The sequence below is a fragment of the Carcharodon carcharias genome, chromosome 4 (assembly GCF_017639515.1).
Source record: "Carcharodon carcharias isolate sCarCar2 chromosome 4, sCarCar2.pri, whole genome shotgun sequence".
Taxonomy (NCBI): Eukaryota; Metazoa; Chordata; class Chondrichthyes; order Lamniformes; family Lamnidae; genus Carcharodon; species Carcharodon carcharias.
This window is the reverse complement of record NC_054470.1, coordinates 26,119,967-26,235,765: the sequence shown is the minus strand read 5'-3', so window position 1 is coordinate 26,235,765 and position 115,799 is coordinate 26,119,967. Positions and strand designations below refer to the sequence as shown.

Sequence of the window (115,799 nt, the reverse complement as noted above, 5' to 3'; positions counted from 1 at the left end):
GAACTATGCCAGATCTTACAGAGGTTTTGTGGATGAAGAATGTGGTGGCCGTGGGGCCTATATTGATTGTGACTGAGGCCTGAGCCCACAAAGTCTTGGCAGATAAAAAAATATTGTTTTTGTTATCAGCCACTTTAGCAATGGGTTTGAGGGAATTGCAACACTCCCCCCTGATCAGCAGAAGATAGCAGATGACAGTTGGGTGCCTGGGAAGTGCCTGTAATGCTGTAGCTACCTGCCATACGCATGCAAACAATAAGACCATCCTATCAAGACAAATTTTGACCATCCTCCCCACCCCCCCAATCGAATCAGATCACCAAACATGGTACCATTACATAGTAAATAAGGCCTTGTTGGCTGCCAAGAGGAAAATTGGGCCAGCCAGCAGTTCTTAAAAAGCTTTTACTGATTCCACAGGGGGAATACACAGGACAGCTCTTGGCTGCAGCTGAAGCCACAGAACAGGAATTCCCATGAGCCTGAGGACGATTATGTGAAAATTCTTTGGGTGCTTATTTGTACATATCTAAGTGGACTCCAACAGTGCAGTGGTCAAATGTCGCCAAGTCCAAAGGACTGAACCTGTCCATTTTTCCAGATTTTGGTCATTAGCATGTAATGAGTATGCAGCAAGTGTACAAAGCACCAGATTTTGGGCAGCCACCAAAAAAGGGAGGAATTCAAAAGACTTACATCAGCTTGAAGAGGCATTGCTTGGGACTGGCTGACATGCCTGGCTGTAGTTTAGGGGGAAGCAGAGAGCAGTAGGAACTGCAGGTCAGGAGGAATCAAACATTTCCCTGAGACAGCTGTCAAGTTTTTAAGAACATGAGGTGAAGAGTTGCCACAAAGTGGGAAATGGTATTAAGTAGCACTTGGAGATAAGGGTGCAGTGTCACAAAAAAAAATCCATGACCTTACCACACACAGCAAAGTAGAATCCTGTAGCGTCAGTTCATTTATACCAGCTATTGCTAACATAAGCTTTTTTTCTTGCCCATCTATTCCTTAACTTCCTGTCGATGCCTTGCACCGGTTTCAGCAGCTACCTTGCTCAGCAAAACCTTCTTCAGCAAAATGCTGTCCAGAATATCCCACAGGCAGCAACTTTCTTTTCTGAAATACCCACAGGGAGAATCTTCACAAGGGAATAGGGAGATTTTGTGTCGCCGATGTCATGTATCCATGTATGTTTAGCTGTTTATGCTCCTTTATGAAAAGGTAACACATATCAGGAGGTAGATGTCCCCACATGGAAAGGGGGCATCTTGATTTATGTAGCTGATCCTTTACATGGATGAGACTTGGAAGAGAAGACAGGAGCTGAAGATTCAGGAGGCATGGTTCAGCTCAGGATTTATACAATGTCTACCCTTCCTTTGCATTCATCCAATTTACTCACACAGTTGCTGACACACACATTTCAATACATCAGCAGCTCCGTACCAGATGATAGCAAAGGTTGATAATATGTTGCGTTGAATTACATGAAATATATAGCACAGAGTTTCTACCCAGCAAGTGCATGCTGACATTATGTTCCACCTAAGCCTCCTCTCCTTCTCCATCTAACTCTATCATTATAATGAGAAAAGACACTGTCTGTTCACCCTTTTCTGATAGATATACCTTCACAATTCTGGTATCATCCTTGTAAATCTTTTTTTTGTACTCTCTCTAATGTTTGTATATATTTTTTACAAAATGATAAATTGAATTGTACCAGTACTCCAAGTGTAATCTAACCAAGGTTTGATACCAAGTTGTTATGAAGATGTGAATCTAACTTTATATTGCTGAAAAGCGAAACATGTTGCCAAAGCTTTTCATCTTGCGCTTGTTATGCTGACGTCACAGTCCTATGAATTTAAGGGGATAGTGAACATTTTTATCTTTTTTTAAAAAAGCATGGCATATGGACAATATTCCCTGTTCCTAGATGGTGTCCGGAGGGTCAGGTAACCTTTTGTGATTTCTGCACACATGAGCTAACTCGAGGGCAGAATTTTCTGCCTATCGTGCGGGAGCGGGCATGGACCCGATCACCGCCCGCGATCAGGTCCGCGCCACCATTTTATGCTGGCGGGCCAATTCTGCCCAGCGTGAATCGCAGCTCCCGGGGACAGCGGGAGTGGGTGGGCAGCGGCAGGACTGCTATGACCGCCGGGTCCAATGGCAACCCGGAGGCCTGTTTAAAAGGGCTCCTGCAGCCTTGCAAAGGCTGTGAACCATGGCCAGCAGAAAGGCTGCCCAGAGCGCTGCTGGTGAGCAGGTCAGGCAGGAGGGTAGGGAAGAGGAGCACAGTGCCCCTCATTTCTCAGACAACCTCGAGGCAGTGGCAGCACGGCGGGAGCTCCTCGTTCCCAAGGCGGGAGGAGGAGGCCCCACCACATGACCAAACATGCCTGGGAGGAGGTGGCGGAGATAGTGAGTTCACACCACGTGGTGTGACGCACCTGGATCCAGTGCCGCAAGCGTTTCAACGACCATTTGCACTCTGGAAGGATGAGTACCATGTTGGCATTGCCATTCCTTCCTGGCCGCACCACACCAACCACCACTCCCCACCCCCCCACCACCACCCCCCAAACTCTGAGTGCAGTTAATGCAGTGAATCATTGACGGCATGTGTCCTTTGCTGGGTGGGCCAACAGATATTGGCCATGCCAGGGTTACCCTGAGAGGGTGGTGAAGAGATGGGTTCTGCACCTGCAGCATGTGGTACAGGGACACCCACATTACTGTTTTGGGGGCAACCTGGAGGATCTGCACCTAGGTGCAGTGCTGGAACTGCAAAACATGTCCAAGTCAGGGTGCTGACGTGCTGGGAGGGGAGCTTCCAGGTGGCGTGGCACCAATCCATCTGCTGCCCTTTGCGTTCCACATGCTTGCACCTCCTTGTTTTGCAAGGTTGGACCATGTGGTGCCAAATGTGATGCGGGCTGCCTTTGGCCAAAGTGGGGGGCAAGCCTGGCATCTTTGTGTGAGTGTGCGGCAGCAGTGGGGTGAGGAGGCACTGGGGCCCCGCAATGTCCCACTCTGGTTGGGGCGGGATGGTGGCGAAGAGCTTCCAGGTACAAGTTGCACTGATCAATGCTCTTCTCTCCTCTTCAGGAGAAGAATGTTCATAATGCCGCTGAGCGGGTGAGGACTGGCGGAGGGCCGGCCCAGTTGGCGATCATTTCCAGGTTCGAGCAGGAGGCCCTCGATCTGGAGAGGCATCATGCGCCCAGGTTCAATGGTGTCGGTGAAGCTGGGGTGCCACGGGCAGGTTTGTTTGCCCAGCAGTGAGGTCACCACTAGTGTCCAAGCAGCCGTGGCAGTGCTGAATGTTCAGTGATTGAAGTTTGCAGCACGGCTTGACCATTGCTTATGGAAGGATGAGCGCATAATGATCCGAGGGACAGGGATGCACATTGACATTGTCTCCACGTCAACTGATCAAATGTCCTTGTTCTTCCTTTCAGTATCAGTGGAGCAGGGCCAGGAGGAGGAGCAGCAGAGACCCCCTCTCACACCTGAGGGTCCTGAAGTCCCTGACCCACCAGTGTCACACTATCTCTGCCAGGCAGGCACCAGTGCAGATATTAGCACCTTGGTGGGAATTAGATAATCGGCTAGTGCCCTGGGGCACAGTGGTGAGGGCACTTCACAGTCGCTGGAGGAGCTGGCGGAGACAGAGAGTGCCCATGGCACCAGCAGTCAGGGGACTGCAGGGGATCAGGCACATGCTCAGTCAGTCTGGAGTCGTCCATGAGGCAGCAAATGCTGGAAGTCCAGCAGGGTCTGCAGGAGGATCTGGCGGAAATACATGAGGCTATGATGGCCTGGTGTCTGTAGTGGAGGGGTCCACTCGGGCCATTGCTGACGCAATGAGCCTCATGGCTGAGCACCATGTGTCCTCCATGGAGGGAGTGGTGACTCTCGTGGAGAGGCTCCTCCAGGAGATCAATCAGGGCTTCCTGGGGATATGAGACCAGCAAGCCCTCACATCGGCATTGACCTCAGCTGGTCAGTGCCAGTGTGGGAGATGGTCTGGGCACCAAATTTCCCAGCTTGGTGCCCATCCTTCTACGATGAGCGGGGGGTTCCGAAGTGACCTCACGTCGACACAGCAGCTGCCTATCATCTCTGCAGGCTCCTCTCAGGGCGCTCCGGTTGAGGGCGGCAGCTCCTCCGCCCCCTCTGCCAGTGACCGGTGCATCCAATGAGGCTGCGACAACTGGGGAGATGCCAGCTGTGGAACTGGCAGCTCCCTCCCAGGTGAGGCCAGCACAGGCTCCACCGGCCAGAGGACAGCAGCCAAGGTCATTGAGGCCAAAAGGAAAGCAGAGTGAGCAGGCTGTCTCAGAGGTCACTCCTAGCGAGGGGACAGCACCAAGACGTAGCACCCGTAAGTGTAAATTTAAGGCATCTTAGGCGCACCACGGGTTTCTCACTGGTGCTTTTGTGTTGTCCCACAATGAGGCCATGATTAGTTGGTTTGCTGTTTAACACTTTTGTCATTTTGTTTCCTTAAGCTCATTTTGTTACATCATTAAATTTAGACATGTGACTATGGCTGAGGGTGACTCTTTTCCTCTGCAGGTGGATGGTTACCCATGATATTATGAGTGAGTTGTGTCACATTGAGCTTTATTGACAAGGCCCTTAGTTAATTTTCCTATCCAAGCAGATTTAACTCTCAGGTATCAAGTATGGAGCCTGCAGCACAGGCTTTTGTTGGAGGTCCATCTGTGCTGGTCTAGCTGAAGGCTTATTGGATTACAGCCTCCCGGGTGTCCCTGCCTCTCTGGAGTATGCCCGGGTCAGCGTCTATCCTCTCAGCATTTCCCTGTGCGTGCTCATCCTCGGACTCACTGCTGGGCTCATTGTGTGCAGCTACAGCCACTGTGTCAACGTCTTCATCATCCACTGCGTCCCCCCTTTCCAGTGCAAGATTGTGGAAAGCGCAGCATGCAACCACTATCAGCGACACACAATCTGGGGGGTACTGGAGTGCGCCCCCTGAGCGGTCCAGGCATCGGAAGCGCATCTTGAGAAGACCGATGGTTCTCTCCACCACAGTCCTTGTGGAGGTGTGGTTCCTATTGTACCGCTGCTCAGCTTCTGTTCTTGGATGGCGGAGAGGTGTCACGAACCACCTTCTGAGGGGATAGCCCTTGTCACCCAGCAGCTATCCATCAAGCCATCCATCCTGGCACCTGGGAGTGTCTGAGGATGTAGGCGTCGTGGGAGCTACCTGGGTACCTTGCAAAGACTTGTAGAATCAGCATCTTGTGATCACAAACTATCTGCACGTTCATGGAGTGGAAGCCCTTCCTGTTGGCGAAGGCACTGGGCTTACCTGCTGGTGCATTGATGGCCACATGTGTCCAGTCTATTGCACCCTGGACACGGGGGAAGCCAGCAATGGCCGCGAAACCTGTGGCTCTGACATATTGAGGTGGCTGTTTCACTGCCTGTATACCCTGGCAGCAGGTCAGTGGTGTCTTCTGCAGCCCCTTACCCCTTGGACTTCCTCTTGGCCCTGCGCCCCTTGTGCCTACGCCTCTCCTCCCCAAGGTGGCTCCCCTGGAGGCTGAATGTGCACTGTGCACTCCTGGCCTCCTCTCCCTTCTGGCCCTCCCTCCTCAGAGGAGGTGCCTCCAGTGGAGAGCACAGCCCCCGTCCCCAGTCTAAGAGAAGGCTTCTTGAAACCTGTAGGTTCCAAAAAGGATCTTCACTTTAGAGTCCTGACCTGAAGGTTGTGAGTCCTGTCCAAGCAGCTGGTATGAGTTTTGAAGTATTTCTGCCCACACAGGCAAGATTAGTAACTTTCCAAATTAAATATCTGACTGAGCACATTCGTGACCCCACTGAGCCCTCATATCCCACCCGTGGATGAGGTTTATACAAATGTGTCCTACCCGCCTGCCCGTTGTGCCCATGCAACGACCTGAAGATCGTATGGGCCCAAAATAATCACCGTCAATTGGTGCCTCAAGGGCCTTAAGTGGCCCATTAATTAATGGCGGGTGTGCATCAGAGATCATCACGCATCCGCCCACCAAAATATTGTGATGGCGCGTGGTGACATCAGGACACTCACTCTATGTCACCCTGCGTCATTTTACGCGTCGGCGTGTGGAGCCTGCTCCCGCAGGCCAACAGGAAAATTCTGCCCCATGTCTCTGGAAAGACATTAAAATGCAAATGACCATTAGTGGAGTGTCCTCCGTTGAAAAGGCATTCTGGATACGAAAACACTTGTGAATTTACAGCTCCTATTTTCTGCATATTCACAGAAACTCAAATTCAGTGGTCACCTAAAATCTCTGAGCTCGAAATTTAATGAAGAGAGATATGAAGAAACCAGTTTATCACAAGCAGGTGAAAGTGGCTCCATTCATCCTCGATTGTGTAGCAATGGCTTCTAACTCTGTATTGGTGTGGACAGTGGAAGCATTGATCATATGGTCACATAATTGAAACTTACTAGCGATAACATATTATTCCTAGGACTAGCCAGGGGCAAGTCAGTCTGGAGACCGGCAGGACACAAGAGGGACCATCCTCCAACAAGAAGAAAGGAACCCTCCCAAAAACAAACTGTCTCCCCAGATATTGAGGGAGGAGTGAATTTGTCTTCACCTGCAAGATTCGTCTCTGCAGAAGCTCAGCCATAACTTCATGGGGAAAGTCCAGAGACTCTCATCCTCCATTTATCTTCAACGTATCACAAGAGAGAACCCATTAGGCCTGCAACGTTTGCATCTTAAAGGACTAATTTAAATGTGTGATTCGCTTTTTGTTATTCCGGTAATAACCTCAGTGCATGCTTTGTTTCCAGAATTCATCTTATCGCGCTTCTGTGTTTGATGGAGAGTGCTTTCATTACGTTTACATTTCAGGATGTTACATAAATAAACGTTTATGTTGTCTTCTGATTTATACTTACCAGAAAGCCTGTTTCATGGATATTGTCATGGAGAATGCAATAAGGAATAACATGGAATTCACCGCCTGAAAGGATGGTAGAGGTAGAAATCCTAGTAAATTTAAAAAGTACATGGATATGGACTTGAGTTACAAAGCTACAGATCAAGAGCTGGAAAGTGGGATTAAGTTGGGTGACTACTTGTCGGCCAGTGTGGACATAATGGGCCAAAGGGCTCCTTCTATGCTGTAAATTCCTATGTTTCTTTTTATGGCTTCTAACTGGTTGATTTAAATATACAAGCTGAACATTGACGGAATAAAATACTTGCAATACAGGTATGGAGAATTCCTGGCTGCAGGGAATAATAGGAATCTCTGAACTTAAGGAAATTCTATGCTACAAAAACCTAGGGCTCCATCCTGTTGTTCTTTGTTGTCCATGAGGAAACTGATGTACTTGCTTGCTCTGGCAAACAAGGCGTCTGTCACCTGATTCATGCAATAATGCACTGCAGATTGAATAGTGCTATTCATATTCACACCAGCCATAGGAAAGAGCCCAAAGCAAAAAGGTTCAGGGTGATGGTAACTTTCACTGCCATTGGAATTGGGATGCAGGAGAGAAAAAGGACTGGTGATGTCAGCTCAAGCAAGGGAAGCTGTAGTGTGCAACAGGGAGGATGAATTCAGAGTTGTATTGTGACATCCAGCAAGTATCCTCCAGCTATTATGATCATTCATGTTGTCACTGCCTTGACAAATCCTTACAGCAAGGCCTGTATTTGTCACATTTAGATGATACAGTATAGTAGTATCATGTTGCCTGATGTGGGGAAGATGTTTCCATTAGTAGGAGAGACTAGGACCCGAGGGCACAGCCTCAGAGTAAAGGGAAGACCTTTTAGAACAGAGATGAGGAGAAACTTCTTTAGCCGGAGAGTGGTGAATCTATGGAATTCATTGCCACAGAAGGCTGTGGAGGCCAGGTCATTGAGTGTATTTAAGACCAAGATAGATAGGTTCTTGATTGGTAAGAGGATCAAAGGTTACAGGGAGAAGGCAGGAGAATGGGGTTGAGAAACTTATCAGCCATGATTGAATGGTGGAGCAGACTCGATGGGCTGAATGGCCTAATTTCTGCTCCTATGTCTTATGGTCTTATGGTCTTGTAAGTCATTGTTGGGGGACACATTGCAAATCTAACTCCTTTTTATTTCATTTAGGTCCTTTGCAAGATAAGAAGGCCATAATCATCCACAGGCACTTGTGAAACAATTATTTCATCAGTATTTAGCACTGGCACAGATACCAGGGTGGCTAGCCCCTGAACATGAGCGCTGGGATCCCAATATGCCTTCAGCATATTATTTAGCCTTCACCCATTCGATGTAATGCAGGCAGCTCACCAACTGTGCAACCCTGTTTACTTGAATGAATGCTGCATGTGGCCTGGGATAATTGCACTGGTTATTGGCTGAATGTATCAGCAAGGGGACCAAAATTATAATTTGCTGATCAATATAACCTGGACAGGGAAATGGAAGGAACAGGCCATGATTATTGGAGCTGTTCTGGAGGCCTTGGTGCTGGAGGTGAAAAGTTAAGAGAGCTGTCCTACAATGTTCTGCCACAGAAGCAGACAGATAGACCAGGCTACAGAAGAACACTGATAAGTATACAGAACAAAATGTTTGATGTATTGGAAAGCCTGCCAGAAAGCCTGCGATCAGCATCCGAAGTCAACAGTCAGAACAGCTAATAAAGCATATAGTATCTTAGGCTTTATTGATAGGGGCATTGAGTACAAAAGTAAGGAGGTCATGTTGAACTTGTATAACACACAAGTTAGGCCTCACCTGGAGTAATATGTCCTGTTCTGGGCACCATACTTCAGGAAGGATGTGAAGGCAGTGGAGAGAGTACAGAGGAAATTCACAAGAATGATTCCTGGGATGAAGAACTTTATCTATGAGGATAGATTGGAGAGATTTAGACTGTTTCCTTTGGAGTAAAGAAGGCGAGAGGATACTTGATAGAGGTATTCAAGATCCTGAGGGATATGGACAAGGTAAATAGTGAGAAACTGTTCCCACTCAAGAGAACATCAATAACTAGAGGGCACAGATTCAAAATAATGGGCAAATGGAGTAGAAGTGATGTGAGGGAAAATTTTTTCACCCAGAGAGTGGTTGGAGTCTGGAACAAAATTCCTGAAAGGGTGGTGGAGGCAGGTTTGATCGAAGTATTCACAAGGGAATTGGATTGCTACCTGAAAAGAGAGAATATACAAGGTTACAGAGATAAGCCAGGAGAGTGGGTCTAGGTGGAATGCTCTTTCAGAGAGCCAGTGCAGACTCGATGGACCAAATGACCTCCTTCTGCACTGTAAAGATACTGAGATACTGAGCTTAGCACAGGCTTTGCACAGTGTTTGGAACCCATCCTTTCCATTGTGGAAATGGTGAGCCAACCATGATGCAGTGTCTGATGGCTGAAGCCACACTTCCCAGTGCAGTACAAGCAACAGTCACCCACTGCTTGAGTGCTGCAGGGAAGCTCAGACTGCTGTCATACAAGATTATCCTTCTGCTATGTAAGCTTAGACTGCTGCCACTATGGCTGTGGATTACACTGTGCCAGGGAACTTGGAGGCTGTCACAGTATTCCAGCAATTTGTTTTCCAACAGATTACTAGGATTGCTGAGGTGCAGCTCAGGGGAGCGGCAGTGGCTCCAAAGTGCTAAGCATGCAGTCTTTGACACCTTATATGATGGAACAGACTGAATTCTAGCAAAGCTGTGTGTTCATTCAGCCCGTTTATCTCTTGTGAGGGAGAATGAAATGTACTTAACTCTCATTGAGTAGAGAGCCTCAAGAACTCTGTTATGAACACAGCTAATGTTAATTGTTGCACAAACAAAAGCCCAGAGGGAAACTTGGCTTACAGCCCGCACCCTTTTTTTGCATTCTGAAAACAAGAGGAAGATGTACTGATCTCAGCAGCAATTAGTCCAGTAACACTTCTGGGATTTTAGAGATTAAAAGAAAAAGTTTTATTAACAAGAATAAAAGAAAACATAAGCACATACAAGATTACAGTTGCCCAATTAAGGTTAGCCTTACAACACATTCCCTGAAAAAGCCTAACTACTTGGTCAGACCTACAATTAAACACCTTCTGGGCAATACTCCCTTATAGATGTTTACCTATAAAAATCCAGTAATTTTACCCAAGGCAAACTGCTATAGATTTAATAAAGACATACCACGTGACCTGTGACTCTCTTCCATTCTGCTGTAGAAATCCAAACTTCAGAATAAAACTGCTTTTTCTAGCCCAAGATTTTTCTGGCTTGACTGAATGTCTGATTCAAACCTGCATCTTCTCCCAGCCTAAAGCCACAGCTCCCAACTCAGCTCCAGCTCAACAGAAGCCATAGCTCCCAGCTACAGTGACTCTAAAATATCTTCTTCCCCCTTTCATCTCAGGTTCCATTATTTTTACACCTCTTTGAAATGCAAATTTTTCCTAATATATTATCTTTCATGTTTCCATCTTATCTTTGCTTTCAGGTCAATAAAATATACGATCCCCACTTCTAATTACCTAAGGAACTCCTGCAATGTGCAAATGTGTTTCTAGTCGCCTCTGACTTCCCTTTGATATTAAAACAAGCTCTCAACTTATTGAAAATTGCAAACGTTAGATGCAACCTATTTACTTGTACCTCAAACCTAACACCTCTATCCTTTGCATGTTTTTAACCCCCCAGGCAACCTGTCACCTAATAATCTCTTCCCAGCTTAGTTAAATCATACATACACACAAACAGCCTTCTTCATCGAATACACAATATTCCTCAAAAATATTTTTTAAAACAACATCAATTTCACACACCCTTCCTTACACAACAGTGGATGGCACTGTGAGATATTACAAAATCACAATTTCCAGCCTGGATGGAGATGATGCATAAAAGTTCACCACCACAGTAATCTTCATAGCCATTCTGTGATTCTGTGATTGCGATCCTTGCCCTGCTCTGAGGTTGTAATTGTGGCTGCATTACATGGCAGGTTTGAGTGAGGATATCTGATTGAAATACAGGCATTGCACACGTTGTTCCGTGCTGAGATTTAGGTAGGACAATTTCTCCCTGGACACACTGAATGGCTATGGCTTCCTGCTGAGCCTCTTCTACCCATCATTCTCCTCCCTCTTCCAACAGTTTGTCTTGCTCTGTGTGACCTCTGCTTACTCTCCCATTCAGCTATTGAAAGGAGAATTCCTACAAAAGCATCCAGCCTGACAGCAACTGATTTGTGAAGAAGCTTGAAGTCAGCAAAAAGTCCTTCAGCACCTGCCACTCCCTGTAGATTTTTTTCAACTTGAAACTACTACAGAAATGACCAAACACTTATAGAATTGTTACAATAGCCAGGGAAATCAATTAAAAACTAACCTGCAAGTAGTTGGTGATCCCTTTAAATGGCACACTTCTGACTGCTGAACAGGTGTTCAACTGTTTGAGGATAAGAGAGGACATTAGCTGAAGCACTGAGATCGAAAATGATAGCACTGGCATCAAATTAGTCCACCATCAGCTACCGGCAATAGCTGTTAGTGAAAGTGCAGCAGTGCATTTCTAACATCACTGCCTTTCTGTGATAGGAATTTAGTCAAATGCAGACCATCAGCGATCAAGTAGCATCTTCATGGCCTTCTGAGGGGAAGCTAGGTTAAATATATTATAAATGCTCATGTGTTATGTTGGACAGCAGGTCTTGTAGTGGTCCCTAAGAATTGTAGTTCACACATTTTGCACAATTCCCTGATTCTGGAATGTTACTTTTTACAGCTTGGAACAGTCGGGACCAAAACTTAAGGATTGATTATAAGGCTAAAGAGCCTGAAAGTACATGATGGAATGGATAAGCTTATGACTAAGTTTATGAAGTCCTTGTGAATAATTTTTTTTAATAATGTGCAACAAAGGAGGGTTCTGTCTCTGGGACTGAAGGCAAATTCCTGCCTGCAATGCGTGGGAGCTAGTGACAGAAAGAATGAAGGCTAGATCCCAGATCTAGAGATTGTGGGAGAAAATGTCTGAAAGGATTTCTAGCCTTAGAAAAATTGCTAAGGACTCATTGGCACACAGGCACACATTAAGCATAGCAGTTTAACACCTTAGGCCCCCAACCTCCTGGTGAATTACCCATACTTGCGGAAAATGCATTGTAAACCCTGGACAGAATTTTTCCCTTGATGGGCGGGCAGGCCCCTCCGGCTCGGCGGCGGGCGGGCAGCCAATCACCGCCGCCAAAGCGGGCCCCGCCACCATTTTGAGTGGGCGGGCCCGACACTATGCGCTTCCTGTGCGGGGGGAGGGGTTGGGGGGGCTGCGGGGGGCGGGGGAGGGATTCTCCAATTGTCAGAGCGCGCTCTTTCACGCCTGCACACGAAAGAGCCCACATCTCCCTGAGACTAAGTGCTGTCGCAGGGAGATCACTGACAGTGCTTCAAAGTTTAAAAACAGAAAAATAAAAAAATTATTAACATGTCCCCCAAGATGGGACATGTTAGTAAATATGACTAAAACTTCATTAAAGTTTTTTAAAGCAGACATGAAACCTCGTCCTGCCAGTTTATCAGAAGCCCGCTGGGGCTCCTGGCCTGCCCGCCAGCCTTAAGGTTGAATGGGCAGGGCCTTTAATTGTCTTAATTATCCTGTCAATGGCCTCAATTGGTGGGTCGGTGGGTGGACAGCTGATCGCGCTGTCTGCTCGCCTTCCTGAATATTTAAATGGGGCGGGATGATGTTAAGGGTTCCCAGTGTTATTTTCACGTTGGCGAGCGGGCCCCACCCCCAACTCGCCGACGGAAAAATTCTGGCCCCTATTTAGAACATAAGAATATAAGAAATAGGAGCAAGAGTAGCCCATTTGGCCCTTTGAGCCAGCTACTCCATTCTGTAAGATCATGGCTGATCTGATGGCCTTAACTCAGTGGCCTTAACTTCAGTTTTCTACCTGCCCCCCATAATCCTTGACTCCCTTGTAGATCAAAAACCTGTCTAACTCAGCCTTGAATATATTAATTGGCTCAGCCAATGACTCAGAGAATTACAAAGGCTAACAACCCTCTAAGAGAAGAAATTTTTCCTCATCACATTATTAAATAATGTATGAGCAGGAGTGGTGGTGGCGGGGGGGGGGGGGTCAGTTCAAACAGCATTAATTTCCTCATACCACCTGTCCTTAGACAGAAGGTGTTTTTTGAATTAGTTTGTTTTAAAGACTAAGTGGTGGCATATTTTTCCCAACCCCTCGATTTTTGTGCGATCCAATTTTAGTGATAATCCACAGTGAACTCGAGTTAGGATCAACTCAGAAGTTTGGTTCATTGCACGCCTTCAAAATCCGCAAAAGGAATGTCCACAATGTCCCACTCCACATGCACACAGTAAAGTGGGGGGGGGGGGGGGGGGGGGGGGGGGGGGGTGGTGATAGAAAAAAGGTTTACAGAACAAGGCCAAAGAAAAACTGAATATTGGTTCATGTGAGTTCCAGAGTCCCAAAGTCAGACTCCAGTGAGGAATTCTTTCATGTTGGTGTTTCATGTTTGGTTGCTGGAGCCCAGTGTTGTAAGATTCACTTTTCAGATGGTGTTGATGTTACAAAAGTGACAAGATGAGAATGTGAGAGGAGAGCCCAGGGACAAGCAGTCAGCAGCACCTAGAGGATCTAGTCTAACTAGAGGATCTAGCATCTAGTCTATAATCAAGTAGGAGTAAGGGTAAAATAAAAGCAAGGGTCCATATTCTATTTAGTTATGATATGTCTGGGGAGCTCAGTCCCATGACTTGCACATCCTGTGCTATATGGGAAATCCTGGATGCTCCTCACGGTCTGGATGACCATGTGTGCAGGAGGTGCCTCTGGCTGCAGCAACTCAAGTTCTGGGTTTTGGAGCTTGCGTGGCAGCTGGGGGCACTATAGTGCATTCACGAGACTGAGAGATTCGTGGAAAGCACGTTTTAGGATGTGGTCACCCTGCAGCTTAAGGCAGTGCAAGCAGAGAGGGAATGGGTGATTGCCAGACAGAAGAAGGGGACCAGGCAGGTAGTGAAGGAATCCCCTGAGTGCATCTCGCTCTCAAACCATTTTTCAGCCTTGGAAAGAGTGACGGTTCTTCTGTGGAGACCAACCAGAGCCAAGGCCATGGCACTGTTGATGGTCCAGCTGCTCAGGGTGGGAGGAAGAAGTGTGGAAGGGCAATAGTGGTAGGTAGGGAATTCATTGGTGAGGGGAGTAGACAGGCGCTTCTGTGACTGTAGACATGACTCCAGGATTGTATGTTGCCTCCCAGGTGCCAGGGACAAGGATGTTACGGAATGGCTGCAGGACATTCTGAAGGAGGGGTGACCAGCCACAGTTCGTGGTCCATGTTGGGACCAATTATATAGGAAGAAAGAGAAAGGGAGGCCCTGCAAGCAGACTTTGGGAGTTAGGTAGGAAATTGAAAAGCAGGACCTCAAAGATAATAATCTCCCAATTACTCCTGGTGTCACACAGTAGCGAGTACAGGAACAGAGGGATACAGCAAATGAATGCGTGACTGGAGAGATGGTGCAGGAGGGAGGGCTTTAGACCCCTGGGGCATGGGACTGTTTCTGGGGGAGGTGGGACCTGTACAAGTCATCTGAACAGGAACAGGACCGACATCCTTGTGAGGAGGTTTGCCAACAGTTTTGGGGTAGATTTAAACTAAATTGGCTGGGGATGGGATCCTGAAAAATAGTTTCAAAGGGAGAGAAGCTGAGATGAAATTAGAAGTTATAACGCTAGCAAGTGAGTCTGGAAGTTGAGGAAATATGGGCTAGATAAGAAAGAAGTGAGTTTAGCAAGGCTAAGTGGAATATATTTTAATGTTAGGAACCTGAGGAATAAGACAGACAAGCTGAGGGCACAGATAGGCATGTGGTAGTATGATATCATAGCTATGACCAAGACTTGGCTAAAAGGGCAAGATTGGCAGCTCAACATTCCTGGTTATAGGGTATTCAGATGAGATAGAGAGGGGGATAGAGGAGGATTGGGTGTTGCAATATTAATCAAGGAATCAATTATAGGAGTGAGGAGGGATGATATCTTGGAAGGATCATCAAGTGAAGCCATATGGGTGGAAGTAAAAAACACAAAAGGGGCAAATATGCTGTTGGGTGTGTACTGTAGGCCCCAAACAGTCAGGGAGAGATTGAAGATCAAATATGTAATCAAATTTCAGAGAAGTGTAAGAATAATAGGGCAGTAATTGTAGGAGATTTTAACTACCCAAATATTAACTTAGATAGTTTTAGTGTGTAAGGTAGAGAGGGAGCAACATTCTTAAGGTGCATCCAGGAGAACTTTTTTTTAGCCAATACGTAGAAAGCCCAACAAGGGAGGGGGCAGTTCTGTACCTAATATTCGGAAATAAGCCCAGGCAGGTGGAAGGCATATCAGTAGGGAAGCATTTTGGAATTGGTGGTCATAACTCAGTTAGATTTAGAATAGTTATGGAAACGGATAAGGTTGGGATGGGAATAAAAGTTCTAAACTGGGGAAGGGCTAATTTTACTGAAATGAGATGCAATTTAGCTGAAGTGGACTGGGAGTAGCTACTTGCATAAAAACTGTGTCAGATCAGTGGGAGTCATTCAAGGAGGAAATAACGAGAGTACAGGGCAAATATGTTCCCGTAAAGACAAAGGGGGAGAACCAAGTCTGGAGAAACCTGAATGTCAAGGGACATAAAGGTTAGGATAAAGAAAAAAGGAGAAAATTGTGGTAGATACTGAGAGCTCAAAATGGCAGAGTCTTCAGAGGAGTATACAAAATGCTGAGGAGAACTTAAAAAGGAAATTAGGAAAGCTAAGAGAGTGCATGAGAAAGCATTGGGGTGTAGAATAAAAGGGTTTAAAAACCAAAGGGTTTTTTAAAACTATGTAAAGAGCAAGAAAATAACTAGGGAAAGATTAGGGCCAATTAGGGACCATAGAGGTGTTGTCGTATCTTTGACAAACGAACCACAGGAGGCTCAGGTACAGGTCACAATTATTTATTCTAGCAATTGCAAGGAGAGAACCACCTCAAAGCAGCTTGAGCTAGCACTCTACCAGATTACAAGTATACAACTTATTTATACATCACTGATCATGTACAAGGACATTGTTCAGATTCCAATCTTGTCAGCATATAGGTGTACATTCTAGGTACATACATCCCCCTTCACCCAAGCAGAGCCTTCTCCCCCTACCTAAGTAGGGACCATCTGTCCTATCCTTATCTGTGGAAGAGCACACTTAATCTATCTTATTTTCATCCTCCGTCTCCAGTCTGGTTCCCAGGATCTTTCAGGTGATTGCAGGCCCTAAGGGTGTGCAAAGTTCATCTGGTGACCCTTAATTGTTAATGTACTTGATGGCACTGGCTGCCTGGAAATTCTAAGTAATTCTCTTTCAATAAATTCTTACTGTATTCCCCCTAACAGAGGTAATCTGTGCGTGGACGCGTAAGATCTGGGTACAGTCCTCAATGAATACTTTCCTTCGGTCTTTACAATGGGAAAGGACTACACAGATGTAGATATCAGGTTGGAGGACTGTGAAATATTAGAGGAAATTAACATCAAGAGGAGGTCCTAGTGGGTTTAGCAGCCTTAAAAATGTTTAAATTGTCAGGCCTAGAAGAAATGTATCACAGGCTGCTGAGGAAGGCAAGGGAAGAGATACCAGGGGCCCTGGAAGTAATTTTCAAATCCTCTCTGGCCACAGGTGAGGTGCCAGAGGACTGTTAACGTGTCCCATTATTAAAAAAGGGAGAAAGGGATAGACCAGGAAATTACAGGCCAGTCAGTCTAACCTTGGAGGTGGGGAAGTTACTGGAAAGAATTCTGAGGGACAGAATATACCTGCACTTGGAGAGACACGGAATAATCTGGAATAGTCAGCATGGATTTGTTAAAGGAAGGTCATTTTTGACAAATTTGATCACATTTTTTGAGCAGGTAACCAGGAGTGTTGATGAGGGTAACGCATTTGATGTGGTCAACATGGACTTTAGCGAGGCTTTTGATAAGGTCCCTCATGGCAGACTGGTCAAGAAAGTAAGAGCCCATGGGATCCAAGGCAAAGTGGCACATTGGAATGCAAAATTGGCTGAGAGGCAGAAAGCAGAGGGCGATGGTAGAGGGGTGTTTCTGTAACTGGAAATCTGTTTCCAGTGGAGTCCCGCAGGGCTCGGTGCTATGATCCATTGTATCTACTTCTGCAGGAAGTGTCTACAGCTCAAGAAACTTCGGCTCAAAGTTTGTGAGCTAGAATACAAGTACGCTTGCACACGAACAGGGGAGAGACCTCATCCTGATTGAGACACAGCCAGAGTGAGTGCGGGTAATGGCAATTTGGTGCACAGTGGGAATTGAACTGAGAGTGATCTTGCCCTGCTGCAGCAGTAGAGACCAAAAGGGAAAGGAATGACTGGTAAGCTGTGGTTAAGTTCGGGTAAGTATTTACTACTTTTATCGCTTAAAGTTTAAGGTCATTTTGTGGTTTATAGTTTGTATATTTTGCAGTAACAAGGATCAGGAAAGAAGGTCCCAAGAGTAATTGATTCAAAAGGTTTAAATTAAAGGGATAAGTCATGACAGGAGAGCTCAAAGCCGTGGTGTGCTCCTCGTGCTCCATGTGGGAAGCTGGGAACATTTCCAGTGCCTGGGACCAGCATGTGTGCAGGAAGTGTGTCCAGCTGCAGCTCCTGGAAGCTCAGGTTTCAGAGCTGGAACGGCGGCTGGAGACACCGTGGAGCATCCACGAGTCTGAGAGCATCGTGGATAGCATGTTTAGAGAGGTGGTCACACCGAAGATGAAGGGACTTGAGGAAGGAGGGGAATAGGTGACCACCAGGCAGTCCAAGGGAAACAGGCAGGTAGTTCAAGAGTCCCCTGGGGTCCCGCTCGCAAATCGGTATTCAATTTTGGAGGCTGATGAGGATGCTGGTTCCTCCAGGGAGTGCAGACAGAGCTACGCTTCTGGCACCACAAGCAGCCTGTCTGTACAGGAGGGGAGGAAGAGAGGAAGGGCAATAGTAATAGGGGATTCTACATTCAGGAGAACAGATAGGCACTACTGTGGCCGTCAATGTGACTCCAGGGTGTTGTGTTGCCTCCCTGGTGCCAGGGTCCAGGATGTCACTGAACGGCTGCAGGGTGATAAGGCAGAGGTCATGGTACATGTTGGTATCAATGGCATAGGTAGAAAGATGGATGAGGTCTTGCACCAAAAATTCAGGGACTTAGGCAGTAGACTAAAAAGCAAGACCTCTTGGGTTATAATCTCTGGATTTCTCCCAGTGCCACGTGCTAGCGAGCTCAGAAATAGGAGAATAGCGCAGATGAATACATGGCTTAAGAGTTGATGTAGGAAAGAGAGTTTTAGATTCCTGGGTTACTGGGACCGTTTCTGGGGAATGTGGGACCTGTACAAGCAGGACGGTCTACATCTGAACCAGAGCAAGACTAACATCCTTGCGGGCAGGTTTGCTAGTGCTGTTGGGAGGCGTTTAAACTAATTCGGCAGGGGGAGGGGACACAGAATGTTAGCAGAATAGAGACACAACATAATACAGTAAAACAACCAAGTCAGAGGGAGTACAGCTGCATTAAGTTTCAAGGGAGTAAGGCAAGGCTGGATGGCCTCTACTTTAATGCCAGGAGTATTATAGGTAAAACAGATGAGTTAAGGGTGAGGATTGGCATGTGGAATTGTGACATAGTAGCCATCACTGAGACGTGGTTGTCGGAGGGGCAGGTTTGGCAGCTCAACATTCCGGGATATAGAATCTTCAGGCGAGACATGGGAAGGGGGTAAAAAAGGAGGAGGCATTGCATTATTAGTTAAGGAATCAGTTACTGCAGTAAGGAGAGATGATACCTTGGAGGGGACATCAAATGAAGCTTTGTGGGTAGAGCTTAGGAGTAAAAAAGGGGCAGCCACATTGTTAGGTGTTTATTATAGACCCCCAGATAGTCAGCGGGAAATTGAGGAGCAAATATGTGCACAAGTTGCGGATGTGTTAAAAATAATAACAATAGGGTAATTATATTAAGTGATTTCAACTTTCCCAACATTAATTGGGATAGACATAGTGTTAAGGGCTTGGATGGAGTGGATTTCTTGAAATGTGTATAGAGAAACATTTTAGGTCAATATTTAGAGGGTCCAACAAGGGACGGCACAGTGCTGGACCTAATTCTGGGGAATGAAGCCGAACAGGTGGCAGAGGCAGTGGTGGGGAAGCATTTTAGTGATAGCAACCACAACATGGCACAATAGTTCTGTTGAAGAGTCATATGGACTCGAAACATTAATTGTGTTCCTCTCCGCAGATGCTGTCAGACCTGTTGAGTTTTTCCAGGTATTTTTATTTTTATTTTTGTTATGGTACAATTTGAGCTTGTGATGGACAAAGAGAGAGACAAGTTGCAAAAAATGTTTTGGATCGGGGGAGAGCAGATTTTAGTAAAATAAGGCAAGATCTGGCCAAGGTAAACTGGGAACAGCTACTTGTGGGGAAATCTACAGAGGAACAGTGGGGGGCATTCAAAAAGGAAATGGGGAGGGTACAGGCTCAACATGTTCCCTCTAGGGTGATAGGAAGGAGTAACAAGCCCAGAGAACCATGGATGACCAGAGATATTCAGGATACGATGAGAAGGAAAAGAGAGGCTTTTAGCAGGCACAGGGGAAGCAAATCAGTGGAGGCATTAGTGGAGTACAGAAAGTGCAGGGTGGAGCTTCAGAAAGCAATTAGGACAGCAAAGAGGGGATATGAGAAAGCTCTGGCTGGTAAAAGTAGGGAAAATCTCAAGATATTCTATAAATATATCAATGGGAAGAGGATAACCAGGGAAAGAGTAGGGACCAAGGGGACAATCTATGGGTGGAGCCAGAGGACATTGGTAGAGTGTTGAACGAAGACTTCACATCCGTCTTCACCCAAGAGAATGAGGATGAAAGTATGGAACTTGGGTAGAGAGACTGCGAGGTTCTTAAGTAAATTGATATAGGGAGTCACAAGGTATTGGAGGTGTTGGCAGGCTAAAAAATGGACAAATCTCCAGGTCCAGATGATTTGTGTCCCAGACTGCTGAGGGAGGCAAGGGAGGAGATCGCAGGGGCTCTCTGGCCACAGGGGAGGTGCCAGAGGACTGGAGAACAGCTAACGTGGTCCGGCTATTTAAGAAGGGATGTAGAGATAAGCCAGGGAGCCACAGGCTAGTGAGTCTCACGTCAGTTAGGGAAACTATTGGAGAAAATTCTGAAGGAGAGAATCTATCTCCACTTGGAGAGGCAAGGTTTGATCAGGCTTTGTCAGAGGGCGGTCACGCCTAACAAATTTGACTGAATTTTTTGAGGAGGTGACCAGATGAGTAAATGAGGGTAGTGCAGTTGATGTAGCTTATATGGATTTCAGCAAAGCCTTTGACATGGTCCCACAATGGAGACTTATAAAGAAGGCAAATGCACATGGGATACAGGGTAATTTGTTAAGGTGGATTCAAAATTGGCTTAGTCTTAGGAGGCAAAGGGTGATGACAGAAGGATGCTTTATTGACTGGAAGCCAGTGTCCAGTGGCGTACCACAGGGATCTGTGCTGGGTCCTCTATTATTCGTCATTTATATAAACAACATAGATGACTATGTGGGGGGTAGGATTAGTAAGTTTGCGGATGACATAAAGATTGGCCGGGTGGTTAACAGTGAGGTTGAGTGTCTTGGGCTAAAGGAAGATATAGACGGGATGGTCAACTGGGCAGATAAGTGGCAGATGGAATTTAACCATGAAAAGGAGTAATTTGACAAGGAATTATTCAATGAACGGCATGACACTAGGAAGTTCTGAGGAACAGGGGGACCTTGGCATATGTGTCCAAAGATCTCTGAAGGCAGAGGGGCATGTTAGTGGGGTGGTGAAAAAGGTATATGGGACACTTGCCTTTATCAATCGAGGCATAGATTACAAAAGTAGGGAAATCATGTTGGAGTTGTACAGAACCTCGGTGAGGCCATGGTTGGAGTACTGTGTGCAGTTCTGGTCGCCACATTATAGGAAGGATGTGATTGTACTGGAGGGGGTGCAGAGGAGATTCACCAGGATGTTACCTGGGATGAAACATTTAAGTTATGAAGAGAGGTTGGATAGACTTGGGCTGTTTTCATTGGAGCAGAGAACCTGAGGGCAACCTGATTGAGGTGTACAAGATTATGAGGGGCATAGACAGGGTGGATAGGGAGCAGCTGTTACCCTTAGTTGAAGAGTCAGTCATGAGGGGACACAAGTTGAAGGTGAGGGGCAGGAGGTTTAGGGGGGGATGTGAGGAAAACCTTTTTACCCAGAGGGTGGTGACAGTCTGGAATGCGCTGCCTGGGAGGGTGGTGGAGCCGGGTTGCCTCACATCCTTTAAAAAGTACCTGGATGAGCACTTGGCACATCATAACATTCAAGGCTATGGGCCAAGTACTGGTAAATGGGATTAGATAGGTAGGTCAAGTGTTTCTCACGTGTCGGTGCAGACTTGATGGGCCGAAGGGCCTCTTCTGCACTGTGTGATTCTGTGATTCTGTGAAATGATCATTGCCTGACACTTGTGTGGCACAAATGTTACTTGCCACTTGTCAGCCCAAGCCTGGATATTGTTCAGGTCTTGCTGCATTTGGGCATGGACTGCTTCAGTATCTGAGCAGTCGCGAATGGTGCTGAACATTGTGCAATCATCAGTGAACATCCCCACTTCTGACCTTATGACAGAAGGAAGGTCATTGATGAAGCAGCTGAAGATGGTTGGGCCGAGGACACTACCCTGAGGAACTCCTGTAGTAATGTCCTGGAGCTGAGATGACTGACCTTCAACAACCACAACCATCTTCCTTTGTGCTAGGTATGACTCCAACCAGCGGAGAGTTTTCCCCCTGATTCCCATGGACTCCAGTTTTGCTCGGGCTCCTCGATGCCACACTCGGTCAAATGCTGTCTTGATGTCAAGGGCAGTCACTCTGACCTCACCTCGGGAGTTCAGCTCTTTTGTCCATGTTTGAATCAAGGCTGTGATGAGGTCAGGAGCTGAGTGGCCCTGGCGCAATGTGAACTGGGCTTTAGTGAGCAGGTTATTGTTAAGCATGTGCCGTTTGATAGCAAAGTTGATTACCCTTTCCATTACTTTACTGATGATCAAAAGTAGACTGGTGGGGCAGTAATTGTCCTGCTTTTTGTGCACCTGGGCAATTTTCCACTTAGCCAGGTAGATGCCAGTGTTGTAGCTGTACTAGAACAGCTTGGCTAGGGGTATAGCAAGTTCTGAAGCACAAGTATTCAGTACTATCGCCGGAATATAATCAGGGCCCATAGCCTTTTAAGTATCCAGTGCCTTCAGCTGTTTCTTGGCATCACGTGGAGTGAATCGAATTAGCTGAAGCTTGGCATCAGTGAGCTGGGGACCTCAGAGGAGGCCGAGATGGATCATCTACTCAGCACTTTTGGCTGAAGATTGTTGTGAATGCTTCAGCCTTATCTTTTGCACTGATGTGCTGGGCTCCTCCATCATTGACAATGGGGATATTTGTGGAGCCTCCTCCTCCAGTGAGTTGTGTAATTGTCCACCACCATTCACGATTGGATGTAGCAGGACTGCAGAGCTTATATCTGATCCGTTGGTTGTGGGATTGCTTAGCTCTGTCTATCACTTGCTGCTTATGCTGTTTCACACGCAAGTAGTCTGGTGTTATAGCTTCACCAGGTTGTCACCTCATTTTTAGGTATGCCTGTTGCTGCTCTGGCATGCCCTCCTGCACTGTTCATTGAACCAGGATTGATCTCCTTAACGATAGAGTGGGCGATATGCCGAGACATGAGGTTACATATTGTGTTCGAGTACAATTCTGCTGCTGCTGATGGCCCACAGTGCCTCATGGATGCCCAGCCTTGAGTTGCCAAATCTGTTTGAACTCTATCCCATTTAGTATGGTGGTAGTGCCACAAAACACGATGGAGGGTATCCTCAATGTGAAGTATTTATTGCCCATCCAAAATTGCCCTTATGAAGGTGATGGGTAAGCTGCCTTCATCAACTGCTGCAGTCCATGTGGTGTCAGTAAACCCACAGTGCTATTTAACTTTTGATACAATTAATTGCCTTCCTATAGGCCATTTCCAAGGGCAGTTAATCACATTGCTGTGGGGCTGGAGCCACATGCAGGCCAGACTGGTAAGGGTGGCAGATTGCCTTCTCTAAAGGACATTAGTGAACTAAATGGGTTTTATGACTATTTGGCAGTTTCATGGTCACCGTTAACAAAACCAGCTTTTTATTCCAGATTTATTTAACTGAATTTAAATTCCTGCAGCTGCTGTGGTGAGATTTGAACTCATGTCTTCAGAGAATCAGTCCAAGCCTCTGGTCCAGTAACATTACCACTGTGTTACCATCCCCTGATTGTATCCAGTTAATTAGATTGCCATACTGCTGCAAAACCAACAAGCCAGTGTATGGATATTCAAAATTTGGCTCCTTCATGGATCCTCAATCTTACTGTCTGGGTTCTGAGACTAGGATCCAGCTTTTAAATAGGTAGGGAAAGCTAGATAAACACATGAGGAAGAAAGGAAGAAGAAGATTTGATGAAGAGGGTGGGGAGGCTCATGTGGAACATAAACAATGGTGCAAACTGTTTAAGGCTCAATAGCCAGCTTTGGTATATACAGTACAGTTGCGAATCATTTTAAATTCAACAAGGCATATTGAACTTCTTGTAAGATGGAACTGATCAGTACTGTGCTGCTTAAAACACTGGAGCAGTAATACACAAGAGTGATGGGCTTATGTTCACAATTGTCCACAAGTTGATGAAAATTCTATGAAAATCTACTAAGAGTTGAGGCAGTGACAACCCCAAATACCACTGCCCAGCAATGTACCTTCCAAAAAACTTGGCAGTTGACTGTGATGCTAAATCTAGCAGAAATTAGGAGATCTGGAAAGAGAAGGCTCAGTTCCCAGCTATGCCTGTCTCTTTATGGGGTATGTGGAACATTCCTTGTTCCAGTCCTAGTCCGGCCCCCTTCCACAACTCTTTCTCCAGTACATCGATGATTTCTTCGGTGCTGCTTCATGCTCTTGTCTGGACTTGGAAAAATGTATTAATTTTGCTTCCAATCTCCACCCCTCCATCATTTTCACATGGTCCATCTCTGACATTTCCCTTCCCTTCCTTGACCTCTCTGTCTCAATCTCTGGTGATAGACTGTCCACCAATATCCATTATAAGCCTACCTACTCCCACAGCTACCTCGACTACAGCTCCACACACCCCGCTTCCTGTAAGGACTCCATTCCATTCTCTCAGTTCCTTCGCCTCCGTCACATCTGTCCTGATGATGCTACCTTCAAAAACAGTTCCTCTGACATGTCCTCCTTCTTCCTTAACCAAGGTTTTCCACCCACGGTCATTGACAGGGCCCTCAACCGTGTCCGGCCCATCTCCCGCGCATCCGCCCTCACGCCTTCTCCTCCCTCCCAGAAACATGATAGGGTCCCCCTTGTCCTCACTTATCACCCACCAGCCTCCGCACTCAAAGGATCATCCTCCGCCATTTCCGCCAACTCCAGCATGATGCCACCACCAAACACATCTTCCCTTCACCCCCCCAAAGCATTCCATAGGGATCGTTCCCTCCGGGACACCCTGGTCCACTCCTCCATCACCCCCCACTCCTCAACCCCCACCTATGGCACCTCCCCATGCCCACGCAAAAGATGCAACACCTGCCCCTTCACTTCCTCTCTCCTCACCGTCCAAGGGCCCAAACACTCTTTTCAAGTGAAGCAGCATTTCACTTGCATTTCCCCCAACTTAGTCTACTGCATTCGTTGCTCCCAATGCGGTCTCCTCTACATTGGAAAGACCAAACGTAAACTGGGCGACCGCTTTGCAGAACAACTGCAGTCTGTCCGCAAGAATGACCCAAACCTCCCTGTCGCTTGCCATTTTAACACTCCACCCTGCTCTCTTGCCCACATGTCTATCCTTGGTTTGCTGCATTGTTCCAGTGAAGCCCAACGCAAACTGGAGGAACAACATCTCATCTTCCGACTAGGCACTTCACAGCCTTCCAGACTGAATATTGAATTCAACAACTTTAGATCTTGAACTCCCTCCTCCATCCCCACCCCCTTTCTGTTTCTTCCCCCTTCCTTTTGTTTTTTCCAATAATTTATATAGATTTTTCTTTTCCCACCTATTTCCATTATTTTTAAATCTTTTATGCCCTGCTAGCCTTTCCACCCCACCCCCACTAGAGCTGTACCTTGAGTGCCCTACCATCCGTTCTCAATTAGCACATTCGTTTAGATAATATCACCACCATCAACCCCTCTGTGTTCTTTTGTCTGACATCTTTTGATTATCTGCTCCTATCACTGCTTGCTTGTCCCTACAACCACACCACCACCCCCACCCCCCCCACCCCCCACTTCTCTCCCCCCACCCAACCCCCACCTTAAACCAGCTTATATTTCACCCCTTTCCTAAGATTCACTCAGTTCTGTTGAAGGGTCATGAGGACTCGAAACGTCAACTCTTTTCTTGTCCGCCGATGCTGCCAGAACTGCTGAGTTTTTCCAGGTAATTCTGTTTTTGTTTTGGATTTCCAGCATCAGCAGTTTTTTGTTTTTATCAGTTCCCACTTTGCCCATATCTAAAACTTCAAAACCTGGTTGATGGATATGGTGACTGAATATCTTCATTTATGCCAAAATTTGTAGAAGGATTTACCAGCCCAACATTTACAATGTTGTGACTGGGAAACATGTTCTTGGCAAAAACCTGGCTCTGCGGCATATATTTCACAGTACAATCTACAGTGAGAGATCGGCACAAAATTTAAGGTGAAACACAATGGGCCAGATATATTGGATTTACTCTAGCCAGGACTTACAAGCATTGCCCTAACTTCTTTAATTTCAATCCAATGAGAGGGATGAGAAATAAAACCTGAAAAACTGAGCACAAATATCCCCATCCTCAATGGTGAGGAGCCCAGCATATCAGTGCAAAAGATAAGGCTGAAGCATTTGCAATCATCTCCAGAAGTGCCAAGTGGATGATCAATCTTGAGATCCCTACATTACAGACACCAGTCAATTTGAGTCACCCAGCATAATATAAATAAATGGCTGAATTAGGCACTGAATACAGCAAAGGCATATTTGACAACATCCTAGCAGTGGTAACTGAAGATTTATGTTCCAGAATTAGTTGTGTCCCTAGTCAAGCTGTTCCAGTGCAGCTACAACATTGACATTTTTCCGCCAATGTGGAAAATTGCCCAGTTATGACCTGACTACTAAAAGCAAGACAAATCCAAGACAGCCAATTACCAACCCATCAGTCAACTCTGATCAACAGCAAAGTGATAGAAGGTGAGCGATAACCTCCTCACTGACGTTCAGTTTGGGTTCCACCCAGGCCACTTGGCACCTGATCTCATTACAGCCTTGGTCCAAACATGGACAAAAAAGCTGAACTCAAGAGGTGAGGTGAGACTCAATGCCCTTGCTATCAAGGCAGCATTTCACCATGTGACATCAAACAGCCCAAGTAAAATTGAAGTCAATGGGATTCAGGGGGAAAACACACCACTGGTTGGATTCATACCTATCACAAAGGAAGATATTGTTCTCGTTGGAGACCAATCATCACAGGACCAGTGCATTGCTGCAGGAGTTCCTCAGGATTGTCATCATCAGTTGCCCCTTGATTCAAGGATGACATCTACTCAGGGTCACAAGTTTCTGCCATGAGTCTTCGTATAAGTGAACAGATTGATTCTCAACCTGCAAATCTTTGGACACATGGGACAGGACTTCTCATGAGGTAATGGGATCCAGGATGCAGGATTTGCATCCCTTTTTTCCTTCTCTGTTGCCATTCTGCCTCAACATTAAGATGTTGTAACTTAAAGTGTGATGCAACTGGATGGGCAAGTTGTTGCCGTTCTGAACCATTGGTAGCAAGATCCTCCCAATCATCAAGGTCAATGCTGCCATACTTCAGGGAGTTACAGTGTGTCTTTGAAGCTTTTTTCTGTTCTCCCCTGGAACATTGGCGATTTGAGCATTGACAGAACAGGACCTGGCAGAGGAAAGGGTTTTCGGCCATCTGTACTAAGTATTCAGTCCATCAAAGTTGATTTTGTTAGAGTTTTGCATGAATGCTTGTGGAGTTGTCTTCAAGGACATTAGCATTTTTACCTTCCATTGAATCCAAAGGATGCCGCAGAGGCATTGCTGGTGGAATTTCTCTTGCACGCTTGTGTGTCAGATACATAATCCAGGTCTCACTTCAGTATAGGAATGTGGTGCAGACAACTGCTATGTGCACGAGGACTTTTGTTGACTTGCAGAGGTCTTTGTTGTCAAACGCTCACTGCTGTAGTTTGCAGAAGGCTGAGCTGGCACAGCTGATTCAGTGTTGGATCTCCATCAATGGTGGCCTGAGAGCGGTGGCTGCCAGGTGTATTGGGAAGTGCTCAACGTATTCCAGAATTTCTCCTTCAACATTTTTGGGAGGTGGAATATTTGTAGGTTGATATGTTATATGAGTTAATTTTGGCAACATTTAAGGATGCAGAATTGAAGAGTGTTTTGCTTATCTGATGCAGAGTGGGCAATGACACTGCAGTCATCCACAAATGGTAGGTCACGTGTGTCTATAGTGGTCAGTTTAGTTTTGGCATGAAGGTGACTGAAGTTAAAGAGCTTTCCATCTAGACGGTATTTAATACTGACCGCAGAGGGCCACTGATCTTTGATGAGGTGAATAGCCACTGTCAGTTAGATTGTAAATCATATGGGGGCTATCTTACAGCCTTGCCTGACCGTAGTTCAGATTTTGAAGGCATTTGTATCAGATCTTGCACTCAAGACAATTGCAGCCATATCACCATGAAGCAATTACAGGATTGTGATGAAGTTTCTTGAACATCCAAATCAGTGGAGCACAATTCACAGAGCCTCGCAATCTACTAAGTCAAATGCTTTGGTCAGGTCGATTACTACAACAAAGAGTTCCTAATGTTGTTCTCAACATTTTTCTTGAACATTTGTCTGGCAACAAAGACCATTCCTAGGACCAACCAACTTCAGTTAATTCATGAATGACCTTCCTTTCATCTTAAGGTCAGAAATGGGGATGGTCGCTGATGGTTGCACAGTAGGTAGTACCATTCATAACTCCTCAGATACTGAAACAGTCCCTGTACATATGCAGCAAGATCTGGACAACATTCAGGCCCGGGCTGATAAATGGTAAGTAACATTTGCACCAAACAAATGTCAGGCAATGACCATCTCCAACAAGAAAGAATCCAACCATCTCGCCTTGACATTGAATGGCATTACCATCACTGAATAGCCTACCATCAACATCCTGGGTGTTATCATTGACCAGAAACTTACCCAGCCAGCTATATAAATACTATGGCTACAAGAGCAGGGCAGAAGCTGGGAATTTTGCAATGAATAACTCACCACCTGACCCCAAAAGCCTGTCCACCACCTTCATGACACAAGACAGCAGTATGATGGAATACACTCCACTTGCCTGGATGAGTGCAGCTCCAACAATACTCAGGAAGTTCGACATCATCCAGGCCAAAGCAGCCCACTTGATCAGTAACCCCTCCACCACCAATGCGCCAATGTAGCAGTGTGTACCGTGTACAAGATGCACTTATGCAACTCATCAAGCCACCTTAGGCAGTACCTTCCAAACCCGTGAAATCTACTCTTCATTTTCCTTCTATCCTTCAAATACAAACTCACCAATCACTCAGGTAGGACTCTTAAACAATACTGTGAGCTCTTTATTCAAAGATTACAGTAATAATTACACTAATATGCACATTGCTGGAGAGCTCTTACTAACACATTCCAATTACTGTGTCACAAAACAGATGACATAATATCCTGTCTGATGATGTATACACATTATGATGTATCGACATACCCATTTAAAGACATATTACAACATGCCCCCTTTGTTTAAAGCTAAGACATAAACTGATAGTAATAATATATCATAATTTTACTATTTACTTTAAAGCAACACTTTTGTGAGCTCACAACTTTACAAATTTTTAAGTCTTTGAAAAGGTGGTTTGCCAATATGACCTGATCTGGACACAGTGAAACTTCTTTGAGATCTCTGACTGTTATCAAGGTGGTTTTGATTTGTAGGTCTGTTGCTTTCTTGCGCAACATCACGCTGGCTGTTTTCACCATGACCCTCCACAATGCTATGTTCAGATCTCACCTTTGAATATGTTTTATTCTTGAAGGATTGCTGGGTGTTGCATTATTGGACATCTCCCTGAGTTGACATCAATTTCTGTGCAATGCTGCTCCATTTGGTGTCAGCATTTCATATGATCTTGGCTCTTGACAGACGTTGGCTATTCCGCTGAAAAACCAGGTTCCCTCTGTCAGATGTAGGGCCTGACCTTTTTAAACCTATGGTCAAACTTGGCAATTCTCTACCTGCATGTCGGTCATGCATATCCATCATCCTCCCATTTTTCCAGTGGCTCATCTTGTACAACTGTAAACTTGGGCAGGTGTTGGCTTAGAAGAGTCGTTCAGACTTGCCTCCAAATATGAGCTCAGCTGGTGAGGTTAAGCTTGCACTCAATGGTGCTACCCTTAGATGTAGCATTGCGACTTGGAAATCCTGCTTCATTTCCTGGCATTTAATAATCAAGGACTTAGTAGTATGAGACAATCACTCCACTAGGCTGTTTGACGATAGTGTGGAGATGGTGTAATGTGATCAATGCTCCACTTCGCCCATGTATCAAAATGGTTTGCCTGTGCATTGAGGACCATTGCCTGAGACAATTTCTTGTGGCGTGCCAAACATACTGAAAACAGTACTGAATGTAACAGCAACAGCTGCTGTTGATGTATTGTGTAGTTGACAAATAATCAGAAACTTGGAAAAATATTCCATCAATAGTAGAAAATCATCACCACGGACAGTAAGTAGGTCTGTAGCAATTCTGATCCATGGATGTGATGGAATCTTGTGAGGTATCAATGATTCCGTGTTGGCTTGGCTGGTGTGCCTGACATGCCTTGCACATCCTCACAATCTTCTCTATATCAAAGCCAACCCTTGGTCAGTATATGGTTTCCCTCACAAGACATCTAGTGTGCTCAATGCCCATGTGAACCTGGCATAATTGCATCAGAATTTCTAATCAGAATGACTCAGGTATTTAAAGCTATCTACCCTTGAATATTATGCCTCTCAATACTTATAGAACATAAATAAATATAGAATTTATAATTTATAGAAATAGTTTGCCTCTTTTCTCTGATGAAATTTAAGTGGACAATTAAACAACTCACTGGAGGATGAGGCTCAACAAATATCCCGATCCTCAATGACGGGAGAGCACAGCACATCAGTGCAAAAGATAAGGCTGAAGCATTTGCTACAATCTTCAGCCAAAAGTGCTGAGTGAGTGATCCAATCGGCTTCCTCCGGAGGTCCCGAGCTCACAAATGCCAGTCTTCACCCAATTCAATTCATTCCACTTGATGTCAAGAAACGGCTGAAGGCACTGGATACTGCAAAGGCTATGGGCCTGGATTATATTCCGGCAATAGTAGTGAAGACTTGTGCTCCAGAACTTGCCACACCCCTAGCCAAGCTGTTCCAGCACAGCTACAACACCGGCATCTACCCGGCTATGTGGAAAATTGCCCAGCTATGTCCTGTACACAAAAAGCCAACGCGACCAATTACCGCCCCTTCAGCCTACTCTCCATCATCAGTAAAGTAATGGAAGGGGTCATCAACAATGCTATCAAACTGCACTTGTTTAGAATAACCTCCTCACTGATGCCCAGTTTGTGTTCTGCCAGGGCCATTCAGCTCCTGACCTCATTACAGCCTTGGTTCAAACATGGACAAAAGAGCTGAACTCCTGAACTGAGGCAAGAGTGACTGCCCTTGACATCAAGGCCGCATTAGACTGAATGTGGCATCAAGGAGCCCTAGCAAAACTGGAGTCAATGGGAATCAGGAGGCAATTTCTCCACTGGTTGGAGTCATACCTAGCACAAAGGAAGATGGTTGTGATTGTTGGAGGTCAGTCATCTCAGCTCCAGGACATCACTGCAGGAGTTCCTCAGAATAGTGTCCTTGGCCCAGCCATCTTCGGCTGCTTCATCAAGTACCTTTCTTCCATCATAAGGTCAGAAGTGGGGATGTTCGATGATGATTGCACAATATTCAGCACCATTCAGCACTCCTCAGATACTGAAGCAGTCAATGCCCAAATGCAGCAAGACCTGGACAATATCCAGGCTTGGGCTGACAAGTGTCAAGTAACATTCATGCCACACAAGTGCCAGACAATGACCATCTCCAACAAGGGAGAATCTAATCATTGCCCCATGATGTTCAATGGCATTACCATCACTGAATTCCCCACTAGCAACATCCTGGGGGTTACCATTGACCAGAAACTGAACTGGACTAGCCATATAGATACTGTGGCTGCAAGAGCAGGTTAGAGGCTAGGAATCCTGCAATGAGTAATTCACCTCCTGACTCCCCAATGCTGTCCACCATCTACAAGGCACAAGTCAGGAGTGTGATGGAATACTCCCCACTTGCCTGGATGAGTGCAGCTCCCACAACACTCAAGAAGCTTGTCACCGTCCAAGAAAAAGCAGCCTGCTTGACTGGCACCCTATCTAAACATTCACTCCCTCCATCACTGACATACAGTAACAGCAGTGTGTACCATCTACAAGATGCATTGCAGAAACTCATCAAGGCTCCTTAGGCAGCACCGACCAAACCACGATCACTACCATTTGGAAGGACAAGGTCAGCAGATAGATGGGAACACCACCACCTGGAAGTTTGTCTCCAAGTCACACACCATCCTGACTTGGAAATATATCGCCGTTCCTTCACTGTCACTGGGTCAAAATCCTGGAACTCCCTTCCTAACAACCCTGTGGGTGTACCTGCACCACATGGACTGCAGCGGTTCAAGAAGGCAGCTCACCACCACCTTCTCAAGAGCAACTAGGGATGGGCAAAAAATGCTGGCCCAGCCAGTGAAGCGCACACCCCGTGAATGAATAATAAAAAAGTTGCAAAGTCCACTATGGACTCACTCCTGTTTAAACCAAGGCAATTTGTCCAGGTGTTTGCCAGGGGCAGTCAAATTTTGTTGAAGTGTTTAAAGATATTTAAAAGTTTAAAAACATTTTAAGAAGCATCTAAAAGTATTTATAAAACACCCATCTACCTCTGAGCTGAAGACTGACCTCAACAGACATGCCTTCAGCTTGTGGTGTCATTAGCGACGTGGCTTCATTTGGAATGCACCTGACTGCAATGCCTCGCTGACCCTTTCATTGGTGGACCATGCTGCACAGAGTCGTTGAAATTCTCACTGCAGCCAAAGAACTCAGTAAGTTCACATTTTCCAATGCAAAATCTGGACCATTATATTTGTTTCTTTTTTATTATACAGTAAAACTTAACACAAATGCTAACAGCTAAGGTGGTAGCCAGTTACATGACAATAAATAATTCCACTCTTGTTGCACTTAGCTTTATCATTTGCTGTATTAGATATCTGGTCTGGCTTACTTTGACTTCAATGAATATATGTAATTATAAAAATTCATCATATAGAACTGCATTACTGCCAGACATTCCTATGGAAATTTGTAGTCTGAGTTCACGTTGTGTAAACACGCAGTCTGAAAAATGCTCCATGGACCAATGTATGTATGTCAAAGCACAAAATACATAGAAACCATTCTATTCACAGCCATTAAACCAACCTGCCCCAGTGACTAGGTTTCACATAGGTGTGGTCAGGTGAAATTGACTGCACAACTAAGTGCTTTGATTTTGCTTAAAGCTCAAAGCAGTACTGTTTAGGTATATTCACGGCTGAGATAGACAGATTTTTAATCAGTAAGGGAATCAAGGGTTATGGGGAAAAGGCAAGAAAGTAGAGTTGAGGATTATCAGAGCAGCCATGATTTCACTGAATGGCAGAGCAGTCTCAATGGGCTGAATGGCCTACTTCTGCTCCTACATCCTATGGTCTTATGTATGTGCTGAGTTTAGATATCTGTGTATTCACAATGGCACTAGTTTCAAGGAAAACAGCAATAAACAATTACTTCATTAACAAATAATCTCTTTTCTAATTCCAGCCTTTTTCACTTGTAATGCTATTAAAGGAAGGTATAGCTAGTGAGAACATTCTTTTATGTGCAACATTTTACCAATACTCCAAGATAGCTTTAGTGCAAGTGGCATGAGCCTTTGCATCTGTTCTGTAACCTATAACCACAGTATTAACCAATTATCCAAAGTAACACAGCACAGCCTTCAAAATATCACACTAGGCCGACCGGATCTGTGGAGAGAGAAACACAGTTAATGTTTCCTGTCAATGACCTTTTCTCATGTTCTAATGAATGGCCCAGATCTTGTGATCATGGAGATACAGAGGCGTACTCTTGAGATGAGCATTCAGCTCATTGGCAAGCAAGTATCATGATTTTAATGGCTTTTCCAGCTGCCTCCACCCCTCGACGCTATCGGCAAGACTGAGGAGCCAGCGTGGAGAGGGAGCCAGGGATGCGAGAGTGGGAGCCGGGGTGGGGGGGGGGGGGGGGGGGGGGGGTGCGGAAGTAAGTGAATAATCTATTTCATTGTTTTTAAGAAAAAAAAAGTACATTATCTATATGACATAATTACCAATTATTTTATTTAATATGATTGTTCTGTGCGATTTTTAAAAATCCTGGTTAAGTACAACAAATTGTGATTGAGGACAGGGTGCTTTTGATTGAAGTATGTGATTGTTGGTTAAGTCTTTCAATCAGTCTCTGTGGTATCTAAATTTACAAATATACTCAAATGTATTATGATAAGAAAAAGTACAAAAGTAATGAAATGTAATAAATCTGGGAGCTGAGTCTTCATTCTTAGGAATGATTGCAGTTCCCTTGCATATGCTTGAATAAAACCAGTTAAAAGGAAGCCTGAGTCTCTGTGGTTGTTGCGGGACTGGAGAGTGTACCATCTTCAGCTTCATCAAAACTCAGGCTAATGATTGCAAAAAGGACCACGAGCCTTAAAATAATACAGTCTCAGAAATAATATCCTAGTGAAAGTTAAGAACCATGCTTGCTATTTTTCTTTATGTTTCTGTTATCGTTCTAGTTCTGACAATAAATTTGATTCAGTTATAGGGTGGAATTTTTCACTCGGCGTGCGGGCGCGTGCCCAACACGCTCAAGCGTAAAATAGCGTGCGTTGATGTCGGGTGAGTGTCCCAATATCATTGCGCACATGCAAAACATTTCACTTGGCGGGCATGCATGGTTGCCGGAGCCATGCCCACCATTAATTAAGAGGCCAGTTAAGGCCATTAAAAGTCAATTGACGCCAATTTTTCATTGCCTGTGTGATTTCGCACTCGTCACACGGGCAAAACGGGCAGGCAGCCAGCCAACAATTTCAAAAATCTCATCCACGGGCGGGATAAAAAGGGTCAGTGGCATTACCAGTGTGAGGATTGAGAAGTTTGGTAGTTATTTTGTTGCTAGTGACTTATTGTTATATGGTAGCTTCATCTCTGCTCGGGGCTTCAAGTTTTAGCATTTCCAGGCATCATTTCTGAATGCCCTGGTATCTCCAAGGACCCTGGAGAATTCAGACCATGTGGACCCTTCCAGGTATCAGACAGCCTTCTGTTACACTGGTAATGGGGATTATGGTCTCCAGTGGAAGCACCTCCTCTGAGGAGGAAGAGAGGGGCAGAAGGGAGAGGAGGCCAGGCAGCTTCCAGGGGAGTGGACTGTGGGAGGAGAGGTGCAGGCACAGGGGGTGCAGGGTCAGCAGGTAATCCAAGGCATAAGGAGCCACAGGAGACACCACTATCCTGTTGCCAGGGTTTGCAGGCAGCGATACCCTAATATGTCCACAGTGCAATGCTAAAGGAGGTTCCACCTCTCCAGGGAGACAGGGACCTCCATCTGTCAAATGATTGGCCTGAGATCAGCTGTGACTGTGCGGGTGGACACCCCATGAAGGTCACAGTGGCCCTCAACTTCTATGCCTCCAGCTCTTTCCAGGGGTTGGTAGGGGATCTGTGTGGAGTCTCCCAATCAGCTGTCCAGAGTTGTCAAGCTGGTGACAGAAGCTCTGTTCAGGCAGGTATTGACTTTCATTCATTTCTGTTCAGATGAGGCCAGCCATGCTGAGTGAGCCAGAGGCTTTGCAGCGATTGCTGGGTTCCCCTGCGTCCAGGATGCAATCAACTGCACGTGTGGCCATCAAGGGTCAGCCTTTGTTAACAGGAAGGGATTCCACTCTGTGAACTTGCAGATAGTGTGTGACCATAGGATGCAGATTCTGCAAATCTGTGCAAAGTACCCTGGCAGCTCCCATGATGCTTACATCTGAGACACTCCCAGGTGCCAAGGCTCTTCAGTGCTCCAGCCCGACTGGATGGCTGCTGGGTGACAAGGGCTATCCCCTGAAAAGGTGGCTTATGACGCCTCTCCGCCATCCAAGAACAGAGGTAGAGCAGAGGTACAACAGGAGCCAAGCCTCCACAAGGGTGGTGATAGAGGACCAAAGGTCTTCTGAAGATCCACTTCCAATGCCCAGAACCCTCGAGGGGAGCACTACAATACCCCCCAGGGCAGGTGTCACTGACAGGGGTTGCATACTGCACTCTCCACAATCTGGCACTGGCAAGGGGAGACCCACTGGAGGAAGAGAATATTGACATAGCTGCACAGACCACAGATGATGAATCCAGTAGTGAGTCAGAAGAGGAGCACAGTGAGGAGAATGCTAAGGGCGCGGAGGCAAACCTCTGTAATCTCCATGGAGACAGAGACACCTGGGATGCCTTGATCCAACATTCCTTCAGCTAGGCTGCCAAATAAATACTTCAACCTCATGCCAGGGCTGCTGCTTCCATCCCGGATGTCTGAAATGACCCTTTCCTTTGACCCCAAAGTCCACTCAGTGCCTGTGCAATAAAGTTTCTAGCCACCATGCCCAGCATTACACACTGGCGTACCCTGCACCACAGGAAATAAGAAAGGTGAAGCATACTCAGGCCATTACGACAGAGAAAATGTATTTCATATTGAAAGTCAAAACAAATTAACAGAACCTTATCTGCTCTTCAGCCCCAGACCAGTTAAAATAAACAAAACAGAAGTTCAGTCGTGACTAGTCCCTTTTCTGCTCATGGTGCTTAAACTTACATTTACTGGTGCTACGTTTTGGTGCTCCCCCTCGCTGGCACTGGCATTGGAGGCAGCCTGCTGACCCTGCTGTCTTGTTGGCGTTGATGACCTAGGTTGGCAGGTGTCCTCTGGCCCGTGGAACCTGTGCTGGCCCCACCTGGGAGGGAGTGGCCAGTTCCACGGCTGGTATCTCCCCAGTTGCTGCAACCTCATCTGATGCCACGGTCACTGGCAGAGGAGCTGCTGCCATTAACCAGATCGCCGAGAGCAGCCCACAAAGAAGACAGGCAGCTCACGCACCAATGTGAGGTCGCTCTGGACTTCCCTGTTCACTATTGATGGGCAGGCACCTAGCTGGGATACTGGGTGTCTCATCCATCTCCCACACGAACACTGACCACCTGAAGTCAGTGCCAGTGTGAGGGCTTGCAGGTCCGAGCACAACCCTAGGAACCCCTGATTCTGTTCCTGGAACTGCCTCTCCATGAGAGTCACCACTCTCTCAATGGAGGAGGCAGTGCTCATGCTCCGCATGGACTCTTACATAAGGGAGACCATGACACATATACCCTCATGGATCTCTGTCAGATCCTCCCATACATCTCACTGGACATCTAGCATCTGCTACCTAATGAACGACTCGAGGCTCATCACCTGCCTTCGACTGAGCATCGTCCTGATCTCCAGCAGTCCTCCCACTGTCAGCGCCTTGGGCACTCTCTGCCTCTGCCTGCTCCTCAAGAGAGTGCCCTCATGGCTGTGCACCAACATTTTAGCCAAAGATCTAACGCCCACTAAGATACTGGTATCCGTGCTGATGCTTGGTTCAGAGATCGAGTGTGATGCAGGTGCATCTGGAGCCTATTGGTCCTCTGGCGTCAGGAGTGGGTCTTTGAGGTCCTGCGATTGGGTATGCGATGGTAAACCTAAGGGAGAACAACGATATGTCATTAGTTTAAGTCATCACACTGTTACCGTGCTCGCTAAGCACCCTGGTGAGACAATGGAGATCTGAAACACAGTGCCATCGTCTTTCAATGATCAATGGGGAATCCAGTTTTGAGGCTTTCATCAATGATGAGACTACACAAGAATGTTTGCACTATCTGAAACTCTCACCTCTGTGCACTGCACTCTTACCTTTGTCTGACACCCCAGCCTCTTCCCGGCCGGTTGACCGAGGTGCGCGGCGCCTCTCCAGCTCCAAGGCATCCTACCGCTATCTGGTTAGGATTAGTGGGGCTCCTGCCAGTCCACGACTTTTCAATCTTTCAAGCAGCTGTTCAAGTTGAGAAGATGAGAGCGATGGGAGAGGAGGGAAAGGAAAATAAAAATTTAAGAGTGGGCAATCCTTTTTTGCATACACATTAAAGTACAATAAATAGCGCAGTTAGGCTATGGTAAAAAGGTGTGGCTCCAACTACCCCTGGGAAAGGGAAGAGGTAGTTGGCTATTATATGGTAAAACTAAAATTTTGCGAAGGGAGGAAGTGAGTGATTGAGTTTGATTTTATAAGTATGCAAATGACACAAAACTTGGAAGCATTGTAAACTGTGAGGAGCATAGTGATAGACTTCAAGAGGACACATACAGACTGGCAGAATGGGTGGAAACATGGCAGATGTAATCTAATGCAAAGAAGTGTCAAGTAGGAGGAACAAGGGATGGCAATATAAACAAAAGGGGCTTAGGAACAGAGACCTTTGGGTATATGTAAATAAATCATTGAAGGTGGCAGGTTGAGAAAATGGTTAGTAAAGACATACAGGATCCTGGGCTTTATAAGTAGAGGCATAGACTACAAAAGAAAGGAAGTCATGATGAACCTTTATAAAACAATGGTTCGGCCTCAACTGGAGTATTATATCCAATTCTGGGCAGCGTATTCTAGGAAATACGTGAAGGAATTACAAAGGGTGCAAACAAGATTTACAAGATTAATTCCTTGGACGAAGTATTTCAGTTACATGGAAAGACTGGAGAACCTGGATTGTTCTCCTGAGGGAAGAGAAGGTTAAGAGGAGATTTGATAAAGGTGTTCAAAATCATGACGGGCTAGGTAGTCTATAAAGGGAAACTGTTCCCAATGGGAAAGGGGGGGAGAACCAGAGGTCACGGATTTGTGATTCGCAGAAGAAACAACGGTAACATGAAGAAACTTTTTTTAGGTAGGCAGGGGGATGTGGTCCTGCAATCAACATTTATGGAGCTAGATTGAAAATTAGCAAGAAGGACCTCAAATGTCGTAATCTTCAGATTACTCCCAGTGCCACGTGCAAGTGAGTACAGAAATAGGAGGATAAGGCAGATAAATGCATGGCTGGAAAGATGGTGCAGGAGGGCGGGCTTTAGATTCCTGGGACTGGCTCTGGGGAAGATAGTGCCTGTATAAGCCGAATGGATTGCATCTGAACAGAGCCAGGACTGAATCCCTTGCGGGGTGTTTTGCTAGTGCTGTTGAGAGGGCTTTAAACTAACTCAACGGGGTGTGGGAACCAGGAGAGAGTATGGGAGAGGAATACCAGGATGCACAAAATACTGGGAGAGACAGATAGCACTAGAATAGAGAAGACTAAGTTAATAGGTGGAGTTGGAGTAAGGGAGAAAGTCATTAAACCAGTGTCACTGTGCATGTATGTGAATGCACAAAGTCCAGTAAATAAAATTGGGGAGTTAACAGATGCAGATTGCCATGTGGAAATATGATGTTATGGCAACAGCAAACCTCGCTCAAGGAAGGCCAGCACTCAGTGTTAGGTATTCCCTGGGCACAAGGTGTTCAGGAAAGATAGGGCAGGAAGAAAAGGACAGGTGGTGGTATTGGTTAAGGGAGCATTGCAATGCTGGAGAAAGAGGATGTCCCAGAGGGTTCAAGGACAGAATCAATTTGGCTAGAGCTAAGGAACAAAAAGGATGTAATTACGTTGCTCAGTGTGGGCCATAGACTGCCAACTAGTGGGAAGGACGTAGAGGAACAAATCTGCAGGGAAAGTACAGAAAGGGGCAAACATTACAGAGTAATTATAATGGGCGACTTTAATTACCTGAGTGCAGACTGGGACAGTGGTAGTGTAAAGGGAAGAGAGGGGAGAGAGCACCTAGATTGTGTTCAGCAGAATATTCTACAGCAGTATATGTCCAGTCCAACAAGAAAGGATGCACTGTTGGATCTGGTTCTTGGAAATGAGGTGGGCCAAGTAGATCAAGTGCCAGTGAGGGAACATTTAGGAGACAGTGATCATTGTATCATAAAGTTAGGATGATGGTAAAAAAAAACAACAATGTGCATTCCAGGAAGAATAATTAACTGGGGGAGAGCTGATTTCAATAGGACAAGAACGGAGCTGGGCCGAATAGACTAGAACCAAACGTTGGCGGCAAAAACTGTAGCTGAACAATGGGCTACCTTCAAAGAAGAAATGGTTTCGACACAGTCAAAGTATATTCCCTCAAAAGGGAAAGGTAGGGCAAACAAATCCAGAGCTCCCCAGGTGAAAAAGGAGATAGAAATTAAGATAAAGAAAAAGTGTGCTTATGACAGCTACCAGGTAGAAAATACAATTGAGAACCAAGCAGAATACCGCAGGTTCAGAGGGGAGGTGAAGAAGCAAATAAGAGAAGCAAAGAGGGATTATGAGAAAAAGGCTGGTAGCCAACATAAAGGGGAATCCCAAAGTCTTCTACCGACACATAAACAGTAAGAGAGTAAAAGGAGGAGTAGGGCTGATTAGGTACCAAAAAGGGGATTTACACATGATGCAGGGGACATGGTTGAGGTGTTAAATGAATATGTTGCATCTGTCTTTACCAAGGAAGCAGATGTTACCGAAGCCACGATGACAGAGGAGGAAACTCTGTCACTAGAAGGATTCAAAATTTATAAGGAGGGTGTTGGATAAATTGTGGGTACTTAAGGTTGATGCACTGGGACCGGATGAGGTGCATCCAAGGATATTGAAGGAAGGGATGAAATTGCAGGGACACTGGCCATAATCTTTCAATCTTCCCTAGACTCTCAGGAGGTGCCAGAGGACTGAAGAATTGCAAATATTGCGTCCTTGTTCAAAAAAAGTTGTAAGGATAAGCCCAGCAATTACAGACCAATCAGTTTAACTTCAGTGGTGGGGAAGCTTCTAGAAATAATTATTCGGGATAGAATTAGTAGTCACATGGAAAAATGTGGATCAATTAGGAAGAGCCAGCATAGATTTCTAAACGGTAAATCATGTTTAACTAACTTGGGAGTTTTTGAAGGGGTAACAGAAAGGGTAGATGAGGGTAAAGCTGTTGATGTTGTGTACATGGGCTTTCAAAAGGCATCCGATACAGTGCCACACAGCAGACTTGTGAGAACAGTTATATCTCATGGAATAAAAGGGACAATAGCAACGTTGGTACAAAATTGACAGAAATAAGAAACAGCGGGTCAATAGATATTTTTCGGGCTGGAGGAGGGATTGTAATGGAGTTCCCCAGGGGTCGGTATTGGGACCCTTGCTCTTCCTGATATATATTAATGATCTAGATCTTGGTGCGCAGAGGACAATTTCAAAGTTTGCAGATGATACAAAACTTGGAAGCATTGTAAACTGTGACGAGGACAATATAGAACTTCAAAGGGACATGGACAAGTTGGTGGAGTGGATAGCTGGCAGATGAAGTTCAATGTGGTGAAGTGTGAGGTGATATATTTTGGTAGGAAAAACATGGAGAGACAATATAAAATAAGGGGTTGCAGGAGCAGAGGGACCTGAGTGTATATGTGCATAGAACATGGAAGGTGGCAGGATAGGTGGAGAGAGCAATTAGTAAAGCATACAGTATCCTAAGCTTTATCAATAGGGACATAGGGTACAAGAGCAAAGTGGTTTTGCTGAGCTGATATAAGATACTAGTTAGACTTCAGTTGGAGTATTGTGCACAGTTCTGGGCACCACATTATAGGCAGGATGTGAATGCATTGGAGAGAGTGCAGAAGAGGTTCCAGGGATGAGAAACTTCAGTTATGAAGGTAGATTGGAGAGGTTGGGACTGTTCTCCTTGGAGAGAAGACTAAGAGGAGATTTGACAGAAGTGCTCAAAACATGAGGGGGCTGAACAGAGTAGATATGAGAGAAAGTGCTCCTCCTTGTAAAAGGATCGAGAATGATAGGGCACAGATTTTAAATGATTTGTAAAAGCAGATGTGATGTGAGAAAAAACTTTTTCATTCAGCGAGTGGTTGAGTATGGAATGCACTACCTGGTGGTGGAGGCAGGTTCAATCAGGGTATTCAAGAGGGCATCAGATGATTATTTGAATAGAAACAACATACAAGGATACGGGGAAAGGCGGGAGAATAACACTAAGTCATAATGGTCATTTGGAGAGCTGGTGCAGACATGATGGGTCAAATGGCCTCCTTCTGTGCCATAACAATTCTGTGGTGCAGCAAGTGGTTTTGGAATGCACTGCTTCAAGGGATGGTGGAAGCAGATTTAAAAGGGCATTGGATAAGTACTGAAGGGAAAAATTTGCAGGGTACGGGGGAAGTACGGGAGAATAGGAGCAATTGGTCAAATGACCTTCTTCTGTGCTGTAACCATTCTATGTTTCTACAAATACAAGCTCTGATTTTATCAATACTGACTACTAATACAATGTATTATGTACAAAACCATGCTTGAAGCTTGGCAAGAAACATGAAATTCCTGGGTCTAGGAAATGGAACATGCTGGGTGGATGGAGAATTTGGAGTAGGACCTAGTTCTGTTGATTCTTTATCCCATTTTCTCAGATAATGTGTTCCAAAAGGCAGTCAAGCATGAGGTGGGAACAGATGATATCTTGTTAGAAATCCTGTCATTTCCAGCTCCTCTTCTATCCCACAGAAAGTACTTCAGCAGGATGCCAGTGGACTGCCATTAAGGAAAGTGGGAAAACAATCAGTTTTTTGAAGATTTGAATTATTTTCATACAAACAGCCCACCCTCACTTCCTTGTTGATTTGATAACACCTGGTTTTCCATTCGCCCTTGCTAATGATCCTATTCCCAAGATTTAGGACAGAGTCAACATCAGGCCAGCTGCCACCGCGGGGACTGGGGTGTTTTGTTGACCCCTTTAATCACATTTTGATTTAAAGTTTGTAAGTTTCCTTTAAACTTTGTTCTTGGTTTTACAGCTAACCTGAATTAGGGGCTGTGCCTGATTTATCCCAATTTTGTTGATTTGGTTTTCATTTAAAAGATTATCAGGCCAGCTGCACAGCCAGAAGAATTTCAAGAAATTTCAGGTGTCAGATGCTTTTGGATCTTCACAATAGGTGAGATACTCAAAAACTTTATATGACCTGCAAATTTCAGAGTATGACTTATGATTTTATTAGCCAGCATAAAAAAAGACAAACTTTCCCATATGTGACAAATTCACTAAATGTTACAAGTCTTTCACAGTACAACATTACTTCTGTATTCCAAAATGGAAGAGTACATGTAGCATTTAAAAACTCTCATCTGACTCATTATGCAATCTGTTAATAGAATGAACATTTGAGGATATCAGATTCTGTTTTATAAAATTTTCATCATCAGTCTTTTGTTAATTTCTGTTCCCTCTTAATGGGGACAAAGAGCTATCATTATCAACTGTAACAAGAATTTTATTTGCTTCTTTATTTCTCTTGTTAAAAAATGCCTTTAATTTTTTGATTTTTATGACTCTTTTGGCTGTGTGTCAACTGTGTCTGAAGCAATGGGCTGGTCACCTTTCAAAAGGCTCAGCAATTTTTCTGAAATATGAGCCGCTGCATATTCTTGGGGTTCGCCATTCTTCCCTGAGAAATGTGGCTTGCTTGTTTTATCTTCATTAGAGCCGACGGCTTCTTCGGATTTTGGAAATTTATTCTCAGAGTTCAGATGACTACATTGTAAGTTTTTGGGCTTAGGTTCAATTGATTGATTTTCAAGTTGAACAGATGGACTTATGGTGGAACCATTGGAGATTCGTGCAGGTTCAGATAGTTTCAGAAAGGCCTGATCTCCAGCATAAAGCTAAAGTGAAAATAATAACATATCAGAATAACAAAAAATGAAAAAAGCAATTTGTTACAAGTTACTTTTATTGGTGGTATACACATCTATACTTCTTCAACATGTACAAACACAACATAGATTTATTTTTATGATAGTGTCTGAATATTTACAGTAGAAATTCAAGTCATGTCTTGACTCTTGTCTGAGTTTAAATAATATCTAAGGGCTCCTGAATTCTAAAACCCCACTTCCCTTCCCAACATTCCCCCACCTTGCTTGACCTACAGAATGTTTTTGTTATTGTCAGTTTTGTTGTAGATCTGTACTTAGAAGAAATATATGATTAAAATACCACTGCAATCCAAACCTGATTTATTTGCTCAGTGCTCTGTGAAAAGTGATCCATTCATTAGTGGAGGATGCATTAGTGAAAAATGCCTCAATTAATCCAAATGTTTGTTGATGAGAGTTGAAGTTAACACATCAATTTAGGTAACAAAAACAGAAAATGCTGAAAATTCACATCAGATAAGTAACTTCTTGAACAGTGACAGAAAGAGAAAAGACAAGTTAACATTGACAGACACACTCCAATTGACTCCACCAGAGTAGCAAAGGCATATAAGCCACGAAGATCCATCCTTACACTCAACTTAGTTAAGAGGGAACTACAACTGAGTTCAGTGCTTCTGGTTGAGTGAAAGGAAAATATATCATTGACTGTGATTCTAATTACTGTCAAACCACCTATATGCTTTTGTCAATCAAACTCAGGTGTAAAGCTTCTTTGGTAAACTAGCCCACTCATATTCACTGTTACAGTTAATACTTGAATAACCACATGTGTAAGATACATGAGGTTAGTAGCTACCTGTGAAACTGAAAAGTGAAGGAAAATATTGGTAGAGAAAACTACAGAAGAAATTCAATTTTTTTCTTTGTACATGTGCTTGCATATTTTACAGCATTTTCAGGGATTTTCAGATTTCTACAGAAAAGTACAGCAGAAAACCAGGTCATATGTCCTAATGCCTGATTTTCGAAAGAGCCTTCTCCTCATCTACCCCCTGGTTCTTTTGTCAATTATCTTAAATCTTGTCTTCTGGTATTGATCCTACTACTAATTGAAATCATTTCCCTTTATTTACTCTACTAAAACCCTTCATAACTTTGAACAACTTTATAAATCTCCCCTTAATTTTCTCTGCTTTAAGGAGCCTAAGGAGGGATGGGCAATAAATGCTGGTCTAGCCAGGGATGCCAACATCCCATGAACAAATCATTTACTTTTTCTTTTTATCTGCATGTTGGTTATCATGGAGTCATAGACTGTCACAACAGGAAGTCATGTAGTTCAGTTTTGAAAATAAGGTGTTTTACTTTTCTTTTTAAAAAGAATACTTTTAAAACTGCAGAGTTACAGAACTCTTGCTTGCAACATTTCAATTTTGTTATGAAATACCAGAGACACATAAGCCAATGCAGCTAACAGACTGAATATGGAAAAAAAGGTATTCTCTAACAAATCTTTAATGAGACTAAGTTCTGATCCCTAATATTCAGTCTAATCTCTCTGCAAAGTAATTCAGGCTCCTTAATAGAATCTAATATGAAGATTTATTGCAAATTAACTTTAACAGAAAAGTACCAAACCAAGGCATGTTTAGGTTTGTTGCTTTGTTGTTATAGATGGATTTACATCAATAGATGGAGTTTATCAATGAAGTAATGTCACAATACTCTGACAATCAATTACCTAACAGTTAGTTAAATACCAACATTAGTCACAAGATTATCTAATTGCCTAAATAAATGAGGGACCAATAATAAATAACAGGATTTAATTTGTTATTGCAAAAATGCATATTTGATCAACTTATAGGTAGCAGCTACCAGACAAGTTTATTACGTCCTCTATTGTTTTCTCCATCTATTCATAGGTTAAATATTTATCCAAACTAAAAGGTGTCCTTCAACCAACACCACCAGAACAGATTAAATGGTAATTTATCTTATTGTTGTTTGAGAGATCTCGCTGTGCACAAATTGGATGCTGTTTGCCTCCAGAATGTAATTAATTCACTTTGAAGCACTTTCGGGCATCTGAGGACATAAAAGGTACAATGTAATTACAAGTTCTTACTTTAAAAATTGTTAACTTTATTCACCTGCATAACCTGTGGTGCTTCTGGTGGTATTTTGTCTTTGAGTGATTCAGCTCCTTGTTCTTTCTTATCCTTTCCAACTGTGGATGACAATTGAGGTTGTCCCACAAGACCAAAGTCTGATTGGTCTATTCCAGCTATGGTGGCCAATTTCCCAAGACTGCAAAATATTTACATATATAATGTTGAGATGAAGGACAATACAACTTAAAAGTACAAAAGGGGCTTGGCCTAAATAGCCAAGTGGTTATGGTACTGGGTTTGTAACCCCAAGATCAAGAGTTCAAATCTCACAATGGCAAACTATGAAACAATGTAACTTCATCTGAAACAGATGGAAATGGGTTTGTACTCGAAAGAGTTAAAAGTACAAAAGCTATTCTTCTGTGGCTAGAGGGATGTCAGGGCAAAACACCAACCGCACGTGTGATACCACTCGGACCCAATAATATTTTCCTTGCTCAACAACTTATAGGATCTTTAACTCAATAAAATATCCGAAGGTGCTTCACAGGAGAATTATAAAACAAAATAAGACACTGAGTCACATGAGAAGATTTTAGGAAAGATGACCAAAAATTTGGTCAAAGTGATAGGTTTTAAGGAGTGTCTTAAAAGATAAAACAAAAGAGGTAGAGAGGTGAAGGGAGAGAAGTCCAGGGCTTAGGGTTGAGGCAACTGAAGCCGTGGCCACCAATGGTGGAGTGACTAAAATCAGGGATGCTCAAGAAGCCAGAATTAGATGAGAACAGAAATCAGAGGGTTGTGGGCTAGAGAAGATTACAGAGGTAGGGAGCGCAAGACAATAAAAGCATTTGAAAAGAAGGATAAGAAATTTAAAATCAAGACATTGCTTAACCAGTGTAGGTCAGCAAGCACAGGGGAACAGTTGGACCGAACTTGGTATGAGTTAAGACAAGGGTGGTAGAGTTTTGGATGATCTCAAGTTTATGGAGAGGAAACTGTGGGAGACCAGCCAGGAGTACATTAGAGTAGTCTAGTCTAGAGGTAACAGTGATATGAATGAGGGTTTCAGCAGATGAGTTGAGACAAGGGAGAAGACAGGCAATGTTAGGGAGGTGGAAATAGGCGGTCTTAGTAATGCCATGAAAATGTGGTCAGACGCTCCTGTCGGGGTCAAATATGTTACCATGGCTGCGAACAAACTGGATTAGAATCAGACTGCTGCCAAGGAGAGGGACAGAGTCAGTAGCCAGGAAACAGAGTTTCTAGTGGGGACCAAAAAGAATGCCTTCAGTCCGTCCAATATTTAATTGATGGAAATTTCTACTCATCCCAGTACTGGATGGTGGATAAACAATCTGATAATTCAGCAAGTAGGGGAACCTAGAGAAATGGTGGTGAGGTAGCGTTGGGTGTCATCAGCACACATGGATAAACTGACACTGCGCTTTTCGATGATGTCACCCAGCTTTTCTTGAACAAACCCAAAGAATGAAAACACAGCAGTCTGCTTGCCCACCAATGGTTTTGATTGCATTTTCCTTCTTCATTCCGGCTGTGATATAATTACTGAGATAAAATATAAAGAGCTGGAGATGTAATTTTATTTGTAATGTAACAGCAGTTCCTTGTCTATTGCCACATCATTAGAGGTTGGAAGTGAACTAACACCAGAATATAGAAGTTCATTACCATTACCACACTTTCCACAAATTGTGAAGTATTAGCAAGTGCTTGGTGTGTGGAGGATTGAAAAGTCACAAATGTGCAGCAAAGGGATGGTGTTAAAGGACTGTCAGGTCGCACACATGGAAACCTGAACTTCCAGCTCTATTATCTGTAGGGAAAGGTTAGGATGCAAGCCCATGTAACTGGAGAGAAGCGAGGCCTTTGAAGGCAAAAGTTCACTTCAATAATAAAAGATGGAGTGTGTTGTTTTTAAGTAAGTTTTCAGGTTTCTTTTGATTGTAATAAATTTTACATCTGGCGTGAGGAAACAAAATAACCGCTAAAGGACTTTTGTTAGAGCTGCGTTCACAGAGAGTGAATTGTTTAGTGCTTATTGATTCAGGTAAAGCAGGATTTGAGGTGATAGGATAGTTGGATTTCAAGTCAAACAGTTCTTAAAGGCTGTTTGATGAAGGAACTGTGGAGACTAAAAAATATGAATCAGCTCTGGCTTCGGGACAGAAACACTTAGCATTATATTGGTTTCTTTTTCTTTTTCATAAACATTACTTTGTATATCTTCTATAATTTTCAATTACTGAGGGTTAAATTATTGTTTGCTGATAAAACTGTAGAGATTGAAAAAGATCTGTTAATTTCAGCTCTAGGCCAAAAAGTACCAATCACTGATTTTTTTTTCCCTTCAAATAGTTACAAATGTACCCATGTTCCGTATGTATTAGTGAAGTTCCCAAGTGTTGTTATCACTAGTTATAAGGATACCTTGTAATTTACAATGCATGTTCTGCCACTAAGGGGGAGATGAATGTTATGACCACACCAGATGTTATTTGATGAGCATGCCAGAATCCAGAGGGAAACCTATCTTACTGATCAATTACAAAAAAGGCTTTTGAAAACGAGGAGAAAATACTACTGACCCCAAAAGCATAGAACTCCAGTAACATCTTTAGAATTTTTAAACAATAAATGATTTATTAAAAAGAAAAAGAAAATCACGTAAGATTAAAGTTGCACAGTTAAAAAAATCTTACAGGACAACCCCCCAACCCCCCCGCAACATCCCCTCAAAAACCCACTTAGCTAAAACATACAAGTAAACTACCTTCTCGGCAACAACTCCCTTATAGATGTTAACTATAAAAATCCAGTAATATTACTCAAGGCAAAGAATTGTTGTCACTTTAATAAAGGTATACCACACAACTCCTCAGAAACAGACTGATTCCTGAAAACAAAGACTTTTCTAGGTTGAAACTGGATGGCTGCTTCAGATTCAAATCCTTCACAGTTTTTCAGCACACAGAAGCTGTCTTCAGTGGGTTCTCCCTCACAGCCACAACTCAGCTAAACATCTTTCCTTAAATATTCTTTTCTACTTTCATCTTAAAGTCCATTGTCCTCACACTTCTTTGAACTCAACTTCTGGAAATATAAAAATCTGTTGTTTTCTTATTGCCTCTACTTTTAGGTCAATAAAATTTAATATACCTTCCCATTTACCTATGAAATCTTTGTAAGCTGTAGAAGGTCCTTGTCACTTCTAACCTACCCTTTGAAATTCAACAGCTGAAAAACCAAGTCTCCACTTGTCTCATAATACAAATTTCAAACCCAACCTATTTAATTGTAAATCCAACCTCACCATAACCTCTCATTACAAATGCATGAACCTATTACCTTTACCCTTTTATCTCTCAGTTCTCGCACACACACACACACACACACACACACACACATTCAGACAGGTGCACGCTCAGACAGGTGCACACAGACAAAGACACACATGCAGCCTTCTTTACAGAATTCACCATATTCCCAAAAATATTTTTAAAAATAACATCCATCATCACATGAGCTAAAGTCTAATAGATGTTAAAAATAAATGTTTGAGATCAGAATGCAACAACTGCAGTTACTCAATCAGCATTTAATTGGTCTTCATCCTGCTTATAAGAACATTGCCCTTGTAAAGTGTCACCAATCAGGTCAGCCAGGCATTCGGCCTCCGTGTCAATCAATCTATTGGGTAATGTTACTGTAGATGATTCGAGTTGTTGACAATTAACGAATGATTGAAATTATACTGTAAATGCATTTCTAGAGCAAATATGATCGATTGTTGGTCATATGACAGCCTACAATATTTTAAATACAAGCAACCTTTATAAATCAGCAAGGAAATGACGAGAAATGCACTACAGCTTACCCAGCATCCTTTAATAGATCTAAAAAGGCATGAAATTTCTGGAAAGAGGCTTCAATGCTTTCTAGCACACCTTCATCCTCAAGAATGGTGCTTGTTGTTGACTGTGTATGCAGAGCATCAGAGAGAGATAGATTGATGTTCCGAAGCCGGGTATTCTCAACCTCAAGCTACCAAAGGTAAGCAAAATACAAAAACTATTTTGTAATGAATGCTTAGAACACATTGTTCTATTTTCTGATACATACTGTTAATATCAATCCTTTACTTATTTCCCTGTTGAAGTTGAAGCAAAGTCAACAACATAAATTTACTTTATAGGGGACTAGATCTTGTATCACATGGTAAAAGGTAGCCACATCTACATTGCAACAAAACACTAAGCTAAAACCTTAAAACAGTGTGGATTGGTCAAGCAGCATTTCCAGTGGTCATAAAATATTCTGCTGTTATAAAATCTACATTGCACTGAACATCAAATGTTTTCTTGTAGATATTAAAAAGTAATTTTAAACCAATCTTGAAAGATCGAAGAGTTTGAGACTATTTTCTTTTAAAAAAAACTTAGAAGTGACCTAATGGAGATCTTTAAAATTATGAAGTTGTGGACAGTGTAGATGTGGAGAGAATGTTTCTGCTTGTGGAAAAATCCAAAACTAGATGCTATAAATACAAGATTAATAAATCTAATGGAAAATTAAGGAGAAATTTCTTCAGAGTATGATTCGAATGTGGAACTCACTCACCACTGCATGAAGTGGTTGAGGCAAATAGCCTATATTCTATCGAATGGAATCTAGATGAGTCTTTAAGTCTAGGACTAGTGCATAGATCCTAAAAAAATAGAACCAGGCCTTTCAGAAGTGAAGTTAGGAAATACTTCTCATGCAAAGGGTAGCAGAAATTCAGAACTCTCTCCTGTAACTAGCATTTGATGCAAAGCCAAATGTTAATTCTAAATGTCAGATTGATGGATTTTTTAAAAAAAAAGTTGTTTGGTAGACAGAACTTGAATATCATTGCAGAAAAATAAGAGAGACTTTTTTTGACCGAAGCTTTTTGTCTTGTACTCATCAGGACAATTTGCAAGGAAATGCCAATGTCAGGGGAAACAACAAATTTATACAGTATTTTTTTTTTAACTCACTTATAGAATGTGGGCTTCGCTGGCTAGGCCAACATTTATTGCCCATCCCTCATTGCCCTTGAGAAGATGGTGGTGAGCTGACATCTTGAACTGTTGCAGTCCATGAGGTGTAGGTACACTCACAATGCTATTAAGAAGAGGATCCCAGGATTTTGACCCAGCGACGTTGAAGGAATGGCAATATATTTCCAAGTCAGGATGGTGAGTGACTTGGAGGGGAACTTCTAGGTGATGGCGCTCCCATCTATCTGCTGCCCTTGTTCTTCTAGATGGTAGTGGTCGTGGGTTTGGAAGGTGCTGTCAAAGAAGTCTTGGTGAATTCCTGCACTGCATCTTGTAGGTGGTACACACTGCTACTCGGTGTTGTGCATCGGTGGTGGCGGGAGGGGAGTGCTTATTTGTGGATGTGGTGTCAATCAAGCATGCTGCTTTGTCTTGGATGGTGTCAAGCTTCTTGAGTGTTGTGGGAGCTGCACTCATCCAGGCAAGTAAGGAATATTCCATCACACTCCTGACTTGTGCCTCGTAGATGGTGGACAGGCTTTGGGAAGTCAGGAGGTGAGTTACTCATCACACGATTCCTAGCCTCTGACCTGCTCTTGTAGCCATAGTATTCATATGGCTAGTCCAGTTCATTTTCTGGTCAATGTAACCCCCAGGATGTTGATAGTGGGGGTTCACTGATGGTAATGCCATTGAACATCAAGGGGCAATAGTTGGATTCTCTCTTATTGGAGATGAGCATTGTCTGACACTTGTGTGGCGTGAATGTTACTTGCCACTTGTCAGCCCAAGCCTGGATACTGTCCAGGTCTTGCTGCATTTGGTCAAGGACTGCTTCAGTATCTGAGGAGTCGCGAATGGTGCTGAACATTATGCAATTATCAGCGAACATACCCACTTCTGACCTTATGACGGAAGGAAGGTCGTTGATGAAGCAGCTGAAGATGGTTGGGCCGAGGGCACTGCCCTAAGGAACTCCTGCGGAGATGTCCTGGAGCTGAGATGACTGACCTTCAACAACCACAACCATCTTCCTTTGAGCTAGGTAAAACTCCAATCAGCAGAGAGTTTTCCCCCTGATTCCCATTGACTCCAGTTTTGCTAGGGCTCCTTGATGCCACACTCTATCAAATGCGGCCTTGATGTCAAGGGCAGTCACTCTCATGTCTCCTCTGGAGCTCAGCTCATTTGTCCATGTTTAAACCAAAGCTGTAATGAGGTCAGGAGCTGAGTGGTACTGGCAGAACCCAAACTGGACATCAGTGAGCGGGTTATTGCTAAGCAAGTGCCACTTGACAGCACTGTTGATGACCCCTTCCTTTACTTTACTGATGATGGGGAGAAGACTGATGGGGCAGTAATTGGTCGATTTGGATTTGTCCTGCTTTTTGTGTACAGGACATAACGGGGCAATTTTCCACATAGCTGGGTAGATGCCAGTGCTGTAGATGTACTGGAACAGCTTGGATAGGGGCAAGGCAAGTTCTGGAGCACAAGTCTTCAGTGCTATTGCCAGAATATTGTCAGGATCCATAGCCTTTGCCTCCAGCCGTTTCTTGATATCAAGTGGAGTGAAATGAATTGGCTGAAAACTGGCATCTGTGATGCTGTGGACCTCTGGAGGAGGCAAAGATGGATCATCCACTTGGCATTTCTGGCTGAAGAGTCTAGCAAATACTTCAGCCTTATCTTTTCCACAGATTTGCTGGACTCCTCCATCATTGAGGATGGGGATATTTGTGGAGCCTCCTCCTCCAATGAGTTGTTTTATTGTCCACCACTGTTCACGACTGGATGTGGCAGGACTGCAGAGCTGAGTATGAAAAGAGAGTGCTGATTGGTTGGTTAGTGGACTCTGATTGGTAGAGGCGTTGCCACGGATTAGTGTAAGAGCAATGAGCCGCCGCATGATATATATGAGATGGTTCGTCCTCACGGCTCGCTGTGTTGTGTATGTTTGGGCTGCCCAAGACACACAAAAGTGATGTCCCTTTACACCCTATCCTATCTGTGACTGGTTCTGCAAAGCATAGATTGGCCAAATGGCTGGGTAAATTGTTGCAACCGGTTTTCAGCAAGCTTTCCAGACACACGGTGAAGGATTCCTTCACATTTGCGAAGACCATACAGGACTTGCACATCGATAGCAATGCTGTGCCCATGTGCTCATTTGACATAGCTAGCCAGTTCACCAATGTTCCATTTAAAGGAGCTATAGATATTTGCGCTGCAGCACTATATCATGGCGATCTAGACCCGCCACCATTGTGAATCAGTTTAATTGAGCTTATGATCTCAGCAACTCGCAGAGTTGAGTTCAGTTTTAATGACACTATGTTTGCTCAAATAGACGGTGTTGCCATGGGATCCCCTCTAAGTCAAGCTTTCGCAAACATCTTTGTTAGGTTCCATGAGAAACGTGTTTTTGATGAAATGATACCCAACCACCTACCTCTTGCATATTTCCAATATGTTGATGATAGGTTTGCTATATTTAAATCCGCAACTGCATGTAATAATTTCCTTGCATGTCTTAATGCGGTCAAATTCACCTTTGAAATTGAGCATTCAAATGAACCCCCTTTCTTTGACAAAATAGTTGAGAAATCTGCCAGGGAGTTCTCTACCATGGTCTACCATGAGCCTACCTTCATTGGTCAATATACGCATTGGGATTCTTAATAGTTCCGCATATAAGATTGGCCATATCGGCAACCTCACGAATAGAGCCCGAGCCAGTTGATCACCATGCAAACTTGATGCTAAAATAGAGCGCATCAAAGACATCCCACAGGATATCGGCTCCCCTGATCAGGTCATTTCGCACTGTATATCCTACAAATGAATGGCCCCAAGATTGTCACTTTTGGCCCTGAAAAGTGCCCTGTCTACCTCAGATAACCCTGGAAAGGTAAGGTATCTCAGAAATCTGAGCACCAGGTGTTGCTCAATTAGCTGTTTCATGCTGTTAATATGCAGTAGAAACTCGAGTGGTATTCACCACCAACAGGATGCTGCCATCAAGCCAAAAAGACATTCTGCCTTTCACACAAATGAGTAATGTGGTATTTGAATTTCAGAGCCAGTGTGATGCTAAGTATGTAAGGTGCAAGTCCCAAAGACTGACGGATCGTAAAACAGCATGTTTCTTCCGCTGTTTGCAATGGGCAAGATACAGACCATACCCAACGAGCCCATGCTTGCAAAACTCAAAAGAATGTCTAACATTCGATGTGATTCCACGTTTGGACAACAGTTATTAAATAATCCTCAGGTGCTAAGAATTATACTGACAACCAATTTAAGATTGTCAGTCAGACTCGCAGTATAGCGCATTTGCTACATATATTAATACACTGGGCTCTGTTCTTTGCAAACAGAAAGAACATGTACACACATTGTACCGGTTTCAGCTAAACACAGTGACAGCCATTCCCAAGGGCAATGTTTTGACTAATCAGAGTAAAGCTGCTGGTTTAAATTTCAAACGATGCTAGGCAGTTAGCTCTCAGTCACCATCGCCTGGCGCATTCTCCATGCAACGCCTCTACCAATCAGATTCCACTAGTCAACCAATCAATACTCTTTTTTCATACAGTATAAATTTGTTGTTTCCCCTGACATTGCCATTTTCTTGCAAATTGTTCTGATGAGTGCAAGACAAAAAGCTTCAACAGAAAAAAGTCTCTCTTTTCAGCAATACTCAAGATTTTTTTATGAACCAAAGGCCTCAAGGGATATGGGTATAGGTCACAGATCAGCTATGATCTCATTAAACGCCAGAACAGGCTTGAGGGACCAAATGGCCTACTCCTGTTCCTATAGGGACATGAAAAAAATGAGAATAGAAAGATATGCTGAGAGGCTGAGAAGTACCAGCACAAACTAGTTGGGTCAAATGGTCCGCCCCTGTGCAGTATATTCTACATAATTCTATGATCTTCCAAACTTTAAAAATTGCAACACAATTATTATTGTTCTCTCTGTGCTCCCTACCCAAAATAACATAAAAGCACAATCAATAGTCAAACAAATTAAATACCTTCAGTCATGAAGTGAGGCACTTGTAACCTTCACTTGTGGGTTATTTAGTTAATATTGTAAGTAAAAATTTCCTGTTGCTTGATCCCTCTCACTTACATTAATCAAGAACCAACTCTGTTGATTAAAAATCCAGCCTGCAGTGTATTTCTAATAAACAGAACTACTATATTCACTAAGAAATGGCCTCAAATCTTGTCGAATAGTACTACCTAGCTGTATACGTCAATACAACCATGAGTTTGCCAATATTATTTATGCATTGCATGATGATTTGTTCATATATGTGAACTTTGCAAATGACATAAGATGCCACTTAAAATAAAACACAACAAAAGTATCAAATAGACTGGAAGAGCTCTTTTCCTCTTTAACTATTTAATGGATGACTAAAATGTACCATCAAGCAGGAGAGGAAGTGTAATCAGTTTATAGCATCCCATTTACAAACTCAGGTCTTCTAATTTATGATGATAGTTGATGCAATAGAGTAAACTGGTAATACAATGCTGGAAATATGGATAGATAAGCTAATTGTTAAGGATTGTAAAATAATTTTATTTGTAAGTCAATGAAGCTTAAATAAAAAAAGTTTCCATTTTCTACTATTACGTAGTGTATTCTGGAACTTAAGCAAAAAGCATGTTTCAGTTTTTTTTGCAAAATTATAATTAATAGTGGATTTAAATGCAGAAAAAGGACTTTAAAAACTTGAACTAATGACTGAATATTAATAAGGCACTCTTCCAATTGTGGCCTAACCCTGATTATATTAGTTTAAAAAAAAAGGTTCATTGCATAGCTGTAGCCTGAAGAAATGTGGAACATATGAAACTAGCAAGTGCCATAAGTACAAAAGCTGCACTCACTTTTGGTGACACTCAATTGCTCACCATGTTTGTTCACTCTTTATACACAGCCTCACATGGCAACTTAATGATGTAATAACACTAAAGGCAAAAATTAATTTAAAAATTCCAGTCTTTTATCATACTTCAACAAAATGAACATAAACGAATTGCAAGGTAATCTACAGGAAGACTGGATAAAGTAGAAAAAAAGGCTTGGCTTCCCCAATACCTCCATCAAGCGAGCATCAGCCTTTGTCCGTGCTCTCATTTCTTCTTCAAGTCTCTGTCGACATTCTTCTAGTTCCACCTGAAACAAAATTTAGAAATAGAAACAGATTATTGCTGAGCTAGAGTGCTCTGGATCATGTTTATAAAGTTCAAGGAATTCATACGAATAAAGTTACCAAAATCTAACAGCTGAGATTAACTGATTTTTGTTTGGAAGACATCACTCATCAATGGAAGAGGTCAGTTTCTTAGAACAATATGTTGTGAACTCAACCAGGGATCAGGCTATTTTGGATCTGGTAATGCGTAATGAGGTAGATTTAATAAATGATCTCAAAGTAAAGAATCCCCCAGGAATCAGTGACCATAGTATGGTATAATTTAGCATTCAGTTTGAGAGTGAGAAACAACTGTGCTAAACTTAAATAAGGGTAATTACAATGAAATGAGGGCAGAGCAATGGCAGACGTTTAAGAAAATAGTTCGCGACTCTCAGCAAGAATATAACCCAGTGAGGAAGAAAGATTCAAGGAAAGGGATAAACCAACCAAGGAAGTTAAGAACAGTATCAAATTGAAAGAAAAGCATACAATGTGGCACAGATAATGGTAAGCCAGAGGATTGGGAAAGTTTTAAAAACCAACAAAAGATGACCAAAAAATAATAAAGAGGGAGAAAATAAACTTTGAGGGTAAACTAGCAAGTAATATAAAAAGAGACCATAAGAGCTTTGTTAAATATATAAAGGAGAGAGGCCAAAGTGAACATAGGCCCCTTAGAGAATGAGGCTGGGGAAATAATAATGGGGAACCAGGAAATGGCAGAGGAGTTGAATAAATACTCTGCTTCAGTCTTCATGGTAGAAGATACTAATAGCATTCCAAAAACACTAAATAATCAAGGGTAAAACGCTAGGGGCAGGAAATAAATATAATAACTAGCACAAGAGAAAAAATACTAGGGAAGATAATGGGGCTAAAGGTTGATAAGTCCCCTTGACCTGATGGGTTACATCCTAGGATATTAAAGGAAGAGCTACAGAGGTAGTGGATGCACTGATAGTAATCTTTCAAAAATCTTTAGATTCTGGAAAAGTCCCGGAGGATTGGAGAATGGCCAATATAAAACCCTTATTCAAAAAGGGAGGGAGACAAAAAAAAACAAGTAACTATAGGCCAGTTAGCTTAAAATCTATCATTGGGGAAATGTTGCAGTCTATTATAAAGGATGTAATAGCACAGCACTTAGAAATACATAATTTAATCAAGCAGAGTCAGCATGGCTTCATGAAGGGGAAATCATGCTAACAAATTTATTAGAATTCTATGAGGTGGTAACAAACAGGATAGATGAAGGGGAACCAGTAGATGTAATATATTTGAATTTCCAAAAGGCGTGTAATAAGGTACTGCACATAAGGCTACTTAATAAGATAAGAGCCCATGGTGTTGGGGGTAGTATATTAGCATGGATAGAGGATTGGCTACTAATAGAAGACAGAGAGTTGGGATAAGGGGGGCATTTTCAGGATGTCAGCCTGTAACTAATGGAATGCCACAAGGATCAGTGCTGGGGCCTCAAATATTTACAATATATATTAATGACTTAAACGAGGGAAGTGAATGTACTATCGTCAAGTTTGCGGATGATACAAAAATAGATGGGAAGGCAAGTGGTGAGGATGACACGAGTCTACAGAGGGATATGAACAGGTCAAGTGAGTGGGCAAAAACTTGGCAGATAGAATATAATGTGGGAAAATGTGAGGTTATGCACTTTGGCAGGAAGAACAGAGGAGCTGAATATTATTTCAATGGAGAAAGACTGCAGAAGGCTGCAGCACGGAGGGATTTGGCAGTCCTCGTGCATGAATCCCAAAAAGCTAACACACAAGTTCAACAGGTAATAGGGAAGGTAAATGGAATGTTGGCCTTTATTTCAAAGGGAACAGAGTATAAAAATAGGGAAGTCTTGCTAAAACTATACAAAGTGCTAGTAAGACAGAATACTGTGAACAATTTTGGTCGCCTGATCTAAGGAAAGAAATACTGGCATTGGAGGCAGTCCAGAGAAGGTTTCCTAGGTATGGAGGGATTTTCTTGTGAGGAGAGGTTGAGTCGGTTGGGTCTGTATTCATTGGAGTTTAGAAGAATGAGTACAGACCTTATTGAAACATATAAAATTCTTAGGGGGCTTCACAGGGTAGATGCTGAGAGGTTGTTTCCCCTCGTGGGAGAGTCTAGGACCAGAGGGCATAATCTCAGAGTAAGGAGGCACCCACCTAAAACTGAAGTGAGGAGGAATTTCTTCTGTCAGTGGGTAGTCAATGTGTGGAATTCTTTACCACAGAAGACAGTAGAGGCTGGGTCGTTAAGTATATTCAAGGCTGAGACAGACAGATTTTTCATCAGTGAGGGAATCAAGGATTATGGGAACAAAGCAGGAAAGTAGAGTTGAGGGTTATCAGACCAGCCATGATCTCATTGAATGGCGGAGCAGACTCAACCGAAGGTCAAATGGTTTACTCTGCTCCTAAGTCTTATGGTCTTATGAAAATTCAGGTGCTTAAATTAAATGCTCGAGTTCCCTCAAGCGTTGATAGTGAAGGCAAAGTTGTTACCTGAAGGTAGACATTGATATACCGGTTTTCTTGTGTATTGCACATAATCATGGAGGTCATAGAATCAAGGCTTAATTCCCAAGTGCATTTTCAGACTCTTTTATTCCTCATTAGCAAGCTGTCCTAACAAGCATTATCATTTAAAAATATGGTGTTACATTCCGTATGTACTGATGGCATCAACTCCACAATTGTTTTTGTGTTGTCTGACTACCCATCAGAAAAAACCCTAACAAACCAGAATCCCTTTCCTCTCAATCAGGAAGACAAAAGTTCTTCAGCTCAGAGATGAAAAGGCTCACCTTAGTCAGTGATTCTATTTGCCTTCCCTGTTGATTCTCAGACTTAAATTAATATAAGTTCGGTTTCCCATTCAATCCTGAGTTGCGATTCAAATCCCAAATCTGATCCATTACTAAAACCATCTACTTATTATTCATACCTTTGTCACCTCAAAGTTTGGTTTCTCTATTGCTCTGCTTGCCAGCTTATCTAGTTTTCCCCGCATAAACTCAGGTGGAACACCACCAAACAGCTCCTATACCAAATTCCACATGCCATTATCTGGTCTAGCTGACTTGCTTTGATGCCTCATCAGCCAATGCACTGTTTTTCAAAATATTTGCCCTCAATTTTAAAATCCTCTTGAAGTTTGTTAAATGTAATACTTTACTTGCTCTCAGCCAGAATGACAGGTAAGGCACTACAATTGGCCTCAGTGAGCTTTGGTTTTGAGCAGAGAAAATGAGCTAAAATTCAAAATCCTAAATTGCTATCCAGTGACCCCCGCTGCAAGGTGCACTTTTGTGGATGCCAAGCATCTACCAAGCTACTTGGGTGATATACTAGAAGGCAACCAACAACTGGGAAACGGTGTCATAACACGAGTCAGCGCCTTCAAGACATAAACATAAAAGGGAGGAATGGACAACTCATTGGTGCCTAAAAGACTCCTGCTGTCAGTCACTTTAGTTCTATGATCCTACATTTTTGCTATCTGATTTAACAAAATGAAAGGCTAAAATGATTTAACTCTAGTATCCTAATCTGCAGTATGAAGCAATTTTATCAAAAAGATCTAAAACAAGCATACAAAGCAGCTGATCTACCGAGGAGTTTTAATCTCCACAACTATTACAATAAGTGAATATAAATATGAACATTTAAGAGCTACGGAATTGCTCTCTGAACAAAAATTCAAAACATGTTGGGCACCAATTTTTAGTGAATAATGAATTCTCTGTATATTTCTAGACATTATCAACATTCTATAATACATAAATTTACTAGATTATATAAATCAGATTGATAAATGTTCCTTGCATTCAATAAAAATACTAATTTTAAAACCTACAAAGGAACACTTTTGCTCAAATGCATTAATGGTTAAATCCTTGTTTTCACACACAGCATTACCTTTAAGTGTTTGTACTGCTTTACTGTGATTGCCTCATATGAATCTTCCATTACATTCATCTGCGTCTCTGCCTTAGGAGTACAGATTAGCTCTTCAGTTTCTGAAGATGATGCACTCTCCAATGTTACCATCACTGGGCTACTAGCCTGCATTCAAAATATTGACAATTCAATATAAATATTCATCAAGTAATTATATATAATAGATCACTAGAGTACAGGTGGTAATGAAAGAGGACCTAAATTCTGGTCTTCTATTTTAGAACAACTTTGTTCCATCAGTCTAGGTGGATTTAAACTCAGGTATCAGAAGTGGAAGGATGTCACAGTTTACTTACTATATCACCCAGTCCCATCATTTGAAATTGGTTAAGGTAGGAAAATTTAATACACAAACTTTTTAATTTTCAAATGTTTTGCTTCAGCACTTCATCTTAGCCTGGTGAGTGAAATGTTAAAGAAACAAGTTATACTTTAAGAAATGTCAACTTACAGTACAGAATGGTGTGATAGATTAACACACAATCCTCCTTACAACTTTAGTTCAAATCCAATCCAAATAAATCTGTTGGTTGTTAACATCCAAGGTTGAAGCTAAGGAATATTCAGATACAGAGTAACACAAGTTTTGCTCTATATCTGAGTGGCAATACCCGACTGAAATTACTTCATGCTGTTTGTTCCTAGTATCAAGGCAACATTTTACTTGGTAAGAGCTCAAAGCAAAATAGAAACTTCTGGAAAAGTTGAAAAGATAATGGATCATATTTATCCTTTTTATCATGTCAAAACAATAATTAAAATAATGGTTTGAGACGTAAAAGTGAAACAATTAAAGCCAACGTTCATTTGATGATTAGTTAAAATTAAAATCACACAACAAAAGACATATGGCGCATCTAGGGTTAATAACAGAGAGGAAATTCAAACTGAATAAAGTAAAGACGACTGCAGCAAATACAGCATATTAAGCTGGACGACCTACAAGTAATTTGCAGTCATCAGGAAAGTGTGTTAGCCTGCCATATTTTCTGTGCTTGCATGAGAGGGTGGAAAAGCAGTGCACGTATTAGGGGTCATTGAGAAAACGGTCCCTATAGATTGCTGAAAGGGAGGGAAAGATGTATTTAGTGACAGATTGAGGTTGAGGTGGCAAAAATGGCCTGTCAAATGTGAAGGCTAATGGGGTAGAAAGTGGGACAAGGGGGGCCCTGTTTTGCTTCTGGAAATGAAGAAATAGAGCTAAGAACACTGTCAATTATAGTTGAGGGGAATCTTGGCTGGGAAGAATAACATTTCAGAAACTTTCATGTGGAAGATGTTGGGGAAACTGGGAGAAGGAAATGGCAATCCTTACAGAAAGCAGGATGGAAGGAAGTATAATCAAGGTAGCTATGGGAGTCAACAAGCTTTACTATATATTTCAGTGAATAGTCTATGCCCAGAGACAGAGGTAGCTAAGCAAAGGAAGGCAAGAGTCATAATGGAGCATGTAAATGCAAGAGTGAGGGTAGAAGTCTAAAGCAAAATTAATTACAAAGGCAGAAAGTATGGCTGACACAGTCACCGATGTAACAAATAAAAAGAGTCAGGGAGGTGCACAAAGAGTTGGAATAAATAGTGTTCAATATATCCTACACAAAGCTAGGCACAGCTAGGATCCATTAAGGGTCCCATTGTGACATTTTATATCTGGGGGAAATGAATGGAGTTTAAGGGCAAGATTTTCAAGGATGATGGTGGTGCTGGATGAGGACTGGTTAGGCTGCTGTTCAAGGAAGAAGTAGATGGCCTACAGGCTGTCCTGGTGGGGAATGGAGGTGTGTTGGACTGCGTGTTCATTGTGAATAGGAGGCCTTTAGAACCAGAAAATCATAATTTGTTAAGATGCCAGAATACACAGAACAACTGTAGGGATTATACAAGAACAGAAAAAAAGTTAAGAGGAAATGAAAGATATGGGAATTGGAGCAGGTCCATGGGATTAGGGCTTCTGTCCACGCAGATGTTAAAAACCAACATGGATGGGTTGGGCTAAACAGTCTGTTTCAGAGTTGTAATTTGTGTGTTTAATATGCCTTCATGACCTTACTCTTCCTTATTTCTGTAATTTCCTCTAGCCCTACAAACCACCTTACCACCCGTCATTCCTCTAACTTTGGTCTGTTTTGCATCCATTCCTTCCATTGCCCACCACTGGTGGTGACCTTTGCCCATCTCAACTTCATAATCATTTTCCTTACTCCTCTCTAAACAGCTTGGGACGTTTTTTTCTACATTAAAGGCACTATATAAATTTGAGTTGCTGTTAAAATCAAACACATTCTTCAGAATGCTGTTCATCGTGATCCAATAATATTTTGTACATTGATATTTTGCACACACAAAATAGTGTTACTGATGAAAATACCCATGTTTCAGTGGCATCATGCATATGAGTTGCAACACATTATTCGCTATGGTTAGTTTTGTTGATTTTGATCACAACATAAAATTACTGCTTGGGACACAATAGAAGTCAAGCAGCTTTATAATATATGCACAGAATACAAGAACAGCTATAATTTACTGTTGTGCCTTTACCTGAACATTTCTATTTTGATGTGGTGAACTTAGATGAATATTCCTGTTAACAAAAAGAAAAGTAGCTGTCAATTACCAATCCTGTGAGCTGATTGACAAACAAACCTACTTACCACATCAAATTTCAGATTAATTATGTCAATAACAAAAAATCCCCATTTCTCCTGAAGACACTAATGGTTACTAGCTCTTCCAGCCATGGAAACTAGCAAGCTGGTAGTACTTCACCCAAGCAGCAGTTCTTACAAACACAGAAAGGAGCATACAAACCAGGAGGAGCAGGCCATTCGGCCCCTTGGGCCTGCTCCGCTATTCAATAAGGTCATGGCTGATCTGACTGTGACCTTAACTGTACATTCCACCTACCCCCAATAGTGGGGGAGCCCCTTTGGCTCCCTTGTTAGTCAAGAATCTATTTCCCATGCCTTAAAAATATTCAATGACCTGGTCTCCACTTCTCATCGGGGAAGAGGATTCCAAAGACTCACGGCCCTCTGAGCAAAAAAAATTCTTCTCATCTGTCTAAAAATAAGGGGTCCCCCATTTAAAGCTATGCCCCTTATTCTAGTCTCTCCCACAAAGGGAAACAGCCTTTCAGCATCCACCCTGTCAAGTCCCCTCAGGACCTTATATGTTTCAATAAGATCACTTCTTATTCCTCTGAACTCCACTGGTTACAGCCCAGTCTGTCCAAATTTTCCTCATTAGATAATGCTGCACCCCACCATCCCTCCCCACTGCTCCACAGCCCAGATTTCATTTGAGTGAACCTTCTCTGAACTGTTTCTAATACATTTATATCCTTTCTTAAATAAGGACACTAAAACTGTACATGGTAGTCCAGGTATGGTCTCATCAATGCCCTGGACAACTGCAGCAAAACATCCCTACCTTTACATTCCATTCCCCTTGCAATAAATGACAACATTCCATTTGCCTTTGTCATGAAAATATAATAACTTTCATAATATTATTTTAATTTATTGTAAAGGTAGGTTAATAGTAGGGTTTCGATTAGTTTGTGTGTGTGTAGGTGTGTGTTTGTGGGTTTTAAATGAATTACAGACAGCTGGTCTGGGTGCTTTGATGTATCAGAAGGGAAACTAGGTTTGAAATGCTAAATACATAAACATGGCTGAAATTTTAGAATGTGAGGTGTGAAGAACATTTGCATTTTTAGATGAACCAGAGTCTTGAATTTCAAAGAGATGGTAAGGTGTTACACCTATCCAACAGATGCTAAGCCAAACAATGTGTTTATTTTTCCCAAAGATTACTGATAATATGAGCACAATGAAAGATTTATATTATGGAAAAAAAAGTTGCAAAGATATATTGGAACAATGGGATGTACATTAAAAAGGGGGAAACATGTATAAAGGAGATTAGATCATGTGTAAGGAAGAAGATATTCTAAGATCTAACAAATGTGAAAAGCTTCCAGCCTCAATGTACCAAGCCACTATCTCTCGGAACCAAAGCTAAGATAATTAATTTTAAATATCACTGTCCAGGGTATTGTGCACTTTTCCTGGGTCTATTGAAATCTATGTTGTTTTACTGTTGCCTTAATGGAGGTGTAACTGGGAGCTAGATTAATTAGGGAAGCTAGGAGTTATAGTGGTAACCTGTAAACCTACGTATGTGCTTAAAATCATTTATGTTATTAATAAATATTTAATTTAGTTTTGTAAAAAAAAACTCTAAGATTCGGTGGTCTTAATACTACTGAATTCAAGATATGCATCTCGAAATAAAAATAAAAATTGCAAAACAGTTGTGGCAGCTATTTCAAGTATCCCTTTGGGATTTGAGCAGCTCGGCATTTACCATCCACTCTGCCAATACACCTTCCTAATCAACTGCTGTATCTGCACTTTTATGATTCATGTACCACAACACTCTGTATCTCACTTCTACAATCTCTCTCCATTAAAATAGTAAACTGCTTTTCTAATCTTCCTGTCAAAGTCAACAAGTTCACATTTTTCCACGTAATACTCCATCTTCCAAATTTTTGCCCACTCACTTAATCTATGTCCTGTTTGGAGACTCTTAATATTCTCTTCACAACTTACTTTCCTATCTATCTTCATAAATAAGCCTTGAAAGCAAACCTCAGCAACCAATTGAGCTGTCAGTAACTTTACAATTAAGCCTTACACCATTCCTACCTGAAGTCCAGAGACATGCATATATGCAGTAATCTTTTAATCCTTTCCCAAAATGCTGTGGATGGTTTTAAAACCTTAAGTGCTGCCCTGATGAGATCAACTAATTAAACACAGGCCAGGAACTGAGCCTGGGACCAAGTTTGTACACCTTAACAAGACACTACATTTTTCCTTCATCTGCAAAAGTCTTTTTAAATAACTGAAAATAAATTATGTGACATAATTCTAAACTTAATGACTTATTACTATTCAAACTTAAAACATAAGCTTTGATAAGTATTTCTGACAGAGTATCATGAATCACTTACAGCAATGTTTTTTTCCCCAATGTATGATCAAGTCTTGCTATTAATACTCATATAACACAGGGCAGCTGAATGGCAAACTATGATACTGTCCATATAAAATAATTTACTGGGGAAGGAAAAAGAGTGGGGCACAATTTTTTCTCTCAAGTTAAATAAAACTTGCTAAGTCACCATGCACACAGCAAAAGTCAGTAAACGTTGAATTATCTTTTACTGAATTTGAATGCATGTAGCAAAAGAAATATAACAGAGCTCAACCAATGGCTCAGCAAGTTTATCCAGTAAGTAGTGAGCCATATGGACAAGAAAGTTTCAGATTTGAATCTCAAACTGTGCTGAATTAGCATGAACCACTCAAGGTAACTTTAGAGGTGCTACAAATCGTCCATTACCCTGGGATCGAGAGGGGAAAATTGATCAGGATTCCCAATCTCAATTACCACTCAGCAAACCCTGCTTTAAATTTGTGTTTGATTATCAGGTGAGAAAAAGTAAGGCTTTCTGTACTGGGCCTTATAGCCAAACCACCTTCCAACAAAGATACCATACATGAAAGCACGTTGAGGTTTTTGAGAATGACAAGCATCAGTGGAATTATAACCTAGCAGAAAGTTAATGTCTTCAGAATTGGAGCTTAAAATGAAAAAATACAACAGTAGTAAACATACTTAAATTTTGCAAACAAAACCACATAAATAAAAACAGGTACAACTTCAAAAGACAAAGAACAACTTTATGTTTGTGCACTAAATTAAAGGTAATAAGTGGGAGTGACTGTGAAGTCATGGCCTTCAATGCTCACCACAAACTCCTGGCCACTGTTTCAAGTTGAATCAGACTGCATTTGTCACCTCCAGGATTCACTATCCAAGTGTTCTTCTGGCTGGCCACCATTCCTTCACCTTATTAAACTTCAGCTCATTCAAAATTTGTTGCCTTTATCCTATTCAGCACCAAAATCCATTCACTCAGTACCATTGTCCTCGGTGATCTACATTGGCTCCCTGATCATTAATGTCTCCAAATTAAAAATGATCATCCTAATGCTACAAATCTTTCAAGGCCTTATTCCTCCAGTTTTACAACAACCCCCCGAGTTCTGCTTCTGGCTTCATATACATCTCCCACCCTGCCAATACTGGTTGCCCAAAACGAGAAGAGCTCCAAGTCTTAGTAATATGTCTTGAGTTAGGCATAATGTTTTTTAAAGATCCAGATGGTTGGGTTGATAGTTGAAGGGAGGAGAGAGAAAAGATGAGACAAATCAAATTTGCATAATTCAGTCTGACCACACTTCAGCACCATCAACAGCCTATATACAACCAAACACTAACAAAGCCCATGGATATATCAAAGGTCACCTAATCTGATGAATCTTAGAGATTTCCACTGGGAGGAATCAATACAAGGGAACAAAAGCCATAAAAATAAAGATACATTCAGAAGAAAATAGATTACCTGAATCGGTTAGCACGTGCAGCAGTACGCCATGGTACATATCCCTCTGCACCTGGTGGCAGTGGTTCTGGGATAAGATCTGAAGAAGCAGGAGCACTTTTCTTATCCTTCTCTGTAAACTTCCTTGTACCTAGACCAACAGAATAGACATTCACTATTAATCCAACAATTGCATTTTATTGGCATGCCTAACAAAACAATGTCAGTATGGAAACAATTCAAATTTATCCATCCAGTAATCCTGTACTCCCAAAGGGAAGCTAAACACAAAATTAAGATGTGTTGGAGATGGGACTAAAATATTGTACCCTGATTCTAGGATCACCTGTGGCTGGATTTGGTCCTACACTCTGACTCTATACCAAAAGGGGAAAAGGAATCTAGAGGATGATTTAATCTGTGCATTTACATATAGTAAAACTTTAAGCCCATTCTTTTGTAAATGTGTTTACTATTTTGCTCCTCTGCACCTTTCCCTTTGTGTCTATATTCAAATATAGAAGCACCATGTAATTTTGATATGTATTATTTTCCCTACAATTACTTAAATATTGCACTGCATTTGAATCTTCAACCAGTAAATTTCAAAAGAAATTTACATTCATAAAATGATTCATACAAATGATTTAAAGATTAATGCCATTTAGCAAAATTTCCTACACAAAACATAATTTAACAAGATTATAATAGGCAAATTTGTATTGCTGGAATATTTCAAAGCAGGGAGAATTGTTTCCCCTTTGTGCTCGGCAATACTGTCTAGTAGCCAATTATGAAACATACCTTGAGCTTAGAAAATGCTGTCCTTATTTCAGGGTGTGTATACACTGTAAATTTACTGCTGGTGTGGATAAATTACCACTTCAAACGAAGGCTGCACTAACTATATAAGTCTGGACTTTGGAATGAAGCAGTGTGAAGCTTTCTAGAGAAAGTCATCTCACACTGTTTCACTTTGATGCTATATGAGAATGTAAATCCAGTGATGTAAAGTTGGTGCACAAATTGCTCAACAGGTCCCTCTGGATACTTAGCAAATCTACCTGGCCACAGTTTAAATATTCAGACAGCAAGGTTTCTTATCGAACCATTCTATCGATATTTAAATTCCTAACTTCTGGGAGACCATTTGCACATGCATACATTGAGGCATCTCTCTTAACCATCTATCATAGTTGTCAACCAGTCAGAAAAAAAACAAATAAAATTCAGTTTCAGAACAACAAATACAGCAACAAACAAAAGAACCTCTGATCAGATAACTGTCAACTGAACATTGTCCTACTATTGTGAGTTCACAATAGGTTTATCTTAGATACTTCGCTGCGCTGTAGCCAGGACATTGCTGTCTTAATGAGGAAAGGAAATTTCAGCAAATAGGATTGTTCAATAGGTTATAGTAATAATTCATTCAACTGCTAAAATACAATCAACAATTTTTGTTTGAAGAGAATGCTGCTTTTGCAACAATTATCACCAAAGACTATTTTCTTACCACAACACCTCCATATAACTGCAGCATTGAAAGAAATGAAAATAACTTCAGAAATATTAAGCTTTGAAAAATAATAAGAGCATGCATCAGTTTACAGCCATTCATACACAGAACAATTCTAGATGTATAAAAGGCTGTACTGTTGCCTAATATATGTGTCTAGAGTGGAAATGAATCATCAATTTAGTGAGCACGTTGCTTTCCACATGGACCAACAACTTCAATTTGTAACTTTTTAATGGCCCGTAACTTACCATCACCAGTGGGTGGGAGGCAGGATTGTACATGGGAAGCATCCCAGATGTGCTGGGAGACCCATTGGAAAGTCTCCATGCAAGGACTGCATGGGAATTGCCTGGGGTGTTCAAGCTTCTGATGGGCAATTACCTTGCACTGGGAACCAACTGACACTCCGATTTAAATCAGAGACTTCAGATGGTTTTGACTGTCTTAGCAGAATAGTTACCCAGGAAAAGTGCTGTAAAAAAGGGACGTGGCTTACTTTCATCTGGCTCTGCTGCCCTAGGCTGAAGGCTTTGTGAACCCATTGCACTGCGCTTTTCCGAGTGGAAAGGTTGGGCATGAAATGTGTAGCTGCATTAACTGTGTAACCGACTGTGATTGCCACTTCTTGGAAGTTCTGGCCCAACATGTTTTTAGATGCACAATTTCAGAAATTGTATTCCACAATCAGGAACATAAAATAGATAACTACAAAATTAAGCACTAAAGGAATTTGTTTTATAAAAGTAAGAAAAGTTATCAAATTTGATAAATATGCATTTGTGCAAGATAACATCAAGTACCTCTAATTCTATATAGTCTGAGAATCAAACACCTATTTTAGAGAGACATCAGAAAATAGATAGTTTTTCTCCTTGTTGCACTTTCAGCCCTTTACATTAACTTGCATTTGTACATATATATCGGCTAACTGAGGAACAAAAGGGATAATATACAGTGCAATGATGGTACTAGCCATATGTCTCTTTTTTTATATGTGCAATCATGTATGGCAGTTTAGTTGCAGATGTATTTTTTCTTCTGAATTTAAAATCTAAATCTTAAGCATGTTGCACGTCACCACTCCACCCTAGCTCTGCGATAGTGTCAAACCTTGCATTCCTTCTAAAGCCCTAGAATCCTCTGACACTGGCATCTAGTGTATCTCCCTCCTTTACTTCCTCATTTCAGCTTCCCTGACACTGATGCAGAGCAATGACTCTACAGAGATCATCAGCTTCACCAGTAACTTTGTCTTGGAAAAGGTGATTCCTGTGGATGACAGGATCAATTGAACCAATTGAACCACCGTAAGCCCCCTGCCTCACAATCCCTCTGTCTTTCATAGACTACTTCACTTTCCAACTTAATGAAGGATTCTATCATATTATGATCATTGTTCCCTAAAGGGCCCCGCACAACAAGATTATTAACTCCTTCTCATTACACAATACCAAATCTAGGATAGCCTGTTCCCTAGTTGGTACCTCGACGTACTGGTCTAAAAAACAATCCCATACATACTCCAGGAATTCATCTGCCACAGTATTATTGCTAATTTGGTTTGCCCAGTCTACACGTAGATTGAAGTCACCCATGATTACTGTGGCATCCTTATTACATACATCTCTAATTTCCTGTTTAGTGCTGTCCCCTACCTTAGAACTACTGTTTGGAGCCTACAGACAACTCCCACTAATGTTTTCCACCTCTTGTTGCTTCTTAGCTCCACCCAGACTGATTTTATATCTAGATTTTCTGAACCAATATCCTTTCTCACTATTGCACTAATTTCATCCTTAACTAACAACGCCACCCCACCTTTTCCTTTTTGCCTGTCCTTCCGAAATACTAAGTACCCTTGGATATTCAGTTCCCAGCCTTGGTCACTCTGCAGCTATCTCTCCATAATCACAATCGTATCGTTCCGTACCCGTTTACATCTTTTGCACTGTTAATTTGTCTACCTCCTGCTTTCTACTTTTCTGTCTTTCATTTCTATCTTTGTTTCTCTGCGTTTCCCCACTCAGGTTCCCATACCCTTGCCACTCTAGTCAAAAGGCTCCCCCACAGTATTAGCAAATACCCCTGCGAGGACATAGGTCCCAGTCCCACGAGGGTGCAACCTGTCAATCTTGCACAGGTCCCATCTACCCCAGAATTAGTTGCAATGCCTCAGGAATCTAAATCCCTCCCTCCTAAACCATCTCTTCGGCCATGCATTCATCTGGTCTATTCTCCTATGCCTGATCTCACCACACATGGCACTAGGAGAGATCCTGAGATTACTACTTTTGAGGTCCTGCTTTTTAATTTATTTCCTAGTTCCCTATATTCTGCGTTCAGGACCACATCCCTCTTTTTACCTATGTCGTTGGTACCGATATGGACCTTGACCTCTGGCTGTTCAACCTCCCCCTTCAGAATGCCCTGCAGCTGCTCAGTGACATCCTTGACCCTGGCACCAGGGAGGCAACATAGCATCCTGGTATCATGTTGCGGCCGCAGAAACGTGTATCTGTTCCCCTTACTAAGAATTGCCAATCGCTATTGCTCTCCCACTCTTTTTTTCTCCCACCCTGTGCAGCTGAGCCATTCGCGGTGTTACAGACTTGGTTCTTGCTGCATTCCTCTGGGAAGTCATTTCCCCAAGCAGTATCCAAAACAGGAAATCTGTTAGAGAGGAAGATGGAACCAGTGGATTCCTGCTCTACCTGCCTAGCTTTTACTGTCTGGCGGTCACCCGTTCCCTTTCTGCCTGTGCACTCTTTACCCGCAGTGTGACCACCTCACTGCACATGATATCCACGAAGACCTCAGCCTTGAGGATGTGCCACAGTGACTCCAGCCACAGCTCCAGCTCCAAAACTTGGATTTCGAGTAGCTGCAGCTGGATACACTTTCTGCACACTAAGTGTCCCTGACTTCCCACATCGCTAAATGCTGGTCTTTGGAACAATGGCTGCCAGAGAGACCCAACCGAAACCCTTGAAAGTACACAATGGGTGAAGTATAACAGGCCAGACTACAGACACTGCAGAGGGACTGCAAGGCTGAAAGCTCTCTCTCTCTCCCCACTCTCTTTTGGAAAAAATGTTTAACCAGTTTAGGAGACAACTTTACTAGAAATCCACCAGCGAAGAGAGATCTTGTAATAAATGCAACATCTTCTACATCTGACAGCATCCACGAAGCCAACTAATCCAAATTGTCCAGTACATTTAACATTCTACACCTCAAGGGCAAAGGACACTTAAACGTGTATTGTTAAACTTTTTTTTATTGGACTCTAACTTCCCCTATTTCTGATACCTGTGTTTGTGTGATATCACGTTTTTATATTCTTTCCCCCTCTGATTTAGTAGTTAATAAATTTTCTCTTCATTTAACTCACAGAAAGCTTGTTTGATTGGCTCTTCATTGCTCACTGCATAATTAGTTAAATATATTTAGATTCGGAAAAGGCATATCCTTGCGAAAAAGAAACATTTGTTGTGACCAACTGAGTAGGCTGAATAGAAGGCAGCCAGTTCATTCCTTCTCACCCGGTCATAATTTGAACACCTCTATCACTGATTGTTATATCTTGTTATTGTATTTCAGCATCCTTTTTCTGAGATTATAGAGCTAATATGACAAATTCAGGAAACTGGATAAATATTGCAAAGCTGACAAAAGAACATTAAGTAGATTGCCTGAAAATTCCCAAAGTCAGTTTATTTGAATAATTACCATAAGTGCACACCACATATTTTGCCACTGGTTAGCCTAATGCTACATAAGGATGTAGAAAATTGTCAAATTTTAGAATAATTTTCCCCTTTCTCCTTCACATTTTTTTCTCTCTCAATCCAATCTTTCTCTATTTCTCTTTATGTACCTGGTTTGACATTGAATTCACTCACTCTAATTTACCCTCGATCTCAGTCCTTCCTCTTTTTAGTTCTCAATTCTCCACAGCCCCAAATACTGCCCCCCACCCTGCCAACCAGAAGGCTTTACCCTCCATTCCACGGGGCCTGCCACCTCCCACCCAGGAAGTTCTCATACATGCCTCAGAAACATCCATCTTTCCCAGTGGGGCTGTCGAGGCTCTAGAGCTGCCAACTCTTAATAAAATGGCGAGCTTCAAGGTGACCAATTAACAAGCCACTTCCAGGAAAATGGCTCCACTGATTTGGTTCCTGGCAAGGCAGGAAAATCTTGTTCGATGTATCCATGTGTTTCTGTTAAGACAGTTTCAAGTTCATGCGCCCCATTCTATGGAGAATGTGAAAGTCAAAAAATTCTACAAATGAAGGAGATACTCTGTTTGTCCCATTGTTCACCAAAGTCCCAGATGCTGTCCTTGCTGTGCTGTTAGCAGCAAGGAAAAAATTTTTTAAAGCTTAAATGTGCATAAATGCTGAGAGGTTGTTTCCCTTTGTGGGAGAGTCTAGAACCAGAGGGTATAATCTCAGAGTAAGGGGGCGCCCACTTAAAACAGAGATGAGGAGGAATTTCTTCTCTCAGAGAGTAGTCAATCAGTGGAATTTTTTACCGCAGAGGGTTGTAGAGGCTGGGTTGTTAAGTATATTCAAGGCTGAGATAGACAGGTTTTTAATCAGTAAGGGAATCAAGGGTATGGAGAAAAGGCAGGAAAGTGGAGTTGAGGATTATCAGATCAGCCATAATCGCATTGAATGGTGAAACAGACTCGATGGGCCGCTTGGCCTACTTCTGCCCCTGCGTCTTATGATCTAACGGGGACACCACGAGATCATCCAGCAAAACATGCTACAATGTGGAGCTACCCAGATGGAGTTTGTGGACAAGTGACAGGATGGCACAGTATTCCTAGCCTTCATTTCATTTTGGGTATCTAAAAATGGATTTACTGTTGCAAGGGTTGCAACATACTGGAAAAACTCTCGTGTCTTTCGGTAATACCAGTGGCAGCAGGATGAGGCCCCATCTGCCACCCCTGCACCTGACCCCCCCCTCGCCCCATCAACCAGAGGGCTTTACCCTCCACTCCACGGGGCCTGCCGCTTTGCCCCCTCTAATTAGAAATTGCCAAGGGGGAACAAGAACACAAGAATTAGGAGCAGACGTAAGCCATTCGGCCATTCGATAAGATCATGGCTGATCTGATTATAGCCTCAACTCCACTTTCCGGTTTGTCCCCCATCAACCCTTGACTCTCTTGTTGAACAGAAGTCTAATTCAGCTTTGAATATATTAATTGACCCAGCCTCCACTGCTCTCTGGGGAGAGAATTCAACAGACTTAATGACAGCCTGTGATTCTTTGAGAAAAAATGTCTTCTCATCTCTGTTTTAAATGGAAGACTCCAAATTTTTTAACAGTGTCCCTTCATGTTGGACTCCCTCACAAGGGGAAACATCCTCTCAGAATCCTCTCATGGTTTTATATTTTAATAAGACTTCCTCTCATTCATCTAAACTACAATGGGTTTTGGCCCAACCTGCTCAACTTTTCCTCAAAAGATAATCCTAGAATCAGCTGAATGAATCTTCTCTGAACAATCATACTCCCTATTAAGTGGGTGGTCATTAAATTCCATCTTTTAAATCTGGTGTGGAAGTCTTTTATATATTACTGGTGGGTTTAGTGAGGTTTGAACTAGTTATGAGTCTACCCCCAAAGAAATGTCCACACTACCAAATATACATACAATGCACTAGTCACACCAGCCTTATTGCCTGTTATTTAGGATTTTCTTCTGGGAAAGGTTGGGGCTGATTTTCATCTTCAGTGTCCTTCAGCCAGGCAGTAGGCTGAGTGAATACAAAGTTCACCCAGAGCTAAGAGCATATTTCCCTTTGCTAGAGAGTCTAGAGCTAGGGGCTATTGTCTCAGGATAAAGATCAACCATTTAGGAACAAGATAAGGAGACATTTCTTTTCAATCCACTATCCCAGAGCGGTGTGGATGTTCAGTTGTAGATCTTGAGTATATTTAAGACTGAGATTGACTTCCAGACCAAAATCTATAGGGTGGGAATGTTCAGCCAGGATTTTATTGAATGGCTGAGAAGGCTGTGGGGCTATATGGCCTACTCGTGCTACTATGTCTTTTGTGCTTTATATATTTAGAAGTCTAAGCCAGGGCTCAATGATAGCACTCTTTTCTGAGTCAAAATGCTGTGAGTTCAATTACTCACATAGACACGCACACTTCTGAGTCAAAATGTTGAGAGTTTAAGTACACACACACACGAAGTACTGCTTGTAGCTTTGGACACCTGATTATAGAATAGATATTGGAGCTGCATGAAAGGTGAAAAGTACATCTCCCAAGGTCCAAGTCAATTATAGCATTTAAGATGACACTAGATAGATACTTGAAAAGGAAAAATATTAATGTGTATTAGGAAAAATGCATTTGCAGCAAATAGCTCCAATGAAAAGCTGGCACTAGTACAGACCTGATAGGCCAAATGGACTCCATTTGTCTGAAATTTTACAATTGTGTTAAGCTTATCAAAATACAATTTTTTTAAAAAAAGACCATTGTTTAATATACAATGATGACAGTTTTAGTTTGGACTTGACAATTTAACCATCTAATTATAATGCACTCATAATTACAGAAAAAATTCTTCTGCAAATCCACATTTTTATTTGTGGAAAACAGGCATTATTACCTATACGAATAGTAGCTTTTCCTTTCAAACCATGTCCCAACTTTATAGTTTTTCTTCTTTGCTTTTGTTTAGCAGGATCTCTAGACGATGTTAGTGTCAGCCATTTGTACTTGAGGTTTGTAAAAGAAAGACAAAAATCACATTAAATTTTGACATTATCTACAGCAGTTACAAAAGTAAAATGTTTTTTACTGATTTAGTTTCACTACTGGAGAAAAGTGCTTTTTTTTTTTCGTTTTAAAAAATACAATAATACAAAGAGAGTATTTCCACCCTGAAGTCCTGCTCACATATTTGCCTCGTCCTTGCTGACAGACCTATGTTTGCTACCGGTCCCCCATTCTCCTAATGTTAAATCCTCATACTCGTGTTTGAATCCCCTCCCTATCTCTGTAACATCCTCCAATCCTACAACTCCTCCCAAATCTGCTCCTCTGACTGACCTTTCGTCAGTCACCTCTCCTTTCACACCACCACTGGTGGCCATGCTTTCAGCTGTTTACCCCACAATCTGGAATCCTCTCTCTGAATGCCTCCAGCACTCACCCATTCTTTAATGTACAATTTGAAATCCATCCCTTTAGCCAAGCTTTTGTCACCCCTCCTACCATCTCCTTTGTTTTGCCATCTATTTCTTTCTGATATATGCCTACGCAAAACATCTGGAATAGTTTTCTATATTAAAGACACAATATAAGTAAAAGCTGAGATTTCTGTAAAACAAACTCCCTCCTTCCAAACAATAGAAAAAAAACCTTCTACTGAGCACCCCAAAAAAAGAAACCTTTCCAGTTCCCAATAATAACAGCTCTCACGGCAATAAACTTTCATTTTATATAATATAAAAACTAAGTTCTGGAAAAATTCAGCAGGTGTGGCAGTATCTGTGGAGAGAAACAGAGTTAATATTTCAAATTCAATATTCTTCAGAGCTCAAAAAGAGACAGAGAGAAATGCTGAACGGGAGCTCTCGTCAGTCGTTGCCTACAGGTAGTTTGGGGTGATAGTGGAGAGAGGAAAAAGAAGTCTGACCAGGGTAGATCTAACCTGGAAAGTAGGTGCTACCGACAAGGGGAAAGGGGAAATAAAAGCTGCCCAGCTGTACCTCTGCTCAGTTGCCAGCTGCCTACTGTCATGGTTATAGGTATCTCATCTGGCTATCTTGCACTCTGGCCCACATTCAAGCCTGGACCTGTCCCCTGAATCCACTCTTTGTGATGTTTGCATCTTCCCTGGCAGCTCATGTTTTGGCACCGCATCTGACAAAAATCACACATCAACACATTGCATAGGCGGGCGGGGGCAGTGGGTTGGGGGGGTTACACTGCACACACATTCCCCTTTGTCAGAATCAATAGCAAGTCTGTTCCCTTTCTGTTGTTGCGTTCTTAAGTTCAGAGTTGCGTTGTGTTCTTTTTAAAAATGTTGAAGGCATGATATATTTTAAATACACCCTTGCCATAACTAAGGAGAGGGGGAGGCAGTGGTCGGAAAAACATTTCAAAATGCAGAATTCCACAATCAGAAAGTCAAAATTTCGCCAAAAAGTGGAAATTTCCCATCCCTGGTACTGAACAGTGCATCATCTAAATTGCCAATAAATAGAGAGAGATCAATATATAATAAAAATAAGTTTAGTTTTCAGTTACAAGTTGCCAATGGTGGAGCTATTAAAATCTGGGATGCTCAAGAGGCCAGAATTTGACCAGCACAGATATCTACATGGTCTTTAGCAAGGCTTTTGATAAGGTCCCTCATGGCAGACTGGTCAAGAACGTAAGAGCCCATGGGATCCAAGGCACTTTGGATCCAAAATTGGCTGAGAGGCAGGGAGCAGAGAGAGATGGTAAAGGGATGTTTCTGTGACTGGAAATCTGTTTCCAGTGGAATTCCACAGGGCTCAGTGCTGGGGCCCTTGCTTTTTGTGGTGTACATAAATGGTTTGGACTTAAATGTAGGTGAGGTGGGGGGATCATCAAGAAGTTCATGGATGACACCAAAATTGGTAGGGTGGTAAATAGTGAGGAGGATAGCCATAAACTGCAGGAGGATATCAGAGGACTGGTCAGGTGGGCAGGGCAGTGGCAAATGGAATTCAACCCGGAAAAGTGTGAGGTAATGCATTTGGGGAGGGCTAACAAGGCAAGGGATTACACTATGAAAGGTATGACTCTGGAAAAGACTGAAGTTCAGAGGGGCCTTGGTATGCATACCCACAGATCCCTGAGGGTAGCAGAGCAGGTAGATAAACTGGTTAAAAAGGCATATGGGACACTTGCTTTTATTAGCCGAGGCAAAGAATACAAGAGCAGGGAGTTATGCTGGAATTGTATAAAACGCTGGTTAGGCCACAACTGGCGTACTGTGTGCAGTTCTGGTCACCATATTATAGGAAGGATGTAATTGCACTGGAGAGGGTGCTGAGGAGATTTACCAGGATGCGGCCTGGGCTGGAGGATCTGAGCTATGAGGAAAAATTGGATAGGTTGCGGTTGTTTTCCTTGTAGCAGTGAAGGTTGAAAGGGGGCCTGATAAGATTATGAGGAGCATAAATAAGGTGGATAGGAAGGCACTTTTTCCATTAGTAGAGGGGTCAATAACCAGGGGGCATAGATTTAAGGTAAGAAGTAGAAGGCTAAGATGGGAGTTGAGGAGAATTTTTTCCACTCAGAGGGTGGCAGGAGTCTGGAATTCACTGCCTAAAATGGTGGCGAAGTCAGAAACTCTCCTAATGTTTAAGGGGTATTTAGATATTCACTTGCATTGCCATAGCCTCCAGGGCTATGGGAGGTGCTAGAAAATGGGATTAGTGTTGTCAGATCTTGTTGACTGGCACAGACATGATGGGCCGAATGGCCTTCTTCTGTGCTGTAAACATCTATGAGTCTCTCCAAGGCTAAGAGGAGATTAGCGATGGGAGAAGGGTAAAGCCATGGAAAGATTTGAAAACAAGGATGAGAGTTTTAAAATGGAGGTGTTGCTTAACTAAGAGCCAGTATAGGTCAGCGAGCACGGGTAATGGACTAACAAGACTTGGTACAAGTCAGGACACAGGTAGCAGAGTTTGAGGTTAGAACATGGAAGGCCAGCCAGAAACAATCAGGTCTAGAGATTACAAAGGCAGGGTTCAGGGTTTCAGCAACAGATGAGCTAAGGCAGGAGAGCAGTTGGGCTATGTTACCGAGGTGGAAATAGGCGGTTTTAGTGATTACTTAGGTTAAGCTGTTCTCAAACTCTGGTTCCTAAAGACTTTCCAGGGGTTTGCAAAATAATCCCTCTAGCAGGTGAAAGAGAGAAAACAAAACAAGGGAGAAAGGAGGAATATTAAAAAAAAGCACGTCTGCTGTTTTGTATTAATTAATGGTAGTTAGTGTTAGTCTCACTGAGTAGCTAATAAAATGCCCACTACCGAAGTCTCAGCTTTGTTCATGGTGATGGGTACCCTGGCTGTCCTGGTTTTCGGCAGCAAGTGACACATTTACCTTCAATGGGAGGTGGGAGGCCAGCTGCTGCTGTGATACTAGAGTGTATTCAATTTGGACTCATGCAATGAACAAGTATTATTACAATGCTTTCTGGCCTGAGTATTTACAGCATTTTGTATTTATATTAATCTCTTGTTGGTTTTGTTCTTGTAATTCGGAAAAAGCTGTCAGTTTGACTTGCTGAAAGGAAAGCATGCACACTGCAGCACCAGTACGATACCCTCCTAATCACACAGCATCCTGACTTGGAAGCCCATTGCTTCATCTTTGCTGGGTCAAAATCATGGAACTGCCAACACAACAGCACTGTGTGTGTACCTACACATGGACTTCAGTGGTTCAAGCAGATGGTGCACCACCACTATCAAAGGTAATTAGAGATGGGCAATAAATGTTGGCTTTGCCAGCGGCACCCACATCCCATGGACAATATTTTTAAAATACACTAGCATGTTAGTAGAGTCACACTTAACTTTCATCTCAGATTTCTCTGGTCTGTCTCATCACTGTCTACATCAGTGAAATTGTTCTTAAATTGCTACTCTAAGTCATTACCAGTTTTTGCAAAGGCGTTATTAAAACACTCTTTACGTGGAGCACTTTCAAATTCTGAGCATCATATAACATTACAATTTAGATTAGGTGTGGGGTTGGGGAGGAATGGTCCGTGATTATTAATCAATTCGAAAAGGGGTCTTTCCATCAAAAGAGTGAGAACAACTGACTTAGCAACCCCTAGGTTAGGTGAAAATGGCAGATTCCATGGGAACATTGAGAATTGGGACCGTGGAAACAGAATCATGGAGGACCTCCAATAGGTTTGGGAGTGGGGGACAGGAATATAAGAGAAAGCAAATGATACTGCATTATAGTGCAAGTTAACCTCAAGAATTGTGAAAGTAATAAAGAAAACTGTATGAATAAATTACACAGAAACCTCAAGTTTGACTTTTTTAACATAACTACAATTGGTGATAAATGAATTACATAAGAATTGTACAGAAGTGAGGCAAACAAGAAATGCACACTAGATGTAAGGCTTTTAATATTATTGAAGGTGATTCAGTGAGGAGGCATTTTGTAAGTGCTTCACTCCCAACCCAACCTCCAGTTATTTTTTGCCTCTCACACCAATTTTATACAACAAATTGATCATTTTAAAACTGGAATCTTCCTGGCCTCATATCGTATCAGTCATGAAGGCATGACCGAGCATAGGTGTTACAGGCTCAGGTAATGCCCCACTACTCTACGATGCAGTGTGAGAACATTCCAAAGAGTGCCTCTAATGATAAACATGTTTAATTTGATATACTATGCAAGACTGCTAAGCTGCAATTGTGATGATGTTATACAAGAATCCAACTTAAACCTCCCCTGCTAAAAACGGTATTAGATTATCCTTACGTTAGATAAAAGCAGTTGTTACCTCTGAATTCACTCCATTTGCTTTCAGAAGTATTCTTTCAATAATGGATTTTGTCAAGGACCGATCTAGAGAAAATAAAAACCTGTAGTAGAAATATGAACTTTACAAATTTGAACTCAATTTAACACAAGTTATTCTGAGAAGAATCAGAGCAATATTATCAAATATACAATCGGATATTCTCATAAAATGAGTGAAAAACAAATGTGTTGTAAAGTGAAATGAATGGGTATTTCTTAGACACAAGGTTACAGACTAGCCTTCAAAACCTGGTTTGCATCTAGTCGAAACTCATGCAATTCAATATTCTCCTCCCTGCCAGTTATGAAAGAGCTGAATGAAATTAGTTTGGACATCCTCATTCTAATGCTCAGTGAGCCCTAGGTATAATCCATAACTCAGAACTAATTGACTGTGAAGATAAAACCCAAAATGCTGGAAATCAGAATACAATGAAACCTATAAATTACAGACACTTAAAGACTTGCATTTGATGTCCTTTATGTGCATTGTCTTTATTTTTAAAATGGTCATTGTATGGCACTAAGTAGGGAAGGTCAAATATGGCAGGAATGGCTGAATCTTCTGCAGCGTTCCTTTTTTTTTTCACCCTTAACTGAGATCATGTCTAATTCTGAAGCCAGCAGCAGGATGTGATTTCAACTTATTTTCTGTTTTTGGGTTTCCTAGCTCACTGCCATCCCAAGGTCCCTTTCCACCGAGGAATAACCCAATTCTGGGATGTGGCACACTAGCAGTAGCAGCTTACACAGGGCAAGGTGATTGCTGTCAGACCGCAGTGTCTGGGAGATCCCAAACAAAATTGGGAGTGAGGGAAAGATCAAGGTTCTGCAGACCCCTAAATGTGACCTTCTCCTCTGTGCTGCAGCTTTTCATGTTTGGGGTGCTGGAAGGATGGGGGGTGGCGGTTGGGTAGGGCTGCCCATTATGGTTGGAGGCAATCCAGGAGATTTGATCACATGATGTTCTGACCACTTCATCTGACCATGTGACATTGGATATTTGGTTATCCAATTATTTGGATTTACTTTGTAGAGGTTGAGCCTCCTGTAGTTGAGAATCTTTATTTGTGGTTTCATAGCAGCGGCTATTCTGTGAAGTCCCACGCACTTCAATGAATCCATAAGAGTGCAGAAAAGAGGGAACCAGAGGATCAGGAAAAAGTGAAAACCTTCTCTCTATCTCTTTCCTCCACCAGCACTCCAAGAACCCAATCTCCAACTCCAACCTCGTGGTCTCATTCCAGTCTCCCCTTCTCAACTCTTGAACCCCCTGCGATTTCAGCCCCCACCCAACTTTAGGTATAAATACCATGCAGTTTACTCATATTGATCTCAAGCTAGATACATATACAAGAAAATACTGAAAAATCACTTCTAAAATGTTTGGAAATTATATCACGTCTTTTTATAATTAGAATCTTAGAGGAAAAGATAAAATCTTCACTAGAAATCGATTATGCTGTAGTACTATCAATAATAATTAATTCTGATTTAACATTATAAATATTACAATCCTGTCCAAAGTCTAAGAATTTTTTAAAAGTTCTAAACTAACAGAACTAACAAGCACCACATTCAGTAAGGAATAATTAACCCAGTGAACGACAAGGATTAGGAGACCAAAATAACCAGCATGCCAATTCTTTAAAAGGGAGGCCATTTCTGAATAGATAGAAACACTTGGTCAACATGGTTAAATTTAACTAAGCAACGATCTTACACAGGTTGAAAGTTACAGCTCAATGACAGAAATCCAGTTCCCAACTTGAGCTCAAAAGAGCCATCAATTTATTATAGTGTAGCAATTAGCTAGACACCTCCCTCCATAAACTCGTGGGCATTTTTGCCTTGGTCTTCCCACCCCATAACCCACCAGTTATTTCTCCCCCCTTCTCCTCTCTTAAAAAGCATCAGCTCCCTGCTGGAGGAGATGAGGCACCTTTTGGTACCTCGGACAATTGGCCATTCTTAACTTACATGTTAGCCAGACTATTTAAGTAGGCATTATCACATCTAAGTCTGTTCTTATGCAAAAAATAAGCACTGCCAGCAAGAGTTTCAGAGTGGAATCAGAATTAGAAAGACTTAGTGGCACCCCTACGTGATTGGTTGAACAACTATTTCAAGAGAAAGAGAGACCAGCTGATGGATTTTCACGACCAAGGCAGGAAGCTCAAATTAGGAAATTTCCCGACTTGGGAGACCTGCCTTGGTTTAAAGGGCCCATTACAACTAATCCTTGCTCTGGGGAGGAGGGGGCAGGATAGAGTCAGGCCCACCGACAACAGAAGTAGATCCTAGGTGGCCATGAGGGCAGGCAAGTGCCAAGATGGGCTGTTTAGAAGACCCCTCAGTCCTTTGGACTTTGTCCAATCGTTTTAGAAGCTGGTAGGCCCTCTAGCCCTCAACCTGCCCCATGCAACTTCCATGCCAGCTCATGCCCCCCATCCACACTACAGCCTTCTCATATACAGCTCTCATTCATGCATACTTCATAGTGAAAAAACTTCAACTTATGAAACCCATTAAAAGGTTTTAACTTTCAAATGGTTAATCTCTTATAAAAGCAAATCTAAGACAGCCAATCCTTTAACAGCCTCTTTAAACTAACAATGAACTCAGAACCCTGGAGATAATTCTAGCTTTTGAAACTCAGCCAAGCATTCATGATGACCTAATAATGGGAAAAGTCAAAGGTCTCTATCAAAACTGCAAGAACAGATGGTAATTTTTTTCTAACCTACACCAGATGGTCTGTGAATCAAAGCAGTCCAGAGGGTTTTTTAAAAAACTCTCACAAACAACAGCTGTCTGTTTTTTTTTCCTCTTGTCTAAAGAGCAAGGGATTTAAGTTCAAATATTGCTTCTGAGTTTGGGTTTCCCTCTTTGTGAGTCACACCCCTTCCCCTTTCCCCACACAGATGAAAATACGCAGAGCTGGACTTTCGCATCCGGGTCCTGTCCGCCATTTTTTTCTTCAGCCCGCCTCTATTCTGACACAGATGGAGGCAAGAAAATCCAGGCCCAAGCGATCAAATCCATGAGTTTACTATAATGTACTAGAAAGCCTGAACCATTTTCTAGCTAATACATATTTAGGGATTTATATGGCATTGCTCACAGGTAGCCCTGGACCTGATTCTTGCATGGTCCTACTGCAGCCTAAAAGCAACACCTTTTCCCCATTTCTGTAAATTTACCTACTTTATACATTGAAACATAGCGATCTTCATAGTTCCAGTAATATTAATACTTTCTGAAATTTGGCACAATCTTCCAATCCTCCTTAGATATGGGGGTATTACGAGAGAACTCGAGTATTGCAGGTGTTAAACCCCTGTTCAAAAATAAGGAGAAAAATAAACCCAACAATTGCAGGTTTTGCAGCCTTACTTTTACAGCCAATAATCCGGGACAAAATTAACTGGTACTTGGACAGTATGGAAAGCCAACACAGATTTGTTAAGGGCAAATCATGTGTGAGTAAACTGACTGAATTCTTTGAAGCAGTAAAGGAGAGCGTTGATGAGGATAGTGCAGTTAGTGTTGCATACTTAGACTTTCAAAAGGCATTTGAAAAAGTACATTATAGACCTGCACACAAAATTAAAGCCCATGGCAGCATCAATACAAAATTGACTATGGGACAGAAAGCAGAAAATATTGATGAATGGCCTTTTCTCAGACTGGAAGTATACAGTGGTGTTCCCACCCACACTATGTATTTTGAACACTGATAGAATTGATTTTAAATTAAACTGTATATGCGTCAACATTTGCCATTGCCTACTTTACGGAGTCACAATTTCAGGTAGCGCAGCTGTACCTGCAAACACCATTTCACAGCTCCATCCATAGGCTCCCCTTCGGGCCATTCATCTCTTAATTAGACCTTTCATACCATTTTAGAAAATTGTTCTCCAGATGTGGGCAATGTTAGTAAGACTGCAATTTTATCACCCAGCCCTAATTGCCCAGTGAAGATACTGGTGAGCTTTAGAATTCTATGGGGGAGTTATAAACTAAAGAATAAGAGTGGGTTTGAGTCGTGTGGGGAGTTTAAAGTTTCCTGAGTCAGAATGGCCACCATCCTACCCAAAGGAGATTGTAAGCCTCACTGTCATTCAGGTTCTTGGCTTAACTCCTGTCTTAACTCCTTCTTAGCTCTCACTTTCTTAACTCCTGCCGATTAGGTATCCTCTGTCAAGTAAGCTGGCAGCTTCATCGAGGCGAAGACTTAGTGGATTCAAGAGGCGAACGCATTGACACCAATCTCCTGGACCTAACTGCCCATCTGGTGGATCTTCCACAATTCAAAACCACCCTCCAACATAATTACCCCTGCTATGCGTGCATCTCTGGGTTCTCCTCGCTGGAGGACTCACCTCTCAAGTAGACAGTGCCCATAGCAATTGGGCACTGCTAGTCTGAATAGCAACTCTGCCAGTTGCTTCCTCAATGCTACCCACTCCACCCTCTCTCTCAGGCCCAGCCCAACTGACCATGTGCCAGGAGCTAGATGGCACAATGGAAGTTCAATCCCTAAAGGGCTGGCACATTAACTCTTCCTCGACACAAATCGTTCAGGCAGCACTCTACCTTCATGTGAAGGCGATCTGCCTGACCCCATTGTTGAAGAATGCAGCAATGACCTCAGCTGCCACCCTGTCGCCACCATTAATTCCCTGCCAGGGCTCAAACATTCAGTAGCCCTGGAGCACTGTAAAATTCAAACAGGCATGTAAAAAGCCTTTCAACTGGGTCTTCCATCAGCTTGACAAGCCCTCAACTGCCGTTTTTACAGAAGGACACACCATTCGCACTTGACTAGTTACGTACCATTGGTAAAACAAGGACCCAGCGTGACAACATCAGTGGTCGGTGCCAATCCAATCCCATGCAAATTTACACCCCTCCCCCAGTTGCCTCCAAGGTCATCTGTAACAGAGCCATGAAATGGAACAGTTGGCCATTTGGCTAATCAAGTCCATGCTGACTCCTTGGAGAGAAATCCAAAATCCCATTCCCTCGTTCTATCCCTGTAGTCCTGAAAGTTTATTTCCCTCAAGTGTCCATCCAATTTCCTTTTGGAATCATTAAACATGTCTACTTCCACCACTCTCGACACTGAGTTCCAGGTCATTATCACTCTCTTCATAAAAAAAATGATCTTGCTCACATCCCCTCTGCACCTCTTGCCCAAAAACTTAAATCTGTGTTGCTCAGTCCTTGTACCAGCTAATAGGAAAAGCTTTGCTTTGTCTACCTGACCAAAACCTGTCATAATCTTGTCCACCTCTATCAAATCTCCACTCAATCTCTTTGGTCTGAGGAGAACAGCACAAGGTTCTCCAACCTAACCTTATATCTGAACTTCCCCATCCCTGGAACCATTCTGGTAAATCTCCTCTGAAGCCTCTCAAGGATCCTCACATCCTTCCTAAAATGTGGTGACCAGAACTAGATGCAATACTCCAGTTGTGGTCCCATCAGAGCTTTATAAAGGTTCAGCATTACTTCTCTGCTTTTGTACTCAATATCTCTATTTATGAAGCCCAAGATCAAGTATGCTTTGCTAACTGCTCTCAATGGGCTGACACCTATAAAGATCTATGCATACAAAACCCCAGGTCCCTCTGTCCCTATACACTCTTTAGAACTGTGCCATTTAGTCTATCTTGCCTCACTGTATTCCTTCTGCCAAAATGCATCACACCTTATGCTTCTCTGTATTAAATCCCAATGCCACTTGCCTGCCTATTCTGCTAGCCTATGCCTTATTTTTTTCAATCTTTCATGTGGGCGTCACTGGCTAGGCCAGCACTTTTATTACCCATCCCTAATTGCCCTCAAGAAGATGGTGGTGGGCCAGCTTCTTGAACCACTTCAGTCCATGTGGTGTAGGTACACCCACAGTACTGTTAGGGAAGAAGTTCCAGAATTATGACCCAGCGACAATGAAGAAACGACAATACATTTCCAAGACAGGATGGTGTGTGGCGTGGATGGGAACTTCTAGGTGGCGGTTATTCCCTTGCATCATCTGCTGCCCTTGTCCTTCTAGGTGGTAGAGGTCACAGTTTAGAAGGTGCTGTCGAAGGAGTCTTGGTTGCCTTAGTGCATCTTGCAGATGGTACACACTGCTGCAACTGTGCGTCGAAGGTGGAAGAAATAAATGTTTATGGTGGTGGACGGGGTACCAATCAAGCGGGATGCTTTGTCCTGATGGTGTCAAGCTTCTTGAGTGTTGTTGGAGCTGCACTCATTCAGGCAAATGGAGAGTTTTCCATCACACTCCTGACTTGTGTCTTTCAGATGGTGGACAGGCTTTGGGGAGTCAGGAGGTAAGTTACTTTCCACAGAATTCCCTGCCCATGATATGCTCTCATAGCCATAACATTTATATGGCTGATCCAGTTCAGTTTCTGGTCAATGTTAACTCCCAGAATGTTGATAGTGGGGGCTTCAGCGATGGTAATGTCACTGAATTCCACAGAGAGATGATTGGTCTCTCTCTTAGAAATGGTCACTGCTTGTGTGTTGCAAATGTTACTTGCCACTAATCAGCCCAAGCCTTAACGTTGTCCAGGTCTTGCTGCATATGGGCACAGACTGCACTATCGTAATCAATTAGTATCTTGCTCACTGCCAGCCACATCTTCAAGTTTGGAGTAATCATCAAATATTGAAATTTTGCTCTGTATTCTAATATCTAAGTCATTTAAGTATGTCAAAAAAACAAGCAGTGGTCCTAGCACTGACCCTTGGGGAAACACAACTGTCGAATCTGAAAAACAACCATTTACCAAGACTCCCTAGTTCAGGGGTTCCCAAACCGTGGAGCACAACCACCACTGAGATCACGGGACCAAGCAACCGGGATGGAGACGTGGAAAGTGGAGTTCTGACCACAACCAGATCAGCCATGATCTTATGGAATGGCAGAGCAGTCTCGAAGGGCCAAATGGCCTAATCCTGTTCCTAAGCCTTATGCTCCAAGAGTTCCCCCTCCTCCAAGGCAGAAATTATGGCTACGGAGTCAAAACTCAGGCCTAATGGAATCCTTGCAACGAGTTGCTACGACTCCAGGCATGCTCTGTGGTGAAAGTCTGGCTGGTTATTGAGAGATCTGCAGTCAGCCTCCATTTTTCTGCCTTGACTTGGATCCAGTGTTATTCATTACACAGCCCTCAGGCCATATGTCTTTCCTGCGGTCCATTCGCCACCACCCTCTCATTCACCGTTTCCCTCCCTGACCGTCACACTTGCTGCCTCGCTCTCATCTCACTGGCCCCCTTCCGTGCCCTCGCTCATAGTAAGGGTTCGGGAGATGGAAGTGGCAAGTGGGATGGTCGGGAGTGGGACACAAGCAGCAAGTAGGGGGTTCGGTAGTTATGAGGAGGAGCAGGGGATTGTTACCGTATTGCCATATCAATTTTAAGTTACTGAATAAATGAGGGGCTTTGATATCACAGAGAAGGCAGAAGAATACTCTCAGTTTCTGGGGATCAATCCAGGCAAAGCTTAGAGCCTTCAAAATGGTATCGCAATTCCCCCTCACCACCCACTCCACCACCCCATCCCTGTTCTCACAACTCCCTGTCCCCTTCCCGTGTACCCTGCTTTCATTTTGGGGGTCACAGTAATTTAAAAGAATTAAAATGGGGTCAGAATGGGACATAGTTTAGGAAGCACTGCCCTAGTTTCTGTCCTTCAGCCAATTTTTATCCAAGCTGACAATGCGGTGACATAGTGGTATTGTCACTAGACTGGTAATCCAGAATCCAAGGGGTAATGCTCTGGGGATCCAGGTTCGAATCCCACCACTACAGATGGTGGAATTTGAATCCAATAAAAATCTGGAATTAAAAGTCTAATAATGACTGTGAAACCATTCACAATTGTCATAAAAATCCATCTCATTCACTAATGTCCATTAGGGAAGGAAATCTGCTGTCATTACCTGGTCTGGCCTACATGTGACTCCAGATCCACAGCAATGTGGTTGACTCTTAAATGCCCTCTGAACAAGGGCAACTTGGGATGGGCAATAAATGCTGTGTTAGTGACGCCCACATCCCATGAACGAATAAAAAAAAATTCCATGAGCCTCAATTCTGTTAACCAGCCTTTTATGTGGTACTTTGCCAAATGTTTTTTTAAAATCCTTAGAGACAACATCCATTTCCCTTCATCAACCTTCTCCGCTACTTCAAAAAATTCAATGAGATTAGTCAAGCGCAATCTGCCTTTTACAAATCCATGCTACCTCTCCTTAATTAACTCAAACCCTTTCAAGTGCCTGTTGAATTTTTTGCCCTCGATTATTGTTTTTAAAACCTTAACAACCACTGATGTTAAAGTGACCAGCGTATAGTTACTATTTATATCACTACATTGTGTTTATAGTATAACAAGAAACTAGGAAAACTAATGAGACTAAAGGTTGATCAGGCCCCTGTACCTAATGGCCTGCATCCTAAGATCTTAAAAGAAGTGGCTGCAGAGATAATTCAATTCATTCCACATGATATCAAGAAACGGCTGAAGGCACTGGATACTGCAAAGGCTATGGGTCCTCACAATATTCCAGCAATAGTACTGAAGACTTGTGCTCCAGAATTTGCCGCGCCCCTAGCCCAGCTGCTCTAGTACAGCTACAACACCGGCATCTACCTGGCTATGTGGGAAATTGCCCAGGTATGACCTGTACATAAAAAGCCGGACAAATCCAACCCAGTCAATTACCACCCATCAGTCTACTCTCCATCATCAGTAATGGAAGGGGTCATTAACAGTGCTATCAAGCAGCATTTGCTTAGCAATAACCTGCTCGCTGATGCCAAGTTTGGGTTCCGCCAGGGCCACTCAGTTCCTGGCCTCATTACAGCCTTGGTTCAAACATGGACAAAAAAGAGCTGAACTCACGAGGTGAGGTGAAAGTGACTGCCCTTGACACCAAGGCAGCATTTGACAGTGTGTGGCATCAAGGAGCCCAGGCAAAACTGGAATCAATGGGAATCAGGGGGAAAACTCTCTGCCAGGAAGATGGTTTTGGTTGTTGGAGGTCAGTCATCTCAGCTCCATTGATAATTGCACAATGTTCAGCACCATTCGCGACTCCTCAGATATCAAAGCAGTCCATGTCCAAATGCAGCAAGACCTGGACAATATCCAGGCTTGAGCTGACAAGTGGCCAATAACATTTGGGCCACACAAGTGTCAGCAATGACCACCTCCAACAAGAGGATCTCCAACCATCGCCTCTTGATGTTCAATGGCATTACCATCACTGAATCCCCCACTATCAACATCCTGGCGGTTACCATTGACCAGAAACTGAACTGGACTAGCCATATAAATACTTTGGCTGCAAGAGCAGGTCAGAGGCTAGGAATCCTGTGACAAGTAACTTATTTCCTGACTCCCCAAAGCCTGTACATCATCTACAAGGCACAAGTCAGGAATGTGGTGGAATACTCCCCACTTGCCTGGATGAGTGCAGCTCCCACAACACTGAAGAAGCTGGGCACTGTCCAGGACAAAGCAGTCCGCTTAATTGGCACCACATCCACAAACATTTGCTCCCTCCACTACCGACGCACAGTAGCAGCAGTATGTACGATCCACATGATGCACTACAGGAATCCACCATGGCTCCTTAGACAGCACCTTCCAAACCCACAACCACTACTGCCTAGAAGGACAAAGGCAGCAGATAGGATAGATTGTTACACCACCACCTGAAAGTTCACCATCCTGACTTGGAAATATATTGTCATTCCTTCACTGTCACTGGGTCAAAATCCTGGAACTCCCTTCCGAACAGCACATGGACTTCAGCGGTTCAAGAAGGCAGCTCATCACCACCTTCTCAAGGGCAACTAAGGATGGGCAATAAATGCTGGCCCGGCCAGGAAAGCTCACATCCCGTGAATTAATAAATAAAAAGATAGTGGATGCACTGGTTGTAATTTTCCAAAATTTCCTAGATTCTGCTAAGGTCCCAGCAATTTGGAAAACCACAAATTCATTCAAGAGAGGAGGGAGACAAAAAGTAGGAAACTATAACATCTGTCATTGGGAAAATGCTGGAATCCATGATTAAGGAAGTCAGAGAAGGATATTTAGAAAATCATAATAAAACCATGTTGACTCTGCATAATTGTATTAAAGAGAAATTATGTTTGACAAATTTATCAGAGTTCTTTAAGGATGCAACAAACTGGTTGGATAATGGAGAACCAGTACATGTAGTGTATCTGGATTTCCAAAAGTCATTCAATAAGGTGCCACATAAAAGGTTACTATAGAAGATAAGAGCTCATGATGTTGGAGGTAATATATTAGCATGGGTAGAGGATTGGTTAACTAATAGGCAGCAGAAATTAAGGAAGACGGATCATTTTCAGGTTGGCGAACTGTAGCTAGTGGGGTGCATAGGGATCAGTGCTGGGGCCTCAACTACCTATAATCAATATTAATGACTTGGGTGAAGGGAGAGAATATATTGTAGTCAAATTTAATGATAAAAAAATAGGTAGGGAAGCAAGCTATGAGAATGGCACAAATTCTGCAAAGTGATATAGATAGGTTAAAGAAGTGGACAAAAATTTGGCAGATGAAGTATATTGTGGGAAAATGTGAGGTTCTTCACTATGGTAGGAAGAATAAAAAAGCAGATGAAATAGAGAGAGACTACAACATGGTGCAGTACACAGGGGTTTAGGTGTCCTTGTATATGAACCACTTTCTGCACCTTCATGCCAATTTCTTGTAATTATGAAGGCAAATGCCTTTATTGAAAGGGGGATGGAGTCTAAAAGTAGGGAAATCTTGCTATAACTCTATACAGTATTGGTGAAACCACACCTAGAGTACTGTGTACAGTTTTGATTTCATTATTTAAGGAAGGATATACTTGCATTGGAGGCAGTTCAGAGAAGGTTCACTAGGGTTGGTTCCTGGGGTTGCCTTTTGAAGAATGGCTGTGCAGGTTGGGCCCATACTCACTGGAGTTTAGAAGAATGAGAGGTGATCTTCCTAAATGGCCAACATTTATTTCCCATCCCTAATTGCCTTGAGAAGGTGGTGTGAGCTGCCTTCTTGAACTGCTGCAGTCCATGTGGTATAGCACCCACAGTGCTGTTAGGGAGCAAGTTCCAGAATTTTAACCTAGCGACAGTGAAGGAACAGCAATATATTTACAAGTCAGGATGGTGTGTGGCTTGGAGGGGAACTTCCAGATGGTGGTGTTCCCAGCTGTCTGCTGCCCTTGTCCTTCTTCATGGTAGCGGTCGTGCGTTTGTAAGGTGCTGTTCTAAGGAGCCTTGGCGAGTTCCTGCAGTGCATCTTGTAGATGGTACACACAGCTGCCCACTCTGCATCACTGCTGGAGGGGATGAATGTTTGTGGTTGGGGTGCCAATCAAGCAGGCTGCTTTGTCCTGGATGGTGTCAAGCTTCATCCTGGATGGTGTCAAGCTTCATCCTGGATGGTGTCAAGCTTCTTGAGTGTTGTGGGAGCTGCACTCATCCAGGCAAGTGGAGGGTATTCTATCGCAACCCTAACTTGTGCCTTGTAGGTGATGTTCAGGTTTTGGGGAGTCAGGAGATGAGTTACTTGCTGCAGGATTCCTAGCCTCTGACTTGCTCTTGTAGTCACAGTACTTATGTGGTTTGTCCAGATCAGTTTCTGGTCAATGGTAACCCCCAGGATGTTGATAGTGGGGGGATTCAGCAATGGTAATGCCATTGAATGTCAAGGGGCAGTGGTTAGATTCTCTCTTGTTGGAGATGGTCATTGCCTGACTCGTGTGGTGCGAAGGTTACTTGCCACTTGTCAGCCTAAGACTGGGTATTGTCCAGGTCTTGTTGCATTTGAACATGGACTGCTTCAGTATCTGAGGAGTGTAGAGTGGTGCTAAACATTGTGCAATCATCAGTGATCATCCCCACTTCTGACATTATGATGGAGAGAAGGTCGTTGACGAAGCAACTGAAGATGGCTGGGCCAAGGACACTACCATGAGGAACTCTTGCTGTGATGAGCTGGAGTTAAGATGATTGACCTCCAACAACCACAACCATCTTCCTTTGTGCTACACTTCCATGCCACACTCGGTCAAATGTCGCCTTATGAACGGGCTTAACAAGGTAGATGCTGAGAGGGTATTTCTAGTCATTGGGGAATCTAGAACTAGGGGCACAGTTTCAAAATAAGGAGTCTCCCATTTAAAATGGAGGTGAAGAGGAATGTCTTCCTTCAGAGGGTCATTAATGTTTGGAATTCTCTGTCCCAAAGAGCAGTGAAGGCTGGGTCATCAAATATATTCAAGGCTGAGTTAGATTATTGATCTACAAGAAAATCAAGAGTTGGGGATTAGGGGGCAGCAGGAAGGAGGAAGCAGCAAAATGGGGTTGAAGCCCTGATAAGATCAGCCATTACCAAATGGCACTAATCAAGCTCGTGTGGGTCAAATCCTATTTCTTATGTTCTAATGTAAGCAATTTGGAAGCCACTCACTTATTTCACAGATTTTCACAGGCTGTGGGACTGATGTACACAACACAACAATAAGAAAGATTGTGGTTACAACCAGGAATACTCGGCTGCAAAGATGCGGTGGGATGAGATCGATCAGAGGATGCTCGGTTGAGGATGGGGAGCAAGGCATAACCTAGGCGAGGCATCAAAGCCAATGAGGGAGGTGAGTGAGGAAGGAAACTAACAGAGGCTTAAGGTAGACAGTCAGCCTCCAGCCCCTTACGATCTGCCCTCACAAAGAAGGAGCAGATGGGCTTACACGGGAATCGAAAGAAGATAAGTCAGAGTTGAGGTAATGCAGCAAGGGACAACAGAAAAAACACCTCTTGATTCCCATCACTATGGCAGCAGTACGTGTCATCTACAGGGTGTACTGCAGTAACTCACCAAGATTAACTCCACTGCATCTTCCAGCTTTATAATCTCTATCAATGGCAATAACTAAAGAGGCATTACCATAAAAACATCATTACCTTCATGTAACAAATCATTGTGACCTGGACATAAGCCTTCATTCCTTCAACATCACAAGTTCAAAATCCTGTATTCCCCCATCTAACACTATCACAGGAACACTTTATCACAAGGACTGCACTGGTTCAAGAAGGTCCACCATGTTCTCAGAGCAGCTAAGAACAGACAATAATTAAATTCTTCTCTGCCAACATCATCCACATACCACAAACCATTTTTAAAAATTACTCAGTCTAAGCATATTTCCACAGCAGTGAGGTAGATATTTGGAGAGCTGTGGTGCCAAACTACATTGATCAGTTAAAGGATACTGAAAAAAACAATACAAGCATTTTGAAATGTTAACTTACGTTAATTTTGGAAAATAGTTTAAAATATTGGTACAAGTTAAACCATGTTACCCTTAAACTGCTGATTCATCCTGCTTCTGAACAAAATTTTGTAACTTTAGTCTGTACTACCTGGTCTAGCTGCATGGTGTTTTTCACTTATTAAATTGATCTGGATGGATGTCCAGTACATCTGAGTGTAAAACATTTTGCAAAATGGCAATTGTTAGTCCTGCAGCACATAAACTTGTTCCTTTTAAGTACAAGATCTAAGTTGCGGTTTATAGGAGTTTTCAATTAGACAGCATAAAGAATGTTGGGAAAAAATTCAATTAATTTTTTGAGAGAAGTTTAAAATAAAAGTAAAACAGATTCTACACTGCACTAAATTTACAAATTATGCCAAGATATCTGAATGCCAGTAAAATAGTATAGCATTTGTCCTCAACTGTGTTACCTTATTTTCACTATGGTCAAATGTGATACGACATTCAGGCACATGAAAAAATTAATTTTTAAAACACTTGAAAAAAATTATACAAACACACAGTTTCAGCAATGTAATTTCTGATATCAAACTCACCAATTAATGGGTTTTTTCTAACATCCAAAACAATTAGCATACTACTGGTCTGCAAGATATCAAGCAAAGCTTTGGCTCCTTTATCAGAAATTCCACACTGCTGCAAATCAAGGGCTGTAATAAGAAACAGAATTTCAATGAATTCATTTCATAGCAAATATCAAGCAACAATAATAGTACTAACTCTTCCCAACTCCAGGTAACATTTGCATAGTATTTACAACATGCAGAAATAGATGATTTGGTCCAACAGATCCAATTTTTGTGATTATACTCCACAAAAGCCTCCTCCCACCCTTCTTCATCTGTTCCATTAACATATCCTTCAATTCCATTTCTTTCTCATGTACTTACCTCACTTTCCCTTAAATGCATCTATGCTATTTGCCTCAACTCCTCCTTGTGGCAGTATGTTATACATTCTAACTGGTCTCCTTGAATCCACTGTTGGATTTCTAAGTAACTATCTTATAGCTATGGTCCCGAATTCTGGTCTCAGCTACAAGTGAAATCATCTTCTCTCCATTTACACTATCAAACTCTTTAACAATGCTGAAGATCTCTATCAGGTCATCTTTCAATTCCTTTTCTGGAAAGCCCTAGCCTGTTTGTTCTTTCCTCATACAAGTACTGAGATATTATTCCTTTCATTCTTGTGAATCTTTTTTTGCATCTTCTCCAATGCTTCTCTATCCTTTTTTATAATATGGAGACCAGAACTGTTCACAATACTCTGTGTAATCTAAAGGTTTTATACAGATTTAGGATAACTTTCCTGCTTTTCAGTTCTATTACTCTAGAAATGAATTCCAGTGCTTCATTTGCTTGTGCATCTAAACCTGAAATCACTCTACTCCCCCACTCTACTCCCCCACTCTACTCCCCCAATCTACACCCCCACTTCGCTTTGACACTTATTTTCCAAGGAGTATGTGTTCTCCGAAATGTATCATCTCACATTTACCTTTATTCTAGTTCATTTGGCAATTACAAATTTAATCTTTCAACTTTAGTAATGCCCTTCAAATTTTCTCAGTCCTCCTCTGAATGAACTACAATCCACAGCTTGGTGTCATGAGCAAATTTTTAAATTGTACTTCTGATTCCCAGGTGTAAATCTTTTATGTAAATGAACAGCAGTAGCCCCAGCACTGATCCTTGTCAAACATCTCTTACCATCTTTTGCCAGTCTGATTAACTACCTTTAATCACTAAACTGCTTTTTGCTTTGTAGCCAAGGTGCTATTCATCCGGCTACCTGTCTCCGAACTCCATATGTTCTGACCTTAATCATGAGTCCACTATATGATACAGTACCATACAGAAGACCTTTTGGGAGATAAAAATATATTAAAGTCATGCATTACCTCTACTGTCATTTATTATTTGTATACACAAGTCCAAATATGTACCTTGAGACAAAGTGTAAAACACTTCAACACCAGAAGCACTATACTAAGCCAAAACAGTTTATTATAAAATTATGCACATGTGGCAAGCAATAACAGAGGTGGTGAGACCAGCCATCTACCATAGATGTCATACAGGTGCAACAGGGTGTACAAGGAGCTTAAATTTATAACTTTCAACATGTTAATTGCTTTTTAATAAGTTCCTTCAAGAACAATTCAGCTAGCCCCAGTGCCCCACACTTTCCCTATAGCCATGCATTTTTAAAAAAATCTTCAGATGCTTATCCAATTTCCTTTTGAAAGCCATGATGAATCTACCTCCAACACTCTCAGGCTGTGTAGTTCAGATTCTATCGACTTGCTGCTTGAAAAAATGACCCAAACCTTGCAGTCAGCAGCACCCCCAGAATCCCATCACAAAAATTTCTCAGCTCAACCTGCTTCTCCACCGACGGTTCCAGCTCCAGCTTCAGGCAGAGTGGGAGGCCTAATGGCGAAGTGTAAGTGAAGTGATATTACATCCCCTTTTCCATCATGAACCAAAGATATGCCCCTTAAGGTCTGCCTTCAATTCACTGACTTGCAGAGTTTTTAAAGCGTCCCTGTCACTCACAACAGTGCTCAACCTCCACTTGACAATGCTTATCACACTCCCCTCTCACTACTCAACAATGGTCGCACCCCCTTGCCACTCTACAATGCAGCAAGCAGTTAAGGCTGCAAATGGTATGTTGGCCTTCATTACGAGAGGACTTGAATACAAGAACAAGGATGTCTTACAGCAGCTGTATATGGCCTTGGTGAGACCACACCTGGAGTATTGTGTGCAGCTTTGGGCTCCTTACCTCAGAAACGATATACTTACCATAGTGAAAGTGCAGCAAAGGTTCACCAGACTGATTCCTGGGACGGCAGGATTGTCATATGGGGAGAGATTGGGCCAACTACGCCTGAATTCACAGGAGTTTAGAAGAATGAGAGGGGATCCCATTGAAACATATAAAATTCTGACAGGGATGGACAGACTGGATGCAGGGATGATGTTGCCTCTGACTGGGGGGGGGTCTAGAACAAGAATCTCAGGATACAGGGTAGACCATTTAGAACTGAGATGAGCAGAAACTTCTTCACTCAGTGTGGTGAATCTATGGAATTCTCTGCCGTAGAAGGCTGTGGAGGCCAAGTTACTGAGTATATTTAAGAAGGAAATAGATAGATTTCTGGACTCTACAGGTACGAAGGGATACGGGGAGAGTACAGGAATACGGCATTGAGACAGAGAATCAGCCAGGATTATAGTGAATGGCAGAGCAGGCTCGAAGGGCCGAATGACCTACTCCTGCTCCTATTTTCTATGATTCTAATGCTCGCACCCCCTCGCCACTCAGCAATGCTTGCACCCCCTCACCACCAGTCAATGCTCACATTCCCCCTCACCACCCCGACTATGCACATATTCCCCCTCATCCCCCAGACTATGCTCTCCTCACTGCCCTGACAATACTCCCCCTCATCTCGCATCCTGACAATGCTCACCTTTCCCTCACATACCGACAATGCCCATCCTCCCCACGCCTCCTGAAACTCACTTCACCTAGCAACAATGCATACCACCCCCCACCCACTAGAGAAATGCTCTACCCCACCCCTTCCCCAACAATGCCGACTCTTCCAACACCTGCCAGACAAGAGCCAGGGATTCCTGAGTTGTGGTATGGTAGGGCAGGGGTGGGAGGGCACGGTAAACATTTTCAGGGGAGCAGACATAGAATTGTTAGGAGGGATGGTGAGAATTGTCTGGGGTGGGGGGATGTGGTAAACATTGTTGGAAGAGGGTGAATTGCATCACAGGGGCAGGTGTGTGGGGGTGCTGAGCTGTTCAAGATTGCTGTGGGTGCTTTGATACTGCAGCTGATTTTATATTGCTTCTACTCATACTTCCTACCAATATGTATGTCTTCATAATGCTCTACACTAAATTTTATCTGCCACGTGTCTGCCTATTCCACCAGCCTATGTACAAATCAAGTCTATCACTATCCTCCTTATAGTTCCCAATATTTCCAACTTTTGTGTCATCTGCAAATATTGAAATTGTATCTTGTGCACCCAAATTTAAGTCATTAGCATCTATAGACACCAAAAAAGCATGGTCCTAGTACTGACCCCTGTGGAACACCACTGTATCCATTCCTCCAGTCCACAAAACAACTGCTTACCACTACTTTGTTTCCAGTCACTAAATTAAGTGAGCATTTTGCACAATGAACCACTCATACTGTGAGTAACGTCCAACAAAAATAATTTTGACTTGTGCTGCAGGATATTCTCAGCTGTCTTAGTGCTGGGGTGAAGAATTGTGGTCAAAAAGCAAACAAAAAAATGCAGAAGCTGGAAATCAAGCAGAAACAGGAAACATTGGAAATACTTAGCAGTTCAGTTAGTATCTGTGGAGAGAACAGTTAAGTTAATGGCCAGAATTTTTCCATCGGCAAGTTGGGGGCTGGGCCCGCTCGCCGACACAAAAATGACGCGGAACGACGTCGGGAGGAACCCCCAACGTCATCCCGCCCCATTTAAATATTCAGAAAGTGGGGCAGACAGCGAAATCAGCTGTCTGTCCACTGACCTGTCAATGGCCAATTGAGGCCATTGACAGGATAATTAACCCAATTAGAGGACCTGCCTGTCCGGCAGGCCAGGAGCCCCAGTGGGCTTCTGAAAAAACATGAAACCTCATCCACTGGCGGGATGAGGTTTCATGTTAATTTTTAAAAACTTTAATAAACTTTATGTAATATTTATTAACATGTCCCATCTTGTGTGACATTGTCACGAGGGGGACATGTTAATAATTTTTTATTTTTTTGCTATTTTTTAGGTTTATTAAACTTTCAGTGCTCTCCCTAAGACAGCACTTAGTCTCAGGGAGCAGTGCGCTCTTTCGCATGCATGCGCGAATGAGCGCACTTTGACAGTTGAGGAATCCCTCCCCCCGCCTGGCACAGGAAGCACATAGCACTTCCCGTCGGGCGGCCCGCTGGGAGGGCCTTAATTGGCCTGCCCACTCAAAATGGCGGCGGGGTCTGTTTCAGCAGCGGAGTTCAGCTGCCCGCCCGCCCATCGAGGGCTAAATTCTGCCCAATGTTTCATACACTTATCCTTCTTGTCAAGACAATTTTTAAGGTGTTACCTTTTATCGCCTGTGATCAAATATAGTTGCATGTGGATGTGTGTTTATTTCCTACCCTCAGAGGGATTAAGTCAGTTTTAAGTAAGCCAGCAGCAAATTTATATTTGAAAAGGTTAGTTTATTTTCTACATCCTTTGCCCTGGAGGGTAATAAAATAATGACATCTCTTGGAGACACACACACAGACACACACACACAGACACAAAAAAATTAGTTACAGGCAAAAATAAAATCAATAGTTCTAGAAACGGAATTTAACTCTGCTTCTATTTCGGTGCAGACCTGTTGTTTCGTAGTCACGTTATGATGTTATCTGAAGTGAAGGCTTTGAAATTGGAGATATATCTCAGCAGCTGAGATGGCTCCTAAAATTGATCTGCCAGAAGCTGGTTTCTCAGATAGACTTAAAAACTGGACCAGGGTAGAGGAGAGAGAGGTTCTTTCTTTCTCTTTCAAGGTACTATGGTGTGGCTCTTTAACAGCCTAGTTGGTTACAGCAGTCCGAAGGCTTTGCTTGTTGGTCTCGCTCAATGAAGTTGTGGCTCGGTAAAGGTATCACTCTATGAAGTCAGTTTGAGCTTGTTAATATCTATTAGCAGGGAGCAAAGATGGTCACTGAACCATGTGACCTCACATCATCATCAAGTCATGATTCAAATAAGGTACTGGGGTAATCCCATTAGTCAGATTGATTCTTCTCCTGCCCGTGATTTCAGTACACCGAAACATTTCGTTTCTTGAAAAAGCAAATTTGTATTTTTATAATGAAAGGTGTCAGTGGAGTTTTGTTTTTCTCCTGGTCTGACAAACATTGAGTCAATATCAGAAAAGGTACCTTTGCCCACTTTGTGAGATAAGGTAGTTTCTCAAGAGCCAACATGATATTCAGTTTTTTTTTAAAATGTAGACTTTAAAAATATAGTTTTTTTTAAAGAGTCACATTATCGTCATACCAGTAAAGCCGTAACATTCTACTTGGCATTTTGCAGCCCTCTGATCTTAATATTGATTATAATGTGTGGCATATGCATTGACATTTCAGGTTGGGGCTTGGGATGAGTATCCTCCAACAGAAAACAATGCTGGTGGTTGGTTATATTCTTCACCTGCACCTTGTCTTAGTTCTTCATACATTCTGTATCTCATAAGTGTCTTTATCTCATTTTGCATATTTTTGATGTTAATATCACTTCACCCATTTAAATACTTAACAGATCATTCTGCTATGTGTGTGTGCAAGTGAGAACATGTGTATGCGTTTCCTTTCCGCTTCCCTGGGCCCCATTCCATTATGTATCCTGCTTATCTGATATCTTTTCCAGTTTTGATGGCTAGTCTAATTCGTAATGTTAACATACCTATTCTCTGCACAGGTGCTAATTGATGTATTGTTTTTACAGGATACCATTGTATTGTTTCAGCTTTCCTGGATTGCAAATCTTTTCTCCTTTTGAATTCCCTCAGGCCACATACTCGCAGTAAGTTGAGTAGTAGGCAGGCCTCTACCAAAACCACTTTACAATGAGTAGGGCTCAAGAGCAACTTCAAAATTCAAACTCTGATTTTTCCATTAGTCAGCGTTTCTGGGGTGAATGGGGGTGGTGTGGCCCTTGAAATCTGAGAACTATTTAAAATGAGATACTCAAACTACTTTAATTTCCAGACTCCACACAAAAGCCTTATATATATAACAATTTTCTGGCAAAGGATTTACTTGAAAAAGGATTCCCTTTAATATACGGCTGTTCTGTATAGTCACACTAATAGCATTTGATTTGTTAATGGTCTGCTCTAGAGCTGTTGTGTCTCTTACTTTGCTGAGCTTGCTGTGTATGCTACCACCCAGGACTGATTCAAGGATAAACATAATCTTTCTCAGCCCTGTCAACAAAGAAAGATTAGGAGTAAGAGTAGCACAAGTTGGAAATCAATTTAAACATTTGGAGTTTCTATTTCATGAAAATAGGGCAACAAAGCAAAACAAGTCATTTTGTTTTCTTGCTAAATTGCCAACTGGGGATCAGTTCATCTTGTGTGTGTAGGAGAGCCAAATCCCATATTAATTTGATATCCGCGCAGCCAAGTTAGGAATCAGAAGCTGGAACACAGCTGATTTTCCATCCCCCTTATACAGAGGCTTTTGACTCAACTGCAAGTCAGTTAATATCAGCAAATATAGCAGACTGAAGATCAATTCTGGGAACTTCCTAATCTGCATCATTCAAGCCAATGGGTTACCATGGTTACATTTCAAAACCAACTGAGCAATCATCATTACAGTGGATAGGAGTAAACAAGAGTATGTTAACCCTATACCAGTTTTCTTTTCAAACCAAAAGAAATTCATACCTTCACATTTAAAATTCAAAAACAGCAATAACTTTCAACTCAACATACCTTTAAGCCAAAGGTCATCTTTGAGGGCATCTGCAAAGGCAGTAGCTCCAATATCACCGATCAATGTATTACAATTCATGGTTATGCGACGCAAACCAGTCATACAATCTAGATCAGGACGCCTGTAACGAAGGCTCTCTGCCCAGACTTGACTATGTCTTTTTGTTGCTTGATGCTGTATAAAACAGAAGCACATGACCTAGTATTAAATTAGTTTATAATTGCCATACAAAACAAGCTTTTATGTTGAATTGCTTACTACGTTTGTGATTTTATACTGTAACAAAGCACTTCTGAAGCAAGGAACAGTAATAAAAACCTGCCTTGATAATGTTGGTCATGTGCTCTGCTCCACGCCATGTTAAATTACAGCCTGTGAAGTTAACTGTTTTGATGGTTGCAGAATTCTTCACACTCTCGCAGATGACTAAAGAAAAAAATTAGATTTTACAAAACGTGACTACTTAACATTATGAACGACCTATTAAAAAATTCTGGTGGAAACAGTAACTTACTTTTCAGTCCTTCATCTCCTATTGGACAATAAGCTAATGAAAGGTTCTGCAGTGTTTTTGCCCTGGATAAACCCTAAAGAATTGCACATGACATTTACAATTAATACACCAAAATGCAATTATGGATGAATATTATATTCAAAGTACATTAACATTCTGTGGTTGACAGACCTAAGTTTGAGAAGTATTCATACTGACCAATTTCCTCCTTTGTATCAACTATCAATTAACCTTTGATAAACCTAGTTATTAAATTCCAATTTTTTTATTTTAGTTGGGCATGCTTCTGACTTTTTGAAGTCTTCGGCCCCGATATGAGCAGGAAGGCAAGGAGGAAGCAAGAGCTGGGAAGAAGGACATTCCGCTAAATTTAGCAGCAAGACCTCACACCTTTTTAATTCTGTTTCCTGCCCAGCAGCCATTGGCCAGGCAAGAAAGTCTGTGCTACAAGGCAGCAGCCGGGGACAGCTGGGAAGGAAACTAGCAATCAAAAGGCTCAGGGATCAGTAGGCTTGAGGGAAGGGCTCAGAATGCAGCAAGTGTGAAGGAGGTGGGAGAGACAGCAGGGAGGAGGGCGAGACAGCAGGGCCCAGGCCAGAGAAGACGACAGCAAGGCAGAAGGCGAGGCAGTAGTAGAAAGTTTGCTCAAGGGGCACGGAGAAGTATGCCTGCTCCTCCTGGTCCACAAGCAGCACTAGAACTGACAACTAGGTGCTGGAGCTGACAGGTTCCATCCCCATTCAGCTGCCAGATTTCTCAAGACATGGTAAACCTGGCCACTGTTGTTAAATTCAAATGGCTCTCAAAATTTGAGGAGCGCAGCCTTGTTTAAATATTAAAATCAATGACCTAGCTCTGTAGAACGGGGTTACCTAGCTGTCCCCAAATCAGATGCATTTCATATTTTTATCAATTGACCCCCCAACTTCCTCATGTCAAGGGTGGACCTACAATACCTTCCATAGACAATGGCAGGATTATAGTTCCGTAGGCACTTTCTAGCATCTAACTCAAGGGACTATTATTCATACATAAGCCTTAGCAGTAAAAGTCACTGGCATTCAATCAGAGCTGGGTTAAAATGTCTTCACCTAATATTCACACACAGGTAATTTCAAAAGATAGAGAGGCACAAAGAGCAAAGGGTTTCAATGGGTAGGTAAAAAGAACAAAGATTTCAACAGATAGGTAAAAAGAACAGAAAAAATAGTTGGTTTCCCCTTGCCAACCTAAGGGTAACGAGGCCTGAGTAACACCTATACCACTGCCCCTGCCAAAATCAGCAACCTCAACACAGATCAAAGAGAAAATATAAGCAGTGAACATCCTGTTCTAACTGGTTGAGCAAATCAAATGTGTTTATCAGCAAGAGCACTTTATAATTCTTGATATTTTGGTCTGAATATCAATGACTTGGAGCACACTAATTGGCAGAGGCATCAGCAGTCCAAAGAAGTCACTGAAAAGATGTGTATTGCATCAAGTGCATCCAGGCTAACTTTTAACACTGTGATTTTGTTTTAATGTCAGAAGGCAGCTTTTTGAGCATCAATTATGTGGCACAAAACATCTTGAAGCCTTTCAATAAAATTACTGCTTCACAATCACTCTATTCGGACCTTTAGCTAACTGAGCCAAGCCAAGGTTTTTCGGATTTTGATAGGGTAGATAGAGAGAAACTTTTCCACTGGTTGGGGAGTGTAGGGCAAGGAGACATAAGCTTAAAATCAGAACATGGCCATTCCAGGGAGATGCTGAAAAAGTGTTCTACTCACACAAAGGTTGGAAGAAGTGCGGAACACTCTCCCAGAAAAAGCAGATGCTAGCTCGATTAATAATTTTAAATCTGAAATCGAAAGTTTTTTTTTGCTGGGCAAGGGTTTTGAAGGGATGTGGAGCTAAGGCTGGTGGATGGAGTTAAGATACAGATATTTATGTATGGAGTTACAGAAGACATTTGACAAAGTGCCACAGAACAGGCTTATTAAGACTGAAACTCACGGCATTAAGAAGAAAGTGGCAGTATGGATATAAAATTGATACACTGATGGGTGGTGATGGATGGATGTTTTTCTGACTGTGGAGGTGGTTTCCTGTGCTGTTCCCCAAGGATCAGTTTTAGGTCCATAATGCTCCAATTTTTACAAATGACATAGACTCAATGTAGGGAGCAGCATTATTAAGTTTGCAGATGACACAAAACTTGGCAAAATAATAAATAGTCACTTGGGCAAATACAGGTTAATTAAGGAAAGCCAGCACGGATTTGTTAAGGGCAAATCGTATTCAATTAACCTGCTTGACTTTCTGATGAGGCAGCAGAGGGTCAGTGAGGTGTACAACGACCTCCAAAAGGCATTTGATACAATACCGCATAACAGGCTTGTGAGCATAGTTAGAGCTCATGGAATAAAAAGGGCAGCAGCAACATGGATACAAGATTGACTGAGTGACAGGAAACGGTAGTAGTGAACGGTTGTTTTTCGGACAGGAAGAAGGTTTATGGTGGAGTTGGCCAGGGATCAGTGTTAGGATCCTTGCTCTTCCTGATAGGTGGCTCTGGATGAATTGCTCCTTCAGAGAGCCAGGACAAGCATGACGAGCCAAATGACTGCCTTCTGTGCTGTAACTATGCTTATGATTCTATGATAGGGCCTCTAGGACGACAGACACAATGGTGAAATGTGCATAGCAGGTGAAGTTCAATGAAAAGAACTGTGAAGTGATCCAGTCTGGAAGGACTAATATGAAAAGAAAGTATGCTGTAAATAGCACAATTTTGAAAGATGTAGATGAGCAGAGAAATTTGGGTGCCCATACACACAAATTTTTAAAGGTGACAGGGCAACTTGATAAAGATGGTTCAAAAAAGCACATGGGTTATCTGGATTTATAAAGAGGGGAATAAAATATAAAAGTAAAGAGATCGTGCTAGATCACTGCTGAAGCCTCAGATAGAAGATTGTGGACAATTCTGGTCAACACACTTCAGGCAAGATGTAATGGCCTGAGAAAGGGTACGGGGGAGTTTGCCAAGATGCTACCAGGGATCAGCGAAGTCAGTTATGTGGAGAGGTTGAAAAAATTATACCTGTTTGTCAAGGAACAGAGAAGATCAAGAGATGATCTTACAGATATTGTCAAGATGAGGCCTTGATAAAAAGGTAGGGAAAAATGATTCCCTCTGGTGAGTGAATCGATAACCACAAGTCACAGAATTAAAATCACTGGCGAAAGATCTAGAGGGGAGATGAGATTTTTTTTCCCAGTCAGAGAACTGTCAAGATCTGGAACACTGGAAGCAGATTACATAAATAATTTTAAAACAGAGTCAACAGGTGAGGGTAAGGAACTTACAGAGTTACAGAAAAAAAGCGGGAATTAGGACTTTTCTTTCAAAGCGACAACAAAGGCACACTGGGTCAAATGGTTTCCTTCTGCGCTGTAGGTTTCTATAATTTTATGAACAAAGTAGCAGGTATATCATTTATGTTAAGAATGCTCTTGAACAGACTGCAACAGGTAATTAACAGATGCTATGTTTTTCCCTGGTAAAGCAGCCTTGCAGTTGATGCTTTCTCACCTTTGTTAATGCTATAAGATCTTTGTGCCTCAAAGGTAATCCTTGTAACTCCAAAGTTTTTAGAGCACTGGAAATACTTAGACAATCTCTTACAGACTTGCAGAGTTGAATTGTAAAGTCTTTTGACCGGATAGCTGGTGTCCGTTTTCTGAAGTGCTGTTTACATCTTTCACTCCCTTTGGAAAACAGAAACAAGAAAAGGAGTCCTAAAACACAAATGTTTACATGTAATTTGCCTGCAACCAGCTCTATGAATACAATTAGCCCAAGGGTCCAGTCCTTCGAGTCTCCTTTTACCCATCAGGCTTCCTGAACCAGGGAAGCCCACCTTCCATGGGTGAAGTCCTGCGGTGAGACTTTATCCCACTATCTTCAAGCCTTTCACACGGAATTTTGTCAAATCTCATGTGAGAACCTAGAGACAACATGTCTTTTGGCTAGCATCAGAGCTTGGTCAAGCAAGAATCCTCTAAAATCTATTTACTAGGTTATTTTTGTACAGATAATTTTCCACTTTCTTAGTATTCAATCCCATTATTTTAATGGGATAAAAGTTCTCTTTAACTACCACAAAAGCAGACCATTCAGCCTAACTGGTCTACATCGGTGTTTATGCTCCACATGAGCCTCCTCTCAGACTAACGACATCATCTCACTCTGTCGCATATTATTCTTTCCTTTCTCCTTCACGTGCTAATCCAACTTCCTCTTAAATGCATCTATACCATACATCTTAAGTATCCCATGTAGTAGAATGAGTCTGTTTTGTCATCTTTTTTAAAATGGACACTACCTCCACGTTTTTCCAAACTAATGTACTCTCCCAGTCTTCAGTGATTCCTTCAATGATCCTGAACAATACATGTCATCTCTAATCTTAGTATATAGACCAGACTTTCACTTCCCAGCATGCAATACATTAAGTTTTACATTAAAACTTTAAAATATATTTGACTTTGGTCATTTTTCTAAGGAGCCTTTTCCTTGACTAAGTCAACACTATCTTTACATAGGGTATACAGCACAGAAACAGGCCATTCGGCCCAACCAGTCCATGCTAGTGTTTATGCTCTGCTTGAAAGACCATCTTTTCTCATCTAAATCGATCATTGTAACCAGCTATTGTCTTTTCCCTCAAATGCATGTCTAGCTTTCCCTTAAATACCATATGCTTCAACCATTATCTGAGGTAGCTAGTTCCACATTCTCACCACTCTTTAGGTAAAGAAGTTTATTGTGAATTCCTCATTTGATTTCATGATTTCCTTATATTGATGGCCTATAGTTATGTCCTTCCCCACAAGAGGAAACTCTGTATCAGTTTTATCAAAACCTTTCGTAATTTTAAAGACCCGTGTTGGGTCACCCCTCAGCATTCGTTTTTCATGAGAGGAGGTTCAGCCAGTTAATCCTCTCCTGATATGTACAGCCACAAATTTCAGGTTTCTATTAACACTGCTTCAATTCTGGTACCTACAAGACAACAAACACAGCAAATTAATTTCAATATAGCTAAGTGAGAGGTGGTGCATTTTGGTAGGAGCAAAAAGGAGGCCACATACTCTTTGGAAAATAAGAGTTTGAATGGGCTAGAGGAACAAAGGGGTCTAGAGGTACATTCATAAATCATTAAAGGTGGTACTGCAGGTTAACAAACCTATTAAAATGCAAACAAAACAATGGGGTTCATTTCAAAACAAATAGAAATGAAAAGTAGAGAAATAACTTTAAAATTACATAGAATTTTGGTTAGACCACAATGAAGTGGTCAATTTTGGTTTCCATGTTACAAAAAGGATATAGAGGCACTGGAATTGATGCAAAAAAGATTTACAAGGATGCTGCCAGAACTGAAAGGTTATGTGAAAGACTGAGCAGGTTTTGGCTCTTTTCTCTCAAAAAGGGCAAGCTGAGAGATGACTTGAAAGAAATCTTTAAAATTATAGAGGGGTTTGATAGGGAAGATATAGAGATGCTCCTCTATATTGTTTCATTATTATTTCTCAACTCTAAAGCCAACTGCTTCAAACTAATCAGATATCTTACCTGTTTCTCCAAGACCAGGCTGGTAGTAGCTTCTAACTGCAAGGAAAGTTAAATTCTTGTTAATGCTAATGGAGCTGAGAATCGGTGCCCACTCTGATGGCTTGATCCAATCACCGTTAATATCCAAAACACCTTGATTTAAGTTTGCCTTCACAGCTTTTAATGGAACCAGGTCACGAAGAGCACACAGATGTTCATAATGTGCTTCAAAATCCATTGGCCCTCGCTGACGTAGGTGAGTTGATTCAATCATTTAATGTGAGACCCTGGAAGAAAAGTGAGGGAAAAAAAAAACTATTTCAAGAATCTCAACACTCTCCCAAGCACCAAAAGAAAGAAACTGAGGTGAAGCAAGGGACCAGAATGTTAAAAATCTGTACCTCACTTCTTCAGAGTCCTTTACGTGCAAATAATAAACTATTTTTTAAATATAAATAAAATTTATGATAAATAAAAAGAAAAATGTTAATAAGATGCTGATTATTAACTTTCATTTTCAACTAAAGACTTCAGCCCAAAATACTTGATTCTGCTGCCATAGTGTCTGCTTTTCTGGTCACAAGGTCTTTAATTGCTGAAAAAAAGAGACGTGCAGTTGAAGCTTTTCATCTTGCTCTCATCAGGACAGAGGCAGGAATTTCAAATTTCAAATGAAGAAACAATTTATACTACACAAGAAAATAGTGCTGAGCGTTTGGCAAGTCAACTCTGATTGGTCGAGCATTGCCATGGAGAATGCATCAAAGAGCTACTATTCCCCATGCTTTTGTTTAATTCAAAAAAGACGCAATGTCTGGACATGTTCTTCCTGCTAGAATAGGGCCCTGCTATGAAAATATGTTGTTCTAGCAAATGTAAGCGAGCAACATTGCGAGCCCAGCTGATAAATCTTGAATTGGTTGTTAGTGCAATTCTTAGCACATGCAGGACTGTTCATTAAGTGCTGTCCAATTGCAGAATCGCATCTAACGATAGATATCATATTCTGAATTTTCCAAGCACAGGCTGGTTGAGTGCAGTCAGTACTCTGGCTGTTCGCAACAGACAATGGGATGTGCTGTTTGCTATGATCTGCCAGTCATTAGGAAGTTCGGCCTATATAGCCGGCACTGATCCGACACTGAAATTCATATGCTGTATTACCCATCACTTTTTTGCTTGACAGCAGCATCCTGTTAGTGGAAAATGTCACTCGTGTTACTGCTGCATAAATGGTGTTGTCATGGGATCCCTCTGAGCCCAGCTCTCACTAACATTTTCGTCAATTTCCATGAGAAACATGTTTTCAACAGAATGACCCCAACCTCCTCCCCCTTACATGTTTCCAATATACAGAAGATATGTTTACAATATTTGAATCTCTGGCTGTATATAAGAATTTCCTAACACCTTAATGTGCACCATCTTATGCTCAAACTCACCTTTGAAATGGAGCAGTCTGGTAAGCTCCCTTTCCTAGACGTGCTAGTTGAGAAATCCACTAATGGGTTCTCTGCTGCTTTCTACCACAAGCCTACCTTCATTGGTCAATATATATGTTGGGATTCCTTACCAACAATCTCTAAATATGGCCCCAAGCCATTTGCTCACAATGCAAACTTTACACCAAAATAGGGTGCATCAAAGCCACCCTGCAGGATAGTGACTACCTGATCAGATCATTGTTCACTGCGTATCATGCAAATTCATGAAAGAGCCTAAAGGTGAAGCTAGCCATTTTACACTGCTACAGTGCTATTTTCCACTAACAGGATAAAAAAGGCGTGCTGCCAACCACATAAATTTTTTAAAATTTTATTCGTTCATGGGATGGGGGTGTGGCTGGCTACGGTGACATTTATTGCCTATCCCAATTGAAGTTGAGAACTTAGTGGCTTGTTAGGCCATTTCAGAGGGCATTTCAGAGTCAACCACACTGCTGCAGGTCTGGAAACACATGTAGGCCAAACCAGGTAAGGGACGGCAGATTTCCTTCCCCAAAGGACATTAGTGAACCAGATAGATTTTTACATCAATTGACATCATTAGACTTTTTAATTCCAGATTTTTTTTATTGGATTCAAATTTCCACCATCTACTGTGGTGGGAATTGAACCCTGGGTCTCTGGATTATTAGTCCAGTGACAATACCACTATGTCACCGCCTCCCGCAAAATGAGTAACGTGATATATGAATTTCAGTACCAGTGCGATGCCAGGTAGGCAAGGCATATATCCCAACAACTGGCAGATCGTAGCAAACAGCACATCTCTCCAACTGTTTCTCAATAGGCTGAGTACTGACCATACTCAATCAGCTCTGCTCGCAAAATGTAGAGCAGAATGCTCGGTGTGATTCGGCAACTGGAAAGTACTTGCTGAACAATCCCAAGTGTGCTCAGAATTACACTAGCAACCAATTTAACATTAGTCAGGCTCGCATGTGACTCAATGACGCTTAATTTATAACATTTATTTACATTCCAAAACATTTCAAATCAGACAAGATTGAAAGTGCAATAAAATTCAACTTCTCTCCAAAGAGTATGTTGTACTCTGAGAAGTCTCAATACATTTGCAATAAATAAGATATTCACTATATACATTGCATGTCAATGCATAGCAATAAAGCGCTAGGGTTCTACACAGTTTCCAGCCTCTCAGTGCACTAAGGCAGACAGGCCTTTACGACGATTGGCTTTCCCCATTGCACTTTCGTGGCAGCTGCCCCAAGCTTTACTGCTTTCCGTCAGCACGTAGGACTAGACCATAAAACGTGCCAATCTGCATCACTCAGTCATGGACAACAGTGGGAATGAAGGATCAGTGGGGGGAGAGGGGGCAGACGGAGCATCAGCCAAGAGTAGGGTGGGAGGAGGGGTGTTTATCCTCTCTTTGAAAGTCCACCCATCTTTTCTCATCTAAATCGATCATTCTAACTATCTGGGGGCATGAGGAGGTGGGGGGTAAAAGTCAAAGGCCAGGAGCGGGGTGACACTCAGGGGGAGGTGGGAGGATGGTGAGAGGGTCGGGGTCGGGGGCTGTCGAGAGGTGGGGGGGGTCGGGGGCTGTCGAGAGGTGGGGGGGTCGGGGGCTGTCGAGAGGTGGGGGGGGGTCGGGGGTGGTGGGGGTCGGCGGTCGGGGGGGGGGTGGGGGTCGGGGGCTGTCGGGGGGGGTGGGGGTCGGGGGCTGTCGAGAGGGGGGGTCGGGGGCTGTCGAGAGGGGGGGTCGGGGGCTGTCGAGAGGGGGGGTCGGGGGCTGTCGAGAGGGGAGGTCGGGGGCTGTCGAGAGGGGGGTCGGGGGCTGTCGAGAGGGGGGGTCGGGGGCTGTCGAGAGGGGGGTCGGGGGCTGTCGAGAGGGGGGTCGGGGGCTGTCGAGAGGGGGTCGGGGCCTACGAGAGGGGGGTCGGGGCCTACGAGAGGGGGGTCGGGGCCTACGAGAGGGGGGTCGGGGCCTACGAGAGGGGGGTCGGGGCCTACGAGAGGGGGGTCGGGGCCTACGAGAGGGGGGTCGGGGCCTACGAGAGGGGGGTCGGGGCTGTCGAGAAGGGGGGTCGGGCGGTTCGAGAGGGGGGGTCGGGCGGTTCGAGAGGGGGGTCGGGGGGTTCAAGAGGGGGGGTCGGGGGGGGGGGGGGGGGTCGGGGGGTTCCGGGGGGGGGGGGGGGGGGGTGTCGGGTGGTTCGAGGGGGGGTCGGGGGATTCGAGAGGGGGGTCGGGGGGTTCGAGAGGGGGGGTCGGGGGGTTCGAGAGGGGGGGGTCGGGGGGTTCGAGAGGGGGGGTCGGGGGGTTCGAGAGGGGGGGTCGGGGGGTTCGAGAGGGGGGTCGGGGGGTTCGAGAGGGGGGTCGGGGGGTTCGAGAGGGGGGTCGGGGGGTTCGAGAGGGGGGTTCGAGAGGGGGGTCGGGGGGTTCGAGAGGGGCGTCGGGGGGTTCGAGAGGGGGGGTCGGGGGGTTCGAGAGGGGGGGTCGGGGGGTTCGAGAGGGGGGTCGGGGGGTTCGAGAGGGGGGTCGGGGGGTTCGAGAGGGGGGTCGGGGGGTTCGAGAGGGGGGTCGGGGGGTTCGAGAGAGGGGTCGGGGGGTTCGAGAGGGGGGTCGGGGGGTTCGAGAGGGGGGTCGGGGGGGGGGGTGTCGAGAGGGTTGGGCGTCGGGGGATTGAGAGGGTGGTAGGGCTGGTGGGGTGAGGGGTGGAGGGGTGGTGGTGGTGTCATGATGAGACCAGTCCACTAAACATTAACAATTTCATCCCGTTATTGTCCCTCTTGAGGGAACTGCGAGGGGATGTCCCAGTTGCTCAAAAAAAGCAGCCGCCCGGGTCATTCTGGGGCTCAAACTTTGCGCTCGCCACCGACCTCTAATTCCACATTATGGCAAGAAACCAGACTCCCCGCCCTGCTGGGAACAGGTCGTTAAATTACACAAACTCTGACCTACCCATTCGTGTCCGGAGGCCGGTTACTTTTTGCCGTTCCTCCGCCAGCTGCTGGCTCGGACTGTGCGACTGCGACTGCGCTGCCCGGCCCGCCCGCGCGCTCACTCACTCGCGCGCGCGCGCACCCTCCCGCCGGCTCCAACTGCCGTCGCTCAACATGGCGGCCCGGTTCAGCCCAGCCAGAAAGGAAATAGCTCATTGTGTCCTGAAGCGTTTGGAGTTGTTTATCACACATAATAGCTCTGGTCAAATCCGAAGCAAGGCACGGGGGCTGTTCCTGGTCATCCGCATCTGCGTTTTTCTAAAACGGTTGATCAGTTTTTGCTCGTACTCTCGTTTGTCCCACCTTACGGCAGCTGTTGGTAATCCATGTTACCTGTTTTATGCTTCCTTGTGAATTGGAATGAGTGAACAGGGAATGAAAGACTATTTCCTCCCGTCTAAGTCATATGGGTTATTAGTTTAAAATTAGAAAAGAAAGATGTTTTCTTTTCCTAATTTAAAAATATCAAGTTGGTGCTTTAGACCAAATAACTACTTAAAAGTTAACACAGACAAAAAAATACATCATTCTAACGATGGTAATTGTGGTTTTATCTAATGTGTAATATATCTTTAAGATGAATATCTATTGAGGAAGATCACATGATCTTAGTATCCAATAGGAGAGTAGCGTGGGCAACCTCGGTGTGAAATAGTGCAGAGATGGAGTTTTTAGTGAAAGAACATGTTTAGTTCCAACTGAGTACCTTTGCAAATAAACTAAGCGCTTCCAGCTAAGAAGCGTCTGCTGATCGACTCTATCAATAGTACCAACTCCACCACCACTCACAACAAACTGCCAATGAGGATCCAGCAAACTGGCAACAAGGATGAAACAAGTTTAGCAGTTGAAATCAAGAGAAACAAAATCGGCACTGGACCTCGCACAGTAATTGTGAGTAGACGTTCCATTCAAATGGACAAAATAACTCCTCAGAATGTTGCAATGTGGAAAAATTGATCCTTTTGATCCAGTAATGGATGATTGGGCTCGTTAGATTGAATGTCTTACGTTCTTTTTCTAAGCAAATGAGATTGCGAGGGAAGAGAAGAGGCATGCGATACTCTTAAGTAAATGTGCGAATAAAACCTACAGCTTGATTCAAAGTTTGATGGCACCCAGTGTCCCAGATTTGAAAAATGTTGATGAATTGGTGGACCTCGTTATCAAGTAAAGCCCTCAGTAATGATGCAAATGTTCAAGTTTAACTCAAGAAATAAAACCTACAGGGAGACAGTGGCATGCTACGTGGCAAGTTTGAAGCAGTTAACGGAACATTTGTGAGTTTGGTACATCCCTAAACAACATGCTCAGAAATCATTTAGTGTGTGGTGTGTATAAGGACATGCTTCGGAAAAGATTGTTGTCCAAAGTGAATTTGGATTTCAAGAAGGCACGAGAGATAGCACTAGCAATGGAAAGCGCAATAAGAGATTCAAAAGCCATACAGGGCACGCAAAATGGCTCCGTCCTCCACATCAGGCAGGAAGCCCCAGCCAAAAAGGGCGCGGAAATGCGAGACTCTTCCAAGAAGAAGGAAACGGCTGGAAAATGAGAAAAAAATGACTTAGCAGCGAAAATATTGAATAATGTCAGTAGAGGTGGAAACAATCAGTCTATTAACGATTAGCAGTTTAAAAAAAAAGTTTTTATTGTCATAGAAACGGACACATAATGAGACGTGCAAGGAAAGAGTCAGGCAGGCTTTTAAACAAAGAAAAAACCCAGTGAGATCTACAATGTAGAAGGGCCTGAAGCAACAAATTCAGATATTTACTCATTGTTTAATTTGATCGTTGGAAATACAGAACTAATGTATGTAACAGTGAAAGTGAATGGTAGACCTGTTAGAATGGAAGTGGACACAAGAGCTTCCACTACAGTAATTGGGGAACATACCTTCAGATATCTGAATAATGGTGAACATCAATTCAATTTAGAAGAAACAACTGCCCAATTAAAAACATATGCTGGTGAAGACATCCAAGTCAAAGGCATAAGTAGAGTAGCTGTCCATTATGGAAGCCAATCAGTAAAGCTACCTTTGATGGTGTTAGCAGATGAGGAGCCAAGCCTCCTGGGGCGAAACTGGCTAAAGGAGATTAAGTTAGAATGGGCTGAAATTTTCCAGTTGAGAGCAAGTGGATTACCAGAGCTACTACGAAAGTATGCCACAGTCCTCAAGGACAAAATCGGGAAGACCAGGGGCTGCATGCAAAAATTAATGTGGGTCCAGAGGCAACTCGTGATTCATGAAGGCGAGACCAGTACCTTATGCACTGTGAGAAAAACTGGGCATTATACAACCTATGCAGTTCTCAGAATGGGCAGCACCCACAGTCCCCATCCAAATTTGTGGAAACTACAAATTGACGACTAATAAAGTAGCTAAGCTAGACAGACACCCCATACCAAAAGTCGAAGACCTGTAAACCAAGCTGGCAGGTGGAACCACCTAAACAAAGCTTGATATGAATCATGCTTATAAACAATTAGAGTTAGATAATACCTCCCAGGAATTCTTCACAATTAATATCCACAAAGGGTTGTACCAATATACTCAATTGCCTTCTGGTGTCTCCTCAGCTTGTGCTATCTTCCAGAGAACAATGGAAAGTTTACTGCAGGGACTGCCCCAGGTTGTAGCCTATTTAGACGATGTTTTGGTGACAGGATTCATTGAGAAAGAGCACTTGGCAAACTTAGAAGAAGTCTTAAAACATTTCCTGTGGGCTGGAGTGCATTCAACAAAAGAAAAGTGCATGTTCCAAGCGAGGGAGGTAGTCTATTTGTGTCACTGGGTAGATTCACAGGGCCTCCACCCGGTTGAGGAGAAAGTGAGAGCCATAAGAGAAGCACCTGCACCAAAGAACATCTCAGAGCTCAAATCATTCATTGGGATTATCAATTATCGGTGGTTCTTACCTAATTTATCTACAGAACTGGTACCCCTACATTATCTACTCAAAAAGAACCAATGTTGGTTTTGGGAGGCAGCCCAGAAAGAAGCTTTCATAAAGATCAAACAACTGTTGCACTCATCCAACCTATTAGTACATTATGACCAGAGAAAAGAATTGGTGTTGCCATGTGATGCATCCCCCTACGGAGTGGGAGCAGTGCTTTCCCATCAGATGGACATTGGCATGGAACGGCCTATAGGATACATATCAAGAATGCTAACCACAGCGGAAAAGGAATATTCGCAGATAGAAAAAAAGGGCCTGTCAATCAACTTTGGTGTCAAGAAATTTCACCAGTATGTACACGGCTGCCATTTAACTATCATTTCAGACCACAAGCCATTGCTAGGATTGTTTAGCAGGGATAAGGCTGTACCACCCATAACCTCAGCAAGAATACAGCGATGGGCTTTAATCCTGGCAGCATACAAATATACTTTCATACATAGGCCTGGCAGTCAAATTGCAAACACTGATGCACTTAGTCATTTGCCTTTACAAGAAATGATGAGAAAGTTTCAGTTCCACAAGAACTTGTTTCACTGTTAAATTTCTTAAATTCCTCACCGATATGCGCTGGACAAATCAGTGACTGGACAAGTCAGGACCCAGTCTTATCTAAAGTACGAGAACAAGTGCTTCATGCTTGGTCACAAGAAACTGTATCTGACAAAATGAAACCATACTTCAACAGAAGACTAGAAATAACCAGCCAGGATAGCATCTTATTGTGGGGAGTATGAGCGATAGTACCTCCAAAGGGAAGAGAGCCATTGTTAATTGAACTACACAATCATATTCAGGAATATCCCGACCATGGCTTGGAGCTACCTATGGTGGCCTGGGATGGATGGCAAAATATAGCGTTTAGTGAAGAATGTCAGCAACTGAAAAAGTTATCTTCAACAGCTATGTTACACCTTTGGGAGTGGCCAGGAAGATCATGGGTGCAGTTACACATTGTTCCCATGAAAGGTCCCACATAGTCAATGTTTCTGCTCATTGTTGATGCCCACTCAAAATAGATGGGCATATATGAGGTGAAGTCACTAACATCTTCTGCTACAATTGAGAAGTTACATCAAAGTTTTGCCATTAACAGACTACTAGAAGTAGTTGTTTCTGATAACAGCATTTACGTGCTGAGTTTCAGCAGTTTATCAGCCTCAATGGTATCACTCATGTAAAAACTTCATACCACCTTTCCTCAAACGGATTGGCCAAAAGGGCAGATAAACATTCAAGGCAGGCATGAAGAAGCTAATTGGAGATTCCTTAGCAACCAAGCTAGCACGCTTTCTTTTCAATTATAGAACCACCCCACACATTACAACAGGTGTCACACCTGCGGAGTTATTGACAAGATTGAGCTTACTAATGCTAAACTTAGGGGGAAGGTGGAAAGGAGTCAGGGAAGTCAGAAAACTGGACATGACTGGCATAGTTGTGAGAAGAAATTTACCGTGGGAGAGACAGTATATGCGAAGAACTTTGGAGAAGAACCAAAGTGGCTACCGGGTTAAATAAGTGCAGTGACTGGACCTCCAAATTACCACCTGGAGGTAGTCATTTGGAGACATGTGAATCATCTAAGGAAGAGAAAAACAATGCACCAAGAAATAATTCCATCACGACTGGGTCAGTGTTTCCTAATGTATTTCCAAGTAAAGCGGGAGGGATGTGGTAATTATGGTTCTATCTGATGTGTAATATACTTTTAAGAAGAATGCTATTAAGGAAGATCACATGATCTTAGTATCCAATGGGAGAATAGCACAGGCTACCTCAGTAGTTAATAGTGCAGAGATAGGGTTTGAAGTGAAAGCACATGTTTAGTTGCTGCCGAGTACCTTTGTAAATAAACTAAAAGTTTCCACCTAAGAAGCGTCTGCTGATCAACTCCATCAATAGTACCAACTCGGCCACCAGTTGCAACAAATTGGCGACGGGGATCCACATGATCCAACACTTACCATGCACATAATTGTGATATCTTTCAGGACAGAAAACAGACTGTGTGCAG

At 42.8% G+C, this 115,799-nt stretch overlaps 1 protein-coding gene across 4 annotated transcripts; it reads right to left on the bottom strand.

The window, feature by feature from the left end:
• Positions 1–36,803: 36,803 nt before the first annotated feature.
• cep78 (centrosomal protein 78) lies at positions 36,804–110,860 on the bottom strand. 4 transcript variants are annotated; one of them, XR_005942869.1, is made up of 18 exons: positions 110,773–110,860; positions 106,367–106,632; positions 104,321–104,496; positions 100,738–100,810; positions 100,546–100,649; positions 100,223–100,397; positions 93,221–93,334; positions 79,266–79,330; positions 74,352–74,460; positions 66,205–66,334; positions 62,265–62,307; positions 59,682–59,828; positions 55,647–55,724; positions 49,379–49,545; positions 45,520–45,676; positions 43,084–43,369; positions 37,479–37,617; positions 36,804–37,264 (listed from the first exon to the last, which is right to left on the bottom strand). XR_005942869.1 is itself a non-coding variant. In XM_041186779.1 (17 exons), exons 2-17 carry the CDS (start codon positions 106,617–106,619, stop codon positions 42,198–42,200), a joined length of 2,115 nt encoding a protein of 704 aa, XP_041042713.1. In that variant the 5' UTR covers positions 106,620–106,632; positions 110,773–110,860; the 3' UTR covers positions 42,177–42,197. The 4 variants fall into 4 exon arrangements, 3 of the variants coding, with proteins under 3 accessions (XP_041042713.1, XP_041042712.1, XP_041042714.1); XM_041186779.1 differs by lacking the exons at positions 36,804–37,264; positions 37,479–37,617 and adding an exon at positions 42,177–42,235; XM_041186778.1 differs by lacking the exons at positions 36,804–37,264; positions 37,479–37,617 and having other exon boundaries at positions 42,677–43,369.
• Between the last annotated feature and the right edge of the window lie 4,939 nt (positions 110,861–115,799).

Excerpts from the sequence above, each read along its gene's own strand:
- cep78 (XM_041186778.1), bottom strand. The coding sequence starts at position 106,619 with ATGATTGAATCAACTCACCTACGTCAGCGAGGGCCAATGGATTTTGAA. Across the intron at positions 55,725-59,681 it reads AGCAGTACAAACACTTAAAG|GTGGAACTAGAAGAATGTCG; the intron begins GTAATGCTGTGT and ends ATTTTGTTTCAG. Across the intron at positions 49,546-55,646 it reads CTGATGCTCGCTTGATGGAG|CTTGAGGTTGAGAATACCCG; the intron begins GTATTGGGGAAG and ends TACCTTTGGTAG.